We start from the raw sequence: 144,179 nt of genomic DNA, 5'->3' as shown, positions 1-144,179 counted from the left end.
CTAGCTCGTCTTTCACAGAGGGCTGACTGTGCAACCAAACCATCCCTCCTCCACCGAGGAGTAACTCCTTCGTTAGTATCTGTCAGAGAAGATAGTGCTGCCACCATGTAGAAGAATGAACGTAATGGGGAAGAAACTTCAATCATTTATCACCTTTTGCTGCAACAGTATCAGAGGGGAGGAGATTCTGGATTCAAAGGTTTGGTGGTGTTAAGACTGTACAGAGACTGGGATGTTTTCGGTGATTCGTCATTCTTTTTGCGTGGTAGACTGAACTCTACAGTTCTGGCAAAGACATCAGAATCTACTCTCCACTTTTGTGTTAACTGGGTTTTTTTTTTTTTTTGGGTTTTTGTTGAACGTACAGCTTCTGTTGTTTTTATGTAATAACAACAATGGAGGCAATAAAAAAAGCTAAGACATCAAAGACAAATCAAAAAAGAGGAAAAAAAGAATAAAAGTCATCCAAAACATATCACAACAATTAGATCACAAAAAACATAAATAATCATAATAACGATAAAATGTTGCACTTAATCATTTATTTAGAAAAACAGCAACAATAATTAAGGCTATTAAACAGGGAAATGTCATTCCGCATATTATAAAGTTTTGTTTGAACTAAACTGAAATACTTTTAAAAACAATAAACCTCACAACTCCCAACACTGTTACCATGACTGCAGACTATAATATAAATCAACCCTGAGCAAAACTTGATCAAAAACTCACTGTCATGAAAGCATCTTTGTTTCTGCGTGTCAGTCTATTTCAGCCTCCAAACATTTGCTGCTTGTTCGCTGATCTAGGACACAGCTGCGATATGAATAAAAGATTCCACATAAAATAATGCTGTAGAGTATATTTCATTATTAATTGAAATAAATGCATACTTGATTGTTTTTCTTTAGCAATTAAAAACGTCCCCGTCGTGGGACAAATAAAGGATCTTACTTGTACTTCCACTGACAATCTCTGCAAGCAGGTTTTAAAATGAAGGGAGGATTAGCTTCTTATAGCTAATGAACCAAAATTTCATCAGGCCATAAAGAAATGAAGTTTACTCCTTCTCAACACAACATCCAGACCAAACTTGTGTGTACTAGACTTCTGTGTATAGAGAAGTATGAGAATCGTGTTATACAGTAAGTATAGCCAAAAAATGTGGGTTTTGAATAATTTATTTATTATTTGTCTATTTTGTGTTGTATAAGATGATGGCAGATGGGAGAAAATATTGATCCCATTGTACTTTTAACAGAGGCAATGTGCAAATGCCTCCATCCAGCTGTCAGGAAAAGAAAAATAGTTTTTGAAAGTTTTTGATTTGTTTATGTTTCTTTTTTCCTTATGGAGAGAGAGAGAGAGAGAGAGAGAGAGAGAGAGAGAGAGAGAGAGAGAGAGAGAGAGAGATTGGATTTGATTTTTAAAATCAAACACATTAAATTACAGAGGAGTAATAGCACCTTCACAAAACATTAATGGTCAATCTCTCTCTCTCTCTCTCTCTCTCTCTCTCTCTCTCTCTCTCTCTCTCTCTCTCTCTCTCTCTCTCTCTCTCTCTCTCTCTCTCTCTCTCTCTCTCTCTCTCTCTCTCCAACGTGATTATCTTGTAATTTGGCTTTTGTTCATAAACGTGATATAAAATTTAAAAAAATATTACAATCACAAGAGATTGACCATGAATGTTTTGTGAAGGTGCTACTTCTCCAAACATACTCCTCTGTAATTTGATGTGTCAGCAATGACATTCCCTTTAAAGGATATCAGAGGCAGAACATGTGGCTACATCTCTACACCACCTCCCCCAAAGGCATTCAGCCAGTTTGCCTTCATAAACACGGAGTAAACTAGGGGGCCTAATAGCCAGGTCATGTGTGATATAACCCATAATGCTCCCAACTTAGCCGAAGCCTACGGGGACATTCTTGCGGAAGGAGATACGAGAGCAGCGAGAGAGCATGGCACACTTTGGTGTGTGAAGGTTAACTTGAGGATATTTATCAAAGGATGGCTTTCGGGATTTGTGCTAAGTGGAATCGTCACGCATGCTCTGGAGGCTTTCAAATCAAGTTTGGGCTCCTGTAGCGGATAGCAGCAACTCTTATTAGAAAGTATAGTTTTTGTCCAGGATACACTTAAAATTCGAATGGAGTTTCTCTAAAACAACAGTTATTAAATAAAACATCAAAAAACAATGTTAAATAAAGCTTTAAACATAACGCTCCAATTTAGAAGGATCAAAGGTCACAGTGGGAGTCATTGTCATTCATCCTCATGTCTGAGTCCTACCTTCACCTTCGGAATGATTCAATCAGGAGTTTTAGACTCATCTGGACCTTTCTTACCCCCATCCAATTTTCTGAGTTTCTAACATAAAATTCACAATTGGCAAAAAAACAGAATTACAATGAGGTTAATGAGTTACAGCTTTAGATATAGTTTCTTTTAAATGTTTTGAACTGGAATGAATGTAAAGGATGGGGAGATTAATAGAACTGAATAGGATTCACATTACAGACAGTTTTAGAACAAAATGCATCCTTTCTGTCAGGTACATATGCAGTCTTTGCTCTTTGGGAGTCAAATGTGTACCTGTGTACCAAACTCAGCACATCCGTTTAGAAGATGATGACAGCTAAGACGACCGAGATGAGGATGCAGGCCGTTACGTAACTCGGTCCCCTCAGCAAGACCAAGTTCAGTTTTTGCAACTCGATCAGCGTAAAACTGTTTTGAAGTTGAAGTTGAAAGAACATGAATGTAATGACAGTTGAGCGTGTCTCAAACCTTGTAAGTATGCTGATTTCACCGGCACATCAAATTGCTTTAGACAAATCTTTTTTTTTAACAAATGCATTCAAAGATTATAATAGAAGAGTTGATCTAAACTAAAGTCTAAGTGATAGAAATGTATTTTCAGACAACACATGGGTTTCCTTTTTTAACAGCTTTGTACCTTCACATCGCTCTACCAAAAGTAATTATTCAGATATCTGAAAATCACATATTTCTAATAGTTTTCCCAATGCGTTTGATTCTTTTAGTCTTCACAGGGTGTTTCTACATTTATTTCTCATTTAAATTCATTCTTATACCCAACAGAAGGAGAATGAGACACTTTTTAAGCAGGTTTGACAAAGAGTGGGTGATCATTAGTGAAGGCTGCTCCTGCACAAAATGTTTGAGGATGTATAAATCTCTCAGACTTTAATCACATCTAGGACATCATAGGATCCATTTTTAGGAGAAAAAAATTAGTTTACGGGTAATCCTGTTGGTAATAACAGTTGTAATAGTTTTATTTCTACGTCATTATTCAAAACTTTCGTGTCACATGCTTTCTTCTTACCCTGATTTCTTTGATCCCACATCTGTGACCTTGCCATGACCTCTGTCTAAGTTCTTAATGATCACAAACATCATCCACACTGCCGTAGACAAATGCGTTTTATATTTAAACAGGTTGTCTTTAGTGTTGCAGGCATCACAGATCTGGAACAAATTGTGTAGTAATATAAATGATCTTTGCTGTAAATAGACGCTTTCCTTTTCCTCTGAACAGATTTATGGTACCAGGACCATGTTTTTCTGATTGTCAAATTGCAAACTACTCCTTGACTCCTCAGGTTCATGACAGTGCTCTAAAATTAAAGCTGTCGGTCTCCTTCTTTCCATCCGATCATTTATTCCACTCCTAAAACCACGACTAGAGTGGTTGGTGTCTAAATATTTATAAGACTCAAGCCTCGTTGTACCTGGGTCTCAAATAACTAATTATCTCAAACCGCATTTCTCTCAGGTAAATGGCGTCCTGTTTTGTAGTGAGGTGAGAGGAGATGGAGGGCAAAGGAGCTCAGGAGGAGTGTGAGAGGCAGGGTGTAGGAGCAGGACCATAGACAGTTGAGAGTCAGTGGTGCTAATGTGGGGTCTGAGTGTGTAACCTCGCTCTCGGAGTGCCCTGATTAAAGAATGATTTATAGGCCTGCTGGAGAGCCGGCTCAGCAATCTGTCTCCTCAATGAGGTTTTTTTTCCTTTTGGGGGGTTTGGTAAATCAAGCTATCTTGGCGGGGATCTCTGTAGGACAATGTCAATGTGTTACTGAGAGGAGCCATTAAATGCTATAATCATGAAATCAAGAGGGGGTTCAAAGGGGCATGGAGGCACTTATTTATCCCAGACAGTGGTGGTCCCGAATAAATGGGCGAAAGTTGTTTGATCATGTGATCAGACTCATGTGATCACAGCTTTATTTGCATGTGGAAATTTGAGGTGAGTTTGATGATTGTGTTGAAGTATAATTTATTTCTTTATTCTCTATACTAACAATCAGTAGGAGTTTAATTTATCAGTGGATCTATATAATCAGGCCTGCATCATTGGAATGTGATAAAGACACTATACTTCCTCTTCCATCTGTCTCATCATATTTTCATATGTGTCAATGAGGGAAGTAAAACAGCATGAGTCAATAAATACATGCAAATGTCTGCAGTCTCTGCTAAATTAATCTTGCAAGATACAAAAAAAAGAGTTGAAAGAAAAAGATGAGATTTTTCCGTATCACCTCTGGATTCAGCTGTCTGAATTCACTCCATCTAGTGATGAGTGTGTGATATTCGTCATACGAAATCTTTGCAGTTCCAAGCCCGAGTTATTTTCGAGCATTATTTTCATGACTTTATGCACCTTGGAAAAAAAAAATCCCTGATGTGCTGACTTCAGTGACCTTGATGGTGTGAGGACGGTCATTATTATGCAATTTAAAATTAGTCGCCTGGCCGACTTGATGCTATTAATTAACTCAACACAGGGTCCCCTCCAACTCATCTATCGTTTCTCATTTGATTGTGCCAATACATGCTGAGTGGATCCTTTTATAAGAAGTTCTTTATATAGGTAACACTATAAAAACACATGCATTTGACCACGGAGAGCATCAGTTACAAGTTGCTGTTGTACTGAAAATAAGTTGTATCCCATTCATAGAAATTCCACTTCTGGTTTGAAGACTGCAGCACATCGGCAGAACAATGGCAGCACTTATGATGGGATGTCGCCGCAGAGTCACAGACACACCCATCAATCATTGACGAATCCTCTGCAGCCGTAATCCCATCCATCAAGTAGCGTCATGATGCCATTTGTCACAGGAGTGCTGCCACGTCATCTGAATCCCATCTGTAACAGTTATTGCAGGAATAAATAGCTTCTCATTTCTGTATCATCTCCAAAGTGTAGTTTATGTTTGAATTTTTACAACATTGTTAGAAATTAGTTAACTTATTATTATGCTCCATATCCATTTATATTGCGTGGCTACAAACATTTTATTAACCAAAGCACAAAGTGACTGTCTGTGATGTTTCCTAATTATCTCTTCCTGTTCACTCAATTATATTAATTAGAATAAACTGTATTTACATAACTTAAAACAAACAAGCCGTTAGGCTAAACCTATTATTAAGCTTCAGGAAAAATAATTACTCCACCCTCTGTTGCCATTGTTATGATGTAGTTACATCCAGGAGCAAGATCCCTGCACTGCCGGGAATTTTTTTTTTTTCTTAGCAGAATAGCTGAAGCTCATTAAGACAAAACCAGTAGTTAAATGAAAAGTTTTATCAGTAGCAGAAGACCTTTTTTTCCCACATATTTTACCAAAAGCAAAAATCCAAAAAGGTAAAAATGTATTACAGAAACGAGAATCCGATAGAATATGTTCTGTCTAGCGGTTCTTATCCTAGGGTTCAGGATCCATTCATCCATCTTCTTATAGATGAAATAGTAGCCCTTATCCATCTTGCGGGTCATAGGTCTGCTGGAGCCAGCTACAGGCAAGAGGTGGGGTACACCCTGGATAAGATGCCAGGTCATCCAGGGCTACATGACAGATAAACAACCACTCAATTAGGTGAAGAATTCACCTAAGCTGCATGTTTCCGGAGGGGGGAGGAAGCCTTAGAACCAGGAGAGAAGCCACACAGTCACAGGGAGTACATACAAACTCCATGGAAAGGAATCAAAACATGAATGCTGTCAGACTTACATTCTGTAATAATTAAAATTCATTTATTTTTGCATTGCAGTTGACCAGTAAATATTCTCCTAATTACATGATATATTCTGCTCGTTCTCTACATGTCCTTCATCTTCCGTTTGAAGCGTCATCAAAACTATTTTGCAGCATTGACCACGCCACACTACCTATCCTTCAGGAAAAGACATGCATCGATAGGATAAAGTGTTTCATTCAGTCAATAACAATATAAACTACATCTTCACAAGATGCACAAAGACGTCTTTGTTGTATGCTTGGAGACTTGCCTTTCACAGTCCATCAGAGTGCCTGAATGACTATGATTAAACTGGGTCGACAAGGAGAGGGCAGTCAGAGACAACTTCATGGTGTTTAAGAACCACACAACACAACATTTTCCTCTCCTGATTGGCTTTCATGGTGTGCGGCTGATGGTTATTCCTAAAGATAAACTTGTTTGAGCTCCATGTAAATACTGGACTAAGGATAGCAATTTGATGTTTTCAGCACCTTTTCTCCAGATGCATGTAGTCTAATGGAAGCAAGTTTATGTTCCAGAGACAAAAAGCTGTCTTCCATTGTTATACAGACGTGTAGCCACAAAGACACAGAGTCAAACTACTCTACATCTACATTTGCAGAACTATTCATCTGAGTCGTGTCACAGCATTGGGTATCTGTGATTAACCATGTAGAGTGTCACATATGGACATAACAGGCCCGCGAGCATCACTTTCTGAATACACAACACGTTTTTCTGAAGTCAGTGTTTGTGAAAATCTTCGCAACAGAGCCGTCTCCCTGGAAAAAGTGTCAATTACAATATTAAAGCTGTCTCAACCAGTGACCTTTTTGCATTCGGTCTGTATGCTATTACACTCAATCAAGAAAGGTCAGCAGTGGACGTGGGTCCCATGTAAAAAACAAAAAAAAGATGTATTTTTCCCCACCTCCTGTTGTATTTTTGTTGAATTGGATTTCATCACCGCGGTACACTGGCGTCGTGCCCGGAGTGTCCCCCGCCTCACGCCCTGAGACTGCCAGGATAGGCACTGGCTACCCCGCGACCTGCGTTAGCGGATTAAGCGGGTTGGAAAATGATGATGAATGATGGATTTCATCAGACCGGCGCACAAGAACTTGGCGTTTCATCCAGATGACTCTGTGTTCACAAACATCTTTCTAATGCCTCATGATTTTCTTTTCCTTTTTTGACAATTTTTCCCCACACACTCATTTCCATGTGTGGTATGTATTAATTATTTAGCAAATGCCTGATTGTCTGACAGACAGAAGCAGTTAAACAGAAACTTTCTGAGACATGAATGACTTAAATGCTCTGGAATTTTTCAGTTCTAAAACAATCCACACACTCACACTCTTTATGAATGTTTTATTTTTAATTGATTTGAGCCTGATCGATCAGTAAAGGTATATACCATATACCTTTATAAAGGTGTATACCCATGAATGTAAAGCTCCACCTGCTCTGCATAGTCGTTTCTTTGCTTGAGAAGGGAGCCACTTGGTGGGCAAACTCTGAATTTCTCCATGAATCCTCCTGTCAAGCAAAATTAACACCTTAAATCTTCTCATTTTCTATCCGAGCAACTATCAGATAAGACAAACCTAAATTTACCTAATCTGTCCCAAAAGCAGCAATAATGATCCCCATCAAATATCCTCATGCTGCTGCAGGAAATAGCTCCAGTAAGGACAAATCGTCTTGTCAAGTAGCGGATAGATGATGGAAAATATAATTTTCTTCTTGGCATGACTTCAAAATAGCTCAAATTATAAATTTGGCAAGCTTAATAAAAGAAGTCATCAAAGGTGTTTTCAAACAAGTCTTCAGTTCTGGACCTCTACTTCACCCTGTGAGCATCATCTTTGGGCTTCTGTTTATCTGTGACATTTATATTTACATTTATTTGTGAACATAAAACAATAAACTTAATGTTGTGGTTGAAATTGTGCGTCATTCGAAACCGAGAAGCAACATGTGCAACGAGAGCCAAACAAAAGTCCTTTTTTATTTTAGATTTTTTTATGTTCACAAATTTCACATCAGCTTATTTTAGGCCCAAATAATGGTCGGAAAATAAGTTCAGACATCGGCATAAAACTGTGTACCGCTGATTTATCCTGCTGTGAGAATCTGAATGTGATCCCAGGTTCAGGCTGAGCAATTTTCATTCACTAAAATGTTATCACAGAGTTGGCAGCCTGCCTTTTGCTGTAAAAGCCAACAAATTAATATTAATCTGTGAACATGTAGGTTCAACAACTCCATTCGTCACTTAAAGCTATTTCAGATTTCTCTTTTTTTGAATGAGTATTGTGTAGGTGAGTGCAGCCCTGTTAGCGGGACGCTCACTTACAAGGGCAGCTGTTTAGCTTTTTTCATCATTTCTTTTTCGGAGAACTGTGGTTCCTGGTAGAATCTGTTGGATGAAAAGGAGACTTTCTCATTCACCAGTCTGTCCCACTGGTGGATGATAGCTGGGAAGCCACACTAATTATGGAGTCTTTTGAGTCATTGGCAGTCGATGTGAACTTCAATGTAACTCTGCCTGACAACAAGAGGAAAGGGAAAATAAATTGATTTAATAAATAACAATAAATCATATCATGCAGTAGATGTTATTGTAATAGTAATTGTAATAATAATGCTACATCAGGTATCTACAGCAGTGTATTAGGGAGACAGGATCCTTCTCCTCCATGATAGAGCAGATGGGACAATCATGAATGATCCCCGTCAGGTGATGCACATACACAATAGACCAACCTTCAACTGGCCCCCACTCAGCCACATCATCTAGCTGTGGAACTAGCAAGAATAGGAAAGAAGCCAATGGAAATGTTACAAGGGAACAAAGTTCTGCTGTTAAGACAAAGGTGAGAAGTAGCTTAGTGGTAGAAAAAAAGAATCGACAGGAATAACTATCCGGCCTCAGCTGGAGACAGATGCCACTGATGTCGGGACATGGAAACTCCTCATGAAGCAGAAGAAGAAGTATACTTTATTAATCCCGCAGGGAAATTACATTGTCACTCAGGTGTTTTTTGTGTTAGTTAACAGTCAGTGTATGCACAGGCCCCCTGAAACACAGCACACAAGGGGCCTGTAAGCATGCAGTTAGTACACACATCAAACTACACACATCGGGAGGCAAAGTGTGTATGCGACAAGGTTCCCTCCAAAGTCCAAAAAGGGAGGGTGAGGATTAGTGAGATCCTGGATGAAACGAGGAGCATCCCCGGGTACATCAGGACGACGGTCTCTGGGGACGAACTAATGAAGAGAGCGCCTCAGGCAGCAGGCGACAACAAGAGGCTGATGAGGAGGAAGATCTTTGAAATGAAGTGGCATATGTTCACAATTTCCTTTGTGACTTGTACACTCACACACTCACAGCATGGCCATGCAGACAACCATCATTAAATGAACCCAACCCTGATTAGAAGAATCCCAGGTTTGAAATCACCATTTAAAATTACGCTGAACCATCACCAATGTTTTTACAATCTATAATCCTCTCATCAAATTATTCATGTTAATGGCATTACTTTAAGGTTTCTTTTGTTCATTAGATAACGTTTAATGTGCAAATTCATCACACATGTTTAAATTCTGGATGGAATAAGAATCTTTCATTTTCATTTCAGCCAAACACCATTTTTTGATATTATTGGAAGGAAGCACACAGATAGTGAAGTTTTTTTTTTGTTAGAAATGAGAAAAGAAAGAGGAGACGTCTGCTTGAAACTCATTTTTCCTTCTGTTGTTTTTAGTGACCTCTGTGTGTGTGTGTGTGGGGGGGGGTACATGGCTAATCAATTCCCCCTTAAACCAAGCTGAGTTCATCCCATGAACTCAGGCGGCTTCACACAGATGTCATGACACATACGTGTTCTGAGAGCTATTTAAATAGCAAGACTTTGAAATGTCGGGTTCGTGTCCCGCTCTACGCGGAGTTCGCATGCTCTCCCCGTGTCTGCGTGGGTTCTCTCCGGGTTCTCCGGCTTCCTCCCACCTCCAAAAGCATGCGCTTCAGGTTGACTGGCTGTTCCAAATTGCCCGTAGGAATGGGTGTGTGTGTGCATGGTTGCATGTCTTTGTGTGTGGCTCCGCGGTTCACTGGCGTCGTGCCCAGAGTGTCCCCTGCCTCACGCCCTACGCTGCCGAGATAGGCTCCCCGTGACCCGCTGCGGCGAATATAGCGGTGGTATTCTGAAGATGACTGACTGACTTTGAAATGTGGGAAGAAGCCAGATCACAGGGCAGGAACTCACACAGACGGGTACAGAGCATCCTTTTTTCAAAACAACTGTACATTTTTTTTTCTTTTCACACAGTCAAATTCAGAACAACTAGTAGCTTTATGACATGTTTACTCCTTGCAAACATATAAGGCATATTTCCCGCGTTGCTCATATAGTGTGTGGATGTGCAACATGTGATGAGGGATGTGAGCATTTATGTCACGTGTGTCTGCAGCCATGACCTTTCCTCTGCTGTTGATGTTGATGTAGTACCACCTATAGGCAGAAGATGGTAATCACAGCCTGAGAAACCAGCGCCACTGTGTTCAAAAGCTGATTGTGAGGTAAATACTTCATAACTGACTGTAAAACTTTCTCTGTGTGATGCAGTGGTGATCAAAAACAGTAGGTATTCATTGGGAATTATCTTTTTAAAAAACTAAATTTGATTTCTTTCTGTCATCAAACATAGCTGAAAAAAAAGGACACATAAAACACATGAGAATAAATGTTATGAATTTAAAAAAAGAATACTTGGAATATTATCCGCATTACAGACAAACTGTCACATTAATGGTAATTCCATTGAGAATGAAATGTGATTCCCATATCATGACTTCTGACACATGTTTATTCAGATTAAAAGTGTGTTTGTTTACAGTGCATGAGATTGGACATAATAAACAAATATCCACCTGTCGGCAAGGTTTCCTGAAAACATACATATTTTTCATCCATTTGCCAACATGGAATGATCCTTTTCTGCAGCAGCAGGAGAATTCACTGCGCTGTCAGCCTGCAGCCTCTCTTCTGGTTCCGCTACATTGGTTTTGCTTGATGGTATATGTCAGACCGTAGAACAAAATAGTTTTGAACAAATGCCGGCAAATTGAATTCCTTCCCCATTTGTTGGATGTCGCTGTAAAAGGATTATTGACAGCCGCGCCGTGGAGGCCAAGATGACCAACCCTCAACATCACAGATCAATACCATTAACTAAGACATCCCCGCAGCGCGCCTCTGTGAATAAACAATAGGAGACATTGCAAATATGAACAAAGACGGACATTTCATCATATCTTTATGGGCTCAATCCGTTCTGTGAAAGGATGATCCTCTATATGAACTCCATTGACCACTAGTGGTCATGTCACCTTGTTTAATAGGTGCTCTTATTTCTCCTATTTGTCTTTGTCATCTCCGCGACATTGCCCATTGATCAATAGCCATGGAGCAAAGTAGTCAACATGAATAATGTGCTAAATTAAGATCTTCAGCAGTTATTGATTATGAATTCGCCCCTGCCCTTGAACTCTTGCAGCACTGGCCTGGTTTATATGCACAATGGACTTTATGTCCTTTTATCACAACAAGAAGCATACGCAGTGTAGGTCAGGCTCAACAAAGCGCCATCTATTTTCGCTATTTGCAGATTTTGTGCATGCTCTTGCAGAGAGGCATTCTTAAGCACTGCCCTTTAAAAATGGGGAGGCGAGTAAAGCATACAAAGCCAAAGTGATTATCTCCATCCTTTACCCTGGTGGTGGATGCTATGCAGCGTGCCAAAGAGAAAGGGATGATCAGCCCACAACATTTACGCAGCAATCATGGCATGAGGCGCCGGCAAAAAATGCAGCCAGATACGTGCATTTGAAAATGACGCTTGTGTTTCCCGGGGTAAACAAGCCAGCACACATTCATTAAAGGGCTCTCGACTGGATCTCAGATGTGTATTGACCAGCTGGGGACAAATGAGAACAATTTCCACCTATGGATCACAGCCATTTGTTACAATTTAGGATTGATTCTTTGTCATGGCAACAAACGGTGTGCGGTCATGAAATAAGAAATCATATTAAATCAACGGAAATTGATTTACACAAATAAATAAATAGTGATAGTTATAGTTTCTAATAACTATTACATGAAAATGCATGAAATGATAATAATAAAAATGACAATAATAGTAAGAATAATACTGGAAAAAATAATAATGAGATTGTCAGTGGGCGTTGACCTTGATCCCAGCAGTTGATTGGTCCAGAAAGCAGAGAGAATTCAGGGAAAAATTCAAGGAGGTGAAAGGAATAAATGAGATATCAACATGTAAAGATGGCGCTGCTAATTTACTCTTCAGATGCAGCATTAATGAAAACAGGACTGTCTCCTGGAAAGAGTGCATTTTGAGGTGAGACCTTGATATCAGGTTAAAAACTTCTGTCATATCAGTATTCAAGAGTGAAGCACTGATTTGACATGCAAAAGTGTAAATACATTAATATGTATGTATGGTCTGATGTTTCCATGGAAGCTGTGACCAAGTAACAGATGCTCACAGCCCAATTTTATCATACTGAAACGGGCCAAACACAACGAGGCGCCTAAATCCACGGTGGATTCTGATAATAAGGGTGAGTGCTTTTTATAGAGGTGATGTGTGGGATGTAGCAAAGACCCCGTGTTTCTAAGCTTTAAATGACAAAACCTGTGAAACCTATCACGAGACGATGCTGGTGAGGAGGTTGCTGTTTGACAAGGTGTCACAAATACATTCAATTCAAATGTGAGATTAATGTGAATTGGACTGAGAAACCTGCATGGAGCAATTATTTTTTAACTGTTTTTTTTTAAGCTGCCTGATTAATTTAAAGATTTGAAATATGAATGTTTTATTCAGTGTTTATTACTATTCAATATAAGTAGTCTACTATAAATTAGATACTACATACAATTATATTTCTCACCACTTTACTATGGGGAAAACATGTAAAATTACTTTTTGCCTTGGACTAATACTATCCTAAAGCACATAAATGTTATTTAAATTTGCTTAGACCTACGACAGTTTCTCTAAGGGATTTGTGCATCTTAAGATCCTTTAACTGCTCGATGCTAGCATTAAATTTTACTTTTTACATTTAGCTTTTCTATGTCACCTTGTCTTTGGCTAGTTGAGCGTTTCTGGAGGAAATATCCTACTATCCTCATTATGACCCTTCACCTTCTTATTGATCATGTAAAAAACACAGCGAGGCAAAGCATAGAGCGGGATCAATCCACTTAGAAATTTATAGCGATAGGCGTGATAAAGCAAAAATACACAATATGCTACAATGTGACTTTGTGTTTGTGAGAAGACAAAATGTGTTTATCAAAAAATTCACAGGATGTTGAAAGATGAGAACTAGTCCATTTGATTATGTCGTGCTGAGTGTGGTGCTGAAGGAAAAGGGAACATTTTTTTGGCCCCTGTGGACTCCGAGCTAAGGCTATCTTGGCTGGAGGCGACATGTGCAATGATCTCCTGGTTTCAGCAGCCAGGACGGACTTATCCAACAAAACAACACTGACATGGAATCAGTATTACATTTAACTCTGGTTTGAGAAGCCATTACCTTGGCACTGACTAGACAGCTCCATTTAATCTACATGCTGCCAGCTCTGTCCGCTTCCCAGATTGGCACAGCAGGTGCTTGTTCATTGAATCTGTGGGAGCTACCGTAAATCTGAAAATTAGATTATATCTTGAGGCTTTAGAAATCTGACGAAAAGCAAAGTTCAAACCGATCTGCACAAATACTGTGTAGACTAATCAGTATTACAATTCCTCGATGAGCTGCGTTAATTATACTGCATGTTTAGATATTTTGAGTCATTTCGGTGATGTGGTTTCAGACAATATTGGACTTTAATGTCAGTGTCATTGAAAGACAGAAAAAGAGCCACACCAATTTATTTTCCTACTTTTTATTCCCAATACACTCTCGTCCCTATCAGCCTGTGCAGATGCCACAAATGTGTAGGTTATTTCAGCGCTGACAGGGCTCCGCAGCCAATGAATAACATAGATTGCATCTTCACAATCCACCAGTCACATTTGACCGCTCACCTCGGATACAAGTGGCATTTTTATTTTCAGATTTAAACAGGTGTAAAATGTGAAGATGTCAGAGGGCTTGTGTTCAGCACGAACAGCGGGTCAGAGGTCGGTAAGCTGTGTGTGCGGTCCTGGGATTCAGGGATAAGAGAGCAAATCCAAAGGCGAGGGGTTTAAAGAGGCGTCACAGTCGTAATGCTGGAGTGAGGCGGGAATCTGCACTCCAGATTAGATGGGATTGTGATCGCGTTGACCTGCTCTGTCAACACATACAGAGATTACATCCACACGGCTCTCACGCTGTACAGTAGGGAGGTTATTCAACCGGTCCTGTAAGCCATATAGCTATTAAACATTTAACGACGCATAATCCTCCAGAAAAACTATTCTGTTTGTTTGCTGAGTTTGTATTCTACATGCAACAAGGTTAAAGGTTTCACAATTGTATTATAAACAAGATGCAAGATCGAGGTCACAGAATACTTAGCAGTTTAAACGGCAGTTTTGGCGGCAAGAGGATAATTTGCTTATGGTATGTCCCATTCAGAAGGACACACACACACACAAACAAATGCAAGGATTACTTAGGTATCTTTTAGCTAGCTTTTATTTTAATAAATCTATTATCCTCTCCTGATTTTGATGTATGAAGATGGGTTTTTTTATTAGTGTTGAAACACTAGGATGTGCTGCTACCATTTCCAGGTTCTTGATCTGACCGAGGTTCTCATTGCTCAGCATTCAATGACGAATTTTAGACAGCTCAATGACTTGCTCTTCTTGCACCATTACAGGACATGTCTCTTCTCCTTCTGTTCACACAGAATACTGACCCACCACGGTAAATAGACATACTAAGGGCTGTTTGCTTTTTCGGCGTCCTCTTCCAGACAATGTCACGGCTGCTAAATGTTTGTTGTAGTTATAAGGTATTTCTCTGCAGACTCTGCCTGAGGTCTGCTTCATTTGGGCTGTAATTACTCTGTTCTATATTTCATGCCTGTTGGTTCTGCATACAATAGACACTAATCACTGAGCCACTGCACATTTCCTCTGGCTGTAATTGAATAGTGAAGGGAGAGGCAGCAAGACAGCCGCGGCTGTGATGTACTGCAGATGGCAGTAGTTGAACAGGCATACGCAGGTGAGCCGGGCTCGGCTTTTTGTCTCCAACGTTAACTCCTCCACAGGTGACAGATGAGAACATAGAGCTTCCTCAACAGTGTAGTGGTACTTTTAATCTAGTTCAGATTTATGATGTCAACAGAAGGAAAGTTCTCCCTCGCTGCTTGTCTGAGATGAAATGGGATGTGTGCACAGACTTTAAATACATCGGAGGGCGTTTTGGCGGGCGATGGAGGAAAAAAAAATGGGTTCGACACATGTTCGCCAGAGTGAGTGCCCCATGTGATTGATCCCACAACCTTTTAGAACTCTGACTAGGGGAAGGCATGAGGTGAACTGATAACCAAGTACTGCATCAAACAGGAAGGAGTTGAAAGACAAAGTGTAAATTGCGGTGTCTCTGGAAAAGATAAAAGGCAGAGCTGAAGAAAGTTCAAATTGGAACTTAAAACAGAGCAGGCAGAAAAAAAAAGAGATGATGAACAGCCAATATATATCGACTCTATCTAGTGCCTCATTCAACATGTACACCCTGTGGCTGGATTCCTCATTTCCATAAAAGTCTAGGCCTTCATCTGACATGAGGGGGAAAAAAAGAAACTTCGAGAGAACACAAAGCGTGAAGAAGATTGCATCATGCCCTCATCCTGCAGACACTCCTATGTGGTTACACATGACATATCCATTAATGCGCTGCACGAGGACAGATCCATAAAGCCTCTAACCACATGCAGTAAATCACGGCGTGGCTGCAGCACAAAGCTAATTGTGTATTTTTCAGAAGGAAACAAATCAGCTGAGCCACAAATGAAGGGTCAACCACAATAAAAAGACACGTTCTTACAGCATTTGGGAGACGGAGCATGAAAGATTTATAGAAGAAGGCTGATGTAAAAGATTTAGTGTGTTGTCTTGAATCAAAGTTTGTCCGTCCTGTCAAACGCCGTACGACTAAATCCGTCACAGCAAAACGTAGCTGTTCTGTTAAGACCGATTGTTTGTTACATCTTAGAGATCAGAGCATGACCTTAATGATCTGTTATAACGCAGTGTGTTGCACGAGTCAGCCACTGAGAGGCTTGCTGCATGTTATTATTTTGATTGTGTGGGCAACAGCTGATACCCCCATCTGCCCTCCCCTCATTGAACCTGATGCCAGCAGCAGAACACTCTGGTAAGGGTTCAGACATCCAGCTAAACAGCAGCGATACACAGGGCTACCATTTTTTTTCATCCTCCCCTGGACACACCTCATGAAAACAAATGAACTCTCACCTCTGTGGCTACACAGGATGGATGTAACACTGTTAGAGGCTGCATTTCATTCCAGGATGTCAGGTTGGTTACGGCTTCTCGAGCTGCCTCAGGATGTGGATCAGGACTTTTGCACGCTTTGGATTGGATTCCACTCAGAGGGGTTGAGGTGAAATAAAAAGAAAGGCCAATGACAAACATTGACCTCAGATGTTCTGTGATGTTAGGACTTCAGGGTTTGTTGTGTGCTCTAAAAGCGACAGTAACTAAAAGCAAGTGTTGGAATTTCACTTGAGGGTCAGAGGCCAGGTGCTGCATAAGCACTCCTGCTGCAGAAAGCTCATAAAGCACTCGGTGTCCTATTGATTTCACCGTCTTTATCAGTGTATCCATGTGGCCAATGGCCAAAACACAGAGGGACAGACACGCCTGTCATATCTATGTGAGTGTTTACAGTGCCCAAGAGAAACAATGATTGTTTTAGCTGTTGATGAGTAAAAATGTGTCACCGTTGTATTTGTGCTTTGTATCTTTTTTAACGATAATTTAGAGAGGTCTTCTCTCTGTTTTCACCAGCAGTACCACGCAACACAGTTGATATGGTTGAATTGGTTTAAATCAATTTCAAGTATACTGTACACAGAGCTGAAGAATTTTTATGTAATGGATAATCCCAGGGTATTACCACTGCTCTTACATCGTCAAAAAAATTGCCACAATCAGGGGTCGTCTCTGCCTAAGGATCTTACAAGTTATGAAAAACACAATTACAAAGGTTGTAAACAAAAGAACACAGGAGATGGGTGAGTAATATAAAGTTTTCAAAGTCGCGAAGGTCGTTGTTTCGCAACCCAGCTAGGAAACAATGGTTTTTTATGATCAGCTGGTCAGGAGAAAGTTGTGTTCAGAATTTCAGTTTAAATTTGGAAAGTCACTGCTGATTTTTAAAAAAACTTTTTTTCTTCTTTTGTTCAAGTAATTATTACAAACTTTCTGTAAATCCTATAAATTGTATTGCACTTCTCAAATAACACCATGTTCATCTACTGTATGACATATTTAACTGAAATATAATTGTAAAATATTCGGTATCACACCCCACAATGTGGTGGCGACATGTTTGGGGTCTACCTTGAATCTCAGCCCTAGCCACCTGAGATGGGCTCAGCAAAACCCATGACCCGCAAGATGGAAAAGCAGCTGCAGAAAAGATGCAGACAAGATAATCATTGTTGTCTCGTCCTCAAGAAAATGGATACATGGATGGATGAATATCGGAGCATGCTTAAAATTGACAATGCATAGTTGTCACATTGGAATTGAACAGAAAGAGCTGATATTGTGATTGGCTATACAATTAACTTGACATATTTCAGCCAGCTTTCCTTCCTTTCTTCCTTAAGTTGCAACAACAGTGTTGCTTTTTGCTCTAATAATTTTTTGTAATCTTTATTATTATAAACTGTTCCTCTTGTGTACAAAGCCTGAAGTTGATAACCACCATCGTGATTAACCAGTCATTGTCTTTTCTCATGTAAAGAAAGTCAGACAATGGAGCATGCTTGGCAGCATACCACTCAGATTATCTGGATCTCTAGCTGTTTGGGTGATTAAAGTCCAACAGAGTCTGTCAATATTCCAGCACATTGACAGGGTCATTAACCTAGTTTGTGACAAGAAATGTCATGGTAAAAATGAAATTCAGGCATAGATATTTAAAGTTTCCTTCAGAAATTAAATATATCTCAAAACTATGATGTAAATTTCTGTAACCAGCAGGAAACTGGTTCATGTTCACTGTTAAAGTACTTGCTTTATTAACATTAGCAGTGAGGTGCATCCATGATCATGCTTAGCTGAAAGGTAAGCACAAATCCTGCAAAATAATAGTAACTCAGCATAATAGACGAATGAGTCTGGAACAGAATTAGTATTTACCTTGCAGTAATTCCTATAAAAACTTGGCTAAATGTTAGCTCAATTTCTACATTCTAATGAGACTAAGAGAGTAAAACACAAACCAGCAACGGGTTCCTTTAATTCTTACTTTGCCAATCATTTGTATTTGTGCTATAGTCTCTCTCTTTGTTCTATTGAATGTCATGTTATAATGCAAAAGCTTACAATAACATGACATTAAATAAAGGTCATCAATTTTTAAATTGACTATAAAAACACGCGTCTGTTTAGCGTGTCAGTAATTACGTCCAGATTTTTGATTCATTCCTGAATGAAGAATTTCCATCAGTGAGTCATTTCACTGAGGACCCTCAGCTTATGTCTGCCTGAAACTGAATGAGTTCAACAACCCGAGTTCATATTCAGGTTAATTATGTCTGCGTCTCTAAATAAATGCAGGTAGTGGCCTCTGTAACCTGCTGCTGCTGCACCGACTCACCATGATTGACTTCCTCAGTAGGCTTGGGGGATTAGGTTGACCCAGTGGAGGAGCGGCTACTGTGTGCTTTAGTGTTGTAATTACGGGGTGAATATCACAGCTCAAGTTATCGAATATCCTCAATGTTGTCATAAGTCCTTGAATCAGTTAAATGGCCTAAGCCCCACCCCCCACCCCCCTTCAGCATCCTTACAATCAAATCCTTTTTTATCACAGCCTCCATAAGTCTTTTGTTATCAAATGTTGCATCAATAGGAAAATAGACACATGCAGTTAAAGTCGTTTTGATTTCTGAGTAAAACCAGTTAGAGCAGAATCTCTGTGCAAGCTTAGCTCTTTAACTCAGAAACTCATGGATCAGTTTTTCAAGAGATGAAACGCCACACAGATGCAGAGTAACCTAAAGGTGCCTCATAATGAATCCATTACAAGCAAGGAGAATTTCTCAAAAGGGCCACAGTAAAATTATTTTGTTGTTTCTGTGGATACATTACACAGATCCCTCTGATATGTGTCTGCTTGACCCTTTTGCAATTCTGTAAGAGTAATGAATATGTTCTCAATCCCATTAAGACAGTAGATAAGGTACTTATAGGCCACAGTGAGCCGACTGCTATCAGATTTTAATCATCTACTCATCTACACTTATTGTGATGTGGCGTACTAACAGGAAGAAGGAGATTAGAAGGGTCAAAAGAGAGGAAGTAATAATCTCAAATATATCTTATAGACTGGAGCTTTATAAACCAAATATGTAACAAATGTTTATCCTTCTACAATAATCATAGGCAATTAAATTAAAGGTCCCATATTATGAAAACACATTTTTCTGCTCTCTACATATACACAATATATAGTGGTCCTCCATGAGCCCACTAGCTCCTGGAATGAGAAAAACAAGCAGGTCCTGTATTGACTTTGCAGCCACACCCACTCGTGAAAAGGTGTTCAAGCACGCTGATCAGAAAAAGCTCCTGCCATGATGCAACAAAAGGAGTGATTCGCTCACAATAGCTGGCCCCATCTGCGCAAGAGCACACCTCTCTTTGTGAATAAGGAGATGTTCATCCCTGAGGTGAGGTTTGTGCATTGGTAAGGTAGCAGTGTGTTGCAATGTCGTCGTTCGGGGCTAGATACACAAATTGCTCAGTTGTAGGTTGTAAAAATCAATGCACGTGCTTATATTCTGATCCAGCTGAAGAACAGAAGGAACTGTGGTTGAGTTTCATTTTTAATGACAACAGGCAAGTCTATGTTGCCTGTAAACATTAACCCATGCTACTATTAGCCGCATCCTTTCTGTGAGAGGGGCGTGCAGCAGGCAAGCCAGGCGTAGACAGATGGAGCTCATGAGCATTTAATGGTGCAGGCACAGGAAAGCCTGTTGTCAGTAGAGCTCATTTGAGTGACTTTTTGAGAGCTGAAATTCAGCACCACAGATCATTTTAGGACGATGCATTAGTTTGACATCTGAAAACTGTGAAATTGATTAAAAGGAGTGAAATATGGGACCTGTAAAGAAAATATTGCTATTTATAAGTATTATACAGAAACACAATGTTTTATGTTGGTAAAAAAAAAGGGAAATTGGGAGCACTGATAGAGACTATTCTAATGAACCTAGTAAAGAGTTGGGATGTTCTTTTGATTAGAAATAAAAATTTGAAACCTTCTTTTTTTTAAAAGAAGTGAATCTATTGTTATTTCTGAGGTCATGGTATTGGGGTTATTCTTTGATTTTACTTCAGATCTTATTTGAAATGTCAAATTCTTTTTCCCTAATGAAAAATAAAAACAATAAAAAACAAGGCAAAAAAGAAGAAAAGAAAATATTGCTGGGCTTCCTTTAGTGTACATTATAGGCTTGATTGTAGAAATAGACACCTTGCAGGGTTGAAGTCTTTAATCCTGCGGTTTAATCAGCACATTGATGGAGGGAGAACGTTATTTAAGTTTCTGAGATTTACAGCTTGAGGCGTGTTTCAAAGAGCTTTGACAAAAACAAAGGAACTGGAGAAAGACCTGCGTCTCTACTCGATGGCATGAAAAGCGTTTTCCCGGAGAATGGCATTCATATATTTAACTTTTCTCCATTGCAGCCCCTTTGCCTCTCAGTCGAGAAGAATAGGACTGAATGCAAAACGAATGGAGGGGTCAGTGGGCGAGCGTGCAGGTGTGCATGCATCAGGAGTTAATAGAGGCGGCGGTGGCTCTGTAACAGATTACAACAGCTTTGCCAAAGGAGAATGGTAGGCACAGCGTGCAGCCCTTTCATCACCGGCCCTGTCTTCTTCTGAGCCCCAGTGTCTTTAAGTCAGGTGTATGCCAGCCCCTCACTGCTACTTAACTACATCCTGTCCCCACTAAATCCAAATACAAAGGATCAGATACCCTCACTGCTTGACGCTGTAGCCATAGCAATGGTAGGATTGCTGCCTGCCTGCATGTACGGAGCAGAGCTGCTTCATCACACGGGGTGTCGACTCTCCAAAGTGTTTTAGTTATTTGAATACCTTGATGCTGGTGCAAATCTGTAGACTTTTTATACAGCGCCTACTGTGTAAGTGAGCAATCTTTCTCTTACCAGGAGATTATACAGTATATGCCTGACTTTAAAGTAAAGAAAATCCCCAATCAGCTTGACTGCTCAGAGGACTCTGGTATTAATCTTACTTGAAATAGACAGACACTGTCTTACACTGTGCTGTTCTCATGGCATTAAAAGCAGAACGATAACTTCATTCAGCCAAACAACCACTCAAAAGTCATTTCTGTTTGACCTAGATTACAACATCAGGGCGTATTTTCCCCCATTAGGGACACAGGCTTATGTTTGCTCTGGATTTGATGTGTAGGTGGATGTTGGTTCAGTCATTTTATGGAGGCTAAGCCATTCAATCATACAATGTTTCCATATTAGACCTGTATGCTACACGTTCCAAGCAAAGCGAAAGAGCGAAAACATAACTGAGGTTAAATGAATTTATGTCACCCAAATTCTATGTTTTTGTAATAGTAAAATAATACAAAATCATGGAGTTACATTGTTGACTCACAGATCTAAGGTTCTGGGTTCAAATCTGGACATGTGGCCTTTTAGAGTGTGGTTTACACAGCTTTCTGTGTCTGTGGTTTCTCTGTGGGGGCCAAAGTTTCCACCCAGAGTCCAGAAGTTTGCCAACTGTAGTGAATGTCAGCATTAATTTCTATTAATAACATTATGTATTGGCCCTCTGATGACTATGGCATTTCACAGCATACATCTGACCCAAAATCAGCTGGAATAGGAGAGGATAGGATAGAAAAAAATGTTAACTTCTTTTTCCTTAACACATAAACTCAGAATTCGCATCTGGAGTAAATGTTATAACCTCCTCATTATCACTTGGAACTAAGTCAAGCACATCTGCTTGTTGCAATCCAGCTGTTTATCTTTTCAAAGAGTTTCAAATACTGTTTACAGGAGAAAAAGGCCCGAAACAAATACAATTAAGCATTTGATACAGGTTAAGAGTTTCACACGTTTAATTTAGACCATCAGGTGAGGTAAGTGCATGCAATTTAATCACTGCTCTACACGGATGAAGTATACTGTATATCGAAGCCCTGTATTGTAATCATTTAAAGGTGTTTTATTGTTCCAAACTTATCAGAAAGTTCAGGTAATGAAACTGAGAAAATGTTAAAATACAGTGTTTTTCCATCTGATTTTAAATTAGTTGAGGATGTCCTCAAATAGCATTGTACTTTTATGTGTTGACATTTTATTTGTTAAAGTTCACAAAAGTAGACACAATTTGATTGTAGATATAAAAAAAATACATTTAAAAAATTACATAATTTTCTGTGGCATTTCAGGCAATAATTTTATTGATTGGTCACTCTTTATATTATTTCTTTTTACACAAACATAAAATCAAACCCAACCATAACTTTATTAGTCTTATTTCTATCTCAATTAATTAACTGAATTAGAAATGTAAACTTTTACTGAAGTTAGCTTGGATCATCTCGATTGATGTAAGAAATATAAAATTGTCATAATCTATAAAATAACACAAAGATACAATGTGAATTAACAGATAGGCAGTTAAAATTTGGATATACCTTTCATATTTAAGAAAGAGGCAGAGGAATTCTGCTCTGTCAGCTCTTGCCTCTGGTGGGTTCTATTAGAGATTATTTTACTTCTTAAAAGTAATGCTATTGCGATGGCGCTCTTTTATGGGAGACATATAATAGACCTTTTGTTTTTTGGTCCTACAACAAATATACAGTATGAACAAAGAAACAGTTGCCGTAAGAAATGTCTTGATAAAGTTAGATTTGTTTTCTTGTTTGGTGTCTGTGTTTTTCCCTCGGTTTTTCTATCCAGACAGGTCAGTCGGTGTGGCAGTGGGTGTGGCCGGCTACTGGCAGCAGATGAGACACCCCAGGCTTCAATCATCTCATCAACCTCTCATTAAGAAGCCTTAAGGAGAGGTTTTTGAAGATACCGGAAAATGCTGTCCTGTTGAGTTGTTTGCGTACCTGTTCATCTCTCCGCTGCCTGTTCTTTTTCCTAGTTTGTGGATTATTTCATTTTGTTTTTGATTTTCATTTGCTCACTTGTATTTTCAGCCTGAGCAATAAAACTGTTGATTTTTCATCTTGTCTGAATCTGCTTTTTGGGCTCCAAGTGTTTACCTGTTGATAACTTAACAAGAAATATGTCACAATGAGAAACAAAACTGTCCTTGGACCTGGTTTAAATCCACATGCATAACAAGGTCAACATGTTCTGGAATACACAACACAAACAGCTTAATCATAGTCAGATATGAGAATATTAATGGCAGTTGATGAGCACATAGCTCCCTTCTTTTCAGACCTCCTAACAGATGCATGCGAGATGTACAGCTATTACACACGTTGCCTGACAGTTAAAACTCCCTTCTGCTTTGATTAAGTGCACGCAACACCAATCAATACAGCCACACTCTGCTGTTTAAAAAAATTAAGATCAACCAAACTGACACACAATTTCCTCTGTTGTTCATAAAACGTCCGCCTGAAATCACTGGCAGATGACCGATATGCTGCAGACCCTGTTTGGATTGCTTTATAAATGTGCCTATTTGTTTTAATCCTCTGTAGCCGCCTTTGGATAATGCCTTTCCATTAGGCTTGGGAAACATGTGCATTAAAAACAGTGCTTTTCAATAGCATGAACTAGCATGTGTCCTGCATTTAGTGCATTCTGCCATAACTGGTTGACAACCATGACTAAAGGAGCAATCATTTTGGGGGAGATAAACAGATTGATTCTCTCAAATGAACCCCATGGGCAGGAATGGGACCAGGATCTAGTGCATCCAAAGAACTGCGTTGTCCAATATAAAAGCAGGATGCAACAAGATGCTCACACCTCACAATGAAACTTCACTTTCCATTCTACAGTCCATTTAATCTTCACTCCTCTATGATGTCCTGGTTTCTTGAGGTGTGTGAGATCAAATGTTACTCCAGAGTGAATATACTGTAATGTTGATGCAGCATCTGGTTCGGCCTACAGCCATATTGCAGACACTTCCCTTTTGTGCCTCAGATGTAAAAAGGGTACCTCTGTTAACAACTGTGCCAGCTAAAATCAAATCCGGCTCCTTAAAGTCTGCTCCAAAAAGACACCTTTCAACACATGGTCCAAGAACCACAGCACATATCAACCTCGTGAGTCCTACAGAGACATTAGAGAAGAGTGAGGTGTGCTTATCCTCCAGACAGAGCTGTTATTTCACCTGTAAAATGATTTTATTTTGGACTGATGGGCATTAAAACCGCGGGGAAACAATTTCTATGATGATGGGGATCAAACAGATCACATGAATTATTAATGGAAAGAATTTTGTCCCTGATACCCCCAGGAAAAACAGCTCCTGCTAACACAACCCACATCTCATTTATTTTATGGAAACTTATTAAAGTGTACATTTGAAATCAAAGTGTTAGTACAAAGAGAGAAAAAAAAACATGAAAATAATGTCGTATGTAGCCAATAAAGAATAAGAGTTTCTATCAGGAGAAAGATTTACTTCCAACCTATTGACATAATAACAAAAATTCATTTGACCTCTTACACAATTCTTTACAGAAAACAATTTAATTTATAACCGGCTGCAGAGGAAAAGAGATTTCAGACCACAACACTAACAAAACTATAAGTCTGTGTGTTGCTGCTAATGCAAATTATCAGTTTAAATGAAATGCTATCCAATAGATACTTTACATTAGAGTGTATTGTGAAATAAAGAGGTCTCAGTCTCTGGGACCATAGATATCTCCGCCATATTCCATGAGAGTAAATGCACTATGTTTTAAGATAATTAACTGGACCATTTGCCAACTGTTAATTCATAGTAGTGTAGATAAACTGTAGGCAAAGGAACCCTAAGGATGCAAAATTACCCTACAAGAAGTTGAACCATAAAACCTCATATCCGTTCATCATTTACACGTAATGTGACGAAGCGTCACTGAAGCTTTTCTGTTGTCTTGTTGAATCATTATCAACCTACAAAGACTCAGGTAGACTGTATTTTTATTCAATACTCATTAATATAAGAGCCTTGAGAGAAATATTAATGCGAACCAAACATCCAATCATCACGGCCCAGCTTCCTTATGTTGATAAAAGTCTTTTTCACATTGTAAACTGATGTAAACTTGCTGCAATCATATCTTTTTCCACATAAACGCTGTGGGCATTCGGGCCTAAATTTTGGGAAAGGAAACATCAATACAATTGAAAGTGCATAGAGCTGTTTTCTGTCAGCCAGAGTGGCGCCTTCCTCCAGTGTGGACAAGGATGCTGCCCTCAGCAGTCCTTTGTGATGAGGAGAGCTGATGAAGAAGTCTAATGCTATGGCTTGCGGTCAGCAGTGTTATGAGGAATGTCATTGCGGATGACATCCTTTCCTCTTTATGATTTATATGTTTTCCGGCCGTGACAGGCGACTGCTGAGAGGTAACAACTCGCCCACAATAGAGGGTAGAACTGTTTCAAGCTAGGTATCCTTGATGCCAACAGACATAATGACACTGCATGACGTCTGAAATCCAACATCTGGAATTCTATGCAAACAATTCCAGGGGATGCCTTTAAGGTATCAATTGATAAAGAAGCTTTCCTATTATGAGCTGTTCAATCCTGGTCAAACAACTCAGGGAAATTACAACCCAAACACAAGAGAAAGGAACAGGTTTAGTACATGGATATCTCAAGGATTGTAGTCCAAAATGACAATAAATTTTTCCATGCATCCATCTAACTTCTGCTGCTTATCAGGGATCAGGTCTTTGAAGTAACAGTCTGAGCAGAAAGCACAGACTTCCCTCTCTCCAAACAACTCCTCTAGCTCTTCTGGATTCCCACAGGCTCCCAGGCCAGCCAAGAGACATGTCCTAGGTGTTTCTTGGGACCTCCTCTCAACAAAATCTTTTAAAAAGTTTTTTAACTTCGTAAACTACAGCAATCCCTCGTGCATTCGCACAACAACGCCCGCGACTTCACCTTGTCGCAGATTTTTGGTAGACAGTCACGTGATACCGTACGCGCATTCTATTTTTGGTTAACCCTAACCCCAGTAATGTTATGAGATGTGCCGAGGCTTTGAAGTGTATGTCGAGTAACGTAGGGAGCAAAGTGCGCATTGAGGCTTGCTTCATTCAGGGGAGGAGCCGAAAATGATGGCGTCCAAAGCCATACTTTACCACATGACTGCTTCAGGAACTGATTCAGATTTTGCCGTGAGACTTGACGGCAAAAAAAACAAACAAAAAAACCCTCAAGTTTTTGATGAAAAGTTGTAATCAGTTCAGCATTTGTATGGTTTATATAGTTTCCAGCTGGTTTGGAGAGTTTACAGAGCAAGATAGTTAGAAAATTTAGGAAAGTGTCGTCAGAAGGATAGGCAAGAGGAAGGGGACAGCTCGGAAGAGGAGGATTTCCCCCAAGTATCACCTAATTAGGCAATCTAACTAACATTGTTTCAGATGAATTGTTTCAGCTTCATTTCATTTCAGATGATGTTCGCTTATGACAAATTCTTTTGGTCACCGTTTGTGTTCCAAGGAGTTGGTAGTTGTATCCCAGTATGATCTCTCTACAAGTATATGTGGCTGTATGCGTGAAAGGAATGTTACTTCATTGTATGTTGAACAATCCAGCACTATATATCCTTCCCTTTCAGCTCTGAAGGCCATGGTGGAAGCCAAGTAAGAGTCAACTAAGAAGAAATGGAAAAAGTGGCTGCTGTAAGCCTTATCTTCTGATACGTGACATTGACCAACATGGATAGAGAGCCATGTTGGTAGATCCCACATATCAGAGGCTGCTTCTAATATGTCACATATTAGAAGCAACCAAGGTATGCTTTCTCCCTTTATTCCAAACTATAATAACAGTAGTAGTTTTTCTGTGTTCCTACTGCAGTGATTTAGACCTACTCATTTTTATCTTTAAGGAAGAAGTTCACACAAGTGCAGCCTCATCTGGGGATGGGAAAATTTAAACTAATGCAAAAACTGGAAACCAGATGGAACACCACATATTCTATGCTGCAACTTTTGGTTGAGCTAAAGGAGCCTGTAGGAGCAGCATTAGCTGGGCTACAACATGAGTTCTTCTTGACATCAGATGAGTCCAACATTGTTTGAGGATGATGTCTTTCTTTTCTGTCTCACTCTCTTGATGCTGCTGTAGAACAGAGGAAAATGTGTCTATCTCCAAAGTTCTCACTCTTGTGAAAATGCTGGAGCAAAACCGACTGAAGTAACAATGCCGGCACCCGCAGTGACATTGGAAATGAGAGACCAGCTCAGCAGGCAACTCCAGAAGCTATACACTTTGCAGTCAATGAGCATCATGTTCCTTGCTACACTCATGGACACCCCCCCCCCCCCAATTTAATGCCATAGAATTATTCGGTCAAACAAAAGCCACAGAAGCAATAAGTGACTGACCTCCGAGTGTGCCACTATAATAAGGTCAAAATAAAGTAGAGGAGAAGTCCCACATGCTTTCACCTCTCACAATGTCACTGGAGGTGATCTATTATTTTACATTTTGAGATCAATTATTCCAGTAAGGACACTTACTAACATGATCTGGGGTTTCTTGTTAGGTAGCAAACTGACACCGTCGAGACACCAGCATGAAGGCACAGAAAACTCAAAATGTAGCTTCAGACACACATTTACAAACACATTAAAATCAACAAATCACACTTTGTTATTAAAATAATGCTGCCTGTGATTATACATATGGATATGTGAACCAAATTGCTCAAATTGTTCAATGCGTCATGAGGCTTCATCTCAACACTACCCAATCCAGACTGAGCTACCGTATCCCCAAAGCAGAAACATGCCACAAGCCAAATGGCTGGCAGAAGGCAGAAAACTGAGAGCTGAAACAATGCAAGGGAAATGTTAAGAACATGCAAAACTAAAGGGCCGGAACAAAAAAAACCTGGCAGCCATCAACAGGAATCACACAGACTAAATACACTGGGTGATGAGACAATGGGAAACAGGTGGAACAGCGAGGAGGAGACAATCTGAAACAGGTGGAACAAATGAGGTAATCACACACTGGGGGGACAAATGGAGAGGGGAAAGTTAAAGGGGGGGGGGGCACAACAAATATACAATCAAACATTAGAAAGGGAATCCACAGATAAAGAGACAGGGAATGAACTAGAATTGAAAATATAAAAGACTGGGTGACAAAAGGTCTGAATGGATAACAGGAAAATAAACTGTCAAAATCAAAAAGAAAATGGTAACACAAGACCATAGCAATAACCCCTTAGATAGACCAATTTAAAAAAATAAAAATAAAAATCACAATTTAACTATCTGGTGCACAAATGAAGTGTTTTTTCAGTTGTCTGTGGATGCAATCAGGCAGCAGTTGTAGTTCCCTTTGCTTCTGCAACTTAGTTGTATACAGACATAATTTATAGGATACAGGGTTCCTTTAATGAAAATATTTACCTTTTAGATGACAGAAATCTGAACCCTTCATATAGCTATGATGGCATGAAAAATATAAATTTATATGCTTGTATTTTCATGCTTTGGTTAAAATAAATTAGTCAAGGTAAAGAAAAAGAAAAGCAGCTTGAATGCTCTAAATCAGGGATTCTCAAAGTGTGGTGCGCGCACCCCCTGTGGTGCAAGAGCTGCCGCTAGGGGGTGCGCGAGTGTAATGGCAGCTGAGCACCTTGAAATACATAATTAAATAAATAATTTAAACACTTTTTAATGGAGGATTAACAGTTTAAATATTTAAATTCATTCACGTAAATCATAGGTAATTTTCAATTAAAAAACGTTTTAGGAAAATTTTAAATAAAAAAAAAATACCCAAAATGCACTTGGCTTTCTCCTAGCTACGTGCTAGCTTGTGATAGCAACAACAATAATATGCCGAAATGCATAACTGGTTAAAAACGGGCCGTCTGTCCGATATTAAATCTGGGAGAAATGAAAGAGGACAGCATACTTTGGCCACAACTGAGAGCTGTGCAGTCTACCAGGCTGAAGAAATCCAGCAGGAAAAAGAGGGTGATGATGACGAGACAGGGGAAACTTAAAATGAAGAGCGCAGAACACAGAAAACTCACCCGGACACTTCATCGGCAGAAGGGGGTAAAGAACACAACGAGACTCGTACTCGAAAGAGAAAATATGATGTTGAACTTGGGCCTATGTTATTTTGATTCTTTGTGGCGGAGTAGCATATTTGTTACCATTTAATAACTTAATTTGTTAAATAGGCCTATTTGTTACATAGCAGGGCTCGAAATTGCGCCCGTTTTGGTCGCATATGCGCCCAAATTTTTATCATTGTGACTATTAATATATTTGGGAGCACCGGTGCGACTTGGGAAAAAATCTGGTGCATCTTTTGTTGTGAGTCCGCGCTCCTGCGGTCCTGCCAGGAACCAATGAGAGCGCAGCCTTGTCACTGCCTTGCTTTTGGGTCGGTGCTCGTGAAGTCTTTGCTGGTGCTACTAACTTCTACATTTGGGAGCACCAGTGCTACCAAGAAAAAAAAAGTTAATTTCGAGCCCTGCATAGTAATAACTGCTGCTCATCACTCATCTGTAGTCAGCTCGCTCGGCGACCATTTTGACTTAAAATATTATTATTGTCATTTTTATATTGTTACTATTATTCTCCCCACCGTTTCTAAAGTGAGAGATCATTAGGCCCATTATTGCACAATCTATTCTGTGTTAACAGGAGCCTATGTTATTAAACTTGATACCTACGTATATGGCTATAAAGACTACGCCTTTTCTTTCTTTCTTTTTTTCATGTTTTGGGCATTGGGGGTGCGTCAGCTAAGTCGGGAGGTAGAAGTGGGTGCGCGGACTGAAAAGTTTGGGAACCGCTGCTCTAAATAGTTCAGCTGTCCATTGGGAGGTTGAATCACTCAGTATTTCACTCAGAAACACTTACGGATCAAATAAAACACCTACTGGCTGTCTAACAGAGTCTATGAGACATACCAGTATAATATTCCTTCTTCTGATCCATTAATTGAAATCTTTGTTTATCATTGTGGGCACAATCACCCATAGCACCCATAAAACAGACAATGTTTCGAGCTGAGCTTTGAAATTCTTATATAATTACGTATTAAACTGGTTATATACTCCATTCTTAATACTTAGGATAGCTAAATTCAAACAATTCTATCACATTTTTCTTTTAGGTGACACAGTTTTGTTCTTGCAAAGCACAGATAAGAGGAATTGGACAGTTTGGAGTCTCATGAATTGATGGCGTAGCCTGTGTTGCTTTTCATTCAGAACATGGCGTGAATTTGTTAAGGTCCCTGTGCAGCTTGAGAGAGCTCCCTGTGACCTTCACTGAGCTTCAGATGAGTTTTAGTTTTAACTCTTTAAACTCCTTTAAAATGTTGGCCATTCAGAAAATGTCCCGTGGGTATGTGGGTTGTAGAATGCAGATGTTCTTCATTGTGTTGATTTATAAAAAAAAATGTAGGAGTTTGGAGGTTAGCGGTCAACAGTAGTTTATTCTGGTCATATTATAGTTGTCCAACCTGCCCTCTGTGTACCTCTGTACCTTGCCCTTCCTTACCTTACTTTAGCTTAGCTTGTCTTTGTTTGATTTATCTTTGCTGAGAGCTTTGATTATGTTACTTTAGTATATCTTAGCTTAATTTATCTTAGCCTACTTCAGTGTAGCTTAGTTTGGCTTTTTCTTACCTTAATTAACCCTGTCTTGATTAACCTTAGCTTGGCTTAGTTTAATTTATCTTATCTTAACTTAATTTATGTTACATTAGTTTGCCTTAGTTTAGTGAATTTTGCTCAGGTTTGCCAGGGTGCATCCTTTATCTGAACTGGTCGCAACAAAGGCTGCAGGTGGTTTTTGGTTGTGCGCTTGCATATGAAGCATTATTACACTGTATATGACAGTAAACCAAACAGTACACATTTTGCATGCTTATCAAATACTAGTCATGTATTTTGATTTTCCACTTTCCTTTGTGGAAACAAACACGGAAAAGTCTTTAGAGTTATAAATCAAGGAATACTGCATTTATGCCTATTTCCACTTCAGTATTTTGTTAATTTTAAAAAGAACTACCATGATAGTGTAATAAAAAGTATAATAAAATAAAATTAAACTGTTATCAGAATGACCATGAAAAACGTAAATCATAAATTCTTGACAACAACTGATAGTTAAAGTCATTCATGTTTTTTTCCCTTTGAAATACTGATTTCAAGTGACTACAACCAAACAGCAATGAATACAGTATGTAATCACAACTGCTCCACCATCTGACTACAAAAACTGCCGACTTCAGAGTTTCTGTTTTTCCAGCATGTCACACTTTAGAGATAAGAACTCAGTATATCCTGGAAAGAAATGGAAAAACCGAACCAGAATCTTTATCTCTCGACATAGTGGATAAACTTAACCTCTGCCTGGGTGTTATCAAACTCCAGTGAGCAGGATCATAATTCTTGTCTGTGTGAACATTTACCCTCTGGTCTTCTCTGAATGAAGAGGTACTGTATCCTGAATCTCACATCTGGACAAATGTTCACTTTCCACCCGGCATGTCTTGTCTATAATAAATCCTTTAAATTACTCCAAGTTAGTTCACGGCCAGAAACATTACATTCTTTCTCACAGTTCTCCTGAAACACAGTGGAGAAAAATAACTTGGAAGGAGCCAAGGTGTCTCAAAAATTAACAATGTGCATCCAAATATTCAGATTTTGAAAAACATTTGTGAAAGAGTTAGTCTGCAATCTGACAAATTATGTTAACATAGCGTAAAAATCATGAAATGTACACTTTGGAGCGAAACTGAATAAAAAAAGAGCATTTGATTTCAAATCAGCATAACTAAGACATAAGAGATAAAACTTTTGGCTTAAAAATGTCATTCAGGGAAAAAGAACATAGGGCAAGGCTAATGAATTAGAATGGGATCTAGCAACAGTTTAAACATTGGCTGATCTGATACTATTGGGAAGGCTTTTCTATTACGCTGTCTCAAGGCTGCCACAATTAAAGCTTCATCTCTCACCAGTCTTAAGCAGTATGTTTAAAGAAAAGGGTGCAGAGGTTTGCGCTTTAAACCCCAATTATCATATACTGAGGTCATGCAGATGGCAATATAGGGTGTTAGTATGTCTGAACTGTCTGCACATCATTCCAGCACAGTATCATATAGAGAAACGGCTGTTGGAAGGAGGAGGAGGATGAAGATGAGACAAAGGTACCCATGTGGAGACTTGAATCAGATTATTTTCTGATGCCTGCAATAAACACTGACCCTCTTGTTTTTCTGACATCTGATGCAATGTGTGAAACCATCCCGGCCCAGCAGAGCAGAACAATTGTGAAAACCTGCTCTGCATGTCAGTTATTGGTAAATCAAGTGGAGAATCAGAGACAGCTGCCTTCACTGTTCTTTGTGTGCATGAAAATGTGCAGCGCTTCTCACAGATGATCTGGGCTCCCAGTCTTTCAGAAAATGCTTTCATCCTGCTGTTTATGTAGAAGGTTTTTTATTTATTTAGACAGATATAGTGAGGAAATATTTACATTCTGATGGGTGAACTCTGTTTATTTTCATAAATAAACCAGCAGACATCAAACTCATGATTATAATTGTTGTTGTTTACTAATACTTCATTTTAAAATGTAAGAAATATAATAATAATAATAATAATACAATCAGTACAGTTCTATGTATCAACTGCTTTAAATTGGGTCTCCTATTTTAATAGTCCAACTTGTCCAACTTGTATGATGTGGTTAATATACTAATATAAGCTTTTATTTCTTTTTATTTTGTATTTTGTGGGCAGCCTTAAGAGTGTATGTAAAAAATACATGGCAATTTCCAAGAAAAGTTTTTAAAAAGAATTACCAGTATCCACACATATAAAATGGGAAATACAAATGTTTGAACTAAATATATTTCAGTTCTTATCTAAAAGGTGCATCCAATAATTGGATCGACTGTCAAATGTCAAACTAATGCTCACAGAAAATAGCTCACCAAAGTCATGAGCATTTACTGTATAGCATGCAGCTCGGGAATGTCTGCATGTAAAGTGGTGCCAATCCATTTCACAGACGTTGAAATATTTTGTTGTTGGTGACACTGATGGAAAAAGTCCAGGGGCCACCGCAGTCATTATGATTAATCTTCAAGGCATTCTAAATATTTGTTGCAACTAAAACCTTTTCAAATAACAGTTGGGATATTTCATTTTAAATGTTAATGCTGGTGACAAATAGAAAATACCTAAAACAGTCTATATTTAATGCATTTCATCATGATAGCTATTAAACTTTGTGGCACAGAGAAAATGATTCTCAGATTAAGGATCTACATTTTAAGAAACGAGTGTTTATAAGGTTATAGACACTCAACAAAAATATAAACGCAACACTTTTGTTTTTGCTCCCATTCTTCATGAGATGGACTTAAAGATCTATAATTCATTCCAGATACACAATATTACCATTTCTCTCAAACGTTTTTTCACAAATCTGTCTAAATGTGTGATAGTGAGCACTTCTGCTTTGCTGAGATAATCCATCCCACCTCACAGGTGTACCACATCAAGATGCTGATCTGATATCATGATTAGTGCACAGGTGTACCTCATACTGCCCATGATAAAGGGCCACTCTGAAATGTGCAGTTTTGTCTCACAGCAAAATGCCACAGATGCCACAAGCATTGAGGGAGCGTGCAATTGGCATGCTGACAGCAGGAATGTCAACCAGATCTGTTGCTCGTGCATTGAATGTTCATTTCTTCACCGTAAGCCATCTCCAAAGGCGTTTCAGAGAATATGGCAGTATATCCAACCAGCCTCACAACCACAGACCACGTGTAACCACACCAGCCCAGGACCTCCACATCCAGCAGGTTCACCTCCAAGAACGTCTGAGACCAGCCACTCAGACAGCTGCTGAAACAATTGGTTTGCAATGCATAATGAAGGAAATTTTAATTTCATTGATCAGGTCTTTACATGGGAAAAGCATTTAAATCCTTTGGTCATCTTCTCACCCTTAGTTTTGTTCTCCAGGGTTGTTGTTCTGGTTTATTGCTCAGGGTTATTGCATATGAAATACTGATAACATTCCAATGTCTTCTAACCTTTAGGGCTACAAGAACATTGGGTGAAATCCTTCCATCGGATTTACTCCCCCACACACACACTTGGTTCTTTTGTTTAACTGTAAATGAGGTCTGCTCACAGGATACAATCAACACTTGCTAAACAACCTTAGTTTCCCAGCCTTTGAAGATGTAGTTTATGGACCCTGAGGCCCCATCCACACGATGACAGATTTTTTTAAAAACGCAACTTTTTAAAAACACATCGAAAACGATTCGCGTCCATACGACAGCATTTAAAAAAAAATCTCCGTCCACACGTAAACGCACCAGTGCGTTTTCTAAGACGCCTATAAGCATGCCAAACCATGTGGTGGCAGTACTGAGTCAAATTTTATCTAATAGGAATCCTCCGTGTTTTGTTGTCACAACACACGGGCCCATAAATATGACGTCACAGCGGTTTTCGTCGCAGGCAAGACGTCAGCGTTTTTAAAAAGTCCTGGGGATACGCCGTCCACACGACAACGCAGACCCAGCGTTTTTAAAAAAATCCACCTCGGCCAGCATTTTAGAAAAGTTGCGTTTTCGTTCCGGATATCTGCGTTGTCGTGTCGACGGAAGGCGTAAACGCAACAAAAAAGTTGTGTTTTTAAAAAATCCGTTATCGTGTGGACGGGGCCTGAGGTTATCAATCCTTCACCATTTGTCTGTTTCACTGTCCCTTCAACATATGTTTCTCAGACTGTCCCTTTGAATTTAATTGCATTCCTGTAAAAGAGTCATGTGACATCATGGCTGTCTTCAACAGTATAAATACCACTGTCTTGAGATAAGAATTTGTCCTTCTCGTACCGCATTCACCATTGTTCTGTAGTATTGGAGAACGACCCGGAGCTCTGCAAGTACCATGAACTTCCAACCATCATCTCAAGAGTCATCTGTATGCCCTGATCATCTTAACGAACGCGCTGCAGAGCTAGTAGGTCGGACTTCGCTTAAATAACCAAACAATTTCTGCACAAACTGTCAGAAACTGTCTCAGGGAAGCTCAGCTGCATGCTCGTCGTCCTCATCGGGGTCTTAACCTGACTCCAGATCGTCGCCGTAACAGACTTGAGTGGGCAAATTCTCACATTCGATGGTGTCTGGCACGTTGGAGAGGTGTTCTCTTCACGGATGAATCTCGGTTTACATTTTTCAGGGCAGGTGGCAGACAGCGTGTGTGGCATCGTGTTGGTTAGCGTTTTGCTGATGTCAGTGTTGTGGATCGAGTGGCCCATGGTGGTGGTGGGGTTATGGTATGGGCAGGCATGTGTTATGGACGAAGAACACAGGTGCATTTTATTGATGGCATTTTGAATGCACAGAGATACCGTGATGAGATCCTGAGGCCCATCATTGTGCCATACATCCATGAACATCACCTCATGTTTCAGCATGATGATGCAAGGCCCCATGTTGCAAGGATCTGTACACAATTCTTGGAAGCTGAAAATGTCCCAGTTCTTGCAGTTCCCACTAATATCCAGCAAATTCGCACAGCCATTGAAGAGGAGAGGACCAACATTCCACAGGCCACAATTGACAATCTGATAAAGATGTGTTGCACTGCATGAGGCAAATGATGGTTACACCAGATATTGACTGGTTGTGAGTCCCCATACCCCAATAAAGCAAAAACAACCTGCACATTTCAGGGTGGCCTTTTATTGTGGGCAGTATAAGGTACACCTGTGCACTAATCATGATGTCAGATCAGCATCTTGATGTGGTACACCTGTGAGGTGGGATGGATTATCTCAGCAAAGCAGAAGTGCTCACTATCACACATTTAGACAGATTTGTGAACAGTGTTTGAGAGAAATGGTAATATTGTGTATCTGGAATGAATTATAGATCTTTAAGTCCATCTCATGAAGAATGGGAGCAAAAACAAAAGTGTTACGTTTATATTTTTGTTGAGTATAGTATTTTATTTCAATTTGGTGATATGGACATTTATATTGTTCCCAAGAGAAGGCATATTAACCTTACACTTTAAAAACTGCTGGATACTTGGTTAAAAGCTAAATTACATTGAGTGAGCAGAATGCAAGAGATAATGGTCTGTCTGAATGAAACATCTACTGAATATTGATGTTTTACCTGTATTTTGGGTATTTTTTTTACTATGGTGGGCAGCCGAGAAGAACTTTTATTTTTTAAGGGTAAAGTACTCGTAATTTACTCTTGCTGCCTGTTCTGCCAATGAATCATGACATTGATAATAATCACAGCCACATTGATCTCAAGTTGTCAAAGATTAAATTTGCACGTTCATAATTGCAAGTGTTCTTTGCTAAGTTACCCAGCCCTACCTGCAAATAATCTCTACGCAGAGGGGAAAAAATACATTTCCATACGCATGACTGCCAGAATTCAGATGCATTTCTCTGCCGGTGATATTAAGTGTTGTTCTCCATTCACTCCACATGGTTTGTGAACAGTATGGCATTCTAATTTTGTCCCTCCAGCAGTATAGCGTTCACTCTGTGCAGCTCAAGCCCCAGGTCAGAGTCTACATGTCTCTTCTGCACAAGAGTGATTTGTTTGTGAAACCATAAAACCAAGTAGAAGTACTGGCGAGCCCAAAATATGTATCTCTCTGTGGATTGCTTTATCTTTCAACTCGAACACAGGATGGAAACATATGATTTCATTACCAGTTGCTGCCGTGTTGGTGAAACTAATTTACAAAATAATCACATGCCATCATCATGCAACCAAGACTACTATGTAGCCTCCTGCTGACAGACGGTGTACATTAATGCCTACATATGTAGTTGTAACGAGGAATCATTTTATTCAGCAGCTTCAGCTATTTGCCCATCTTTCTCTATCTTCTTTGTTAAAGTAAAAGTAGAAAATGTGGTTGGAGTTGATTGCTATGCAAATACACAGGGTTTTAGACATTTGCTGCTGATTTCATGGCATTGTCTATATACACATATATACATAAAACCGTGTTGCATTTTGTTTGAGTGTGCAGCCAAAACAGCCAAAATCTTTCAGCTCCCTGTCTACCTATACCTAACATGTGGATGAATTCCTTTCCTTATTGCACCCAACCGCCCATATGGGCAGAGATAAATAAGAAACAAACACAAAAACACACACACATGTGCCAATGCCTTTCTAAATATTGGTAACAAATCCAATCCAATGCATTGTAATTATACAAACTCAACACATATTCAAATTAAAACATATTGGAAGATTTCCTCTCATGCTGGTAGAAGACAATTTTGATGTAAAGCCAAAAAGAAACATCAACGGTGCTCCTGTGTTTCCTTTCATAAAGTCTCTTGTCATTTTCACGGATCATTCAGATATTTTAAAAGTACATGCTGGAAAACGTTATGTTTTATAAGTATTCATGCTGTGCCAAGTTTCTGATGTGCTCTGCTGCGTATTTGTTTATATCTTGGAGACAGAATATGTGATTTATAGTTAGACTGGTGGGGGTGGAAGCAAGGGAAGCTGTTATGTTCTTCCTTTGCTGCTTGTCGTGCGCCGCTGCTGTTCTCTCCAGCTTGCTGTATGTTCACCCTGATATGCACCCTCAGGCAGTATGCGTTTCATTATTTCTTTTGAAACTTTCATCTGAAGTCTCTGAGGGATTAGCCCTCTTGATTCCTGACACAGTCAATGAAAAACAAGCCTCATATACAGGGAGGCTTACAGCCAGAAAAGCCATGCTCACCCCTCCCTTCCCCACCCTACTCTTCTCTTCTCCTCTCAATATGAAACTGCACAATGGTTTAAACAACAAGTGGAGGTTCCTCTTGAGTTTTTTTCATTTTGACATATTTAAACTGTTGTTTTGGCATAAAGTTATAATCATATTATATTTCTAGTCTGAGTTCCTGTTGAGGTTTATCACACTCATTATCAGTCTCTTTGAATGAAAGCCTTGTTCTGTGTTTCATTTGCATGACTATTTTTTCTTGAGCAAAATCTACTACAAATACGAGGTTCATGTATTTTCCAAGTTATTTGAATAGTTATAATCAATACTAAATTGCAATCTATCAAATGGCAATGTGAAAACAGTGTACGGCTGTTGGGAATAATGAGATCCATGTTTGGTGTTTCTGTTCCACTTCGCAGAGTAAAGAGGGAACTACTTTAACTATGTTTTTGTCGAGCTGGCTGATTCCTTTCCACGCACATCTCATGAAATCAACCATGCCTACCTGCAATGCTAGTGATAATATAGCATTTAGGAGAGAGTCCAATGTATAACACAAATTACATTCCTCCATACTTCAGACACTGCCTCAATGCACTTTGATTTTGGGACCACAAATCACTTTCACACATTGCTACAGGCTTTTTTATATGATAAATTAAGGGTTCAATGTTGTTTATATTGCACTTTGTTGCTACTTATATTTATGTGCTGTTGTCATTCTTACCTTCCATGGGCTGTCATTTTTTATGAGCTTAAAAAGCCCCTCCCCTTTCCACCATTTTTCCTAGACAGCAACCAGTGATGATGAGATAAATCGAGTATTCATGGTACATAGCATTTTTGAGATTCCTTGTAGTGTCAAGGAGCCTATGCGATTACTTGTCAGGAGTTGACAAAAGAAGGTGATTAGCAGACTTATCTTTTGGACACAAATATGGTTCAAAACAAATGCTAATGTTTCTCTACGTATTGTTCATGCAAACATCATTAAAAAAATATCTTAACATTCCTGTGAGAAGGTGAGGCAGGGAATATTTGTACAGTCTAATAGCACCACCATGGCCTTGTTCCAGTGACGTGCGGTCAAGGGAGGCAGGTGAGGTACAGTCTCAATGGAAAATGGAAGGAATAAATGAAATGGTTATATTTATCCAGTGATGTGTATTATAAAGTTATTTTCCATTTAACGTCACCAATTTTTAGATCGTTTCTTCCCATAATTGCTGAGTTTTCGCATTTACCGCTGAAATACTGAAAAGAGACCTGCGGTGAGGGACTAGCCAGTATAGCCTCACCCATGGATATTGCAATGTGCTGGCATGCTATACAGTGAGACCATAATGCAATCTCTCTATGTTTTTCTCTGTTTTTCTGTTAACTGCTGCATGTGTGCGACGTCTTGAGTTGAGCTATCCTGAAACAGCTGGGAAAAGGCACAAAGTGAGGCACGCAGTTCTCCTGTCTCATGTTAGGGGGCGCTGGTGGGATTCGGCCGTAGAAGAAGTGACAGTAAACTACGATCTACAGTCAAGAGCAGCCATTCATTTGTTTTCTGCTCATCTTGCCTTACTATAAAAATGGAGGATTACATATCTCAACTCAAAATTTTTGCGCTGCTTTTGTTCAGAAGGAGTGGTGCGTGGACGTCATTTATAAGTAAACGTAACATATAAACAAACATGTACGTAACAACATAACAGCGTTTTTTTTTTTTAATCAGATGTGATTATGTGTGTGTTACAGTTTGTATGTGCAAATACAGTAATTCTGCTATGAGACTTTAAAAATAGCCCACTCATGAATAAGCTACACTGTAGTTTACTCACCATATTTGTAAATCCGATTATTATGAAGTGAGTGCCTCACCAGCCATGAACCTCACTGCACATCACTGCTTTGTTCAAATAACTGTATGTCTTTGAAATGTTTCAACAAATGATTATCTGCTGGATCAATGTTCAATTACATTTCTGTTGAATAAAGTCAACTGGACTTACATTCACGTGGATTACATTCAACACACGGATCAAACAAGACTTGTTTGAGTAGGTTTGAATGGCAAAATACTGTAATCTTATCTCCTTACGCTGTTAAAACTGAGTCATTAAACAACGTGAGTGACTCCTTGGGGGATTATATGCTGTGTAATGATGCAATACCTGCTCATCCTGCTTTCAGCTTACTTTTGTCAGCATTTCATTACTTGGCATTTTGCTAGTAAGCAGGTGGACCTAATCTATCTCGTTTGGACTTCAGTTATGGTTTACTGTCCGATGTACTGGACACGAGTGTTCCCAATAATCTGTTAATTAGGCAATGATGGACTAGTCATTTAGTATGCAAAGCTGCAAATATCTCCGTTCGCTGATCTGAGCCTTCTGCAGTCTTATGGAGGCCAGCGCTAATGATCTCAGCAAGTGGCAGCAATCCATTGGAGCGCTGCAGCAAACATGCATTAATCTTGTGGGTGATCCAGTTGATGAATGACCCTGGCCCAGAAGGCCTGGCAGATCCCACCTTAATTATGCAGAGGGAACCACACCTGGAGGCACCAGGGGACATCTTGCTAAGTCAGGAACAGGGACCCAGGAAGGGGCCTGCTGTCCATGGGCGCCTCGCTTCATACGCCGCGAGTTCAGGTCACAGTAGAGCCTTGGGAAAAGTGAGTTTTCTCAGGAACTCAATGGAGGACATTATAGGTAAGACTGACTTCCAAAGTACATTTTGTGGAAAGGGCAAATGGATGTCATCAATTCTAGGCATTTCCAGTTATAGGTCATTAGAGGAAAGTGAATTTTAGGCCAGCTCCAAAAGAAACACATTCAAGATGTTGCTTTTTTTCTGTAATGATGCTTCCAATAGAACATTTTCAGCGGTACTCTAATTTCACTCCATTATTTGGCTGCACGCCGACACATTTAAAAGAAAAAAAACGCAGCAAGCCAAATGTTGCATCAGTCAGACATCAAAACCCAGAAGAAGCACACTGACACAACGGATAGCAAAAAAAAATGTAAAAAAAGGAGTGGATATATTCCAAATACACATAAAAATATAAGAAAAAGGGAGAAAATGATGCATTTTCAGCAAACATTTCATCTAAATATTCCGAAGCAGTGACATCCATGTATGTCACATTTGGTATCATTGAATATAAGATACATACGTTTAGTCTTATTGCACTTTTTATGCATACAAAAACAAAAGAATGGTTCTTGGATTGTTTTTCTTGCCTTGTGTTTCACTCAGCAGCTGAGAAAGGAGTAGAAGATTTGGAGGAGTTGAGGATTAGTTTTTGCAGCAGGGCATTGGTCATTTTGTGCGTTGGGAATTTAAAAAAAGCTTCTAACATTGGCGTGAGATATACGATTCAGCTTTAATTTCTGTACATGAAATAAATATAATATTTTCTTAATTTGCAGCTATGGAATGTTAAAAAATGTGGCTCCTCTTTTTGTTAGTGATGCGCAAATTAAATGACTTCAGAGAAGTCTTGATTTACACTTTTTCCAGTAGTGGTCGACTGACTTTTGAACTTACAACCAATTCACAAGTGGGATTTAATACAAAGTATTGTCATTATTTGCATGTCTCTATTCTCCCATCGATCACTCTTTTATATATATTATACACACACACACATATATATATATATATATATATATATATATATACATATACATATATACATACATATACATACATTGTGTGTGCGTGTGCTACTGTGTGTCACCATTGTACTACCAGCAAATTGCTGCATCACAAATACCCAACAAATTGATGTAACCGCATCCACGTACAATAAAGTTAGGATTTGAAAGGTCAGCTGGAAATGGGACAAAGCCCAGAGGAGTTCTCTTAAGGGCCAGCAGAATTTAATACACATCCATCACTTTTTATCATCTAATTAGTCAGCAGTGTGGCAGCTTGGACAACATTGGAGTGAGGCAGAATTATTGATCAGGTAAAGGATAGTATCTATCATTTCAACGAAGCATTGACACTGCAGCCATTTGAAAACAGGGGAGTAAACATAGCCACAGCAAATCGCGATGAGAATCAGGAATGCTATTAAAAGCAGAGTCATTTGTTTGTTACGGGACTAATAGACTTTTTGTTCTGATGTTGCAGTACTAAAACTAATAATTTAAAATATAAATCCACATTCAGAGTCTCACTGCAAAAATTATTATATTACAGGATGTATCATGTTGTGTGGTACTGTACTGTTGAAATGGACACCAGCGCTTTTTTTTTTATTGTATTCATTGACCTTTGAATGAATTCCATAAGTACAGTAAGTGAAAAATAAAAATAAAGTTTTGGCAGTTATAATTTAACCAAAAGAGATGAAGGGAAATTGTGAAAAGAAAGAAAGAAAAGAATGCACAATGATTGTAAAGTGATCTTTGAAAAAAAGACAAGCTAGCAAACAAAACTTAATTTTCACATTGAAAAAAATAGAAAAAGTAGAAGGAATTAATTAAGAATTTGACACAAGGTTTCATTAATGTGGTGTCTTCAAAAACAAACTCAAATTAATAAAATATACTAACACTAACTCCCCGTGACCCACTTTGTGTATAAAGCGGTTCAGATGATGAATGAATGAATGAACACCAACGCTCTTCTAAAACACTAAACATGGTGATTAAACAATCCAGTTCTATTAAATCACGGAGGCCTCATTTATATGTATTATACAGTATGTTTTATGCAAAAAATAAATGCATATTTTATCAACCCAATAAATAAGAGACTTTTCACTACTACTTATTACAAAGTCTTGTAATATTTACAGAAGCAGTCCTGTCATAAAAAATAGATTAAAAAAATCTGTACTTCAATACAGAACTTTTCATAGTTCATCTGATAATAAAACACAGAATTCTAGCTGGAGATAAGTCAATCTGAGGCCGTTCAGCAGACATGATGAGGTAGATGGGCTGCGTTCCAGTTCCACATCAATAAAGATGTATCTTTCAGAAGACGACAGGTTTGACGCTGACTTTCCTCTCACAAATGAGCTGGTTCGCAGGCAAGTGAGACAACTTGATGGTTGTTGTCTGTTGACTTTAGATCACACAGATAATTGCCTGTGAGTTGGCCTTAAAACCACCACCTTGATGCGCTGTTACACAATAGACAGAAGTAAAATTGATTTTTTTGCATAATGTTTTGAATGAAACCTAATTCAGGCTAACAAGCTAGTCTCCTTGGCTGCGTTTGAATCAGCCTTCAAAACTAGACCTCCTTCATGGATTATGATGTATTTGGAATTTGGAATTTTGATCCAGGCAGCCCGTGTAATGGAACATGAGTCCCACTGAGATTTGTAATATTAGAATAAACAAATCAATACTGTCAATCCAAGAATGAATTAGTCATTCTGACAGTTGACCCTGCTGAGTTGTTGTAGCAAGTTCAGCAATTCAGAAGCAGCATTCTAGCAACAATAATAGGCTAAAGTGATAAATTGTCTAGTTTCAAACAGCCCACTCAGGAATTTAGAGTCTCTTTGCAACTATGCAAGAATCCCAACATGAGAAGAGCAGACAGTGTGACTGTGCAGTGAAAGTGCTGAATATGTGCATATTCTACGAAACCGTTTTTATTTAAAGCAGCATCAGATGATTGGATGACCAAGTGCGTAAACCAGGGTGAACATTCCCATGAACTGTTCCCTCAAAATCATCTCATTTCATTGAAAATATTGCTTTTTTAAGTCTGATTCTGAAATTGTACATTAAACATGAAAAAAATTAAAAGCCAAAAAAATGCCCCGAGTCATAATGTGTTTTTAGTTTAAATGCCACATTTCTGCTCAGGTTGGTGTCTGTTTTATCTCTCAGCTCGTGCCTATGTGTAAAAAATGTGCATGGCTTTTGACGTTTATGATCAATCTTCTTAAAAATAAAAGATAAATAATACTTGCTGAGGGAGCATTCTCGTGGGATGAAAGGATGTCCAATTTAATGCGGGTCAAGATCGAGGATATATTTTCTCTGAGCATGATCTATCATGGAGTATTATTTGATATGTTCCGCATTCACAAAAAAATATCTAAATCTATTTCTGAAGCAAACTTTATGAAGGGGTGGGTTGGACGAGTCCTCACAGAGTACCAGTGCGAACTGGATGCAACGACTCATGGGATGTTAAATCAGCATCTTCTGTCATTAAGTATATTTAAAAACTCTGGATACTTTGGTAGAGAATGCACCCTACCAAGTGACATTCTAGTTCCATAATGAAACCTTCAAAAATCATATAGTATCATTTAACAGTTTGCTCACTAATGGCCTGGTGTTACATAAGGAATCCTTGCTTTCATTTTTCCTGTAGAGAAATGCTTTATAGATATAAATGAAGAAAAGGCCTACTGAAAGACTTGCAGGCATTTTCTTCATGACTATTTTATCTTCATTAAACGGAGACAACAACTCTGAACCTGAGCCTGCTCTGCGGCGTTGAGCATTCCCTGGGTTCAGCTATCCCGATTTTATATATTTTTGATGACAATGGAACTTGTCCAGGCCACTTTATTGTGTCGTCCACCTCTCATTCAGACGTGCAGAAAATCAGTGAATCATTCTCGGTGTGTGATTTCTCAGTGAGCAGTTTTTACTGCATTTGGTTCTTATAAGTTCTTCAGTTCCATCTAAACTTATGGAGGTTTATTCATTTGTAATTGTGTCTTATATTCTGTCAGACTATAGCATAATAAACTGGATCTCTGATGTCAATCGCTGCAGAGCAAGAGGGTGTGGTGCTGGTCACAATACCCCAGGTTAAATTACCCTGACTACTATAACAGTCCAGTCCTGCCAGAAACCTTCCCTCGATAGCCATTCGTCTCAGCGCCAGTAGACAGTCTCGGACTGAGGCAGAGGTCAGAATCAGGTCATTTCATATTAAAAGTCTCAAATCTCAAAGTGGAACCACAGTGACCGAGCTATATGGAGAAAAACGCCTGGGCGGGGCTGGGTGGTTATTGCATTTATGGTCAAGAATTTGATGCATAGCACATCTTTAATATTAGGGTGCATTATTTTAGAATTTGTGTTGTACTTGAATGCAACACAAATTCTGAAAGATACTTCACATTGATATGAAAGTTGTCATGTTTTCTATTCAACACCATCTCATTCAATAATGTGATTCAGTTGATCTTTTAAGAAACACGTATAAAAACATATCTGATCATGTGTATAAAAGGAATACATGTGTGTTTCACTATTTTTAAACATGCTGGGCTTTGCATCTTCTTCAGAAACCTGTGAAATGATGTTTATAACGAATACCAAGAATAATTTTGCATTAACTGCATGAATATTGTGAGGGTTGAAAACACTAATTGCAATGGACCTGTAGAGGCACTGGATGGCTGAGACACACTTTCAATTCCAGGTATGGATGTAATATGGATAATTCATATCTGACTACAATCTAGACATGAAATGAATTTTAATGCAAGCTGCAATCACCAGGGCTCACACTCTTGTAATGAACACCGAGTGTGTGCTGCTGGATTGACATGAGAGTGGCTCCTCTGTAGTCGTATTTATGAAACAAACAGATGGAAGAGGAACTCTTAACCCGGAGCGAGTAAATTCTGTTGATTTACTTGGAGAGGCAAAACGTGATGCGTTCAAACCTTTAGTTTAGCTTGCATCTCATTAAGTCCTGCTCACTGAGGGTAAGACAGGACGTGACAATTTGATGTCAGATATGAGATACTAACAGCAAATTGTCATTTTGATGAAGCGTCTGCCAAACCTTATGCTGCATTTCCAAAAAAAAACCTCCTTCTTCCGGAGTGACTGCTTGTTTGTCAATGCAAATAGAGACAATGTGAGCACTCAGCTTCCAAAGGGACTGACACTGTCTGAGCGATTTATGAATGGCTCAGATAGCAGACACAACAAATGGAACGTAAAAACAGGTCAATGCATCTTCTCTTGTGCTCTGATGATAATTTATCAATAGCACTGAGTAGTGGAGCTATTGTTCCACAACTTCCCTTGCTTTGTTAACACTGCTGCAACATAAAGAGGGTCTGAGCATGCTCAGAAACCTCTGACATTTCACTCTGACAGGTAGGAAGACCAACGGTGGCAAGAATGTAGAATCTGTGGAGTTTGTGTGAGAGAGAGCTCTCTGCTTTTCTGAGTGGCAATTTACAAATATAATAATTTCAAACAAACCCACTGCACTCTCCAACGCTCTCTTGACTGCCAAACACCCAGTAGCCACCATGCTCCAAACACTTGTTCACAATTTCCTCCCCCTCACCAATCATCTGTATTGCGTATTGACAGGACTGGTTTGTAAATAGCTTAATATTTCATATTGGCCGAGACTAAAACCAGAAGAAGAATTATACGACAAGACTTATGACAGGAAGATGTATTTAACGACGATGAAAGAGCCCCTCTCCATCAACGTTAACAGCCAACAGGCCATAAATGTAACGCGCATGGTTGTTAGAGAAAATCAAATGCAACCACTGATTATTGTGGCCACTTTATGGAAGCAAAACAGGCTGTTAATGGAGCACTGACAAGTCATCCCATTTTACATGTCATCTTACATCCAGCAAATACTGAGCAATGATTTGATTAATTTCTAATTGTGAATGAATTTATCTGATGAACGTACATTCAGCTCTGAATTTGGTCTCGACCTGCTCCAGAGGGGAATATCAGGCTCTCCAGCAGCTAAATGCTCCACTGTGTTCAGCAGTTAGTCTCTAACTGAGTCTTTTTGCCATTTGGTTCCGAGCTGCGCGGGCTACAGTGACATTTTAGCGATTTTCTCTGAAAGCCGCTGCCTGCCGAAGCAGAAAACAATGCTGTGAGAACAGCGAGAGGAAAGTGAAGGATGAAGTTGTGGGCCGGCTAAACAAAATGAGCTGAGGCTCACTTTGAAACTTGTAAATCTTTAAGGGAATGGCAGATTGGGGGAAAACCCTGCACAGGTTCATCAATACAAAAGAACTCTTTTCACATTGTTGTCACATTTTAAATTGTATATTGTAAAAAGAGCAATTGTCACTTTAAATGTGTACCTGCTTGTATTTCTGCTGGGGTCAAAATTCTAAAAGGAGACTTTATGATTCATAATACAACTGTTGTGCTTTAGTTCCGTCTACAGACAAGCAGAGGAGATAAATTTGAATATATATATATATATATATATATATATATATATATATATATATATATATATATAAACACATCAATATTTTCTTAATTTCAAACTCAGTTTAAAAAGAGAAGACAGTGGCTTCCTGTTATGCGAACCAAGCATTGCAAATCATTGGTGACCCGCTACTCGGTATGGTGCTGGCTCTCTCCATGCGTTGGAGGTGCGTGATGAATGAGCTTCTTTGATACAGGGAGACATTTCCATAGCATGCAATTTTAGATCTCCATATTGAGGCAACAAAGTGTAGAAGTTAAGGTCTAGTGAATATTCTCATCAGTAATTATGGTCTGCACTATCTTTAATCAATTTACTGCATAACAATCCAAAGCATCTCCTCCATCATCAGCAATGGAGAACAGTGGATTGTTGTTCTCTTTCATAGATGAGAACTACACCTGTAGTCATTCTTAAATTTAGAACACAACTGTGTAATTGTCCAATTTAATTCATGTGATCCCCTTTTATGTGATGTGCTTGTTCTTTTTAACATTATCGAATAAAAAATGGATCCGTGCAGTGCTCCACAGAAAACCAGTAGAGTGCAGACATGAGCTTCCTGTAAATAATCTCTATAAAAACGAATCTCGAGATGAACTTTTATGATATGAACTAATTCACAATGCAATAAAAAAATCTCCGTCCTGGCGCTCTAAATCTCCACTCCGGTCACGTGATTCGGCTTTCCACACGACTGCAGGAGCCGAGGGTGGATCTGACGTGTGGAGCCCTACTTGTGCACGGGTAGAGGCGTGGGGGGGTGGGTGGGTGTACACAGTAGTTGTGCTGTGTGGCTCCACGGTGTTTCTCCTCAGATGAGCTCACAGAGCTGACGCGCACGTCGTAGGAGCCTACCGTTCTGGGAAGGCGCAAAGACGGCGAGCAGCAGTCAGCGGGGAGAGAGTGAATGCTTTTGCGCAAAGGCTGCCGACTTTCTTCCAGAAAAGTAAATAAGGAGAGAGGAGCGCAGGATTGTGCGCCTGTTGGTTTCTTGTTGGGAAGACTGAATGGATTTATTTGTGGGGTGCCTAGGTGGATGAGATTCCACTCTTGTGTTGCAGACTGGACCGGACTTCGGGCTGAGTGGCTGTTGAGAGAAAGCCTAGTTTAAACATCGTGCTGTTCGTTTTACTTTTCCTCTCCCACCTCTTCTTCATAAAATGCCAGGCTTTCATTCATCATACTCAGTCCAGTTCAAGCCAAGCTGCTCATTTGGAAGGACGCCAGACCTCCAGCGTCTCAAATCTGCAAGTTCAGTCCAATAAATTGTGACATTGTCTGTCAGCCTTGGAATAAGAAATCGATACTCAAGAAAAGAGAGCTGGTATTCTTCCGGAATCTAAACGATCTATTTTCCGCCTTATAAATATGCGATCGGATTGGATTGGGTTGGTTTGGTCCAGCTTCACGCTTTTTTTAGCTGGAGCGGCACTGATAGTGACTGATTATTGCTGTTGATTTTGTCCATGCAAGACTCGGGGTGGAAACATGTCTGGCCACTTCTTTGAGAGGATCACTGCTATCAGAGATGGCATTTTGGTCCAGCACTTCGGTTTTCACCTCTAAAGTGCCCCGGAAAATCTTATTCATGTTCACCCTCTCCCTCTCTGTCACCTACTTGTTCTATAGCTTGATGAGCTGCTACAATTCGCTGCAGTTCCCCCTGCAAGAGACCTACGTGTACCAAGGGAGGCTGGTGACGGAGGAGGCAACTTTTGTGACATTGAGGGAGAAACTTTATTCCGCTTCCCAGGGCTTTACCGAATTCTCCGAGGCTGAGAGAACCACCGTGCACTCCACGGTAAAGGATCATGCCGAGGCTGAACAAAGGACGGTGGAGTGGATTAGAACCCAGGCGTCTCCGACTCGATCGGCGGCGGCGCGCCGCACCACCGCGCAGGAGAGGGAGCACCAGGAATTCAGCACCACGGACAGCGAACTCAGCGTGAACTGCACCATGGATTACGGAGAGAAGAAACTTCCCCAAGCCATCATCATCGGGGTGAAGAAAGGGGGGACCCGAGCCCTGCTGGAGGCTCTCAGGGTGCACCCGGACGTCAGAGCCGTAGGGAATGAGCCACATTTCTTTGACAGGAACTACGAGAAGGGGTTGGACTGGTACCGGTGAGTTTTGTTTTCTGTAATTACGCGCCACAACAACAACAACAACGACAACAACAACAACACAAATCGTATCTAGTAAATGTTTTTCACATTAACTTTTTTATCTAGTTTGATTAAGCAAGTTTTAAGTCCCTGCACGTTTGATTTTATAGCACCGGCTCTCTGAAATGATGAGAAATAAACCATTAAAACTGGTAGAACATTTATGAAGCTGGGAGACAGGTAATTTAACGGACTATAACAGGAGATACTCTTGTATTTCTTTATAGTCTATGGTTTAAATTCGGTTTGGACCCAAGGGTAGGATAAATCTTCACTTTATTTCTCATATTTTCTCCCATCTCAAGCAGCAGTTCTTTTGAGGGAGACAAATCACACTGCACCGCAGGTCTGTGTGTCATAAACCAAAGGATGACGTCACAAAGTTAGCTGAAGTTTGGATGAACTTTTAACAGAGAGAGAGAGAGAAAGAGAAGAGAGAGAGAGAGAGAGAGAGAGATAGAGAGAGAGAGAGAGAGAGAGATTTGACTTTTAAAAGCACATATATTCACAAAAAACAAATCACATTGACACAAACTCCAAAAGAGATTCATGCAAGAAAGGAATTCACATTTCAAAAACAAATAATAGCAGGATTTTCAACAGTACTGTGTGCTTTCTGGACAAATAAAACATCCATCTATTTAATATTTATTAAAATAAAACAGAATCTGTTGTCTCCATGTCCCCTTCTCCATTCACATTTGATGAGCCCAATTTTAAAATTGAGCACATTGAAGAGAGAGTGAGAGAGGGGGTGGGGGAGAGACAGAGAGAGAGAGAGAGAGAGAGAGACAGAGAGAGAGACAGAGAGAGAGAGAGAGAGAGAGAGAGAGAGAGAGACAGAGAGAGAGAGAGAGAGAGACAGAGTGAGAGACAGAGAGAGAGAGAGAGAGACAGAGAGAGAGAGAGAGACAGAGAGAGAGACAGAGAGAGAGACAGAGAGAGAGAGAGAGAGACAGAGAGAGAGAGAGAGAGAGAGAGACAGACAGAGAGAGAGAGAGAGAGACAGAGAGAGAGAGAGAGAGACAGAGAGACAGACAGAGAGAGAGAGAGAGACAGACAGAGAGAGAGAGAGAGAGACAGAGAGAGAGAGAGAGAGAGAGACAGAGAGAGAGAGAGAGAGAGAGAGAGAGAGAGAGAGAGAGACAGAGAGAGAGAGAGAGAGAGTATCAGGATTATTTTCAGCATTTATGTCTGAACCATGTTTTATTTTTCATGTCTCATTTGTGAGCTTTCTGTTAAAATCTGAAACACTTCCTGTTTTAGGCTGTTTCAGGCTGTTTCAGGCTGCTTCCTGCATTCACTGGTTAAAAATGACAAACACACAGCCGGAGAAGAATTATCTGATAAATATATTGAATAATTAATGTACGTTGGTTATTTCCCCGTGTCTTTTATGGCATTTGCTGACATGAACTGGCTTCTTTGCTCATTAATTTTAATCCCTGTGGTATACATACAGACATGCTCACATAGTTAAAGATTAAATATTCCTTCACATGAGTATATTTAATCTGACATGGATTAGGTTTCATATCTTCTTCAATTATGTTTTCTAAACATCTTTCCTATAAACGTGCTTGTAGAGACTCATTCACAGGTTTATGATGACTGTCCCTGTGGATGCAGACACCACCAAATCATCCTGGTTGGTTTTACATGAAGATTTAAAATGATTATTTCTTTATGATTCTAGAGTTTCTTTAGTAAAATACTTCCTGGCACACTGAAGAACCAGTAGCATATTTTCTCCCAACACTTATCGCACTTTTATCCTAAGGTCAGTCATTTTTCTCCCATCAATCTCAACAAAAAACATACAACCCATCAGCTGCCGCCATTGCCCTTTCCTTCAATTGCATATAATCTAATAGCTCTTTTGTGTGGTTTGCTGCCGCTTTGGTGATATGTGTGATGGTTGACATTCACACTGGGTCTCGGTTTATTAGCCAGAGAATCGTCTGTTAATCTTCACTATATTTATGAGAGAAAAAAAAAATCAATTTGAGGGATGCGTTCATGGTCAGTTGGTCGTGGCATGGTTGGATGTTGTTCTTGGATAATGACATTTGACCAGGGGAATTCAAGATTATCTAATGGAGTCAATGAGCTGATGAAAACGATGCTGACTCAAACTCCCTTCTGTTTCTGTGCGGAAACACGGGTCTCTTCCACCAGTGTTTGGGTTGCGGAGCATCTGTTTTCATCTTGCTGCATAGACTTGGGAGCTCTTGGCTGTTCATTTAGTCTGTGTTAATGCAAGCTGTTTCGTCACGCTTCCGGTGTAAGCCTCATTAGACAGGAGGATGACACCCTTATAAAAATAATAATAAGGTGCTGGTGTGTTTTACAGTCCATCAGCCTAAAAAATAAATAAATAAATAAATAAACATTCCATAAAGGAGCTTTAATTCTATATCTAGTCCTGTGCCAAAGGAGGAATTTTGCGCCAGTGGTTACAAAGTGAAGAGAAAAAAAATCACCAGAGGAGAAACTATTTCAGACATTGACGACACGTTTGTTTGTTCGCTTCTAAATGATGCATTATACTGCATCTCTCTTCCCTGTACCCAATATTCTGGCTAATGTGCACTTAATGGAAGGGAAATTATGATCAATTACAGATATTTTGCAACCGTGGTGTAATTAAACAAGACCAAAATGCCTTTCATAAATTCGGGCCTGTCTCAGGAACACCTGCTCTACATAATGATGGACACGGTAGACTAAGTGAAGGCGCCTTACGAGCACTTACATGTGATCAAATGCTTGTTCGGTCTATTTTTCAGCCCATGGACTCAATTGTAGCAAGCTTGCCTTATATGTGCATTAAGTCAAATTATTTTCATCTTCTTTATACTTTATTTGGTAATGCTCCGGAAGAAGGAAAGCAGGAGGAATGACAGACCACTTGTGTTTGCTTTGAATTAAAGAAACTGAGAGAATACAAGGTGTGTTTGTTAAGACTTGCCTGGAGCAATTGCCCGGGTCAGCTGGGTTACCAAGGGCAATGGTAGCGTTAGTCCGCTTGAATAAGACTGTGGAAGAATAAACAGAGTTAGATGGTAAAAAAAAAAAAAAAATTGCACTATAAGAAATATTTGTTAGTCCTGCTTATTATCTGCTTTAAACAAATCATTAAGAAATACAGTCTGTACAGTGAACGCTCTTTATTACCACTCTCCTGTGACTTTGGAAAATAGTCATAACAATAAAGTTCTGCCAGTGAAATCATCATGGTCCTAGCAAATGTGTGATGTGGTCAGATATGAGGAACCCAGTGGAAAAAGGGAAATGTAAGCTCTTTAAATATGGCAGCAGTAAACGCTCCCTCCTATTCTACAGCCACCATGTTCCCTCGCTGTAGCAGACAGTGGGAATTTGTTCATTTATAATACACAACAAACTGGGGGTACATTTACTGGAAAAGCCAGTCATCACTGATTCACTTCATCAGGATTCAAGTTATTCCGAAACAAACAAATAAAATCTTTTTCTTGGAAGTTTGACTCTTCACAAATATGTTATCTTAATTGTAATTGTTTCAATCTGCAATCAATAAATGAGAGAATAAACACAAATAATAAGGTAAAGCAGAAGAACCAAAACCATGTCATAAAATATTCAATTACTTCTTCTCACGTTATGTAACATGCATGTTTGTTTGTTTTCTAAATAGTACAAAGTTGTTCCTACAGATTCAGATCCTTTCCTGATAAGTTAGCAGCTACAGCTTTTATGCGCTGTATGAGTAACTAAAGGTGTTAAAGTTAACATATATCAAACAGCTTTCTTATTCCTGAAGAGAACAGGACAGGACTATTTCCTGGATGATAGCATCATTTCTAGGCTATTTCTCACAAGGATCACTTCTGGATGTGGAGATGTTGACTGTGTAAGCAGAGTTTGAGACCTACAAACAAATTTGCACAAATTCAACACAAACCTAATATTCACATCAGGATCCGACTTTCGATGTGGGTCTTTGGTGAACCTCTATAAACGGGCCCAGATTGGTGATTGGTGGAGCTTTCCTATTTTGAGCACTCTTGGACAGTTTCTCCTCTGTCTTTTGGGTTTACTTGAACAAGCAATTAGCAATGTAGTGCCATCATTACCGTACACAGAGGACTTTCAACAGCCAACTGGCGCATCTAATGTTGCCTCTATTTCTGAGTAAAGAGGCTGAGCCACCAATGTGAGGATTTAACTCATGTGTTCTCTTGAGTATGCCTCAACCTGGAATAGGAAACGTTTGATGCCTGATGACCATTGCACAAAATGTTACTCTAGCTCTGTGCCAGTGTTTGCATACTTTGGTGGAATGTGGATAATGGGCCTCATAAATTTGCGCTGAAGAATGCGACTGATTATCGATCATACGTCAGAATTTATGTCTGAGGTAGGCTTGCATTCTCGGGAGGAATCCACATTACTTAAGGACTGGCCTAATGAGGTCTTATCAGTGAGGTTGAGCGCTTGGCATTTTTGCAAAAACTACACATGTCATTTACATCAGATTGAACAAATAGCTAGAGTTTGAAAGGAACACCAAAAAAGGAAAAACCCTATAAAAAACAACTACAATTTAAAAATACTGAAATTCTGCCCGAGATAGAAAAAACAGGAAGGGATCATTTAAAGTTGATTTGTGTTAACATTTTTATTTTTCTAAATGGTTAATCTTTCAGCTGACTAAAGGGGGAAAAAATAGAGCTCTTGACATTTGAGTGAGATTCCAGATTAACCGTGAGAGTATCATTCAATCACATTGTAAAAGACAATCCCATATTGAAAAGTCTGATTGTCCCTTTTACAATTCCTATTGAAAAGCTCTTGTGACTACTTCAAACATTAGAGCAGAAGGCAGGAGGTTTCTCATCAGCTGTGGCTCAATGGGATTCGGATTTTGCATTGATGTGTGAACTGGATGGTCAGACAAGTGGGAGTGGGAGTTATGTCGGCCTTTTCACAAAGAGTTGCAATGACTTTCTTGCTGAAAGATTCTGGTATGAAGCACTTGTGCTGAGAGACATGCCTTGTGATAGAGGAATTACGTAATTACTGTGTATTTAAGTCTTTCTAATTCTTAAGCACCTTTCTAGTGAGTGAAGGCTGTCATTCAAAGAAATGAAAAATATATTTATTTTCATGTGTTACTAACATCTAGCTCTGAAAAACCTGGAATCAGAATCTGTCAGAGCTGGGAAGTTGAACTGCTCGTCATTGGATGACTTATGGCTTGAATTGATGCAGAAACACAGATGTGATCTGAATGTATGTGTGGAATTCATCAACAATCAATGTGGCTGTGATGCATAAAGATGTATATAGCTGTGTTTGTAGCCTCCTGTGCCTGTGTGTGAGTGCTTCGATGATTTGCCACATAATGTTCCTACATACAAATACCCACATCTTTCAAATAATCCTACATGTAAGAAAGTCAAACTGAACTCTTGAGTTACAGTAAATCAGCCAACAATATCACATCTTCTGGTGGCATCGTTGACTTAAACGCTCATTTATGTCGATGGCAAGTCGCCTGATTGAAAACTACGGAATCAGCTTTTAATCTCGATTACACTTAGCAGCTTTTTATTAGATCGTGTCCCTTTTAAATCATCTGAAGAGGGCTCGACATGCACTCCATACCACATTAAAGCCTGTGCCTTAACCAAACCTTAGTGCTTTATAAATGCTGTAAAATGACCTGAAATATAATCCACTAGAATGATTTATCCACCCATTTAACCTGTGTGCATGAACAAGCCTGTTTATAGTTTTATACTCACATCCAGTCCCACAATAATTGGCTAAAGTCCATAAATTATCCTTATCCCATAAAGTCTCTCAATATAAGACTTACCATGACATAAAATAGATTTACACGCTGTACTTCATCAAATAACTGCCAATAAGAGTATATACCCCAAGATGCGAGAAGAGGCAGTATAGCCATGTATGAAGAGCTACTCTTCTCATAGCTAACAGGAAGTGAAATCCAGAGCATATATTCTGTAACACCATAGTTTCAAGTCATTTTCTATGAAAGTGTTTGAGTAGCAAATTTATGGTTAGACTCACCTGTTTATGAGGGAAGCGCTTCAACAATTAAAATCGAAGCCCCACCCTCGGCACTAAATGAAAAGCATATTTTAAAAAGTAAAGGACAAAGTAACAGCAGGTCGTTATCTAAACAACTTTAGTTTGAAGAAGTTTTATGGCTTTCATTGCACTGCACAGAAGACTGAAGCAAATTTTGCAATGGTAATGCATAAAGCTTTAAAGCTGCAGTAAAAGCTAATAGAAGCGGTCGTGTTGGTTGCATGAAATTTAGCTCTCTCTCTCTGGTCACATGAGCAAAATCATCAATGCAGTAAAGCTTTGCATGCACATATTCTTTATCTACTCTAGAACGCATTTACACAGAAGATAAATCTGGTAACTGAGCACCAGAGCAGTTTTACTCAGGTTAGCAAGCTTTAATATCTTTGTGTTATTAAAATGACACTTTAACCCCTGTATAATAAAAGTTGAGAGCAAGTGTATATAAATCTTTGGAGTAGTGTTCTTATTCCTTCACGGCTGTGTCCTTGCACAGAGAAACAAGTCAGGGATAGTTTCCAGCTCCATGGTGATTAGTTTCTGCAGATTTTTTCCTCAGCATACTCTGAGACTATTAAACTTTCACTGCTGACTTTTTTCAATCATCTTTTCTTTATGCTTCATTAGATGTAGGCCTTTAAAGGATTGAACAAAATGAGTCTCTTCATTTCTAAGATCGCCCCTCTTTGTCATCGATAGATTCTACACATTTACAAAACCTTTAGCCAAACCAAGGTTGTACAATAGTGTGTGCTCACTCCTTACGCTGGCAAAGAAACACTTTCTTTCTTTTCTCTGAATTGTGAAGAATTCATTTCATTTAAATTTTAAAGTCTATTCATGGAGGCAGTGTCAGTATATTGTGTCTGATTCAGCCTCTGTAGAACTTTGAAAGAACGGTGTGTACTGGAATACAGGCTTTAGTGTACTTGGAACTCTTTTCGTAAGACAGGGACCGATGACAAGAGGTGTGTAATGGAGACATGGATCCTCTGCCGAGCCCAGCAGTGGAAAGTCTAAATCCAATGTTTATCCCTTGTTTAGCCCTGCTTTCCTCCTCTCAGCTGCTTCATGGACAGCTTAGCCCCTGACTCCTGCCACCTGAATGGGAGCCCACGACTCTGCACAGTTGGGAGATGGGAAAAGACCAAGGTGGGCCAGAACCAAGAGTAGGCAGGATGCCATCCCTTCCAGCTGGGCCTTTGTGATGCTGCGATGCCTCCCTGTCCTGAGCCTTCCCCAGCATGGAATCTGCTTAAGCCTGATAAGAAGACGCCAAGACTCACAAGGACACACCTCTGAGTGCTGTGATGCCAGCACCACAGTTGGGGAATTAAACTTTTTAATTAGCAGCATACCGCCACACTGTCAAGAGAGTGAACCGCTTCAGTACAGGCTTTCTCAATGCCCGGCCCCTTTCCACTTGATTAAACCCCCAAGCATAGGGAGAGCATCGAGGTTCCAGTTATTACACGAGCAGTTTTTTTAATTCTTCTTGTTTGAACATCCTTATAGATGCAGCACAGCAGAACAGGACACATATTATAACCTTCAGCATCTGCTTCATGCCGCACCTAATCAATGAATTGAAGAGTAGGCCCACTGTAGAATCAATATTATGATAAAGTCACCTTCTCTATCATTAAAGTTCAGAAAGAGCCCTCCTCAATGATGACAGACTGTGCAGCTGATTGTCAAGTGTAATGGTGAAGTAGCAGTGAGTGCCTGTGCAATCTCAGAACTAAAACCTCTATGACTGTATTTTGTACTTCTACTCACTCTGAGAATTATCTTGAATGAGACCATCTGATGATTGTATCAGGTTACGTTAGGCATTTAAGATATGTACCAGTATTTATCCAGTAGAGGTTCAGGGTTTGGGATTTCTACTCAGGTCTACATTGATTCCCAAGGCTTTCTTTCATTGTGAAGATTTATGACATTTACCTTTACAATAACTGTAAAGTATTCAACCTCGCTTAAATTTTGGTCATTGTCATACATTCAACATGTTACCTGCAAATTCCGATCATAACAAGCACACTGGTCCCTATTATCTCTTAGGTTCATAAATTCCACTGTAACTCCTGTACGTGCCCAATTTAATGGATGCCAAACTCATTTGCCTATAGCAAAATGGCATTTTGGGGAATATGCTAATTTGCTTTCCTGTTGAGTTAGATACCACCGTTATGTCAGCTATTCCATCTACTGTATGTCATAGGTTAATAAAATCATTTTACTAACACATATTGCAAGTTTATAAATGCCACACTTCTGTGTGCATTAAACAAGTCAAATGCACTGGGTTAAATACCGAGCAGCCAATGTGTGGTTTTTCTTCCATTGGCTTTTTGCAGAACAAGGCAGAAAGCTTTATCATGTTTGTAGCCGTTTTTAGGTAAGAAAGCAAGCATGTGGCTCCAGCAACAATATGAAGCTTACAGACATAGTATTTGTCAGTTAATCTAAATCACTGTATCCAAAAAAAACATCAAAAAATACAGTGTTTACAAAAATTCCAAGGACACGACTTTGGCAAGGCTAGCTAAATGGATAAAGATGCCATTGGCTTACTGTTACATAAGTAAACATGCTTTCACTTGTGATTTTATGTCACTCCTGTCTTTAATATGTAGTATAAATGTAAATTGTGGTAATAATTAGTAGGTAATTTTTTAAATGTACTATATGAATTTAACAAGAGCATCCAAGCCAGGATACAGTCATTACAGTGTTGTGATTTAGGTTTTACATTGTCTGCAGCAGATCAACAGATACCGTACAGACCACAGTCCAGGAAGGCTTTCCTTTCACCAGTGTTTTTTTCTTTAAAATAGATAGAGGTTTCTTTTTCATTCCATTCCAGGATTCCAGACTGGTTTGATCTTATTTGTGCAATTTCTATAGTAAAATGGTAATTATGAAAGAAGCAATACCATTTCATCCTTTTTACATTTATATAAAAAATGTCTTGAATAGGTAATGGATAAGGCCAATTTCATCCTGCGTTGTCCTATTGAGAATTCCTGTGCATGCCTCCTCTCAATTCCTCATCCATAGTAACCCATTTCTCTTGCTCTTCCCCTGCTTTTGGTTGGACTATAATTGTCATTTTTGCCATTCTGTTCCTATGATGTTACGAAGCGGTCATAGGTTATAGTTCACCATCAGTGTTCATACTTTATTTATTTTGTGTCCATCAAAATAGACAAATGGAATTCAAGCTTTCTCTTGCATTGTTGCTTGTGATTTTTTACAAATTAAGACATGGGCACAAAATAGATGTTCATGCTTGTTTTTTAATATATATTTTGCTTCCCAAATAACATAAAAGCTGAAGTAATTCCATGTTCATAGCAACTTTGTATCTCCGAAATGCTCATTTAGATGCAACAGAATGGCATGATATGATTCTACTTGAAAGGAAATCATTCTGTTGTGGAAAAACTGAGTTTAGCTTCGTTCTTAAACCCCTGCAAAAATGACTTCCTTAGCACGAGTATGTGTGCCAATCATACATGTCAAAATTCCAATTTTCCTTCCACATCTCCTGCAGCATTTGCACCATACATGCTCTTGATTGGCTGGGAGGAATGAAGTCTCATGACACAAGCTGATGCATTTGTTCAGTCAAAGTGAAAACCCTGACAGGAATGGTCATGATGCCAAGATTCAGCGAAGATATGGGGACTGCTGGGAGTATGTTTTAAATGTCTGTCCATGGGCTGATAGCCTCTGTAGTGCTTTGTGCTGACAGATGTGTTGGAATGAAAAAAGCGGCCTCTCCCAGGCTGCATCTTCATGCAACCATTGAGCAGTATACATAGACAGCAGTTTACAGCATATGGCTTATTTTTCAATCAAGACACCCATCTAATACTGTCTGATAAAAATGGATAAATTTTAGCCATTGCGAGTAATCTTGCTTCCATTTTCTATAGACAGAAATTGAAATTTTGGGCACATTTTTGATGAAAGTCACTTAGAAACAAAACTCACCTCATGCGCTGCCCACCATCTCCAATTCACGCAACAACCTGACAGACTCGATTCAATTGTGTGTGTTTGTCTGTGTGTGTCTGTGTGTGCGTGCGTGCGTGTGTGTGTTTGTATGTAGATTCCAGAGGTGTGAGCTAATTCTTCTGTTTGCACCCCTGAGTCACTGTCAAAAACAAAGACAGACGCATTCATTGGCTTCCAGGATCTTGTTTGCTGTGATTGTCCCATTGCCTTTGAAGTTTCTCATCACTTTATGCTGTTTACTTCTTCATGCTCTTTCTTTCCTTCAAATCACCATGGGGTATTCCATTCCCGCTCCAAATAATTTCAGCACAGTATGAGCTGAGTATTAGAGGTGCAAACTGCGCTCAACATGTTTCTTGGGTACGGCACCGGTCTGGATTGAAGGGGCACTCTATGAATAATGAAACCTCAGATCAGCAAAATCCTGATGTAATAACTCTGCGATGAGCCACCGGCAACTATGCGCACGCACGCACGCACGCACACACAGTGCAATTTGGCTTGTTGGAAATCATCAAGATGTGGCATATGCCAAATTCCACCGAGACTCAAATTAAATGAAAGTCAAAAAGATGCTTTTAGGGACTATGCTCATTGCTAATGGCTGTATCAGGAGATGTTTGCTTTCCTCGGATAATTTAGATTATTGGCATTGGAGATCTAGAGGAAAGTTAATGTCTTCTGCCTTTCTAATGAAGTTGTTACAGTGAACCCAACTCTTGTCTTGCAGAGCCTCTGATATGGGAGATGTACTGCCTTACAGACTTCATGCACTGATGAACCACACACAATAAAATCAGTGATGAATTATGCGTTAGACCAGAAGGACAATGGCTTACAAGTGGAAGATGTGCTTGTGATAGAGCGCCATTGTGTTGAGTGCAGGATTTAAAAATTAGCTAGCAGCAGTTGGCTGCTAACTCAAAGAAGAAGAAAGTAAAACAAATTTCATATACAATATCATAATTATTGTTTTAGGCATGTTATTTAGCTGTTTTAAAAAAATTCTGCTCATCATCGTCACATGAAAAATGTGTTACATTAGACAGCGACACTATCATGTGCCATGCCTTATTTGCCCGCAGAATGCTTGCATGCTATTTAAAGTCTCACTATGTTGTTTTTGCTTTGCTCAAATAGCACGTCAAATTTTTTTTTTAATAAGTGCAGAAAAGAGTGTTCATTGCCATGCTGATGCACAATCTCTACTTTAAAAAGGCCTTTAGAGACTGGCTGTATGCTTTGTAAATCATCTCATGTGATATTGCTCAGCCAATGAAATCTATGCATTTGGATGAGAATTGTGACTCGAGTGTGCCCGAGTAAGATAGGTACACACCCAGGGGAGAGAGGAGATGAAAGAAGAGTCAAAGAAATAAAGGAGTCTGAGAAAATTTATTTCACCTGCCATGCACCATCAAAGAGAAAAGCAGACAGAAAAATCAGCTTTTCTAAGAACCCCCCTCCCCTCCCCCGTCTCCATACACACATATACACACACACATATGTCCAGACAGCTTAAAATCAGTACAACTCACAGCCGATACTATGGTGATTATTAAAAGCAGCAAGAGAAAATGCTAAAAGGCGACGAGACAGACATCTGTTGTATGAACTGAAATGTTAGCTGACATTAGCTAGCCACCAGCGTGACAGCGAGCGAGCTAACTTCAACCGTGTTCACATCTGTGAGAAGAGAAATGTGAGATCAGGGAGTCTCCCGTGAACTTTTGAAAGATGTCACCTTATGCAAGGGGCGTTCTTCAAGGGTTGCGACAAGAGCAGTGACATTTTCTCATCAGCATGCACAAATGTGATCACATCGTCCTTATCCCTCCCCCGAAGGGACGAAAAGTTGGTGACAGGAAGTGAAAATGAAAATCGGTGTCCCTAAATGAATACTAACTTGGAAAGAGACATACTTGTTTCAGTATTCAGTGTTTCCTTGTTCGGTTCAAGCTTTATTAAAAACAAATCTTTATGTTTCCCTAAAAATTTGTAGCTTTTATTTTAGGAGTTTATCAATGGAGAAAATCTGATAGAACATTACAGTACATTTGACCTGAAAATGGTAAGTCATTGCATGCATTTTAAGTATTTCCCTGTCTCTCGTCGACCTCTAATTTGTTCCATGTCCACAAGACAGGGGGAGGCAGAATCCTAAGTATGAATTGATTTTTTGATAAGCATACATTTAAACACCTGAAGAACATACTGGAGCTGCACCGTGTAGCAAACAGAGCATCTTGATTGATCTGACTAACAAATACGAATGTGCATTCCACGGTTTGAGTCAAGATCGGGTCCTCTGTTCTTCATGAAGGACCATGAAAGTGAATCTGGGTTGAGGTGAGAAGGTAGCTGCTGTGACTAATGGGTTTATTTAATTCAATTTATTGCTTCGACTGCTGCGCCATACGAGACATGCTGGTCACTGTGAGGCTGAGGTTTCTTTATGAAAGAAAGTGAGATTAACCCCTTTTTCGAAAAAGGCCAGAATACCCTCTCATGTCATGCTGGATTTTCCTGTGTTGATAGCTGAATGTATAAATCTGCAGAACTGAATGAATGTGAGTGAGATAGGGCTTCCGAGTTTATTTCGTAAAAGTCTCCTAATCAGCGTCATGCTGCCGCTTCATTTGCCCGGCTGGGAATCTGTAATAAGTCAGAGCTTTGTCAACATGTCCACTGTCAGAAGCAGAGAGGCGGCGTCTTTTGATTTTACTGTGTCAGCCAAAAAGTACTCTGACTTGAATGTCTAAGCAGACATTTAGCATTGTTGCTATCTTTATCATCTATAATCTATTGAGGGTGGCATTCTGTTTTCACCCTCAGCATATTGCAGTAATTAATTCACCCATAATACTATTATGTCAGCTACATGTCAAACCATATCTGCCTCTTAACACATTGTCTCCCATTAACATTTTCCAAATTTCTGATATGATCTGTGGAATACAAATGAAGCCCTCCGGCAGCTGTGGGCTCTGTGTTGTCTCTGCTCGGAGCAAATTGCATTCTCGTTGTTTTTGCAACACACCTCCATTCTGAGGGAACGAACACGTGGGTTCTACATGTTGGGTAAACTCCACAAAGGCTTTGGGGGTTCAAAATTAATGTGCCATGATAATTAGTTAAGCAAAGCCAGAGGAAGGAATTTCACACCTTGGGTTCAATTATAAATGGTGTAATATGCCTGGGTTCTTATGTGCGTATGTTTCTTCATGTTATTTCATGGTCCTGGTAGTATATTGCCAAATCTGAGCAAATGAATCATTGCATACTGCAACAGTGGCAGCTAATACCTTTGTAACAATGTTATTTATTACAATAATTTAGTTTGCTTCTAATAGTATTTCTCCAGTATACTGTATATTTTATATGAAGTTTGCACTTGGGACTGCAAGATTTTATACTTTTGTGTATGGACTATGTTAATGCCTTCTAAGAATATCTCTAAAGCAACTCAAAATATAATCAATTGGGTGTTTTAAACCAGCGTCAAATATCCATCCATCTGTGGAGGTAGGCCCCACCAGATCCAACTGGTAACGCTCCACCTCCAACACAATCTCCAGTTTCTTCCCCGCCAGTGAGGTGACATTCCACATCCCCAAAGCCAGCTTCTACCACCTGGGTCTGGTCCACCTTGGTCCCCTGTGTTCACCCATATGGTAGTACACCCGACCCCATCAGGGTGGGAAAAAATGCGTGGCCCCGTGGCAGACCCGGCCACCAGGCGCTCCAGAGGTGGGCCCCTGGCTTCCTCTGGGCAGGGTCACTCGTTTCCCTCCTCTATTTATCATTGGGTCTTCTAAATCCAAGGCAAACAGGTCATAGATGATGCCTGGCCCATCATCTAAGACCTGTTTGCCTTGGGTGATCCTACCAGGAGTACAAGACTCCCGACAACATAGCTCTCAGGACACTTAGGGCACACAATCCTCTCCAGCACGAAAAGGTGATAGTTGCTCGGAGACAAGCTTCAAATTTTTTCATACCATTGTTTAAATTTTTGTTACTTTAAGCCAAGCTCACATGCAGGAGAATCATCCTGACTTCTTCATGAATCAGAGGAGAAATGTACTGGCTCTTTTGTCGGTCCCAGTTTTCACCTAGATTGTCTGGTCATGAGACATGTTTAATGATTGCGTGTTATGCTTCTCAATCTTGTTTTGACATTTAGGAGTTACATGAGTTCATCAGTACTTTTGAGCATCCAGAGCTCTTCACACCATCCTGCCAGATATCTGATTTGCCTTCACCTGGTTTCCTAGGTATAAACTGCTTATTAATGACATGTTCAGAGACACAACTAGCAGTGCAGAGACTTTATTTACAATTTAGGAATACTTTAGTTCTAGTTTCTCTAGCAATTCACCAATGTGCTTCTTGTGAAACAGGGTTCCATATTCGGATCCTTTAAAAATGCAGCCAGAACAATAGCATAAAGAAATCAAGATTTTCTGTGACTGCTCCATTTTAGGTTTGCAGATGAATGTCAGATGTATGGCAGAAAAATTATTCAGATTTATAATGAGGCAGCGGGTAGCACAGACACTTTGACATCAGAGAGGCGATACCCCCTGCCATGGAAATGTGTAAGACCACAGAGTCAGACATGGCCATTTTTATCCATTACTGTACTTTTTCTTTTGTGAGTCACATTTTTTAGACACCTGAAATCTGAAAAGCACAATAATGTCCATGTGTTCTGTCAATTTTTGAAAGTTGCCACAGAAGTCATGCGGTGAAAATCAATGCAATCATCAAGCCTCCTATTGTTTCGACTCAATTGCAAAAAGGAATGTCAGGTCTTGCAGCTGTGAGCATGTAAAACAGGGGGAGTGAACTCGTGCACAGATTGTGTGTATAGAATGCCGGTGCATTCATGGACTGGGAAGCCTCAGAAATGAAAGATTTGCTATGGACTTTATGAACTACAGTGTGTTTGATTGTGTGCAATCACTTCAAACAATGTTTACCCTTTTACCTCGGCAGCTAGGGGGAGCATCATTTCTAAACTGATGATTGATAAAATAAGTTTTCAGTGCATATTTAGTAAAGATGGTGGCAACTCTTTCTGTTAAACTAATGGTGCATCCTTTGTATACGGTTACTGAGTGAACACATTCATTGACTATAGGCTTTATGAAATGTTGAGTGTGTAAAGGCATGTACAAATATTCCACGTTGACAGATCAAGTAGATGTGAGTAGGAGTCAAGAGCCCGCTTGGCAACGTGTGGGCTGCATCTTAGGACCGTTGTTTAGCTACGGCTCCAGGGAAGCACAGGAAGCCACTCGAAGCAAAGAGAGGAAACGTTGTGTAGCAGATGGTTTCTGTATGTCTATGTGTCTGTGCTGCTGTTGGCGTGAGACCAAATGATGACAATATCACCATATACTGTAATCTTAACAATTGAAAAGGTAATCCATAGGAATGTTTGTGCAATACTGTAGATGTAGTGAGATGAGTAGGCCGGTGATCAAGTTTAGTGAATTTACACAAGTGGTTTTTTGAATAATTTGATTGGTCAATTTGTTGTAAACAATTGAAGCAGCATTTTAAAGAAAAAATCTTTGCAATGCAGAAAGAAAGTTCATTTCGTGTAAACTGTTTTTTGTTGAGCTTTGTAATGTTTCTGAGTAAATGCAGCACACACAAAAAAGAAATCATCAGAAGAGCAAATGATGAGTGTGTGTTTTCTACCTTTTATTTTAATTAACTTCAGCTATACACACAGAGGTAATATTATTTAATTCACTGAGCTGTTTAAAGGCCACCAGCAGCTAACAGCAATGAGGAAAGTGGAACATTTTCTTGCATGATATTACCTTGGGACAATTTCCATGACAACATTCTTACACAAAAATGGAAAACTGTTGCATTTTGGATATTCTCTTACGCAGCAACTGTATTTCAGGAACCTAGAAAAGTAAATGTTTGAAAACAGGCTCCTCTACTTTATTGTGTAAGTGAGCAAAATGTGACATCTCTGAAAATGGAAAATCATTAGCCAACTTCAAGCATGCTTTTTACGCTTCCTGAAAGTCTTTTTCATGGATGCATACAGCAGACAGAACAAAAGGAATTCATTGGACTGCTACGCTTTTGTTTGCGCTGCAGCAGGTGTTCTGAAACATGACCATGATCTTATTCTGTGGCGTTTCTGTATATCCGCAAAGAAAAGTCGTGTGAATGCGGAAGGTTTTGAAACTTCCACTCAAAAATCCTGAGCCTCAGAGTTGATATCATGAATCAATCAATACATCCAAAATGTTCAAAATGGCAGCTCCAGCAGGTTATTTATATTGACTCACTTCCTTGACTCATGTTTTAGTAATGATTGAATTTTAAGTCCTTGAAAAAATGAATACAGTATATGCAAGGCAATTCTTACACATACGTAGGCATTTCAGACTTTGCTTTTTGCAGACTTATGGTTTTTAAATGTCTATGAAATTTCAAGGAGTTGTAATGGGAAAATACAGGGTCTTCTTGCTTTGAAAAAAGAATGAAAAGATTTATTTTAGTCCAGTAATCATGACATGACTCCCACACAGCTGACAAATGTCATGGTGGTGGTGTTCTATGTAGTAACTTAATGGATTTCTGGTGCTTTTAGGTCTACTTCAGACTCATTTGAATCTAAGTCATTCATATTGTGCGCAAGGGTTGAATTGTGACAACTGCAATTATCTTTTCATATTTATTCTTGTACCATCATCAGTTCAAGAGTAAAGATTATACCTGGAAAGCACTGGCAGTGCTCTTGACGATGTTTTGCTCAAAGCACCAATTTGCCTAAGAACACATGGAGCTCTTAGCATGAATGTAGGCACTTTATTTAGCTGAAATAAACACAACTAATATAGAGAATGTTAATGTGGTTTTGTACCTGCACACAGTTCAATGAAAGGGTGCTTACTTGAAAACAAACTCCCAATAAAGAAACCTCTCTTCCTTTTAAAATGCTCTAAAGGGGTCTTATTGGCACATTTTTTAATGTTAATGAACAGAATAAAGGAAATTGATTTTGTTTTGCATGATGCTACTAACAATATTTGAGAATTGGCAGTTAATGCCGCTGCTCTGAGATGTGATGGCGCTGTGGTTTGTTTTGGAGCAGGCTCAGCGAGCTGGTGAGCCTCTTTATTACTGCATTCCCAAATGCCTTGATTTAATGCACTCGTAGAGGTCAGACATTGCGCTGGCAGCCACAGACCACTTCCTTCCATGCCACCCTATTAATAACAGGGAATAAATCACGGCATGTTGAATTTCCTCACCTGCATATTGGAGCTATTTGGGTGTGCTTTGGGGACACCTTTATTGCATCTAGGAGGTATATCGCTAAACATCTGTTTGCGTCTCAATCCAAAGCGAAAAATGCTTGCTCAATGTCAAGATTAATTAACGATACTATTCCCTATGGGCTACTTAGGTTAGCAATGCAGCGGAAATCCCCAGAGGGCTTCAGATTGATTTGTGGGAGTTTTATAAGAACATGTAATGCTTACTCATTTTGCAAACTAAAAAAAAGAAAAAAAGTTCTATTAATTTTAGATGACTTCATGAAACAAAGGAGAAAAATGAGCGACACATATCAATGCTTTGATACTGTATAGCACTGTTAATGTAGCCCAGTCCACGCTATTGAGGTTCATCATGAACTTGTTTGAAACAAGACAAAGGATAAAATGAGTCTTTCTCGGCGAGGAGAGTGGAGCCAGAGATTTAAGTTTGCCGCATTCTGGTTTCCGCACAAGGTATCAAATTTCTTTTCATCATCTGATGATATACAGTAGATGCGATTATACAGAAGACATATTGTTGTCAGTATGTGTTTATCTGGATTTGGCCATGTACGTTGAGCTCCATTCCCACAAGTACTATTTAGTTTTATTAAACAGCGAATGTGTCGACAAATCCATGTGTGTAGCTTTTGAGATTAAAACTTTATATTATATGAATTTCGACTCTACTAAATAAGTAAACACACAGAGGTAAAAAAGCAACATACACGGGACAATGATTCTGTAGTCACGCAAGTCATTTATATTGTTTATGTACCATTAATCTCTCACAGCCTTCTCCCCTTCACTTTTCACATGAGAGCGTAGATTGCTTCGGGCTACTCTCATGCAACAACAGCTCTCACACTGTCCATGAAAAGCAGGGTTCATATTCACATATCTGCTCCCCGAGGGGAAAAGAATAACTGGAGAGAGTGAGAAAAAAAAATACAGGACACCATTCTTTATGGTTGGAGGAGTTTGATTATACACTATAACGATTTTCAGGATATTTTGCTTAGAATATTAATTAAATTATCTTCAATTCTGAAGTAATCAAAGACTCATTATGTATACAAATACTAGAAGTTTGTTTTCATGGTAATACACACCATCAAAGTTACAGAAGAGACTTAATGCCAAAGATGATTGTTGGACAGTAGTTATATTGTGTGTGTGTGTGTGTGTGTGTGTGTGTGTGTGTGTGTGTGTGTGTGTGTGTGTGTGTGTGTGTGTGTGTGTGTGTGTGTGTGTGTGTGTGTGTGTGTGTGTGTGTGTGTGTGTGTGTGTGTGTGTGTGTGTGTGTGTGTGTACCGATTTGAGGACAGTGAGAATGCCCATGATCCTGTGATGATTAATTTCTCATAGAAAACCAAACATGTCAGTGTGCCCAGCTGAATAATCAACATCATTAGTCATTCTATTTTTTTCTCCTTCTACTATTGAGAATGAACAAACCCACCATAGCTGACAATCTTGGCTGCAGGGACCTCGATTTGCGAGGCAACCAATGAAATGCTTCAGTAGAAGCATGCATTCTCTCAGATGTTAAGCAGTATAAATTATGCAGAACACACCTAATCCAATATTTATGTCGATGTGATAATCTTTATTGCATGGGGGGGGGGTGTGATTATATGTCATATATTTGGGTTTCACAATTAGCCATAGATATTGTTGCACTGAGTTGCGTAAAGAGTCTGGTTGTAGGTCTTATTCATTTCCAGCTATCTCATTATGACCCCAGCAGTCATCTCAAGTGGATGCTGAAAATACAAGTGAGCAACAGTGAATGGATCTTAAGTTTTTACTTTCATTACTCAACTAAATTATGCACTGGAGCATTGTTTATCCAACAAAGCAGGCCGTGTTCCAGTAGTCCACCCCCAAAGACAGCAGAATTAATCGCTGATGCCAAAGTGGAAGCAGAGCAAACAGACAACTTTCTTTCTCTGTCCACGATGCAAATAACATGCAGCGCAAGAGAAAGTGGAGTTAGCGCTCTTTTATGTGTCGTCCCCTTTGGTTCTCCTGCCAAAACTCTGCTGCTCTGTGGAGTCTTTAACCTCTCCACCCCCTCAGTTCCCCAAGGCTCTGAAAGAAATATCCTGAATGAAATGAATGCAATAGAGGGCGGCAATTGAGGAGGTAAATGAAGGATGGTGAATGACGGTCTGAAAATTGTGGTCTGAGGCAGCATCTGTGAAGAGAGACAGGACGAGAGCATGAGTTGGGCTAACTCAGCAGAAAAAACCTAATTGAAATAAGCGCGCACATAACCCTTCTACCTTTTGCTCTTATTATAGACTTTTAGTAAGGCTCTAAAATGACTTGCATAGATATATTGCATGAAACTTACCTGTTTTGGAACTTACTCTTCTGCCAGGCTATCAGCAGGCCCTCAGCGGAGAGTGCTGCTCGCGCTCGATGGGGAGGCAAAAAAGGAGGGAGCCGCTAAGTGCTACCTACACCTTGGCGTAAGCCGTGTTTACCCATGAGCACTCAGCACAGTGACACATGCTTTCACTTCGACTAATAAATCATTGAAGGTCTGATGTGCATGAATGGGAAGGCAGTGTCAGTTTTGATACTTGATTAGCATTTCTGTCACTTTGCCTTACGTTTAACATAACTCCAGCTGTGCAGCTTAATTCACACTGCCCATGGGCATGACTATGACGAACCATTCCTCAAACTGACAGCTCGCTGTGGCACATCCGCAAATGTGCTTTTCAGTGAGTTTCAGTGAATGTTCGAAACAAATAAGATGCATTGTGATGGGGATGTGTATACGACAATTAGGAATCTACTGTTCCTCATTCTAATATATGTGGCACTGCAGTTAACTTTTCTGACACCGTCTGTCGTAAGGATTTCGGTATTACGCATAAGCATCCTGATGGTTTCTGATGTAACGTAAGAGGGTTTTCATGTGGCACACATGAACCTGTTGCATTTTTTAAATTGGATTTAAGAGTTTTATTGCAAGATAAATGTAGTCAATCACCAAATAGATCACCTTTAAATAGACCATGCAATGACAAAATAAACAAATCCTTCAGACTATCTCCATTAATGTGAAAATTTTAGGAATTATTTCCTTAAGTATCAAGCTAATAATGAAACCAACATAATTCAAAATTGTAACAAATATGATTTAATGGTCAAGGAGTCATACTGTGAGGGTTCACCTGTTATGGGATTGTTGCTTTTAATGTCGGTGCAGTGACATACAGTAATGGCGAAACTGAGCTGCCTCTGCTGTTTAGATATCTTATGTCACGGTGACGAGAAAATGACCTATTTTTCACCTTTTCCTCGCCTGTGGTAAGCCGTAGGGTGTAAACGGTGAAATTGAGCAGCCAAAACCGCACTAAGAAAGCACTCCATGGATCTATTTAATTCATTTTGCTGTACTGGTTACATGTTTGTTTGAGTTTATCATGCCATTCACAGTTATACGCAAAAACTGCAGTGTGCCAAAATCCCTGAAGATCAGCTGCTCCCAAGAGTCCAGTACAAACAGTTTTGACACGTTACAAATTTCAATCACATTTCCTGTTTGTTGTCGCGTTTCGATGAACAGTAGCTGAACCTTTCAACCCAGCCTACATGATTCGCATTCATGCTTTATGTACACACTGAGTGAATCACCGTTTAAGGCAAATTGTTTTGCATGCTCAGTAATGTGGAAAGTGTGGTGTGTATGATAATAAATAGCATGCACAACTCCCCTTATAATATTATGCAAACAGTATACATCTGTACAGATATGGGAATTAGCATCCTGCCTTAGCATATGTTAATCCACGCACTGCACAGTCCTCCCATCTGTCAAACTCCACTGTTTAGAACAGTGAGGGGGACAAATCTGTCTGACTGAAGCCTCCACTCTCTTCCTGCTACTTTACGACTGCCGATCTGTCTGTGACATGCAGCGTTTAGACACACCTTTATCATTATTCTCTAATTTCTAATTGTAGACTTGCCGTCTACAGCCTGTGCCACGAGAGCACCGTGATCTCTACTCTCTGATGCACTGAGCATCGTGAAAGGATGAATGATGAAAAAACAAAATACGATGAATGCCCTCAGTCACATGCAACAACACTCAATTACTTAGCTGATAAAATATCCCCCTCACATTTTTGACCCTTGTTTTTCACAGTGACATATTGTGCTTTGAAAAGCTGATTTATTTAGACTTTCTGAAGGATCAGTGTTAATGGAGTAGTGACCTTCATATTCAACTGCAGTTTAATTGAGGCAGGTACTCGCGCCGCATTTCTATGCAAACTGTTTATATGGTAATGTGGAATATGTTAATATCCACCTTCATTCTTGTCCTCATGTATCCTGGATGTAGTGATACCTGTCTGTGGTAATGGCTTGCTGCATCCCTCCTGATAGAGGCCTGTCAGCCTCACTGTTAACAGTATCACTGTCAGGACAGGGCCAGAGGTGGGATGCTGTTTCCTCTCTTCTAAATCATTGCGGTTGTAATAGAAGAAGCACAGATGAACAAATCTATTTGTTTAGGGAATAGCAAACATCCGATCAGTGACTTGGTTACTGTAGATCGAGTACAAACAAAAAAAGGTATAAGAATGTTTAAAGTAGAGTTAACTTGTAAATAAACATGAATTATGTTAATGGTCCCTATCCGTGCGACACATGAAATGCAAACGTACTGTATGCTGGAAAAGTAAAAATAATATTTGAAAACATATACTGGACTGTTGAAGTAAAAAGAGCACATAAAATGTACTGGTTTCCATCCATTCCATGGGTATACTGGCTTCTAGAAGAGGGAATTGTTGTCTTGATTTGCGTAGTGTTGTGTAAGTGTCTTACTGCTATGAAAGGTCACATTTTTAAAATAGATAAATGTGCTCATCCAAGCGGGTCTTGAACTTGCATGTTACAGAAGCGTAAGCATCAACTCTGACATCATGCAAATCAGCAGGTGCAAATTTCATCCACCTGTAAGCCACCCAAACAAATGATTTCCTCTGACATAGATGCCACACCACACCTCCAGGCATCCTGTCTATTTATAAGAAGCCTAGGTTTGCAGGTGAGATCTGTTTTAATGTGTTGTAATTATGTTTGAACTCTCTTTTAATGGTTTCCTTTATAGCAAATATTCCGAAATGTGTAAGAACCGAAACTGCAGTAAATATGTAAAATTGACATGTGTGGGAACTATTCTAATGAACTTCACACAAGCGAAGGCAAGACTTTTTTCCACTTTGCAATCCGGCTAATCAAAACCTGCTCTCGACACTGCACAACAGATTAACAAAGAAATAAAAAATAAATCCACCCTTGAATCAAGAGAAGTAATGAGTCTCAACATTCGTGACATTATTCAGATGAAGGATGTAACACTCTGTGATAGAGGGTAAATAGGGCTGCATATAAATGCCGAGCACCCCAAAAGACTTGAGAATCTCTTCCATTCTACTCAAATGAGCAGATACTGAAAAATTTAAATTACTATGAAGTTGAATAAATTTCTCATACAATAGTGTGAAAGATGTGACATTAACATTTAGGGATCAAACTCAGTAACTGATTGAAGTACGCCTTTCTCATTTAGTCTTTCCTACGGTGGTTTTTGAAAGGACTTCTGTATTTAAACTCATTTTTGTTTAAAACTCTTCGAGTCCTACAAAACATTTCTTCCTAGGTATGTCCAAATAATAATCTAATTGTGATTAATTAAAGTTAACTGTGGTTTGACCGGTCCAGCTATGTTCTGTACAGTTTTGCTTTCATTGCAGAACTGATTTGCACTTAGGTGACTTAAAAAACAAAAAAAAACAGCTAACAATGCAGCCAGAGACTGCAACATCCTGTGACACCCATGAATTCAAAATTTTACCCTGACCTACTTTCACAGATCGAAGCACCAGCTTTAATCTATAGTCTTACTCACACTGGCCTTAAACCTCGTCTTTCTATCTTAACTGGTTCCTGAGTGTAAAAATGTTGAAATTTGACCTTGACCTGGCAATGTGCTTTTTCTTTCATCTTTCTATCTACAACGGTTGTGAAGATATTTGGTGGACGAATGGAAGGACGAACACACAAACACTGACAATTGCAATACATCCGCTTCACGGGATGTAACAGCTAAAGAGAAATACGAAAAGCATAGGTTGTCTTAGACAACGGAATCATAGCTTTGGAGTGTTTCTCAGGGAGCCTGACCCGTGCTTTAAGGCTCATGCCCTACATTGTATCGGACAAAGTAAATCTTCTTACTCTTCCCCTCTGCGGTCTGAATCAGAAACATAATAGATACAAAAGAAAAATGTTTTCAGGGATAGAAATGCTCTTGGGTATGATGTTGTCCGTTTACAGTAGCCTCTGTGTGTATTATAATGTCATCCCTGTGTGTCCTTGCTTTGGACGTTGGGATGAATTTATGTGCTAAAACACATCATTTAACTGTAGCTTTACCTGTGAAAAGAAACCTGTGAGGTCAGTCAGCGTGAGATGAATGTGTGATAGCTGATTGCTTTCAAATCTTGTCATCTTTAGAACAAAGTCGTGCCGCAACATGGGAGTCTGCAATCGTAGTAAATATGAAGCTTTATATTTAACAGCAGCTCAAGCTGTCCAGCTTTTACACACATGATTATCACATCATTAATCTGAAACCCTAAAAGGTTCAAAATCACTGGAACAAAGCACATCATTTATTCAAAGTATTTCCAACACGACCACAAAATGAAAGACTTCTGTCGACTGGTGAAATCATCCAGGGTTCAATTTAATTGGTTTCTTTTAACACATGAGGTTTATGACGTTTCTGGCTGTACTGCTGTTGACTATAGCAGCAATAATGCATTTTAGAGCTCGGAGCTGTTCATTTGCTCTGCTGCGACGGGCTCAGACAATGTTTTTTGGCACAACTGCATTAAACCAACAGTAAGGGCAAAGAGCTGGGGGGTGTCAATCCACCGGTTCTCCTGTGAGAACCGAATCTTCACTGCAGACAAAAGCCTCGCAGTGAAGATCCGGTGAAGACACGTTCCACCGCTGCTGCATGTAAGTAACAGTTGATGTTTACTGCCATTATAATTAATGTGAATCCTTTCATTCTCAGAGTAGCATCTGCTATCAAATCCATTAGAGGAGGCAATAAAAAAATAAAATTAACTCAGACCAGGATTTATGACTCTGGAGTGGAGCGCACTTCATCCTTCTCCATGCTGTCATTTTTATATAAAATTAAAATATCAACACAAGGCATACATACGCATACATACAACTCTTTGCCGCTATTTATTTCTATTTCACATTCATAGGGCTTTATTTTCAAGAGGAAACTATACTATTTTCATCATTTTTTTAAACTTTAATAGTAAATATCTATATCAAAATGTGATAGAATGAAGAAAACTCCATACCTGGCCCACCAAGGTCGGGTTGTTGTGCTGAATGAGAACAAAGTCAAAGAAAAAAATTGTTCTTCTTCATCTCCACAACCATCCTTTATCAATTTAAAACTGGGGAATTATTTCATTAATGAACAATTTATTTCTAAGGTCACCTCAGTCATACAGCTGCGATGCCAAACTGTTCATGGCAGTGACGGTCATATATTTGGTGTAATTGTTACTCAAAGGCTGTTTAATTATATTGTTGAATATCCAATTAAAATCCTTATTAGACGGTGAGATATTCCTTTATTTACCTTCTTTATGTGGACTTTCATGATGTAAAGGTCTGCAGGAGTACACCTCCCTGCATGCACAAACGCCTGCGCACATGCACACACACGCACACACACACACACACACGCGCGCACACACAAACACACACACACACACACACACACCATCACCACCGCTGCAGCCACGTCTACTCTTGTCATGCTGGTTTAATAAGAGATAGCATAGAATTGGAGAAAAGACAATACAGGGTGTTTGCACTCCCCCGTACGGGGGTAATGGCCTGGGAAGCTGATTAAATACCATGGGATCTTCTGTCCAACCAGCTTAATCTGGACAATACAGAATGTGGGTGAACACTATTCCATATAGTGTTCACACCCGCCCATACTGAAAAAATAAAATTAGCCACGCATCCCACAGACTCAAGCCATTTCTTTTTTCTGACATTTCTGTATTTTAGGTATTATCTGTCACACGGCAATTAAATCAATCGTGCAAAGCTTTGTGTTCACACTTTGTGTTATTTAGAGTGGCGCGACCAGACAGAAAGAGTCTTACAAATGCGTCTCCGACAATAGTATCAGCACTAAAAACCCAGTGCCCAGGTGGAACAGTGTGAAAGTGGGAGGAGGGATGTGTGGATCTGAAAATACATAAATCCCCTGGTGAGTTAAAAAAAAGAAAAAAGAAGAAGAATAAAAAAAACTGAGCAAATATGAAGGTTCTTGCTGAACATGAGACTTTTAATGGTTGTTTTTGTCTCTGCTGAATCCAGTGACGATTTAAATTTTTCTAAAGCACATAATATTAAGAAGAAGAATTACAACGGTTAAAATTCAGGAAAGATAGACAGATGTAGAAGTAAAATTCAGCGAATGATCCCAAAAATGAGGTTAAATATGTTTCAGAAAATGCATTTTATTATGCATTTTCAACCTTTTGGAAGAAGTGCAGCAGTAGATAAGGGTGAAGGAAGATGATAATGAGTTTCAGGCTTCCATCTTGAACCAAAAATAAATTGAGAAGATTTTAGTTTTCTGCTTCCTTACAAACACATTTAAAGATCTATCCTCCCTGAAATCTGGAGGTAGGGCGTTAGATGTGGATACGATCACAGCACTCACCAAGCCAAATAGTGAATAAGTGAGTAAGCAATGAAGCTTAGCCCCTGCCTATTAAGGGCTTTGTATATAAGGAGCAGTACCTACAAATCAATGCTTAATGTTACAGAAAGCCTTTGCAGGGCATCTAAAACTGGATTAATGCGCTCCCTCCTCCTGGTGCTGGTTAATCACCGAACTGCAGAGTTTTGAATAAGCTGAAGTGCCTCAGCGTTTTTTATGGAGACCAGTAAAAAAAGTGTGTGATAGTAATGGAGTCGTCTGGAAATAATGGTATGATTCTGCTTTTGGGCATTTTAAAAAAATATATTACAGGACATATTTTAGCTGCGTCAGTGCTCAGCAAAGACTTAAAGATGTGAGTCATTTAGAGAGCACATAGCACAGTAGTTAATAATATAATGCAGCTCCACAACCTGTATTCAAACAAAAGCAATCAGATACTGAACATTTTTTATTTTACAGAGATGTGTGACTTCATAAATGAGCTGTGATATTGAGTTCCTTGGTATTTAAAGCCCAGCCCTGTCCGCTCCGTTTACTTTTAAAGGTACGCTATATGCCTGCCTTCCGTCACCCACACCCTGTGGGGGGGGGGGGGGGGGATTCTCCAAAGATGTCATACTGTGCATGGTTGGTGATTCTATTGGAAAATCTAGAAAGCTGTTGCTGATCCACTCGCGTTTTGGTGCACTCAGTCCCATAATGCCTTGAGTGCTTGCCTGGGCTACACGGCATCACTCAGCTGAGCCACTCTCCGATTGTGCTTTCTTCTCCGATATCCAGGGTAACAAGAAGAGAATGACTAGAAGGAAAGATAGGTGGAATAGGGGTTTTGGCAGAGGGGGAGGAAGCAGGCAAAAGTTTGCCTGCGGGAAAACACACTAGAGAGCTCTCTGTGGCACACACTAATCTGGCCTCCCACTAGCTGTGACCTATGTATTCTATGTGTGAGCGGCATACTCTAGGACAAGCCCACCCTTCCATCACTGTCACAGGCTGCACTAATGAGTGTTAGAGGCCACCGGGTCAATGACTAAGCTGATTTGCCTGCTGATAAGTGATTGCCAGGAGGTTCTGCGTCGAATAAACTAAAAAGAAGCCTTTCCTCAATTTTCTGAGCCATTGTTCTGTGTCCCTTTCCTTGAATAAATAAAAAAAGTAAATGGTGGAAATTATTACCCACCTTCATTTTGAGATGTCCAGGGAAATAAACGAAGCAAGTTACCAAATCTCCGCCACTATTACATTTTCATTATTTAGAGAACATGATGTCAGCATTGGCGTAATCGCACCCCAGATGTTATTTCATCCTTAAGAGGTGTTTAGTACATTAAAAACCCAACTCTTTATCATTTTCAGTACATGTCTTTGTTATTCCTAATGGCAAAATAAGTGATTTGAGGGTAAAATTGTCCCTTGGTGACTTGAATATGCCAGTCATAGGTGATAACAGCCCACCCCCAAAACTAATTTACATGTGATTATGCAGCTGTTACTGTCGAAAAGAGAGCATAGCTGTGATTGTGTAAAACTTTTAGGACGTAATTACATGGCAATTTGCTTTCTGTCATCTGAGATGATACAGCAAGAGTTTGTGCGGCAGAATTAATTAAAGAGGTGTGTTTTGTCGATACACAACAATGTTCTTTGTTCCCCTGATTATTAGGTATGTTTTTTTTTAATGATATCCGATTTTTACCTTTTTTATATATAGCCATGGGAGTTATGTTTGAGGTATATACTCTAGCTTTTCTCTTCTAATGCACTGGACAGTGTATCCTGTCAGCGTCTGATGCCTCAGCAGATGAAAAGATGGTGAAAAAAAACTGTAGAGTAATTATCCTATACCTTTTTTCTGCATTCTATGTATAGCGCCTGGTTCTAGTTTTTCATCTCTCTTTTAATGTCACCAAAAGCAGCGTCAGGCTGTCGATGACTCCTCGAAACGAGGCACAAATTCAAGAGGAGGACCGGTATTGGGATGGGCAGAATTTCAGGACGATTCTGCTGATCATTCTGTGATTGTAGATACGTGTTTGATGCCTTAATGTTTTAGCGAGGCACTGGATATCGGCAGGTCTCGGGAAAAATGGCAGTAGAGGTAATTGATCAGGTCATCTGGTGTCAGAGAGAGACGGCCGGGCCTGGAGGCCAACTGTCCATCACCAGGCAGAAGAACGCCATAGCTACTGTACATTATACAGCTCCATGCATGCATGATGGTAGGGTTGTTTTAATTAATTGGCACCTCCTTGACAGAGCATTTATGTCATTAGAACATGGTTCGATAATGCAGCAGGTGTGCAGAGGGGAGTCAGATGTGTGCTCCCACACACAGGAGTCTCAAGTAAAGATGAACAGTTCTACTCCAAAGCGATTACCTCAGACTGATTCCAGCCTTCAACCTTCACAAACATCAGTTTTAGTAGTTAACTGTTAATGAAGTTGAGGGGGGGTGGGGTTGTTCTGGTCAGATGGGTGCTACTTAAGAGAAGTAATCGAGTGAGGTCTGGTTTAAAATTGTAAATGGCACACAAAGAGAAAGTATCCAGTGGTTAGTCCCACAACATCCTAATTATCCTGCGGTTGTTGGTTGACCCGACTGCACAGCGTAGCTCAATGTATGTATTCATTTTACGTTTACATCATTGCACTTGCTATTTTTGACCAAAAGAGCCAGGGATAGCATAGTTTTGCATAATTTGCAGGTGGTTTGTTGTGAATCTACCCAATAGCAATTAAACTAAATTGTTGGCACCGTCACACAAACATCTCACTATTAGAAAACAAATGTTTTTTTTCTTGTTGCTGCTTTGTTCTGTTATGTGTTTTGTTTTTTTTGTTTTTTGTCTTTTTCGCTTGCAGGTTTTATCTCTGTTGTGTTGGAATAGTTTTCAAGGTGTTTTATTTCCAAATCCAAAAAGACAAATTAGACAATGGATATATTATTATATAGATATATATATTATTATTATATAGGGGCGGCAGTGGCTCAGTGGTAAAGCGGGCGGTAGAGCGGGTCGTCCTATGATTTAAGATCGGCGGTTCGATTCCCGCTCCCGCCCCCCCAAAAATACCCGGAGGTGAGCTAACAGTGGGAGGCGTCAGCTCATCTCCGGAGCACTGCCGAGGCACCCTTGAGCAAGGTGCCGTCCCCTTTAAAAATTGCTCATTTGAGGCGCACCAAGAAGGAGCTGCCTGCCACTCTACCTCCCCTGCATGCCTACAGGCCCCTTTGTGTGTGTGTGTGATACAGGGGCCTGTACTCACAAATATGTATGCATGCGTTTGTAATCAGTAGCTAGAGTGTGCTTTCTTAATTTCCCTTCGGGGATCAAACCAGTATATAAAATTTAAAAAAAAAAAAATTAGAATTGTTATTATTTTTAAAGCACCGTATTTTATCCCAAACTCACGTAAATTTCATGAGTATCAAATAACTAATATAGAAACTACTCTCTAATACATTCACCACAGCTTCACCTGGGTTGTTAGGAAAATATTTTTTAAATTAATCATGAAAATTTTTATTTGACTTAAAGACGTTTTCAACAAATTTCTTCTCCACTTGGTTCCTGAAATTTCTTTGGTTTAGGAATTGCACCCATACTGGGGTCCAGGACAGACTGAAATAACAAGGCTTCAAGTCAAAAATAACACTTTATCCTTTAAAAAAAACAAAAAACTCTCATGTTGGTAAATAATATTAACGTTTAGTGAACACATATTTGTCCTTTCAGAGCTTGCATGAATGTTGCTGTTTTCCCTGGAATTATTTTCAGACAGGGTTTGTTGTTGCCAGCCGTTGAACGATGCATGTGGAGCTGTGGGGGCTTTTAAATAGCAACCCTTCCTTGCCTAGGTGGGAAAAAGTGGCAGCCTGTAACCGTGTTGACATTTTGGAGCGGATGATCCACAACCAATGTCCATAAATGGTGCGCTGTGCTTCATGTATTCTGATGTGTTCTTCCAGCCTGGCGCAGGTCATCGTATCCACGCTAGCAGAGGTGCTGCTTCATCAAGCCGAACAAATCTCCTTTCACTCTAAATGAAAGACATTATTCTAAAAATTGTTTCCAGTTGATAAGTGACTTCTTCCCATGATGGGAAAACAATTACTTCCACCTCTATGAGCAACAACCATATGGTCACAGTCTCATACTGTCATGATGCTGAATTAATGCTCTGGTTACGTAAAGTCTACACTGCGCATCCCACCTGCAGAGTTTGGCAATCGGTGCTCAGGACGAGAGGAATGGGAGCCATTAAACAGAGTTTATTAGTTATGAAATGGTTTTGGTCGCCCTCTCCTTCCAGAAAAAGACAGTTACTGTGGATTAAACCTTAAGAATTAGTGTTGTAGTGTTGCCTCTTGAGTCACACTGCTTACAGGAAGTTGTTCCTCAGGAGCATCCTCACTCCTGAAGTCAAAAAGCTCCACAGTGATTGATAAATTGAGAGAACTGAGGTGAAAATTTGGATTGTCAGTCAAAAATACTGTACTTCCATCCTGGCCCGTGCTCACATGATAGGATAAAGCGGATAGATCAGAATTTGCAATTCCCAAATCGAACGATTCACGATGTTGCCATGGTATTTTCCCACGTCTGTATTTGATAGGATTTTGGACTGTTGGCAAGATGAAAATGACACTTCTGCTCGGGGAAAGCATCACAGGGAGTTTCAATACTGAGTGTTACCTTAAAAACAAAAGGATTGATGATAATAATAAAAATTACAATCAGTTCCACCATCACGATTGTGAGGCAACATCTGAATCTCTGTACCCCCCTTTTTTCTCCATCTTTTAAGCGGATGAATGGATTTTCGCACTCGGTGAACACTCGAGATACCGCTGCGCCTATAAGGTGTAAGCCGATCCCATGATTATGCGTATCATGTCTGTGTATTCATATTTGACTGAGTTATGATTCTGACAAAAAGTATTACCTATTTCATGTGCCCCCCATATGCACTGAAGCATGAGGCAAATTGCCTGCATTGCTTATACCATGAACGACTACTGGGTCCCCGAGACGAGACACCCCATGAATATAAAAATCCTACCTTCTCGATTATACATAATTCGTGTCATTTATTCTGGTGGAGGAGGGATTGTATTTTCTTGAAGAGCTTCAGATAAATGATAAGAAGAATAATACCAGCATACTGGAACAACATACAATAGTATTCCTTTTCAGGGATTCAGGTACAAAGAGCCTCACAGAAGACTGCTTCCCTGCACTACGGCCATTATCACGCACAACTGTTGACAGATTATTAACTTTAATGGCATGAAATGATGAGCATTTTTCCAACTGTAATTTCTGCTTGTTAATTTGTTAACATGTTTAGGAAGCAGGATAAAGTAAAGCTCCAGGTACCAGCTTGCCGTGTCTGGCCTGTGTTATCTCGCCGTGTGAATAGAATTTTTATATTATCTGCTTTCATGCATACAAATAAAAGCAGTATGGAACATTATCCTGCCAAAGGTCCAAAATACTAATTACCTGCTGTTTACTGGGCTTTGTGCACCCCACCTTTCTCGGGACAATCAATAATTACACACAAAAGCCAGGGGAATGAAATCACCCTGATAACCATTAGCATGAAACTGGAGGAAGTTCATTAGCGATTCTGCGGGCATAGTGTGTAATATCCAATATCGGAGACAACTAGCTCTGTTATCCCTTTGTCTTTTGTTCTCATCCTGTGTGGAAAGCATGCACGTTGGTATTCTGTGACAATTCATTACAGCTTCACACAGCATGCAGTCTAATATATTGTCTCATAAGATCAGCACAAGCTGCTTCAGGTACATTTTTATGCTGTTTGCATGTGCTCTCTGTCACGCGTGCATCTTATTTTCAGCTGCCATTGTGATGCTGCAGTGTCTGCAGCCTCGTAGCACATGAAATCTTAAGAATTGGAGTAAAATGCCAAATGAAGAAGTGATTAATGTGAGAAAACACAATAACGATGCTGTGATTGCACTAACACGAGGCTGCTTGTTATTGTTTACAAAAAAGCGCCTTGTGTTTATTAGTTCTCTCTTGTCATTATGATGAGACATATTCCAAGAATTACCAACAATTAAAAGCCTTTTCTATCAGTCAGACCACCTTCACAAACATTTGGAGTCATTCCTGATTTACTAAGCAGGTACATTTCACATAAGTACAAATTATGGAAGGAATAGAGCTGAAAATGGGCTTTTAGCCTGATTTAACTAATAGTTTAATAGTTCTGGGCATCTGTTGTGTGGTTAGAAAAATGAAAGTGCCTATTTAAATGTGTTAAACCAGAACTTCTTTGTGTCAGCATGGATGCATCGTCCTTTCTTTCACGTATGGATGCACTTGCTGCATTTTACTAACATTACGCTGCATAAGTGATTCCCTGTGGAAGAGCATAAAGAAGCCCCTTTCATGCATAGATGGATGACACAAAGGAAGCATGCATGCACAGAATCAAAATATAAAGAGTTGTGTTAAAAATTTACCGTTGCCTTCTTTCCCCACTTCAAATGACCAAGCTACAGCTAACTTAAAGGAAGTAGGCCGGCGCTCCGGGCTGTTGTTTAGTTGATGAAGGTGAACAATATGATTCAGCCGAGACACATTCAAAAATTAACTTCATGAGAATGAAGCTTCTGCATTAAATGTCATTTAACCGGCTCGTAAAGGTACAGTTATATTTCCTGAACATTTGTATTATTGAAGTTTATTGTTGTTTTATCCACATATTGCTCATAAATTCAAGTAAACTTAGATATGAAAGTGATTTAAGAGAGCAATCAAAGCAAAACAGAATCTATGAGTCTTCATAATGACTAACATAGTAACGTAAAAATTACAAGTAAAATTAGTCAGCGAACTCTACTGACGGTAGTGAGTACTTGTGCAGGTAAATGTTCCCTGTGATTGATATTTAATCATATTTGACAGGCTTTGTTAATCTTAATACATCAATGGGAAGGCAGCGTTTTATAGCTGTATCTAATGAAGCCTTTTTTTAAACTACTTTCATACAGAATTCAGTACAGTGATTTATGGTGGCAGCCCAAACTTGAGGGGTCGTGAGACAATTGACTGAAAAGAAAAGACTTGATGTGTTTTCTGTAAAGGATTTTAAATCATCATTTCAATTAAGTGAAATCTGTGGTGTCATTGAAGAGGGTGAGGAAAAGAAATGTGAAGGTCAAGGATTTGGCTTCCTTGGCATATTTACCCTGCTTAATGTGACACTATGACGTTTGTCTAGTTTTCTTTTCTTCGACTGTCTTTGTAAATGTGTCAACACCTGCTGAACCTGTTCTCTCCCTTGGAAATAAAGCTAAAAGTGAAGTGAAAAATGTACAAAAGCTTTATCACACAATCATGTGTCAGTAGCAGAGAGAGGAGTGTTAATTTATTACTGGAAATGCCTTTTTCACCTCTTTGTGCTATTTCCTCCGGGATTCATAAGGTATCTATCCGTTTATTTATCTATCTATCTATCTATCTATCTATCTATCTATCTATCTATCTATCTATCTATCTATCTATCTATCTATCTATCTATCTATCTATCTATCTATCTATCTATCTATCTATCTATCTATCTATCTATCTATCTATCTATCTATCTATCTATCTATCTATCTATCAGCTGCTGAGAAGATATTTAAAAACTGGTACTTTATAACAAGAAATATCAGGAGCACATAAATCTTTCTCATTGGTAATAAATGCTGCCTTTATGCCCAGCATTTCTTGGACAAGATAAAGTCTCTAACGTTGCTCAATTTATCCTATTAAGGCCGTTCAGACCTAATTACTAACCAGGCACTTTAAATGCTCTGCATGGAAATTATAAGTAACAGCATTTGCACACAAACCGCTCAGTGCACCATTAAGTCACAGACCCTTTACGAAAGGGCTTCTTTCCGCATCTAATGACAGACCTGTGGAAAATAGTAAAAAACTTCTCAACTCGCTAAATTTCACAACAAAGTACGGAAAAGGAGCAGGCCTTGAAAAGTACAGTTGGAAATACTGAGAATATATTTGAGTCACAGCAGAAGGTAACATCTTGTGATAAACATTACTGGAGTTGAATGCGAGCTAAATAGCAAGACCTACGAGATAATCGATAATCGTAGTGTTTTACTTAAGATATTTTCTCTTGAAAATAAAAACCTTTCCCCTATAAAACCATATGTGATGAGTTTCTGCAAGAATTTGAGAGACAGGCAGTATGTAGAAAAACAGTGACAATCATCCCACATGTAAACGTATACGATCATTTTCTCCTGAAATAATATCACTCTTAACAGATGTCCATCTTTCCCCCCAAAGGACGTTTTCCTACTTCTAGCCTTGCTTCTAACTTTCAAAGTGAAAAACATAATTTAGAGTGTGCCGGGGGAAGCCTAGCTTCACTCTAGCAAACCTGTGTCTTTCAAGTTTTCATCTCCGCAGTCTCTGCAGTAAATCAAATAAGCATACTTTTCTTTTTCTCCTCTCCTGAGAGGTGTTTTGTTTCAGTTTTTTTCCAAAAATCACACAGTTTAGTCAGGGTTTGTGGGTGCTGTTTACTGCTATACCGAATGTGACTCCGGAGGAAATCTTTTAGGAGACAAATATACACTTTAAACCAAGTTTCAAAACTAAATGGGTTCACATTTTTGCTTTTGTGTTTTTTAAGAACGCAGCTGTCGCACCTGGGCTGTGGGTGTAGAATTATAGTGCTGGGTCTTATCATTAATGGTAGATTGTGATGACCATAGATAACCTTTGGGCGTGCTTCTCCGTGTCTGGTTTGGTACTTGACCAGAAACAATGAGTGTCTCAAGAACAGAAGGGATGTTAAAGTGTTTGGTGTACAATTCTACTGACACTATCTCAAGTGAGACTTACTACAAGTGGACAAGAACACAGAGTAGAAAACATTGAAGAAAAGGGGGAGATAACGTTGATCAAAGAGAACAATAGGACACTTCCTTGGAGTAACGCATCATCTTGCTGTGCTTCTTAAAATCCAGATGGCTCCAAATGAAATAACACTGACTATTGTTTGGAATACCAGAGTTTGAAACCATCTTTTTCCCATGAAACTAGAATAATTAAATTATTTTATCTTCTTTTTTCTTTTTTTTTTACTTTCTCCAGCACAACAGTAATCAGAATAAATGAGACACACTCGGGGTACTTTGTGCAGGAATTCGGCGCCTCCTTTAGAAACACGGAATTGCGAGGCAACCTTGAACCTTTGTTACCTGCCTTACACCCACTTCCCATGATTCCCACCAGTATCTGCGATGTGTCATCAAATAAAGGGCGAAAGAAAATCCCAGATGTAACCCATTGTGTTGCTGAGATGAAATCTCAGACAACTCCAAAACACTGTTATGCTAGATAGTTTCTCTCAATACTCAGAGTGACAAGTTATGACTTTTAAAAGGAGTCCTTAAAATCTTGCCCATCTTTAAAGGAAAAGACGTCGCCAGTTGTTGTCAACCCCCATGTCGTCACTTCTTCACAGAAAAGCAAACCTTCAAGCTCACATTTACACCTGCAGGCAATTTACCGTCACCTAAAGAAGCTGGAGGGACCCCACACCTACACCCATGCTGTGAGGGGACAACGCGAACCTTCACCTGCCAATACATAAATAAATCTGGGAGATTTTTTTTTTTTGGAAACCTTTTGTGCTTTGTTTTATCTGATTTTATCCGTATCTAAAGATTAATGCTGACATCAATTTGTAAGTCAGAACAAGTCAGTCGTCAGACTTTTAATGCAAATATCCACACTCATGTTTTCACATTTAAAAAACATAATGTGGTCAGAAGAATTTAGCAGTTTTAGACAATATTTATATCTTTTAACCTACAATTGACATCATATGACTTAAAAAGTCACCTCTTTATTTGCTATCTCAAAAACTAACACTTCAAATAGTAAATAAATAAAAAAAACTCATCTCATTCCTCTGACCTCATTAATTACTGGACATCATAACAGTAGAGATACTCTAGCATTACCAACACAAGCATAAAGAAAACACCCGTCCCAACCTTAAGTGTTTCCATTCCATTAAGCAAACTGTGGACCAGAGAGAGGAGCTTTTAGTGGCTTTTTGCCCCGGGCATTACTTACCATGACATAACCCACTATTTCTGTTTTAGTCCCAGTCTTATTCAGGTGATATTTTCAAGCAGTCTGAGAGGAAGTCCTGCTCCCTGATCTAAAGTTCTACAATAAATAACATCACATGGTTTTGCAGTTTAACCCACAATCTGAAATAAAGGAGCTGTGGCACCTCCTTCCTTTGGATGTGTGACAGTGAAGTAGCAATTCCTTTACGGGGGATGTTTGCTTTAAGACGTGCTTTTGATTAGCAGCTCAAATTGTTTGCTTGCTCAGTTCCATTCAGTGTTTATTCATTCAGTCTCCTTCTCCCATCCGGATTAGCTGGAAATCTATGTGCCAGTTTAGAAAGGGGTTAGCCCTACTTGACAGTCTTTCCTATCTCTCTAAAATGACAAATTCCATCAAAGAATCTGGAGGCTACAGTAATACTGTTTGGCTTGCAGTTTCCAAGGTAATTAAAAAGGGAGGGCAGTTACCTCCCTAATGTCAGTGGGATTTCGTTATCGCCTTTGCAAGGTGCTATGAAATGAGTCTGCATGCCACAGTCTTTACCGTTCATATCTCCCTACTCAGACTCTGCCTTGAGTAGCAGTTTTAGACAAGGTTGCCATCCCGTGCCCAGGACTCGATCATTAGAAGGTCAGAGGCACACAAAAAAGAGGCCGATTGTGCAGCCACCTCTCAACAGGACTCGTCTCATCTCATTTACAGCACAGCGGGTTACTTTCACAGTGCTATGCCCAGAAATGTGACATGGCTAACACTGACAACTTGAAATGCACATAAAACGCAGTGAGAGCCCGTGTTCTGTCCTGCCCGGCAGAAGGAAATGTTTTGAGATGCAAATTGTTTTGCTAATCACAGTCATGCCTCACATTTTTGACAGCATTGTCACATGGCTGAGCACTACTCCCTAAGCTTTCAGCCTAATGATTTCATCGTTGATGAAGCAGTGTGATGACACACTATTTAAAGTCCACCGAATGCAAGCAGTCCCAAGAAATTCATGCAATATGTAGAGAAATGGTACAAACACTGTGAAACGCTTCTCAACATGCATTTCCTCGAAACCTACCACATTCAACTACAGTCAGAATTGCTCAGGAAGAACAAATTTATTGTTAAATAATTCTGCATATAATAGCAGATTACTAAAAATATGTTTTCTAATGTGTTCTACTGTAATCATGCACTTAGTTTCAGTTTGTCAGCACGGTCCAATAGAATTTTACCGATGGTTATTGAGGCATTAAAATATTCCAACTATAGACTGGTATTAAAACTGAAATGGAAATGCTGGGTTGAGTCTTCAAATCCAATGGAGGTTTAAGGAGGGCATGACATCCCTGAAGAACTTCAAATGCGCACTTGACACGGTAGTCGGTGATGCTGGACGCCATGTCGAGTGCACTGGAGGAACGAACTGTAATGTCACACAACGGGACAATAGTTGTGGTGCAGCAAATTTCCACGGCTGTCTGACATCCTGGTTTGATTCTTCATCAAAATACAGTTAGGAATTGATCTTGACGAGGTAATGCTCTTTTATGAGAGTCAATGTAGAACTCATTCAGACTCTTCTTCAAACTCATCTTTTGATTCTTACTTAGTCTCTGTAGACTAAGTAAGATCAGGGTTGTTAAACTCATTTTCACCGAGGGGCCATATCATCATCATGGCTGTCCTCAACTGTCCAGATGTAACTAATAAATGTAACTAAATAATGTAAAATAAATTTAACCACTCCTTAATGTTAAAACTCTGAATTTACCTATTCAAGTTACAAACATTACAGTTGCACACGAAACATTTGGTTGGTTGTTGCTCTGTTATAATTTGAATCCATTTAATTTGTGTGGTTATGAAACCCACAAAACTCCATCAATGAACTGTCAAAATGAATAAAGACAAACTAGAACCAAGGCAGTCAGAGACTGCAACAACCCGCGATATCCCTGAATTCAAAATTTTACCCTGTCCTACTTTCAGGGTAGGTCAGGCGAAGAATTGCGGGATGTCGTAGTCTCTGAATTCAAAATTTTACCCTGACCTTCTTTCATAGGTCAGGCTAAATCAAAGCATAGGTAGGTCAAGCACTAGCTTTGATCTATAGTCTTACTCACACTGGCCTTCTCCCTCATCTTTCTATCATATCCGGTTCCTGAGTGTACAAAAGTTGAAATTTGACCTTGACCTTTCTCAAGATCAAGGTTATCATCTCATTTTCATCCCCTTTGCTGCTGGAGTAATGTGCTTTCTGTTTCACCGTCCTATCTGCAACATTTGTGAATATATTTGGTGGACAAACAAAAGGATGAACGAACGAACAAAAGGACGAACAGACAAACACATGAACACTGACAATTACAATACATCACCGCTTTGAAGTGGGGTGTAATTAGACTACAACCCCTTCGCGGGATGTAATACCATCAAACACAAAGATATTAACTCTTTTTCAATGCGTTTTTGTCCAAGTTAAAATGGGCTCGATTACTGCAATGTGGGAAATGTAGTTTTTGTTCAAAGCAAACTTTTGACCTATTTGAAATGATGCGGCGGGCCACATTTGGCCCCCGGGCCTTGAGTTTGACACATGTGCTTTAGATTCTTATTCAGACTCTTATTTTTTATCTCTGACTAAGACTTAGTAAGACAAATCCCCCCTCTTGTTCAGACTCTAATTCAGACTCCTATTTAATTTAGACTAATAATGTAGACTTTGATTTAGACTATTTAAAAATCCAATGTATCCTCTAATTTATACTCTTATTGAGACTCTTGTTTGGATTGTAATTATACCTGTTTTTCAGTCTCTAATTGAGGTTCTAGTTTAGACTCTTAAGGCCAACTCTTATTCAGTCTCATTCTATGTATTGCCTTCCCAAATCAGAGGCACTTCATTGCACACATGCTGCTCACTACTAAGAATATCCCAGCACTTAGTGGTAACTTTTAATATCTCTAGTAATGAGTTCATCACCTGACAAACTTTACACTGCAAGATTTAGGATTTTTCAGCAGTGACTCTCTGTATGAAACACACAACACTACTATTTCATGTGTATTATGGGAACAATTAAATCTGTCACGTATAAATATAAGTAATTATATTAGTATAATAGGTCACTGCTCCTTCTCATTGAGTCTTTACTTGAAATTAAGTTAATGTTCGGATGTTTTTATTATTGTTCCATTATTTGTTCTCCATCACTTTTCATCCTTTTGTCCTGCAGTTGGCTTTTAACTGTGGTTGGGAATTAGGAACCTTTTTTACATCAGAGCACGCAAACTGACTGAAAAATGGGCGAAAATTTTTAAAGGCCCACTTGACATTTTAAGAATAAGCTGTTTTAGAGGTATGGTTGAGGAAGTGTATAAAAAGGACCACTTCTTCTCTATCCAGTTTTTATTCCCCAAACTCTGCTTTTTCTTCCCTTGATCTTCTCTCCCTCTCTCTAATAGTTTTTTTTCCCTTGCTTTTAGTTTCATATGACAAGCCCGTCTCCTGCCTCTCAGTCTCTCCTCCATTTATAAAGCTTTTAAACATTGATAGCGCCTGGTGAGGGCAACAGGGCCCACGTGGGAGGAGAGTTGGCGATCTCAGGTGATTTTGAGCACCTGGCTCTCAGCGGAGACACTCTATGATACAGACCCACTTTATCCGACTGTTGATGAATTCTTTTTCTTCTCCCCTGCCCGGTGTGTGCCTTTGATCACTGTGACTATTTTTACTTTCATTGTCACCAGGAGGTAAAAATAATGAAACATAAAGAGATCCTTATTTTACCGTATGGAAATCTGTGGAAGTGTATGACATGCTTATCTCAAGTGTTTGAAATCAGCCTGTAAATTAGTGACAATGTTGTCAACCATGTCTTTCAGCACTTATTGGAATCTCAACAGATGACATGTTAGCGAAGTGAAAGAGACAGCACATTTTGAAAATCACAGGCTCATTTTTTTGGCGCACACTTCTTGAAATCAAAAAACACCCGCTGCAGTTTCTCGCAAGAGTGCAACGGGTTTTTGTTTTCCAAAAACCATAAAGCAGCTTTTTGTTTCCAAGGAATAATTTTGTTATATCTTCCTTGATTCAAGGATATTTAACACCCTCAATTAGTGGATCTGCTTTCGCTGTCATTCATGTCAGTAATGATCACTGTTGACTTCATTCTCAGACAAAATAATTATAGCTTTCACGATACAATCATCCCGCAATCCCAAGCTTGTGTTTGATCCCTCCACCCAGACTGTTTTCTGAAAAGGCTGGTAGCCGCACATTACGACTGACTGTTTCCCCACTTACAGCCTGACAAACAGTGATTTAGATGTCAAAAGTGGCTCCTTTTGCTACACTCTGAGCAAAAGCAGTATAGGCATATCAGATTGGTCAAGCGTGGCATTAGTTTCTCAAATTCCCTGAATTTGTTGGGTTTTAAAGGATTACTAGGGAGTACACAGCTCAGCACTGCTCTAAAATTTACAGATTTGTAACGATTGATATTTACAACCTCTTCCAAAACGGTGGCTGTTTCACAAAAAAAAAAAAAAAAGAGAGAAAAAGAAGACGGAAATCTCCAAAGCTGTCAGCAGGGCCCTGAAAATAAAACCTGTGCTCATCATAGACACCTTGCTGAAAGTGAGAGAAGGAAAGTCAGTGCCAGCAATGCTATCTGTCTTGGCAAAAATAACATTTATATAAATAATAAAAGACTCCTAGTTAGCAGTGGTTTCGGCAGAAAAGGATAAGCCATCATTTCATGACTCAGCTGCACGACACATCCTCATTAAGAATGTTAATTATAAACCCAAGAAGGTTTATAATTAAGCAACAATCCACTGAATGTGTTCTCTAAGCAATTCCTTATTTATAGTTGCTGAAAAATTCATGGTGTTGGCGTTTAAGCAGCAGTTAGCAATTAAAGGTAATGTAGGGACAAATTAGCCAGAGACATAAATGCTATGATGTGTGGCTAGGGTCTAATCAATTAATATTATATGTTTACATGTGGTAACAAATGTAAAGAAGTCATTTAGTAAGGTATCATGTCAACAGAAATAACTGGGGAGGTTATTTTGCTAAATTTAAATGTTATCTACACAAAGGAGTTTTATTAGACTTTAAACTTGCCAAAAGAGGTAATTTTTATTTGTGTGGGGGTTTTGGTTTTTTTTTTTGTTCCTCTAATGAATCTCATTGTTTGAAAATTGTTCCGATTTGATTGTGTCTCATCTTTCTTAGATACAGTGGGTTGTTACTGGCAACTTTATTACAGAGTATGAAACCGTAGTTCTTTTCCCCCAACAGCTGTTAATAAGATGATCACTTGTGTATTTGCATCAGTTATTAAATCACTGTTTCCTTTTGATTAGTTATTTGCAAGTGAGATGGTAATGATTGCACAGTGATGCATGCTGCAGTAAAACCTACACTTCCTGCAGCTTTCCTCTCTTCATGCGGCCATCATTTGCTATCCCAATGGAGTTCATGCTTTTCAGATTAACCTTCATGCGATGGTCGACCTCACACTTTTTATATTGTGAGGTATCGCTCAACCCTTGAGTGGATAGTAAATGCTCCAGTATTGATAAATATTTATTATAAGATACATTCATAAGAAAGTCCAAAGCTTAAAATATTCCTGATTATTATTATTTTTAGATAATGACAACTTTTTATCCCTACATCTGAAATTTTCATAGGAATAAAAGCACATTCATGTGTATTTTTCATTCTTTCTCTTCCTGCTCTTTCTTTTTTCTCCAATAAACAGATGGCCCTGGTATGAGCTTTTCTTATTGTTACCATGGTGACAACACGGTGCATTTGCAAACTTATCCCTCAACCTGCTCTTGGTGGATACGAGGCTTGAACGGATTTATATAGGTCTACGGGATGTACAAAATATACATTGCTCCTTTTATTTTAGCGGGCCAGCCTCTCTTGTCAGCAGAGGTGTCATTGTGGTGATTTCACATGCCTTTTATCGGGGCTTCCTGTCATTATCCTGTACGTTTTTCATCCATACCATGCCATTACATTTGTCTTTCCCCGGATGAAGTGGTAGGAGTTGAAAAAGTGCTTTTGCTCACAGACGATGGACGAGAGGACTATGTCAACGCTGCTGCTTTACACACATGGATCTCAAAGTTAATTCGAACCAAGGTTGAATCTTTTTTGAGGATAAAAGAAGATGTGCTACTACTGTCATGGTCCCAATTCCAGTTTTCCCTCCTGTCCTCTGTATTCTGAATTCATCCAGTCTTTCCTGTCACCTGTGTTGCCACCTGCTTCCCTTCTCCAATCAGGCTCCAACCTACTTACACTCCACTTGGACCTCAGTTTGTGGCCTGATTGTCACTGACTCATCCTACTCTTCAGGCTTTTAGACTTCCTTGTGATTTTGCTTGTTTGCATTTGAGTTCGAACTATGTGACAGCTACACAGGAGTTGTTCATGAGACCATTATGTTGAGACAGGAGAAAAAAAGTTCTATTAAGAGACTAAGTGAGAGGAAGAATAGATCATCTGAGTTTCATATTAAACTGCAACAAGAAAGACAAATATCATACATCATTAGCAAGAAAGATGATTGCAGATAAATCCATATTGATTTCACAGACTTGCCATCCCAGTGGTCTCACACTTTACTAAAATCACCCTAAGTGAACTGTGGGAAGTTCTGACACTAATGCAGGGGGTTATAAATTAGCAGCCCATTTTCAAAATATATTTTACGTCCTCATGAATGCTCCGTCATTTGTATTTTTCAATCAATGGAGCAGGTCTGGCAGAGATATTACATGTTTAGTGTCGTCGCTCTAACTGAAAAATCAATAGGTTCACATTTATTAGCAACAGTCGTGCCATGGATTATTCACTTATACCAATTAGAGTACCGAGAGGAAAATGGAAGAGCCCCTTCAGACACTCACAAAACAACATCACATCAGTCAATCACAATAAAAATGTTACGACATAAGCGTGTCGGAGCGAGTGGGTGCGTGTGCAGTTTTCCTAAATACTCCCGCTAAAGCATCATCCCACGGCTGAGCACTAACCGCAACGTTAAAGATATTTTTCATTGCGATCATATCCTCTCAAAGGGCATATCATTTTGCTTGAATAGCAAAGCCTATTTGTCTCAATCGCAATGTTAACAATCCATTACTTGGTCAAATGCATTGTTTTGGAAGAGAATAGAAGTATTCATATTTAATGATATTGTTTGTTCCTCTTTGTCTCCAGAGTGCCCGCTCGTTGGTGTGCCATATAGCAGAGCAGCTCATCCAAATTTTAAGTGTTTCATTTTTTTGTTACTTGTTTTTTTTCTCTTTTACACAACTACCTGTAGAAATACGGCCTAGGATTGGAGTGACAGCCCTCTAACAAAAAGAATCAATAATTCAACACATGGTGTTGTGAGCGCTACAGCCTGCAGATTAATGTTGTGCTCTTTGTTTCGTTGTAGCTACTACAGTACACAAACTCCGATGATGTGCAGCAAGTATCGGGTTTCATAACAAAGTAACCTCTGGAGCATCCGCGCCTATATTGTATGGATTATGCAGGAGCTGATGAAAGTGCAATCAAGCACAAAGCATTTAAAACCTACACAACAGGAGATGGGGGCAGAGGGTAAGACAATGAAGCCATCAGGGACAGGAACTATAGTAGAATCCTAACACCTATTCAATCAATAAGAGCACTTCATTTAGATATCCATCCCTTCCTATGAGATCAATCAAGGGTTACTTCTTTTATTCCCTTTTATTCCTCCACCCATGCATGTGGTACTTACTGACTATCTGATCAGTTTCAATCTCGACAAGGAAGTATCGTCTGAGTTTAAATCATTCAATCAGCTTAGCTTCGGCGGTGACAATAATAGTTATTTCCGTCAGCTGTTTGTTGTCATTATTCCAGTTGGTGTTTTCATAAGCCTCCCCAGAATTACTGTCTTCAAGTCCAGTTTAAACTGATTCTGCTCAATTTTTTTTTAAATTTAAACTTGTTTTAAGACTCTTCTGACAAATTAAGACTGCTTTTCACTGATGTGCACACGCGTACACAAACACACACACTCTCTCACGCACAAAGCGTCTATAGATTTGCAAATAATGGAGCCATGGTGGAGTGTTGGGCAGCACCCTAAGAGCAGTGCTTAGGATGTGAATTAACACCTCTCCAGCTTCCGGTTCACACTCCATACTTTGGTCCACACTGGCCTTGAAACGGCCACCCCCCAGTCCCTTGGCCAGGTCTTTGTAGAAGTCCTGAGCTACTGATGCCCCTTTTAAACATGAAGTCCCTTTACAACAACCTCAGCAAGAGGTTTTTTCATCGTAAATAATTGCCCTCCTCCCCTGCAGACATTCCTTTTCAGACACTTATAACTGGCTGCTAATAATAACAAAAAATGTTTAATATAACAATACTTTCTCCCATGTGTGAACCTGGTAAAGTGAAATCTTGCCAAAGCCTGTAATGAAAAAAGTTAATAATAAGCCTAATAATACATCCATGCTGTTTTTCCCACTTTGCCACCTGGATGGAAGTCTCTCGGGGTCACACAAACCGCAAATTGGTGACCCATGATCAAGGGCATCAACGAACAAGGAGTAAAAAGTGGCCCAGAGGTCGCAGGAGCTGCCCTCACAGTGATGGGTACATGCGACAGTTATAGGAAGCACTTTACAAAAAACTGAGCAATCTATGAGGAGGCAAAGGTCAGAGACTTTGATTGGAGCTAAGTGATGTCACAGGTCAGGTGTACAGAGCTGCTCACACTGTGCTGACAAGCCGGACCTTCAGAACAACTGTGACTATACAGCAGGCTAATTGCCATGAAATTGAAGTGGTCTGGTAACCTAACATCTCTTGCATTGGTTCATGACATTTATCTTTAATTGGTTACAATGAAGTTTTGGATGACATTTACCTGCTTTGACAGACATATTGGGATTTTATCCATGCTGTGCTGTCCGAGCAGGTACTGAAACACTTCTGCCTCTGTGGGCAACATCTTCACCGTCTCCATTTCTACAGCCTTTGAAATCACTCCAGTGGAGGATTGTCAACGGTTTATTCTAATGTTAGCAGCACAAGCATTTCGCGCAAGAGAATAATCTTTAAAACAAAGACAGAAAAGTCAGACTATATTATAATAATGTGATTATCCTGGGACATACTAGAGAGGCAGAATAGTAAATGCTTAAACATCTTTTCAAGGAAAAATCATTAACATGGTTTTTTTTTTTCTATCTCGCAATGTCTTGACAGATTTAAAAATACTTGGTATTTATCTGTTTATGTAAAGGACTGTTATTCCCCACAGACATCTTGAGTTTGTTGATCTATTTCTGCTGACTAAAGATGAAAACATGTGGAGTAAACTGACATTGAAAACTAGATGTAGGCAGAAAAGTAATTTGCAGTATGCCGAACTATGGCGCAGCAAGCATCGCTTACTCATAATGACAGTGACAGCTGATAAAACAACCTGATGGTGGTGAAATGGGCAAAAAGGATGAAGTCCAAAACCAGATACTCTATCTGTCATCACAGGAGTGACTGCAAATACTAGAAGTTAACTTGTCTGCTTCAGGCTAGATAACAATATTCATGTCTTCACAATATCAATCTGAATTTGTTAGCTTAGAATAAAGACTGGAAATAGAGCAAAAGCTCACACCTCTGCCAGGACCGTTGTCTCTAAAACCTTCACTTCTGTCTGTGTGTGCGTGCGCGTGCGTGTGTTTGCTTCCCAAACCCAAAACAGAATATAATCAATCAATATATATATATTTTCTTTAGTTTATGCTTGTTTTTGAGCACACATCTCAGAAACCATGATATGATGTTTTTTAATCAATCTCATGTACTGTACCTTTAAAAGAGAAAAACTATTCACTTCCTAAAATTTGGAGCAGATTTTAAGGTTCTAAGTTTAGATGTTTGCGAGAAACTGCTTCATCACGTCCCGCTGGTGCTCGTCTCATTAATAACAGGCACAAACTCCACGAAGTCAAGTTACTTATCTACAAATGGTGTACACCACTTCCAAATGTTTTCAATATCCTGTTTGTTGTCGGAGGCAATGACACAGCTAAATGATTTTGACACAGATAATGAAACCCATGAAACACGGCAGATTTCGGCGGCGGCGGGGCCGTTAATTATTTTGTTCTCTAAGGCATTGCCCCAGGGAAGGGATTGAGGAAGATTAGTGCTCAGCATATTTAGGACAGTTTATGTCATTTCAAACAAGAAAAGTGACAACTAGCTTAAGGCTTCTTTAATGCCAATGCTGGTTTCGTTGGGTGTCTGGGCAAACAAAGTATTCTTCCACTCAATTTGTGGTTTGTGGTCAGCAGAACAGCTTTAATGGTTTTAAAGTTAACTTTACATGGAGTGAATTCCAATCAGAGATAGTTTGTTAAATCATTAGATAACAGGAATGTTAGAGAGAACATTACTCTATTGAATTTGGTGATATGGATCTGTTTACATGAGGATGATTGATGTTCCTATATGGAAAAAAAATATTCTATCAGCTGATGAATATGCTAACTGCGGGGCAGGAGGCTCCTTCTTGGCTTTTTTAGTTTACACTGTGTTTTCTGTGTTGCTATTTCACTTAAAATTGCCAAAAGGAACACAGTGATATGTCTTGACAACTATTCAGAGCATCCTCAAACTTGCCTCTATTACAGATCGTAACTTTAGCTTTCAAGGTCTGAGCAGAGCTCATTCCAGCTGAGATGGAGTGTCAATGTTATAGGCAGATTTGGCGTAGAGGAATACATATGCAGCCTGTAGTCATGTACTTCTCTGTCACGGTCAAGACAGATGACAGCCAGACGGGAGGCTCTGTCAGTCAGCTTGCTGCAGAGGTGGAAATTGTCTGGGCCCAATAAATACACACTTGAAAATGCAGAAAGAGACAATGTCACATCAACAAAATGTCAAAAGACATTTCTACTTCAAGTAAAAGTGGCATTTTTAAAGCACAAGAAGCCCCTGTGGAAACATCTAAATATGAGCAGGGAAACTTTATTCTTTATAACTTCCAACAAATACAAGATGATACTGATTTAAGTGTTAGTATGTCATGAAAACTTTCTAACTAAGAAATACCGATCTGCTTTTGTTTAGCTAATTTTTCTATAGACTTACGGAGGCCCTGGCTTCAATATGATTTTAAATTTTCTTGGTCAAGGTACTGGTTGGCATTAAAACAATGGAATACTTACTAAAAGTAGTAATAGTAAAGAAAAAGGAGTGGAAGAAGAGAAAATCAAGCCAGCCTAAATATTTTTTTGAGTGGTGCTGTAGTTTAACACACCTCATTCAATTAGCCTACTTTTTTTATTTGCATTTTTTTGAACAACTTAAATTTAATTATACCCAGTGTATCTGAATATTTAATCTGTAAATATGTGGCGCATATATAATGGCTCCTTAATGTTTGTTTGAACCGCCTGTGGTGCTCCATCAGATTGCTCTGAACATCTGTTCTCAGGATAACAGGGAAATACCGTGGGTACACTATTGCTGCTAAAGACTAATCAAATCAACATAATAAGTGACTGATTTGATTACTAGTATCTCAAGGACATCACAAAGCACAGCCCGGATAAAATTACCTTCAAGGTATGCGAATACTGTTGACGTTCAAATCATCCGGGAGCAATAAGAGACTGTCATATATTGGGACGTTGACCCATATTCTCTCTCCATCCCTTTTAAAGACCTTGTAGCAGTATAATAGCGATCTGGTGAGAGACAGATTTGAAATGAACGTGGCTGCCGAATGAACAAAAACAAATGAACAAGGTAACATTTCTGTTCATAATGCAGACTTGAATAGAAAGGTATAAAAATTTCTGCTGAGGTTGAATGCATCTATAGCAAGCCATACGTGAAGTCCCCATGAATGCAGCCGATGTCTCAATGAGATATATCTGAATGGATACCTTTCTTTTTTTTGCTTTGACTACAGGAAAGGCAATAATTAAACTAAGAAATGCAATGTGTCAAAGATGTCAAAATGACCGTATCGTAGCTGTCCCTCATTTTCAGTCAAGTAAATAAAATATTAACAGTGGAGTAAATAAAATGCATGCATGAGGCTTATCTGGACTCCCTCTGACAGACCTGAGGATGGTCACTTCGGGGCTTTTGTTTTCGATGTCACTATCCTTAGCTGTGAGAAATAATGAATCCAGAAGGAGAATAAAGCATCGTTTAATAGCCGTCAGCCTCGCTAAGGTCAATGTGGAGCACATTTATAATGAGGCAATCATCAGGTGTACCTCGTGATAATATTGTTTCTCATAATTTGCCCTGAAATTCTCACAGCTCGCCAACCCCACCCCCAGACAACCAGTAGAAGCTTCCCTAAGCTGGATGCCACTAGAAAAACCCACCAACATATGACATGTTTCCACAGCGCCTGGAATATTAAAATGCCACGCATATCACTGATGGTCTAGCTTACCGTTGGACTTGCAAAGATTAGTGACGCCTGTTGACTTGATAAAGTACGTTTGAAACATGATCATGAAAAAAATTAAGTACAGGATTAATTGAGGAGGAAATTCTTTCTGACAGGCTTTTAACTGCTACACTCAGATATAAAAACTACCCATTAAAAGCATTAAGAACCCATCTGACATTATACCAGTTGAAACCACTCATAGTTCCATAACTTCTTGAAGAAGTGGTAGGAGAGGCTGACAGTTTGAAATCTTCAGCTTAAACCATGAAGCACAGTAAAAATGTGGGAATGATTATGGTAACGTCTGACATTAATTCCAGTAACATCTGCTCAGGATGCAGGAAGTGGGGGAAAAAAGAAATGCACTGTTAACAATCTATGGCCATCATAAAATATATCTGAAATATTGATGTCTTTAAAGATACATGGGCAAAATTATAAGGACATATGCCCAAACAACATGCAATCATCTTACCATGGTCTACCATGATAAAAATTTAAATATTAATATCTTAAAGTAATACCAAAAATAATTATTATTGTAAGATAGGATTTTGTTTATTTCCACTTCTCTGACAGCCTAGCCTCATGAATTCTTACATACGATTCCTGACGCTCACTCCACCTTCCACCCCACTTTTTTTTTGAGTGGATAAAAGATGTCAAAAAGATATTGTGAGAAAATCACTACTGTGAATTCTTTGATAATGAAAATCGTGCAGTTAAAATATATTATGACCAGATCTTCAAAAGGTTAACCGCAGACAGTGTAACGAGAACTGACTCACATTGTCTAAAAAACTGTAATTATAATGGTTTTAAAAGCCCTGCCTAAGATATATGGCCACCTTACTATTATTAGTGACTGCCTTTCATTAAAGGTTGGAACTAAATCTCTCAATTCTACTACTGCATATCTCATATTGTGATTATTTCTGACAAAAAATCTGCTGGGCCTCTTTTCTGTCTTTATTGCCTTAAACTGTGAAATTTATCCACTCTGATCATAGAATTTAAAAAAAAATTTACACCACGCAGTGAACAGATATTTGATTTTTAAAAAGCTTTTGTGGATGGAGGGTAAAATACGAAATAAATACATGTACAATTGCAGCAATTCTTTTTTTCCAGACAACAGTTCCGGAAAAGAAATGCTGAAACAACATTTTAACATTATGTGAAATATTTCACTCCAGTGTGTCACTTACCAAAAGTTTTCCTGAAGACAATCATACATGCGTAACTGGAGAAGACTCTGTTTTCCTTCAATACTCCTCCAGTGTTTAAAAGATTTTTTTGGAATAGCATACCGTCTGCATTTATCACCCAAACAGATCCTTACAGAAGAAACAAAGTTACATTGTGTTGAGAATAACATGTGAGAGCTCTTACAACACTCCGTGTCTGCTAACAGCGAGCTACAACTCGCCTTTGTTCAATGCGTTTGTGAACTCTCCAGTTGAACTTACGCTTTGTCTTCAATCAGTGTTATCATGAACATATTGCTTGTATGTTCTAGAGTCATTAGACAATTATGTTTTGGTATAACTCTCCACACCCTGGTGTCGATTCCATTTAAGAGAGTGGATTGATATTACAATTTTAGTCTTCAAATGGTCAGTGTTTCAAACAAATAGGAAGAGATTCCAGATCCACTGTAGCGTAATATGGAGAGTTTAAAAATTAATCAGCTTGGTTGCTTTATTCTTGGATGATGAATCAGTAAAGAGTTCACAGTGGTTAATGACGTAGAGTAAGACCAGAACACAGCTTCACGAGAGGAAACAAGAGCACTACAAATAAGAATACATAGAGTTTGAGGTTTTCTTCTGTTTGCGTATTTGTTTGCATCAGTGGCTGAATTTATTATGTAGTAACTTAAATTGTAAAGTATCTGCATAATGGCCACATTCACAAGAAAAGATGGAATCAAAAATTCTCTCCTAGGATGGGAACAACACCAAAAAACCACAATGCAGGAAGTTCTGCCAAATCATCTGATCACGAAGCTTCATTGAACGCTGATGTGAGATCCTGAAAGCGAAGCTGCTTCCACAAGTAATTAAATCGTGCTACTCCATATGGATAACTTGCTTGAACTTATTTATCAGCACTGGCTGAGAGCATCATTTAGGTGTCGCTTGTTGATAAAGGATTTTTGAGGTCAGCAATAATTTGGGATCTTGAGATGTAATGCATACCAGTCAACATATAGGATTATAAAGTTATTATTCAACTTTAACATTAATCAGGTTTTAATGAGGAAATTTCTTTGAATTGCCTTTTTCATTAGAAATGAAAATAACTTACATTCATCCTTAGTGCTTTGTCTATATTTTTTCACAGCAGTGATGCTGTTGCAGCGACGTCCATGAGGATGACAGTACGAGTAAAGTTAGTTTCAATTTAAATGTGTTTAGAAGCACACAGACATTATGTTGTACATCTAAGGCTTAAATATGATCAATGTCAACTCAGTTAGGGTCCCATCCAGACGGCCAGCGTTCCCTTCCAGATCCTTCTGTTGCTCCTCTCATCCCTTCCGTCTCTCGGTACCACTGCGCCCTCTCCGTCCTGTCCACTCTCCTTTTTTCCTCTCCTGCTGGAACACTCTCTTCTCTGTACCACACATTACCACGTCTTTAGCATATTTATTTTCTCCACTCTGCATCATTAGCACATTGAAATCCAAAAGAAACATCTCATTAGTGATTAGCCTGCCCCCCTAATTAGCATTACTGACCTCATCTCTTCCATGGTAGCCATTCTCCTCTTTTCTTCTTAACCTCTTAAACAGAATTATAAATTAACTCTGTCGTTGTGTGTGTACTGGACAAATTTACGTTTAGTTTTAGCTTGTACCTGACCTTCACTACCAAGTAAGATACAGAGTAAAATCCTTGCGTCGAGGTCAAGTAGCTCATGTAACTCTTTGAAGCGTACTAGTTAAGTGGATCTTAACTGGGCATGTGGGTAGTAATAACAAGCAGCTAATTAACCTGACTTCCTGTGAAAGTGACTAATACTACATAGCAACCATACTGTTAGGAGATGTGTGCCAGGACTAGCACCCTTGGGGAAATAACAATTTTTTTTTTGTTGTCATGAGAATCTTTGGCACTTGAACTTTTTGTCCGTGTACTCTGCTCACATTCTCCACTTCACCCTCACTTTTCTTGCCGTTCGCTTGTTACTCACTGCACTATTCCTCCAGGGAGCCATGCAGCTCTCACTTTACCTTTTACATAGACATCCTTTGAAAGAGGGGGAGAGGTTTCAGAGGATTTGATGTACAAGTCTTTGACTCAAAACATATCTATAACAGTGGGTGTTAGTAGAGGTGCTAATAATCTTGCTATTTATCCGTGGATATAAGTGAAACACTGAATCTACCGCCATGTGTTTGGTGTAGCAGCTGAAAAAAATCCAATATGAATGTTAACACAGTGAAAAACTAACAAACATGGACGACAAGAGTTTGGGTTTAATGCGCCATAAAGTCTACAGACAGCTTTACTCGTGTGCATTAACTAGTTATTGTGTACATACATTGGGGTTGGATCAGGACACAGTATGTCTGTCAGCTTGTTATCCAGTCAGCAAGTTTTCTTTGGCAAACAGGGTGAATAAACAGCCAAACTCTGGTAATGATATTGAGGGGAGGCATGTTTTGAAAAAGGCTAGTAGCTTACTCTTGCCTTTATTCAGCCAGGGAAAGTGATCAGAATTGTTTAGAAGCAGGTACAGCAGGTATTGGACCGGTACTACCTCCCATATATTGCGCATCCCATTTGGTCCAGTTCTGCTTTACTTGATGGTGTCCAATGCCCCTGACTCAAAGTATGGCGAAGCATGCATGCTGTTGACAAAAATGCATTTGACAGTTTGTGATCTTTGTCATTTTTCTGACAAAACATTGCTTTAGCTTTATTCGTCTAACGTACTGTCACAGAAAATCAAACCTCTTGATAGCTCAGAGTAGTTTGTGAAGCCGATGGAGTGTGACTGCTCTGGCTGATGAGTTAATCATTGGTATTATTTTGAAATCCCTGCTCCTCCAACACTGTCTGCAAAGATGTCCATGCAGAATGCCAATGGGATGGGAGGGGATGGATGGATAAGGAATCCTATTCAGACATGGTCAGCATTTTGAAATGGTAAGAAAATTACCAAAAGAACATATTTTAGTGTTCTTTGTTTAATGTATATCACTTCACTCATGTCTCATTGACACAGCGGTGACATGGCTGCTGTCTGGCACCTGCAGGTCAAACACAAGTCTGTGTTTGACTTGCAGGTGTTGTTCCATCCATAACACCCTTGTTTTCTTAGTTTATTGACATTTTGTGTCATTTTGTCTAACTGCAGTTATATAACTGTTGGCATTTATTCAAAGAAAAATGATCTGTTGTTTTGATCAGAATTTTATTATTTAATTTACTTGGTAAATATAATCGAATTGTAAGTGATATTTGTTCACATTCTCCCAAGAATAGAGGCAATGATGTCAGGACTTTGGTAGAGACAGAAAAAAAAAATCTTTGGAGATTAAAGTTTTATATTTGGTTATATTCTATCTTTAAACATTTGACATATTTCTCTTTAATCTCTCCCTTTGGCAGCCTGGATTACACGAGTTATCTCTAAAACATTATCTTGCATTTGCGATGTGTTTTTATGACAGATTCACATTCTGTGTCAAACTACCTCTGCTGGGGAGATTAAGGGTGTGTGCTTGGGTTTACTGGAAGTCCTGGAGCAAGCTGCTCAATGGGCTGAGAGGCTGAGATCCATTCAAGGATTACATCTTTATATCTGCCATCTTCAGTATTAAAAACAAGCAAGATGTTCAATGATTTGTAACAGCAGAGGAGTTTGTCTCTCCAATTGTTCAATGATAAAGAATATCTCTGTTGGTTTGGGGCTGTAACTAACAGAGAAAGTGTGTAGCAACCTTAATAAATATGTTTGAGATAATGCAACGGTTTCCAGCACCATGAACACGGGCATCCTGCAGATAGGAAGACATTTTCATTGTGGGATCTAATCCCTCCAGTTTTACACAGGTATGAAACTCCAGGAGGAGAAATGGCTATTGAGAATGGGGTGTGGGATTAAATTTAACGCTAATTAAATATCCAACCAATTTATGACTGTATCTGCAGAGCCAATTTTGAGCTGCTGATATTACCTCCAGGCATACCAGGAATAAAACTGCTATGCAGTTTTTGTTTGTTCTTCTAAGTAAACATAGCAAATCCTTCATAAATAACTTTTCTCCTGTCTGCAGCTATAAATACAGCCGTCACTCAGCACATTTGAGTATGACTGAGGCTGTTAAGCTTGTGTCGAATGAAAGCAAGCTTAAGGCACTCTCAACTGGTCATAGATGGCATTTATACACTAATTAAATACGGGTAAAATTCCCATCATGAAAACGAGCTCTTGTAAATGCAGAGAAAACATAGATGTCTTATTTTCTGCGTGTACGATACCGATAGATAAACACCCTATAAAGGACGGTGGTATTTAACCACAGGTAAACCATGTCTTTTTTTCTGTCCCAGCAGACTGTCTGAATTGAGCAATCACTACCAGTTGAAGCATAATTTGGATTAGGACAAACCCACATGATAGGTCAGCTTAGTCCATAATAGAGCAGCTTAGACCTTGTCTGCATGATTCCTAAATTCCTAGCAACCAATTTTGTTGCCTCCAGATCTTAGCGCATAAACATACTCGCCTTAAAGCTCAGGGCATATTTCAATCACTGTAACACAAAGTGACGTACTAAAATAACTCACCACAGAACATGTGCATTGACAAGAAGCCTAATTATAGCAGTGCTGCTCTTTCTAAAGCTAAAATATATTTTTGTAGGTTTGAAAGAATTTTAAAACAACAGTTAGTTCTCACTTCTTCTTTTTTGACGCATATGATTTATTATAAAATTTATCTGCCATATATAAGCATAGATAAATGCACATATCAGCAGCACCAGCTGGGACACACTGAAAAAAGCTCACAATCATTTTGCTCAGCAATTGAGTTGCTATATTTGCTTTAAATTACCCTGAACACTTTTGCTTGAAGTCTATTTTGCTCTAATAATTCTCTCTTAAGTGTTTTGTTCCGTGCTAGATCGTCTCACCAATTTTAATGGGACACATATTCTAGGTGGTAAATGAACTCGTCCCTTATGTCACAGGGAGAGGAACATATGAATGTATTTATAACTGGGTTCACTTACCTACACCAAGGATTCAAGGCTGCTGTTTATAATAATCAGCCTGATCAATAAACAGATACAACAGGCCAAGACAAGGTTAAAAGGTTTACCGGTTAATAAGTGGTATTGTCAATGATGGAAATTAATTGAGGAGGAGATTAGCAGAGAAATCTATAGTTTTTTTCTAATGACAATCCAAACGTTAGTATGCTGCAGTGTAGAGTGGTCTTTTTCAATGTGTAGTCTGGCTTGAAAAGTCTCAGAAACCAAACATAGCACTCTGAGGACCTTTCCCTTATCAGCGAAGACACTATTATTGTTTATCCATCGAGATTATTTTAGTGCAGGCCGCCGAGTTTTGGAGCTAAGCCACGGAGATTTCTACTTTCTCTCGAATATAATGGAACCAGAAGTCACTTCAGTCGCACTTCTCAAAGAACCAATAAAATGTTTTTCGAAAAACTCAGCAGCAATCTCTTTTTCCACCAATCATGCTGCGGGTACTCGTGACCTCGTTGTGAGCCATCTGACATAGGAACTATTTTCTTTCTGTATCGCTGTGCAAGGGTTGGATTGGGAAGCATGCCTCTTCTCACAGATCAGACGGATGAGAACCCCAAGTTTCATTACTGTATATTTAAAAGATGGCCGACATCTCTGAATCAGATATCTTCCAGGTGGTTTAGATGGATGAGTTGCATCCACAAGTCGGAGGAAACGATCAGATTTTGATCTGGATATAAACAGTCAAAAAAAAACCAACAACACATGTTGTATTGCTTTTCTTCACCAACTTGTGTTTGCATTAGTGAACAAATTAACACTTTTCAATTGTGAGTTAATTTATGACTAAAAACCTACTGTTGCGGTGTTTAGAGGCAACTGAAACACAAAAGAGGCTACAACACATTTCTAGCAGATTTCTGTTTGGCAGCTTGCAACTTCATAACAACAGGATAAATGACATTATGATTATTGCCATGCAATTCCTTTTTTCCTAGAATGTTGTAAATAGTCTTGTGATTTTGCAGTTACTCCTACGGTTAATAACTGATCATGATTTCAGCTGTTTTACCAGTTTAAGTAAAACCTTATTACGGTTTGATCTCATCAGAAATACATTTTAACAAAGCATTTTTCTAAAAGGTTAGGCCCTTAAATTTGTTCTCAAACTGAGAAGTGGCGCAAAGAAGAATGAGACTAATCTAGATTGGGCTAGGCATGTTATATTCTTAGTGGGAAAATAATTGAGAAGGAGTTCATGATCTCATTCTCACAGCTAAGGCGCATCGCTGTCTGCAGCTTAAACGCTTGAATGCTTAATGTTGTCTCGGATGAGTTTCGTGTCGAGCTAATTTAACAAAATAAGAAACAATGAGGGATCCTGTTTTCAACAAGCTCCTGGGGATTTTAGAATTGGCACCCATATCCAGTCTCGGCACATTTTAGCTTTTCTTCGTATCCACTGAGGGCCCATTTCCATCCTTTGCTCTGCTCCATGCAGCCTGCATCAATATTTTACAGTACGCCGACCTGCTCAGATGACCTGACACAGCTGATGAAAAGAATTTTACTTGTTCTGCGGTGTTTGATTGGTATTTAAGGTGCCTTTGAAGCACGCTACACGCCATCGCATGCGTATTAAGCATATGTGAAAAATCCATTGGTGAAGAAATAGGCGTTTGATTTATTTCTCCTTGTTTTTCTTAATGTTTTCTTCTCAATGCAGATTCTTCAGTGCGACACATTTTTCTCAAGCACATTTATCAGCATAGAGCTACATATAAAGTACTTGGAGCTTATATATTATCTAAAAAAGCTTTTAACAAATACTTGCTGTGCTCAGCGAGAATAACAGGCTGATATTTTTCTGACGGCGTCAACATCCTGTGCTGCTACTAATCACACATGATTCACGTGTTTAAAATTAGATGCACACTTTACAGTGGGCTATTGACACAGGATCATAAATATGACTGTGGATCCATATTAACCCCCCATAATGGATTCACTCACATGGCGAAACAGACAACCGTTGTGGCCGGACAAGCTACTTGCTGAATGGCTTCGGGTTCATTTATTATAATAGCTTAGTTAAAATTCATTTTAAAACCCTTTCTGGTTGTGCTGCCTTTTGAATAACAGGATCAATACACACTCCAAAGATATTCAATATTGGTTAGCTGCCGCAGGTGTGACGGTTATGACTAGGGGTCAAACAGGAGTCAAGGTCTGTTCGTAGAACCTACGGCGATGAAGGGGGTGGGGGTGGGGGGCAAGTTAGAATCTAATTCAATCACAGTCAATTATTATTTTTAATTAAATCTCCTCAATGGCTGAGGACACGAATGCATACTGTAGATATGGGTCTGCAGAGATGATGAGCTTAAGGGATGCACAGCGAAGGACTTAACAAACATGACGTTACAGGGCTGCAGAGACTTTTGCCTTTCATTGCCATGGCCACGCTAGCATTTCACACATCTGGCGCATCCAATCCACATCCGACTTCATAACTCCACTGGGCCAGGAAGAAGGAGAGTTTCATGCTGCTCACACCAGAGGCAGTTCCTTTCTCTGTTTAGGCTGGACATTTAACAGCAGCACCACCAGCCCTCTGTGGAATCCACACAGAAAACTCAAGGTTGGAGCATGTTGCTGCTGATCATTACATGAATATTTAAGAGGTGTGGATGGAATTTATCTTTGTGTTTGTTTGCTTATTCATTTTAATTCATGGCATAACACAAAACCCAAGCACCAATTATCCCAAGCAAATTCCTGCTGAGTTTATAAATTGTATGCAGTGAGAAGATAAAGGCAGCAAAACTAATATTTTTTTTTATGTTAAAAGTATAACTTCATGAGATTCTTCATTTGAACTTTGGTTAAAATTGTGTCATTTTAATTAAATTTTTAAATTAAGTTTTTTATTTTTAAATTTAAAAAAAATAAAGTAAACAAAATATGCATCAAATTTAATTTTCAAATTACAGAGAATGATTAGTCACACAAATTTGCACTGAACAGCACTACTTAGTGTTTAAATTCATGTTCCTCTAACTGTTAACTGTGTTAAATGAGAGGCTAACTAGCACAAAAAATGACCAGAACTATTGCGTCAATGTTGAACACCTAAAGACAAACATTCTTGAATTGCAGGTTCTGAGACCAAGAAATTGACCTTTGTCCCAGCCGCTTGATGAAACACATTATCAATCTTTTTGAAGAGAATTATGAAAGAAGTGACACATTTGCCTGTCATCTTTTCACCCTCACACTTCATGATTTTACTTATTTTCTACTAAAGGAGAAAAATTCTGTCAAGTTGTCTTTATTGCTGGATCCAAGCCTCTAATATCTCCGGAGATAGTTTGTGCTGCTCCTCCTTTGTGGTGTCGCACTGACCTACAGCTCTAATTTAAAAAGAGAGGAAAAACTGCGATAGGTAATTTCCTGAAAAGGTTCATGTTCGGGTGTTTCACTGATGCACTGCCAAAAAAAAATATCCTCTTGCTCTCTTTATAACAAACCCAGCATCCCTCAAGACAGTATAGATGAAGAAGTTTGCATGGTATCGGCAGATCTTTTTTCAAATTAAACCTTTCTTTTTTTTTCTCTCGCCCTGTTGCAGAAAATGAAATCAGACAAAGATGCTGTTTAATTTGTCATTGATGCTGTTGCTGATGACCTGAATTTAATTTCCCTCTATCTTCAGCCATATGGATTTGCTCTGTAGAACAGTTTATATCTTCTGTACCCACTTGTTTATCTGCACAGCAATTCATGCCCTTCAATCTTGTCAGATGCTGTTACTTTCGGCACAGTGCGCAGGGCGTAATTGGAAATGAAAAATGCCAAATGCCAGGAATGTTCTCATTTTCAAAATTACATCCAATAATTTTACAAGTACTTCAATTACCCCATATCAACCCAAGCTTTCTAATTTCTCATGAATATGTCATGTAAAGAACGAGCATGAATGAGCAATAAGTTCACGTTAAATGTTGCTTTGCATGTCGAAGCCAGACATTGCAGTTTGATAGTGCGCAGTCAATTTCGGCGATATGATGGAAGCTTTAAGAGCCGACCAAGAAAATCCATCGTGTTCAACTGTCATGTTAATTGGCTCTGCTTCACTGAGCAGGATCAGCTACATGTATAGCATGAACATTTTAGCACTTGACATTGATGTATTCAGGTGTGACTTCCAATTACAGTTGATGATTTTGTGCTTCTTTGGGCTGATGTGCATTTTATGAGTGTTTTTCATACTCGGCGAAAAAATAGTTGGAAAATGAAAAGATGATAAATGATTTGTTGTTGTGCATAAAACTTAAAACTATAATTTGAACTGAAACAGAACGACAGGATATTTGGATTAGGTGTAATTTGCCTATTAACTGGCCTGTTACAGCCCGAAATAGTTCATTGGCACTAGAAATCCAATGCAAATTGTTTTTGAAGGACTTTAGTTTAGCCTTTCCAACATATTTTTGATGATACTTTTGATGCACCTCCAAGCTCAGGAAATCTGGGAGCTGGTATGCTGATGCAGGGCCAAAAAGACAAGATGTGACCTAAATTTTGAATAATATTCACGATTAATATAAATCAGCAGTGACAATATATTTAAGCTTTCTAGAAATATTGTGGCACCACAAAACAGAATGTTGCTCTAAATCCTGTGTCCATTATCGAATTATCTAGCGTCCTGTTAGATAGCAGTCCTAAACCGAACACAACATTTTTTGTTTGATTATTTGTGAAAATTTCATGCTGTTGTCTAAACATTCACTGAATCAGAGTGTACATTTAATGGGTAATCCTTTACATAGTCTGCATAATGCATCAAAATCCAGAGCTGTATCAAACTGCAGGTATTTAATGGTGGCTGATATGCTGTATGCAGCTTTAAATCTGCCTGTTCCTCCAGATTTATCAGTAAATGACACTGACAGGGGTGAGCACTCCTTTTTTTTTTCTATTATGTGCTGCCGCTACAGAGCTTGAACCAGCATGTCGTGTTTTTGCATTGGCAACATTAATAATAGAATATTGAGGGCAATTGTGATCAATTGAATGAGAGCGGTCTGAAGTGCTCTCATCGGCTCATTCAAAGGCAAATAAACAAAGAAGCGACGTAAAAATAAAAGAAGCAAACCATCTCCCACCGAAGTGGCTGACTTGTTGTTTTACTAGAAAATGTGGGGATTTATATAACAATTTTATTTTTTTGGTTTGCATTTGGATATTTATTTTCAGGTTTGTGAGGGGATATCATTCCTTTTTATGATCAATTATGTTCAACTAGACCGTGAAGATGAAAAAAAAAAACTCTTTTGAAGCTGATTTGTGATAAGATTGCTTCCATTTTCTCCCTTGGTGTTAATACATTTAAAATAGTCTTTTTCCATTTATTTTTTGCTGTTACGGATGAGTAGTTCCAGACAAGCTCAATCTGTAGTTTCACTTGCTACCACACGGTATTCCACGATGTTTTATATCCAAAGGGCATCTAGACACAGCTTCAGATCTGAGTGCTGCACACTGGTCTTGTGGGGAGTGAAGATCCTGGCTTGCCCACTATTGGAAGAAGAATGGTCTTCAGGGGATCTCCGGAAAAGAGTGAGGAATAAGGTTTTGATCAGTACCAGCTGTCACTTCTGTCCAAAACTATGCTGCTGAAGCTTACAGTACCGCAGAATTACAAGTAAAGGCTTTTTTTTGGACCGGGGAGGCTGTGTTGTGTTTTAATTATCGCCACTGTTTTTGTTCTTCTCGCCATTCGACGGACATTATTCGAGAATTTGCCACAATAACGTACTCAGGAGACAGCACCAAAACCTAGGAAGACACAAGAGAGCTCAAACCTCCTCAAAGGCGTGTGTACCATCAAAGACACTTCTAATGACGTTAAGAGAGAGTGGAAAAAAATTCAGTGTCTCCTTCATCATGGTAACTCCCACTCTTCCACCCAGTCCAACTTTGCTCAGTCAAGCTGTTTAAACCTAATTAGCAAAAACAGGCAAAAAATGTTGCAATGCTGTTTTAGACTCCACCCCTTATGTCCAATCCACAAAGTTTGATAAAAACCTGTCCAGTATTACATGTGTATACCCGTTAAAAGACAAATGTTTGACATAATGATGGAAATGATTATCACTTTTTAATTATCGCCCATTACCTGGCTCATAAATGTCACATTCATTACTGACGCATCTGTAGGTGAGGCTGGGTGGGTGAGTTCATGAACCCAAAGACACGGTATGTATTCTGTGATCATCCATCATTGCTGTCAATTGACAGCAGAGGCAAAACATAGATGCTCCAATTGAGTTTATTCAATACACATTTAAAATGACTGAATAATCAGAGGACAAAACAAAAACAAAAAAACATCCAGAATTAGTTTTATACATCAGTGTCATAGCAGTTTGAGGTCTGTGTGTCAATATAAAGATGGGTAGCAGAGGGTTAGTTTGGAAAATGGTTCAGTATAACCCAAAAATTGAATTGGTTTGCTGGGGAATAGTTAAATGGAGAATATGTAGCATCAGAGTCAGAAAAAGAACACTTATTATCAAGGAAATGTCTTTATTCTTCTGTTTTCACCAGGGGTTTCATCACAGGTGCAGAGCTTGAATGGAACATAACCCGAATGCAAACTGAAGAAATTAAAAGGGGGTTTTACATGAAGTTGAAATGACAAACGGTACTTTAGAAAAACAGAACGAGCAGGGCAAGCTGAAATTTAAAAAAAAAATAGAAACACTGAAAAGTAAATTAGTTGAAACCAGTGAACCTCGGGACAGTCCGGGGACAAACTCAAGTCCCAACACAGGAGGCACAAATGAACTGAACACACAGGTGGCTCATTATTGCCAGGTGAAACTAATTGGGGTGAAAATGGTTTGGAAAATTAACTAAGACAGGAAGTAACAACAAGAAACATGAGAGCTGACTGGAGGAATTTCAAAATAAAACAGGACATGACCCAATCAAACAAATAGAAGGAGATTTGATGATAAACTATTATTATTATTATTATTATTATTATTATTATTACTACTACTATAATAATAATTCTTATTATTGTCATCATTTGGTATTTGTATGTAGCAGGAGGCCGGGCCAAACTGGTGGGCGGAGCCTCATCTCCACACCTGTTCTAAATCTCCACACCTGTACCGGATCAGGCTGCTTAGCCTGAGGCTTCTTAAGGTGGTTTGTCCTTTGGTTTGGTGTCAGATTGTTTGGTACTCTTGCCTATATCTATAGTTTGTTGGGTGTCCTGTGTTTCCTTGATTTTTGCCTTTTTCTGATTAAACTATGACCGAAAGCCACGTGTGCATTTGGGTCCTAACCCTGCAATTCATGACGATTATCAACTTGCAGAATCAAAACTAAAGCACAATATTAAAGTAAAAAAAGCAAGCGTTAACCCACAATGGGTTTATGTATCACCTCTGGCTCACAAGAGCCCTGTTCTTCTCTCAGGTGTGAGGTGGGATTCAGAAAAACAACAAACAAACCAAACTCCCCATCATTACTTGAGCCTGATCTGATGACTGGGAATGGCAGCGCACACTCTGTTTGTTTTCCTCTTGAAAGTTGCACCTTAACCGTGACAAAACAATACCTCCCACTCCATAACAAACCCACTAAGACCCTTCGCTGTGGCCTGTGGGCTTGTCTTTTGTGTGCCAAACATGTACGCATCCATCGTTTGAGAGCCAAGTGAAGAATGGCTCATTTGACCGATCGTTTGTTGTTTTTTTTCCTCCACTTCACAGTAAACCGATGTATTTCTCTTTCTGCTGCTGTAATCACAAAAATGTCACTCAGGGTGCAATAATGGGATTATTCATCGAAATCTCTCACTTCAAATGTCCTGACTGACTGTTGTTGATGAATAGCCGCTTACACCCTGATATTTGCAATCAACGACAGAGCAGCACCTCGGCACAATTAGTTTTTTTTTAATACTTTCTATTGTCTGCCCGCACTGACAATTGACGTTGATTCAGACAGAACAGACCCAAATGCTTCAAATAAATTATGAATTTCGTCCCACAATTCATGGATGAGTTCTGTCACTGGATCAAAAATGACAGAAAAAAAGTAGCTGTATTCAAATTGCTACCTCTAAACCAAATTTCTTTTTCTTTTTTCTTTTTTAGGAATTATCTTGAGGATTAAAGGAGTCTGCCCACATCACCGCTACCGTCTTAAAAATGTGCTCTCCACGGAATCAGGAGCTTATTATGAGCTGACTCCTTTAGAATAATTGATTGCATTTGACATGACATGGAAGAAGCTCTTCGAATTGATACTCTGCAGGCAGAGCCATGATCAATACAAATGAGAGACTGGCTGAGCTCTTATTTCTCTGCCAGAGTTTATTAGAAAGAGCTTTCAAGAGGAACACCACTCCAGATTCTGCTCGGATCTATCACACTCTTGAAATGAACCCTTAACGTTATCCTCCATCTCATTGAGCCTCAAAATAATCCCCTGCAGACAAATTTGACGGAATGTAATGAAACATTGAGTTGAACGCTGATACGTGTTCCAAAACACCTTCGAGGTGTCCATTTAGGCAAGCAGAGTTGTGATTATCTGTCGAGCTTAGTTTGGGTCTTTGTAAAGATTTGCTGTGATCTGGTATTCTGCACAGTGTAAGTGATGAATCAACATTTGGAGACATCCGGCCACGCTCTGGCTCTAAATTTCACATGAAGTGGGTGTGAAATGGACTTCCTTCCAAATTTACAGCACACAGCCTCAATACCAGACAGTCTCTCTTTAATTATTATTTATTCATCTAACTGAGAATTTTTTTAGGTATATCTGAAAGATCCTGTCTCACATGATATTTATTTATTTTTATTTGATTATTCTATTCAAATGCTTTCCTGGAAAACTTATTAAAAGGTGGTATTTTCATTGTCATGTTGGCTTGCCCCAGAGGTCACTAAAAGCAAGTCCTTTTCTTCAAGAGCAAGGGAAACTTCTGTTTCATATGTAAATAAAGATCTGGACATGTGTTGTAATGAGAAAAAATAAATGTTATGTGCTATGTCCTCAGCCTGTGGAAGTAAACAGCAGATGGTTCGCACGGCCTCTTTAGCACTATGGATTTCAATTGCCTACCCACCTGAATGACCTGCACTGAGCTGTGCAGCTGATGCGGAGAGAAAAAGAGAAACCAGAATTAAGAGTTTGCTCTTGTTTACTTCAGTTCCACTAGATTGCAAGGCCAGAGGAGTCATTTTCCATGCACAGAAGAACTGGCTTGCTTATCAGCGTTTTGAATTCCGTCCCACCTCACTCACCCATTGACATTTTAGGTGTACATGATCCATGACTGATTCCCAATCAGAATGGAGCCTCTGCAAAGCAATAATTTATTTGGGTTTTTGAGGTTTTGATTGTTCTATAATTAAATGTGTGATGATTAGCGTTGAGCCCAGTGAGGACAATAACTTGTTATGTGTACACCTTCATTAAAGTAACCTTGAACATTGTACATCTGTCCTGCCGATTGGATATGCTCCAAAGATGCATGACACATTACCACGAGAGAGATACTGCAGCTTATGCCCATACAGTAGGAGACTGGTTGTTTCAAGGTGATTTCCTGTGGCATATTAGGATTTTTTTTTACTACCATAAATAGTGACGCCGCACCCTCGGACCACCTTCTGCACTTAGGAGTGGAGTTAAGTGGCAGACAGAGCCAAAGTCCTTGAAAGGTTACAAAAATCTTTACTGTGTGAAAAATAATGAAAACTAATACTCTTTCTAGTCACTATGCTATCTGTAGATGTGGCTAATATCACATCACAGCACAAGAAGTATCCATAGTTTCGTTCTGTCGAGAGACAAACATAATCCAGAGGGAAATTACCCATCAGGAAGGCAATACTGTTACTGAGATGCAATTACCAGGCCACTTGTGAGACTTTCAGCCGATGTATCCATTGGTTGCATGTGTGTGTGTGAGGATGGTCGATATGTGTAGAACAGCTCTTATGTTTTGCAGAGTAAATTGGATTCTTTGCCGGAGAACAGTTAATTTAGAATATGTCCAAGATGCAAATGATTGATGTGACTATATCGTAACAACTGTAGGTTTGAGGAGCAGGGCAGCCTAATGGAAAAAATATTGCAGGGGAAAGGAAATAGCTTTTATCCCACAATTTATGGGGGGATTTTCTGCTCTAACTCTGTGACTTTTCAATATGGATGATTTGTATTTCCAGTTTCTTTCATGTGAATTAATTTCCAAGTGAATATTAGCTAATTCAAGAATGCAGAGAAACGTTAAAAAAATAATAATAATTTTGAAAAAAAACGGTGTGCATGCATGGATTCTGTTTCACTCTGAGAATATTTTGTGGAGCTCCTGAACTCGTATTTGTTAGCAGTTAAATAAACAGTGTGTCTCACAGAGGATTTAATGTACCAATTTAGCACTGAATCACATAGCCTACAAACAAAGAAAACAGCATGGATTGAAATGAACATCAGTGTAAACATTTGATAAGGATTTGCTTGAGGCAAGTGCTATGCTTTATTATTGATACAAAAATAGAAACTCCTCCCGTGTGAGTATGATATTCTTCCCCTCTGCACAGTTGTGTTCCACAACTCGTTCCCACAGATCAGTCAGTTCCACGTAATATTTGTGGGTAAGGCAAATATCTTCCTCTTTTATTTGGGGGTTCGTTTCCCCCAGAATGATTTTTCAAGCTGGAGACGTTTCTATCATACAACAAATTATCACCTTGAATCTTATGATTAATTACCATTGCCGTCAATGAATGCCCCGCAACCTTAAACATACGGAAAGGAGGAGAAAAGCGTCGCCTGATTCTACTGCATTGGAGGTGCACGTGCATTCGAAATAGACGCCTGCACAGAGTGCGAGTCGTGCATGCATAATAAATATGACAAAACAATACCCAAGGCACCCCGGTATTAATGATATGCAGCAAACTCATTATTAAAGTTCCAAAACAGCTCCTGGAGTAACACAGATGGAGTCAATTAAGCAATGAGCATACTTGCTTGCCTGCCGTTTCATCTTCCTTCTCTTATCTCGTGTGTATTACTGCACAGCTGTAATTAGATATATGTTTCTCTTCACAACATAACGTCCAGTGATATTAAAAGCTATTTTTTGCATGTAATTTAAAATAATGCACAGTTTAATAAAAGTGTCACATTCACTTGTCCGTTGTTCTCGGGTGTTTCATTTGCACTGCAAGAGGCACTGAGGATAATACTGCGCTAAGCCGCTTTTTCCCTTTGTCCTGTTTGTGTTCCCAGAGACCTGATGCCTTCGACGCTAGAGGGGCAGATCACCATGGAGAAGACGCCCAGCTACTTTGTGACTAACCATGCCCCAAAGCGTATCCACTCCATGGCCAGGGATATTAAGCTTATTATTGTGGTGCGTAATCCTGTCACCAGAGCCATTTCAGACTACACACAGACTTTGTCCAAGAAACCTGAGATCCCTACCTTTGAGGTTCTGGCTTTTAAGAACAGGACATTGGGTCTCATTGATGCCTCATGGAGTGCATTGCGTATAGGGATATATGCGCTTCACTTGGAGAGCTGGATGCAGTATTTCCCTCTTTCTCAAATGCACTTTGTCAGCGGGGAGAGGCTCATCGTGGATCCTGCCGGAGAGATGGCCAAAGTGCAGGATTTCTTGGGACTCAAACGCATCGTGACTGACAAACACTTTTACTTCAATAAAACAAAAGGGTTTCCATGTCTGAAGAAGCCGGAAGACAGCAGCACCCCCAGATGCCTCGGCAAATCTAAAGGGAGAACTCATCCTAAAATTGACCCGGATGTGATTCGGCGGCTGCACAAGTTCTACAAACCCTTTAACATGATGTTTTACCAAATGACTGGTCAGAACTTTGAATGGGAGCTTGAGGAGGACAGCGAATCTCGTAGCTCTCAGGACTAGCGGACTGCGGCATCTGGGCGCGACGCAGCCACACCACCAGCCTTTATCAATAAAACTATTATTGTCTCGCTTCATCTTCGGAGAAGATGTAAGAGCACGCCAATCAATCACGGCTTTTGCGGTGTCTGTATCCATTAACAAGATTTGACTGACATGCTTTCTCTCTCTCTGTCCCTCAAATACTAATGTTGTTGATGATAGCAAATCATTATTGTACATACTAAACATAAAATATATTTATATTTGTGAAAGGAGACGATTTATTCATTTTGTTTTTAAAACATGGAGGAGTTATAAAAAGAAAAAAAAATCATGTTGACTATGGCAATGCATGCGATAAGTTAAGTGTCCTTACCTCATGAGCCTGAAGGGTGAGCTTTGCCCGGTATTTCTCCCTTTCCTTCAGTTTGTTGCCCTCACACCCCCTCACCAGCACCACGTACAAAAGATTTTCTCTTTCAGTGTCTGAGGCCATGAAGTGCTTTGTATTTTGTCTTTTCATGCCGTCCTGCTGCTTTAGACGAAACAGAAAAATAGTAGACACTTGGCACAATAATCGTTTGACAGGTTCTCAGCCGTTTCTTTGTTCATGTTACCTGGAGACAATCCTCACTCTTTTACTCAGTGTTTGTGTTACGCTTGCCCTGTACTTATTAATTGCACTCATATACAACAAGAAAAACTGATGCACATTTGCCATCATTCATTTACTGAATTCTTAAACCGCAAACCTGGACATTAGCATATTGATAAGCAGAGTCTTTGTCGTAATTTGACAAATAGATCCATGTCCTATTAATATAAAGGGTTAGCCGTGGCTCAAACGATTCAGCATCTTGACAAAAACAATTTCCTGTCGGCAAAGTGTACCCGAAATCCCAGCTAACTGTTGTAATCCTCGACGGTCTGCCTCGTGACCCTCCTCTTGTCAAAGTAATACATGTCAATGAGGGTGAAGAACAACAGCGGAAGGACCGAGCAGAAGTTTAACAAACATCTGCTGCGGCGTGGTCTTCTGTCGTTAGAGATTAATGACGTGTTAAATAAACTGCTGCTGCTGGAACAATGTCAATGTCAGAGAATTTGCTGTCAAGGAAAAGCAACACACATGCCCAGGTAAATTACCAAGCCATTGCTGTGTGTACTTAACGTGAATGAGATGATGCCTGCCTGGGAAATGTGCTGTAACTTGAGGTTTACTACTGGGACTGACTGGGCAGACGCTTGTGTTGAACAAAGCAAGGATATTGCTGTGAAATGCTCCAAACGTGACCTATCACCTTTCTTTGTTTTTCCATTTTGCCAAACTCGTGTGTCTGTGTTGTCTCTGGACTTTTTCATAAATTGAGACAATCAATACAGTCAATGAGTCAATAAATACAGTCTGCTACACTTCACTGGTTGCTGCAGCTATGATGCATTGCTCTGTTAACCCTCCCTGCTCTCCAGCTGTGGATGGCTGGATTGGCTCACTCTCTGCTCTGTATAAGTCACTGCTGGTGTCCCACCCCCCACCCCCGGGGTGACGGAGAGGGGACACCAGCAGTGACTTATACAGAGCAATTGATTCCATCAAAGTGAGAGCCATACTGCCCTTGTGTAGTGATAATTCTTAATACTTACCTCTGATTTTCCCTGTCCCAGTCGCAGGTTCCACGGGTGTTTCCCCTGCATTTTCACTCCCCAGCATCCTCCATTTCCTCACCTGGCATCCTTCACTTTACGAACCGATGTGTTGCAAAGTGTTTTTGCGAAGGTGCAGCACTCTGAATAAAGATAAGTGCAAGCAAGATACGATAATCACAGATGTAACAGAAGCCTTTATCATGATTTATTTATTTGCATATTTTCCTCCTCAGCTTTAGAGCTTGTATAATCCACCTCTTAACCTAGACAGCCCCTCCTACTCAGTGTAGAGAGATTCAAAGAAATTCACAGAAGGCACCCCACAGTGTTATTAGGACAGCTGAGGACTCTATTTTCCATCTATGAATATGCACTCACTGTCATTTGCATTTCCAGGATCACACGCATGAGGGAATTCCTCCTCTGCAGAGTGGAAACTTGGATCCAGCCGATTATTAAATGAAACGCACACACTGCATGTTGTACCTCTTGCTTGTTTTAGGTACAGAAAGAGAACTGTGACACATCCTGTGAGAGCTACGGTACATTGAAGACATGCTAAGCTACCCTTTATGTTCCTCCTGGTGGGGGTCGCGCCGTGTTCATCTTCATCTCTAGCATCGCTTTAAGGAGACTGCGGTGATGAACAAGCATCACCTGCTCATCAAACCTTTCACTGCTTTAGTCACTTCAAAATAAAATTTCATTTGGCACTCATTACTGACAATTTGGCAAAGAGATGAAACAGGAATTCACAGGATGAAAAAGCAACCTTGAAAATGATTTGCAGCGTTCTGCTCGTGTTTATTTTTGGTTCAAAGGGTATAATCTGTATGAGTGGCGCTTTAAAACATTGCATTCATTTTTCTTTATGTGATCTATAATTACACACAGCTGAGGGGTGTAATGAAAAGGTGCAGCAAGCTCATGCTGAACTGGACCCATGTGAATACTTTGAGCTGCAGAGAAACACATCTTTGCAAAACCTTCGGTGAAGTCTTCGCTCCACTGTTTAGTTTTTCATATCAGTTTAATAATGGTTACTAGCTGCATAAATAGACCCAGTGAAGTGAATGTTTACAACTGTTCCACTGTTAATTAGTCTAAGTGTGAGTGTCTGCTAGCGTTGAAATTCTTCAACAGATGCATGTTGTGCCGTTTTGATAGAGGTTTTAACATGCATTAAGGAAAGTAATACAGTATTGGTCCATTAACACACAGTAAAGGTTTTTAAACCACTTTAAATAATAACAAAAAAATCTACAAAATATTGATTTAGAACGAGGTGCACTTCTGCACTCCACCAAAGCGCTTTGCATCAATAACAGAACATTTATTTGTCTATACTACAATCGCATTATTCTTATGGAACATGGAAATGTTCTCCTAGCTTTTTTAGGTCTGGTTTCGATGGTCTTCATTGCATTTCCAATTTTTGACGTGATCACCTCATACAAGGATCCAAAAAAACCCCATCAGAAAATGTTGTAGTATGCATGCCTGGCCACTACTTAGCAGTGTACCATTTCATAGTTAATATACAATAAGAGCAAAGCAATTATACAGGTAATCTACATTAATAATCTTAGCAGTGTTGTTGTCATTATTATAATAATAATTGTTATTATTGTTATTATTATTATCCTTAATAATTATTATTACTATTAGTGTTCAGGACAAACAAAGTCAGAAAGTTATGTCGGTTTTTTTTTTTTCAGTTTTCCACATTACAAAATAAAACTGGACCTGTAATAGGGCAAAGCTAGGTTTTGACGTCATCGTTTTGCCCACTTACTCTATGTGATGAGTGTACAGTGGTGTTTGGAGAAGATTACACTCTGGGAGTTGTTTTTTGACAGTTTTTATTTTCAAACCCAGGAACTGTAGTCAGGTAGACAGACAGTGAAAAAGCAACAACAACAACAACAACAACAAAAAAGATCCTTTTAGGGTGAAACAAGTGTCACCAAATTCAGAAACGGCAAATGCCACAATTTGCACATACAGGAAATGTCTTGCACTTCATTCTCACAGCACTTCTTGACTTCAGGTGTGTGGAGGGCTGATGGGGTGTCAGAGAATTGAGCAACTACATGGGTTTGTTGCCAGCAACAGCTTTTAAATTAAGGAATAATCATACTGACATTCACCACCCAAACATAAAATGATCCTCCTGTTTCTTCTCTTTATCTTCAATACTTGCTGCTAACAACAACAACAATAATAATAACAATAAGCATCATCATATTCATCCAAGATAGAAGACTCATTTCACTTGGTGAAGTCTAAATAATGACCTGCCCCATTTCAGAGCTGAAACTAAAAATAATGCTCTGTAAATGCCGCACTAATTACCCTTAACAACAGGACTGCAATTATTAAAAGGTCTCCAATCACAGATTACAACACCCTCAGATCAACAATTCCAAGCCACACATGGTGTCAGGAGTAATCATTTCATCTACAGCTGCTTCCTGAATCAGGAACTTCCTCTTTAACCACCTCAGGAGAGGGAAAGTACCGTCTTATGAATATTGACTCAAAATCTTGTGTCTCTTCTGTGTGGGGAAGATGGTTTCTTGCTGTACCAAATATTGTCCTGCTTCTTTTCAGGTAAGGAGGTTTCGTTCAATTATAATCTGAAATTGGTCTGAGAATTATTATTAATTTTCAGCAAAAAAAAAAATGATGAAAATGCCAATGCGAGGATTTGAATTATAAATCATTGCCCGGTGTGCTCTTTTTACCCTCCTGGTTATTTACTATTGATTCACTTTTCTGTGCTGTCTTCAATGATTTTATCAAATGTTTTTCTGAGCAAAGATCATTCCCAAAAAAAAAAAGAGCATCAGCACTCACAGTTATGTTCTTATCAGCAGTTAAAGAGTGATCAGTGAAAGATAAACCTGTTGATAATGTAGTCCAATAAATTGTGCATGCATAATTAATGTACATTTAATGAAATGAGCACAAAATTGCATTGTCCACAGAAAATGCAGTGTGATAATGTGTCGTAATCCAGTCGCAAATACATAATGTCAACTGCCAATGTTCCCCCATCCCCACCCCACCCCCCCACTGTCCACTCTTAATACTCCAGCAACAACAACTGTAACAAACAGATGAACCAGTTTATTTGCTTTGGATTCCACGGTCTTTAAGATAATTCTCATGCATGACTAGTTAAAGGTGACACGTTCACTTGCAGTGCCGGGGATCCAACTGGTTTCTGCTGTAATCAGGGAGAACCAGGCGACTGCAATTAACCGGCCAGTTGGGTGGAAAACTTTTGTGATCTTCAAAACACTACTCAATTATCTCTTTTCACTTATGCATAGTTTTCTTTGCTGAATGTAAAAATAGGGAGAAATATTCTGATGTTTCGGGGGGGGGGGGGGGTTTCTGGGGCGTCTCTTGCCCCAGAATCTTAAATGTGGTCTTCCAGAACCAGTGTCAAATAGATGTTTGATCCTGCCCACATGGACCCTGGTGGCCTTGCTTGGCGCAGCATATTAAATCTTGGAGGATCAGAGGGAAGACCAAAAAACTCAAGGACACAAAGTCTTAAGAAGCAGAATTAAGGCTCGAGGTCAAAAAAGGGCTTTTCCTCTCGGTTTCTGAAAAGCTCCTCTCAGGTTGCTCCCTTTCACCTTGGATATATGGTTTTTATACAGTAGAATAAAAACATAATAGCAACAGTTAAAAGTGACACCAGTGGAGAATTATACATATGCTTTGTTATTTATACTCAGCGTTGTTATTTTGTACTTTACACAACTTATCCATTAAATGCTTCAATAATAATAGTAATAATAATTCATGAGGGTTAGTTGTTGTACAAAGTCCAGAATGACAGCATACAACTTCAGAGTATCAAGAGGAAATCCTTGAGGCTGGTGAGTGTAAGTATATTTTGATGACTCTTAAAAATCTCAATTGCGTGGTAAAGATGGACGGTGGGAGGAATGGAATACCAATGTACCCATGGCCAAAAGATGGCTCGTATCTTCCTCTTAAGTCTTGTTGAACGAGACCTTTAAGTCTGTTTTGGACAGGGATGCCAAAATTCCACCATTTGAATTAGTATGGGAAAAATTTCCATCATTTGAATTAGTATGGGAAAAATTTGAATTAGTACGGGAAAAAAATATATCTGGTAGTGGTCGGACACAGCTAGGTCGACAACAGAGGACACACCGATGGACAGGCCATAGTTATGACCAGGTTCAGAATGTGTCCTGGGGAACTTAAGTCTGTATTGGATGTCATAATTTTTAAAAAATCATTTACATACAAATTGGGAAAAAATGATAACTTTTAATATTTTTCCTCATTTAGTTTCATTTTGGTAATGGTGATTTCTCTTCAAGAAGCAGGATTAAATCCATAAGGAGATGGTCAAGAAAATGTGTGATGTTGCTCACAAATATAATCAGACATATCAGACATGTTATAATTATATTACAAAAACAATCAGCTCATACTTTGAACCTGCACGTGTTAAACAGAGCCTAGATTCTGCTTCAGCAGCAAGGAACTTTGTAGATGTTCACGTAGAATCTATGCAAATTAAAACACATTTGCTAACCATCCATAGCCATTTTTATTATAATTTCATCAGGTTCCAGACGCACGTAATAATGCAGAAGTCTATAATCAAACTATTTACGGTACAATTCAGCTAATGTTTTTTGACCAATATGAAATTTCACTTTTGTTGCTGATTCAGTTTGACTAGTTAACTTTGAAATGCTGTTCAAATGAAGAATTGATATACAAATCAACCCATCTCTAGAGCCTTCCTTAAATGCTGTCAGACTCCTTGCCAATTAATAACTGAGTGCAGTTTTCTGAAGAGGAATATTTCATGTGTGTGAATTCTCAGCAAGGACCTGCTGATAGTTTCCGCTATTGAAATCACGGAAACAGGCCAGCTCCAGGAAAAACACCATGTCTTTTCAGTGAGTCAGAAACTTCCATCAGGTGTAAGCAGTGAAACAATGGAAAATAACAGCATCCTTTTAAATGACCCCCCACCCCCACCCCACCCAACTTCTTTTTAAAAGTGGATTTGTGTTCAGTTGTTCAAGACTTCTAAGAAAAAATGTTGCATCTATACAAGAACCAACACAGACAAGGTGGAGGTGGAGGATGTGTTTCAGGAATTTCATGGCCAATTAAATGAACAAACTAAAATAACTGGAAAATAAAAAACATTCATCTTCAACTGGGGTTATCGTGATTAATGACATTTCCTGATTCTTGCCACTCTCCTTAGTCAAGCCACCATCATCTCTGGTAAAACTAACTTAGTTAATCCACTCCACCACCGTTTGAAGTGGAGAAGACACCCATCTGGAGAGACCAATTGTTTAATATTTAAAAAACACTCCTCAAAGAAACCAGAAAACGTTTTTAACAGTGATGATGGAATTGGATCTAGAAGGCAGGTTGTTGGGTTTACTTGGGAGAAAACTCCACCAAGCATCCTTGCATCAACCAGGGCAAAACTCTCAAGTTGTTCCTCAAGCAAGGGCAACTGTTCAAGTATGTCACAGGTAATACTTTCTTGGATAACAAGCCAGATCTGATGTCCTTGATTTTAGTTCTGAGGTTTCACAAAGATCGCCCGTTGGTGTCGTAAGAACTTAAACTTCAGGGACTGTTAAAACTTAAAGAACTTAAAATCAGTGCCTGTTAAAATATTACATGTTGGAGAGCAGTTTTGGGGGGGAAAGGAGTCCAGCCGTAAGCACCCTTCCACCCGCGGACAACCACTTCAGTCCAGGGGGAGTGGAGTGGAGCAGGTGGACCACTGATAAGAAGACGGGTCCCACAGGACTCCTTACCCGAGCGCGGGGTTGGTGTTCTGCCGAGCTGACTCACCAGTACGAGAGGTCTCTGGCCAGTTGGGCTGCGATGGTAGGTGGGACCTGAGGGTGATCAGCAGTGACTCCTTTCTCTGGGGCCTGCTCAACATCCACTCAACATCATTGAGAAGGTTACCAATCTTCTCGCACACTTAGTCCAGCATACGTGTCAATTTTCAAGGTGAATCCGCAAATCGAATGCAAGTGGTTGCATCCGCGTACCCAAGTGCCATGGCTGTCATTTTGCCACTCTTCAGAGACATTTCAGTCCGTCTCTACGGATGAAATGTTTGGTGATTCAGGACCCACATCCATCATAATCTCCTACCCACCCCCCACCCTCCCACACCAGCCTGGGATGCACCAACAGATGCATTATTTTTCAAATCGATACCTCTTCATCCCAGAAACTCTTTCAACGAGGACTAATTTCATTATCAATCCATGCAGGTAATGATCTCATTAATTCACTGTTGATTCATTTTCAGCTGAGTGGATATTAACCTTTTGCCAGTAATCATTAATTTTCTGTGGGAGAGGTGTGATATGTTGTGATTGGAAACAAAACAATTAATAGGCTCCCAACATTACAGACCAGCTGACGTCTCTCACTCAAAAGATCAATTTATTGACACTCCGGTGCACACAGTTGTAACCAGCAGCAATCCCTCACTTCACGCAGCATATTTTGCCCTCAAACTGACATGATGGATTATTTGTGTAGTTTTGTGTAGTCATGCATGTATTCAGAGGACAATTATCATTCTCTGAATGCTCACCACTTTCAAGCATTACTGTCCAACACTCAACCATTTGCTTCCCAGGTTGCCTCAGGCTAAATCTACAGATATCGAGCGCACCATTATCGATCAATTAAAAGTTGTGTTTTGATTGATTATCGCATTGTTTCAGGAATACAAACTCAGTTCTATATGCATGGGGAAATCTCTTGCCTCAAGGCCAGAAAGTTTAATATTGGTTGTAGGTTGTTTTATTTCATGTTTTTTTTTATCAGAAGTATTAATTGGAGCAATCTTTCAGTCATGTCTTCCAGTGAAACATCCATATCAACGCCTGTATGCTGAAACGTGACAAGTTTTAACAGAATCGCAGATTCCTTAGGAGAATTTATGGTTGATCAATAACATATAGCTCTTAACACAACAATATTTGTGTTTATCTGAATGTTTCCACAAGCAGTCATCCAATAAATTCTCTTTAACTCTTGAATTTAAAATGTACAGTTTTTTTAAGGGATGGAAATTACAGCCCGAGTCACGATGAAGTGTCTCTACTGTCTCGCATCAGCTCCTCAAGCCTCTGCCTGACAACCCAGTTCACTCTATAATGTTGAAATATTCATGCCAACAAGCTTGTCCTGTGCATCTTCCCTCATAAACCAATCTGCATGTGAATATTGGGTAATAGACAACGTAATTCTGTGATTTACTTTCACTTCTGTGCTTTCGGTCTCCTCACAGGAACCTCTCTTCAGTTTATGGTCCTCCACACCAGACCATCACTCTCATTCATTTTTAATGACTGCTCTGGAAGACACAAAACAAGAGTCCAGTAAATCCTCTACCAAACTGAGAATTTTATAGAAACAAGACAACTGGACAAAAAAAAAAAAAGGTGTGCAAAGTGCTGGAGAATGCCACGTGTAAATGAAACAAAAAATAAGATGTTCATTGTTAGAATAAATGACTTAAAAACAGCTCAGAGGAAAAAAAAAATACAATAAGTCTCACTTTGAATGAGAATAAGGAGCAGATGACAGCACTCTGGTGTAGGAGGCGTCCACTGCGTAGGTAGAGGAAAGAACTGAAGGGGTTTTTTTTACAGCAAGACAAAAGAGAGGCAGAAAACTTTTACACTTCAGGAAATCAATGCTCAGTGGCCCATTGTCTAGCGTTAATGAGGGCATTTTGTGTGGGAATAGGATGTCAAAAGGGAATGAATTTTTGACACTTATTATTTTATAATGAACGAATACAACTTTTTGAATATGTCCACATTCAATGGTAATATTAAAAAAGCAAATAGTTATATTTTGAAGCTGGAATTGCAAACATTCATACACATCTGCATCAAGGCTTTGAAAAAATTATATTTATTGAGCTTGAAACAGCACTCCACTTAGCTTTGTAGAAAATGGTGGTTTATGTTTAATCAATGTTCAACACACGCACACACAAAATTATTCCTACATCCTAACCAAAATCTAGCAGGTTCTGTGGCTCACGTTCAAGATTTCCTCCAATTTTGTTGAATTTCTTTCAAGCCATTTTTAAATCCTGATGACAAAAATTGAGAACTAACAAATAAGACACAGGTGAAAATTTAAAATCCTGGCCCGAGGTGGTTTTCGTCTGGACTCAAGAAAATGTTACCGACCTATCTCAACACTTCAGTAGTGTAAAATTAAATACTGAAATAATCTTTGAGTGTATAACATAGTCTGACATTATTCATAAAATGATATTGTTATTTTCCTCATGCTTTAGTCTGAGCTGGCGAGGAACACTGACAGCTGCATCTTTCCTCCATGTTTGATTGCTCACTTTTCCAGCTGGTCATGACAACAGTTTACATTTCCTATCAAAATAAATGTACCTTAAAATGTTACCAAATGATGTACTATCCTCTTCTGCACCAGCACTGCCTCTGTCAGCCCACAGATAAAGTTTGACGGAGTGCTCTTGACCCTACATGTGGCAGGCATAAATCTCTGGAAGATGAAAAGCGTCTCGTTCCTGAATGTAAATAAGACCAGAATCATGATTTTGGGCCACGAGAGACACAGAAACTCCACATCTGACATGTAGTATTTTTCACACCAGATGGCTGCAGTGATGTCTGAAGATTGGATTTATTCATCTGCCTGAAACTAGGGCGTATTACATTTTCTGTCATTTATACTGTTATTGCTTTTGTTAAATCAAGACTTAATATTCTGGTCTCAACTAGTTGGTGGTCAGCCATGTGATGTATTGAACTTGACAGTAATTTATGCCACATTTTGTAATCCTGATCATCTCCACACTTGTTTCATCAAAAGAATAGGGGATATATTTCCTAACTTATGTGTTGTATATGATTTTACATAAATAGCATATTTAAAAACCTTTCATGCTGCTTGAATTTACAGTAACTTCCAACCATGATGCTTTTCCCTCTGATGATTGTACAATATCTATTTAGACTTTAAAAATGAATGACAAACATGACACATATGACCAATAGGTTTCGGACTGTTGCTAAAATTGACAACTTGAAGTAATTGCACATGAAAAACCCTCCTTGGTTAGATTAAGAAAAGATAAAATGCTATTAAAGATCATTGGATCTATTACTTAAAAACAGGACGACATTTAATTATATGAACGCTTCTCTTTAAAGAAAGAGAAAAGCCCTGCGTTTGACCGATCCTACCAACCCAGTGATTGGTTCTGAAGCATCTCTACAAGTGTGATCACCACCAGGTGGTTCTGTCAAATGGCCTAAGTTGCTAATAGTGAATATGATGCTAAATTACAAGTAAATATTTTTAAAATCATGTGTTACAGCCACTAAAATGCAAATATTGAAGTGTCACACTCAGTTTGAGTTCTTAGCCATTTTTTCTTTTGTATGTCACTTCAGGCAACATTGGAGAGGGGATTACGGTTCAAGTAGCTATTATCAGTACATGCCATACCATAACCTTTAATTTAATCCTTTTCTTAACTCCAGTTGTAGGTTCAACCCTTCAGCAATGCCCTAGCTGCAGAAAGGCTTAATAAAGAACCGCTTGCCTAAACTTGCAGCCCAAATGTCAGCCGCAAACACAAGATGCAAGGACACAAATTGAAAATCTCCAATTGCTGTAACATGCACAGATGTATTTACGTGTATGTTTACATAATGTCCCAGAAATGTATGTTTTTGTGTGAGGATGTTTTTGCTGTATGCGTTTTTTTGTTTGTTTGTTTGTTTGTTTGTTTGTTTGTTTTTATTCTTCCTCCATGCTTTTAAAATTTCTACTTCAAATATAAATGTGATTATTCTAATCCTTCGATGGACTTTCGCATGAAATTCACTTTAAATACCATTTGGATTAATTTCCATTGCAATGACAAGGTGTAAACAATTGCTCTGATTTAATCTTTTATTGGAGGCAACATGTCAATATGTTTGTTCACTGGACTGAGTGTGTTGCAAGCGTTGCATCCTAATGCTGACGATGCATAAATGATGCAAGACGTTGTTGTTTTTCCGCCTCAAGCAATCCAACTCCTAAGCAAAACAATCCAGACCAATGCTGAGGTGAAATATATGGTTAGTGCACTAAAACATCATCTCATACAGACAGCCAGGCCTCCATCTGGAATGAATGTTGGGGTATACTCTCAAGGTATTGTTTTCAGTCTATAGCGTTATATGTTTCGGTGCAGATGCGAAGTGAATTACAATGTGAGAAAGCCGGCATAATATGCGGTCAGAAAAACAGGAAAAACTCCATAAAAATAAAGACAACACAACTCCAAATGCCGAGCAGTTGTGGGCTCGTGCGTCTACCTGCCTTCTTTGACATTCCCACTTGGGAATTCAGTTTGAGCTGGGTTTAGTGTAATGAACCTTTCTGGGATTACGCTGCCCGTATGCAGGTATTCCCAGCCTGCCATCCATGCTGTCAAACAACCAGCAATATGTTAATGTTTTCAACACATAAGACAATCTCCCTTCTGCTGGAAATGCCAATTTGTCTAGCAGAAAGAGGAATGCGAAGACCCGGTTTCTAATCAAGAAAAGAAGAAGCGGAATCACTTCACCAAAGGTGCACTCGGATTCTGCAAACATATTGATCTTTTACTTGAAAGGACATAAATGGCATAAAGCTTTTTAGAGGTAGGAGCAACAAAGAAATCTTTCGGGGTTTAAAGGTAAATCTTTTTTTTTTCCTATTATTATTATTGTTGTAGTAGAAGAACCTCATGTTCTGGAAATTGTTTGGACACTCTACCTGCATTTGAATAAGGGGGGGGAGGGGAGGCTTATCATTTAATTGAATTGGAAATTGTCAGCATATGAAATAACAGCAGATAGTAAGATGAGGAAGGATGTGTGAAAACACAAAACTGCCACATCCCGAAGAGATATAATGGGAAAAGACCATGTGGGGACTCTTTGTGGAAAAGTTGTTTTATCCACTACAAAAGGCAATCCTGGTTGAAAAGATGATTTTATTTGTGACAGAAAAATGTGGAAAACTGGACAAGGATTTCACAAAATCACTGCAGTTTGATTACCCCCCCCCCCCCATTAAAGTTTAGATGTATAGCTTTTAGTGTGAGTCATTGATCTGTTTCAGGAAGAGATGCACAGACTGCCAGAGCATAAGCATCCCTTTGTTGCAGTGATATGGAAACCACATATGCGGCAATCCCTTAAATTGAGACAGAATTTGTTTGGGGAGAATAAATCTTTGTAAACTGAATATAGCTCGCCGCTATGACCAAACGTCCAAAGGCATTCACAGTGTTTTGTCTAGAATCAAATGAAAGCCTGAAGCCATTCACGGACAAACCAAAACATTTTGAAAATCCTTTCAGCTTCTCTAAAACGCACAGCTCTTCAAAATCAGACACCTCTGTCTGAACTATTTTTGGAAATAACAAACAATCCAATGACCGTGGCTACCTGGATACAAGGACGGCAGAACTCCATACACATACACAATGTACATATCAAGCAAAATAACCCCCTTTACGTATTTGTTCACCCTGCTGGGCACGGTAATTATAATTACAGCTCTTTGTGGTTTGATGTAAAACAGTGACTAGTTATGTGTTTTGCAAATGTTCACAAACTCCCTTCCCCAAACGCAGCATCAGACCAACATTTCACCTTTCTGTTTTAACGCTGACTCACAGGCTGCGACTTCTAATTTTAAGCGTTTGATTTGGCTGAGAATCAAATCCGCATGAATCCTCCTCCAGACGTCAACATCCCGTTGTTTCGCCCTACATATTTTTACCGGAGTCATCTTCTTTAATAATTACACTCCTAAACAACTACTCATGCAAAAATGATTTCTCGTTAACCCCTATCTCGCCTGATACTCAATGACGCTGTGGCTTAAAATAAGAAAGGTAGACAAAATGTTTACTCTTGGGCTGTGCTTTCTTTCTTGTGTCTATTCTTTTATAAAATAAAATAAAATAAAATAAATAAAATAAATAAATTCTGCTATTTACACCTCTTATGCATGCTAAGTCTTATTTTCCAGCATCATATCAACGTTTGTTATTAACCAGTCATATCCATCCCATTGCACAGCAACATGCCTTTAGTGTTGGCCTATCACCTGGCTGCTGTCTGGTCTTCACAGGTTCACCAACTTGCATTCAATTTGTACGAGTAACACTCAACATCTGAATTTAGGACTTCCTCAATGGACCCCAGACAGTTCAGTCACGCATCTTTCACTCTGCTGTGAAGTTTGTGGATGACGAACACCACATTTCAAACATAAACGAGAATTCAAATCAGGAGGAAATCAAGTGAACAGAGAACAAGCTGCTCAAGAAGAGCAAAGCCAAAGACCTGATAGTTGAAAAGATAGATGAAGTCACACATCTCTGTATCAGTGGAGCTGATCGGTGCGTGACAATAAAACCTGAGACAATCAGAAATCACAACGCATCCATCCACCGAGGCGCACCATTCCAGACATATGCTCCATCACAAAGTAAATGCAAAGAAGAGACAGAATAATATTCAAAAAAATGGTGGAAGAAACCATTACTGAAGGCGGCAATTGAAGAAGAAATTGTTGTTTACTTGGTGTTTCACTTGATAAATGCAGTTATACACCGCTTGACACGACATGACATTGTTGTTTAAGAGTTGTCTCATGTCCATCTTCAGACGTTGACTCAGCAACAACTTCTGAGCTGATTTCTTTTTTTAGGTTTGTAGACATTTCCAATTCTCATCCAAAATGCTTCCTCAGCTCTACATGACAGATGGTGAGTCTGAGGTATTTGAGATCCTGTGAGGTTGTTAACACATTGAGATTTGAAACCCAAAATTATGGTAATGAGTCACATGATGCTCTAGCAGGCTAACAAACCACTTGTGTCCTCAATGACCTTAACAACCCATAATGCTATTTTAATGGTGTGACCTGACAGGATTTTTGCTACCTTGACATTGACTTACTTACCATGACCTGATGACAGAGAATCTGTTCCAACATTGGCTTTAATCCTGTATACAAAATGCTATATTATGTTAAATTGTGGTGATATATTGTATTTCATTTTGAATTAAACATTATGTTAATAATGCAGAAGGTGTTTTATTATGGACTATAGAAGATATTGAACATATTATATACAGTACATTGAGATATGTTCAGGAATTCTATTAATAATATATTTCTTGTTGATGGGTCTGTATTGTTGCAGAGTATTCTCTTCTATAAAGCCCCCACCCTTGGAAGTGTCTATCAGTCTCCAGGAATGTTAAATCAAATGCTTGTGCTTGAAGCCCAAACAGTCTGTGTGTTGTTTAAGAAGCTTAGAGATGTAAGTGTTGAGCCTTTCAAGGCTCTGCACATACTGGAATATATTTATTCTGTTACTAAGTAATATTTGTTGTCAAGGCAGAGGATTTATCTGCCTTACAAATCAAGGTTATTTTGAGGGACGGATGATAACCCATTCAATTTCTGAGAAAGAAGTGCTCATACTTTGGATGACCAAAAAAAAAAGAAAAAAAGGAACCCCCAAAAATTAACTCTGCAGGCTGCATCATGATCCGGATGGCGAGGTCTGAAGGAGATGGCAGGGGAGTCTTAATTTAAAGTCGCTGGTGACACGACCCAAATTCAGGCTGTCCTCTCATTTCTTTACTGACAAAGAATCATTACATTAGATGTCAGAGTGGATCAATATTCTGACGGGGTGATGCTCCCTCATTCCCATCTCCCTCTCTAAACCTGTGCGTTGACTGCAAACCTTAAGCAACAAGAAGGATGAGGTCAAAGATTTGTTCAAATCAGCACCTCCATCCCCGCAGCTAAGACAGGGGGAATCACTCTTCGTTTGTTGAGGCAGACTGTACCAGCGAGGCATCATTAAATTCCTTCTCACTGCTTATTGTGCATAATTCATATTCAGCCGTTGAAATATGAATGTTGCTGTGTTGCAGAAAACTAAACTAGACCAAGACTAGGGCCAGAGTCAAATCTCGCGTGGGACTAAAGGCTGAAGGATGGATTTGTGTGAGGATACTTCTGGATCACCTGCAGAAAAATTAATTTTAAACGCTCTCCTGAGACACGTAGGAAACAGCAAAACATCGTTGCCCATTTAATTGGTCATTATTTGAAACTTTTTTTTAAAATCAGGTTATGCTGTACAGAAGATTCAAGGTGATGACACCAAGCACTATTGAGATTTTAAAGTCACAGCAGTGCTTCATTAAAATGCATTGAAAGGTGAAAGGATAATCTTCTTTTTGCCGAGGCTTACTGATGAGTATCCTGCTGTTATCTGGACCGACAGACTCTGTGTCTATACTTTCTACAGTCTCTCATACAAAAAACTTTAGTATTATCTCTAAAATTAATAAAAATGTTCAAATTAAGTTTCAAAAAATGCAAAAAGGAAACGCAGAATGCATGGCCTGGAAAATATTGCACCAAATATGGTTGCATGTGTAATTACAAAATTGAACGAGGACACAATTGGGTGTGGATGTTCTTGTGTCTCCTAGATGTTTAAATAAGCAACCATTTGCTAACACTGCTAATGTGTTAGCATGGAGTTTGACGGGAGAATTTAGTTACAGATAAAGTAAATATATCACATGCATTCTCAGTGGTTCTTCACTTTGTCTAATTGGACCCTCAATACATTGTTGTGTTGCATCACTGTCAGGTCATTCCTGATGCTTGGTTCACTGCAGGGATCACATGAGGATCAATACAACGTGGATGTGTTCTTGCTTTTTGCACAGGGATCTAGTTCTCCCAGCTTTGCTTGCATTAAAGTGAGTTGCTTCTATTGTGCAGTGATCCCTGCAGAGTAATTCACTGTCCCATCTCTGCGCTACATCCTTCCAAATCCTTCTAAGTTGGCCTGCTTTCAACCCGCTGAAACATTATCAGTCAGCAAGCGCCGCGTTCTCCATCAGGCGTGAAGCATCATTTACGGAAACATTACATTTTCCAGCTGTTGGTGCTTTCTTGCACGAAAAATGAAAAACTTCCAGAAATGAAAAGCCACTTGCAACGACAATAATGGTCTGAAATGTTATCTGCACAGCGCTGTGAAAACGTATCAGAGATCTGTTTTAATCACACTATTGGGCAAAAAAATATGCGATTCCAGACTGTCAAGGCTTGCAGTGTGCATGTGTGTGTGTGTGTGTGTGTGTACGTGCGTGCATGTGTGTGTGAGCGGTCACTTAGCAGTGGCCTTGAGAACAGGTTACTACCCAGCTGCAGCGCAGTATTAATGATGTGAGAGCAGGTTCGAGCAGTTGATCCCGTCCATGATGCTCATTCATGTTACCTTTCCTGTCACAGCGCTGCGTGGAAAATTCATATAATGAATAATATAGCAGAAGAGAAGCAGCAGTGTAATTACAGGATAATGAATGCACCTGTATTTTGCCCTCAATGTCAGGAAAAAACTAATCCAGCAACATGTTGCAGAGTTGTGGCTCATATAGGGCCGACCTGGTCGTATTTTCATACAATCAAATTGAGCCACTGCACCGTTATTCAGTTTGCTGTTATACCACTGTTATTTGCAATGATATATTGGTTTTGTAAACATTTTGCAGCTTTATGAAAAATCAATTTGTGTTGCTGCATTTATGTATCGATGAATGGTTTGCAAAAGGGTGACCAGGACTTACACCACAGACCCAGAGCAATATAAGGAGGAACAATACAGTAAAAGTGTATCGACAAAGATGTTTAGTTTTATTTAAGTGCCGTGTCCTCTGGGTGTTCAGGTCACCGGACTTAATAGTTGTCGAAAATCCATACATCACTGCTCCCATGCCCGACATAAACATGCACCCAACATTAATCCAAGTCTTGAACACTCTCCGGTCTTAAATTATTACCTGACACACGTTAGTAAAAGCTGGAAAGCAAACCCCCAATGAATAGGTAATATAGACTTTATTATCATTTGTCTTGGTCATATTTATAGTATCCGGCGGTCATTTTTCTCACCTTGGAATCGCACAATGAATACAGAATTGCTTAATCACGTTTCTTCTGCTGTGAAAGGAAGTTAAAGGAGGTTGACAGACAGGCTGCTTGTTTTAGTGCTCAAGTGCAAATCTTTCACAAGAATGCATCGGACAAACGCTTCAACTGTCAAAAAACCTTCAAGTTCATATTAGTTATTAGTGGATAGGAATGTGTGTGTATATGACTGTGTGTGCACACGCAAGTATCTGAAAATGTCAATTTTCCAAATCCACTTTCTGCCATCTGTACTTTGTGGAACAATAAAATACAACAACAGGGTTGCGGCATGAAAACCGATAATCCAACAGTTTGACAGAGATAGTCTCATCGCTGTGGGTTTTCAAATCCATACAGTGACATCATTATGGGATGTTGACAAGTGGCCATCTGTAAACATTTTCTGTCAATTTTGCAGGAATAGATCTGCATATAGATCATGCAGGGGGAAAAAAAAAAAGTAACCTTTGTTCTGTTTATTAGACTGAAAGGCAGTATCATTACCCCTGAGTACAGTCGCTGCTCCATACAGGCCATGTCAATCCACTAATGACAAATTGAGTGTTTTGCTTTGTGCTGGAGGCATACCGTGCTATTCATGTCTAAAGTGCCAACGATTTCAACCGAGTCAATGAAAAGCAGTTTGTTTTTTTCAGTCCCTGCTTTCTTATTCCCTAATATACCACCACAGTTAATGCATATTCAAAAATCCAAGAAGAATGACAGGCCTGTTTTGGGTTCACTGTAGGAATAAAATTAATTCCCTCAATAAGAAAAGCTCGTATGCTTTTATTCTCTTTTATGCCCTTATGTCATACTGTTCCTTGAACCATTTCATAATAATCTTTTGGAAAATGTAGATATTCTTTTTTTCTTTTTTTTTTAAATAATTGTTGCTCTTTCAAATCTTTGTTGCCAAGGATTATTGTGGATATGTGGTGGAAATACTTTCTCAGTACTTTCTGCCTCATCTTCCCTTCTTTACTTTCAGTCGACACATTTATTCACTAATTCACCAAACAGTAGCATCACATCAAAAACTTTAGTGGTCCATACTTTGCTTTGGAAGCTTTCTGTGACTTTCCCATCAGCCAACAGCTGTGGAGACTTTGTATTTAGCTACGTGCTAGTTGGCTACATGCTTCTGTTAGCATGCAGCTCAATGGACTAATGATTTACATTACCTAAAAATGTATTTAAACAGCATGAAACAAATGGTGTCATTGTATATTTGTTTACACACAGACACCTGAGCTTGCATGAAAGCATGACTCTCAGCTGGGGTACACGTCTGACTTTGACTCGCCTGTATTGTCGTACCTCCACCTACTATGGCTGTAGGCACTTAGTCCTGTTTACGTGTGAACACCGCAAAACACTTCAGACACAATCTCATAGCGTGTGTGTGTGTGTGTGTGTGTGTGTGTGTGTGTGTGTGTGTGTCTGTGTGTAACACATAGTGAGACCTTTTGTAGCACTGTTGAGTTTTGCAAGGTTTCCATTAAATAGTCATGAGTTTTGTTGCACTCGACTGTATGCTGAAATAGTACACTTCTTTTCTTTTGAGAAATCTGATGGTTAAAAAAATGTCTGAGCGGGAACACAGTGGGGTTTCCTGCCTGTGAGCAGAGAGAGTCAGCAAAATAATAGGAGAGAAGGGTAATGAAATAAGGCATTTTCTCATCCGCAGTGCAGTTTCATATTTTTCTCAAGAGATCTTTTGTCAAATATAATCCAGTGTAGGAGCATGTTGATGTTGGTGTAATTCTAATGTAGGTGTTTAAAATGAAGACATACCCATAAGTCACATCGTATAGTATTATCATCCTTGTGCCCTTCACAATGCTGGAAAATGTGTTGTTTATTCAGATCATTTTTCTTAAAATGAGTTAAGAGTCAGAAAAGTGGTTTGAAAACAGAATATTTTAAAACAAATTATTCAAGTTTCTTAGAGCTAAAAAATCTCATCTGTGTGCACTATTTCAGATGAATGATCTAGTTCACTAAAAACTTTAGTGGCAATCCTAAATGAACGCATCAGATGGTTTGAGCCTCCTTAGCTCTTTCCGGCCCCCTCTGATCACCTGGAAGTTGCTGGGCCGCGGTGAACGTGGACTGACCTTGTCCGGGACAATCTTTCAAAGTTATTGAGCCAGGGTGGCGATGACAGTTGAGAAATGCTGCGCTATACCGCTGAGGATATATCATTGGCTAAAATTGTCTTCATATTGACCTCCTTGAAAAGAATGAACTCATTCTCACAGTGGCCAGGGTCGAGATCCTGAGAGCTGAAATTGTGTGTGTGTGTGTGTGTGTGTGTGTGTGTGTGCGTGCGTGCGTGCGTGCGTGCGTGCGTGCGTGCGTGCGTGCGTGCTTGTGTGTGTGTGGGGGGGGTATGTAATGGTGAAATAAATATCTTGGCTCCTGAAATCTAGAATACATGAAGAACTGAATACCTGAGACCAGTTCTGTTGATCAATTAAAAAATCTAACTGAATGAATTACCATACGTACCTGCATGTGTGCTCTGTGTTCAATGTTATTTACCTCAATGTAGAAGCTTTAACACACTCCCCTACCTCCGGTCGGCTAGTAATTTTTGCCATTCTGGGTTTGAGTTGCTGGGATGAGACTAAGCCAATCAGAAGGAGAGTATGGCAGGTCATGCATTAGCATAGTAACGGTCTGCACGGTCACCCCACTCTGAAGTTATAAGCAGAAATTAGGGTCAAACATGTCAAAGATATTCATTTGTCTTCAAAATAATCATAAAGATACAATGTTTCCAATACATTGAGGTAATAATATTGACATCCCATACATTAAGTCATTAGAACATTTATTCAAACTGTAGAAAGTGGCAGAAATGGTGTATTTAAGCAACAGCAGCCAGTAGGCCCAAGTACTGAACTGTGGTATTGGGTGTTATCATTTAATGTGGTTTGTTAAGAGTCTCTCAGGTCACACAGATTTTCTTGTTGACTGTTGGCATTTGAAAGTGTTTTTAGCGCTCTGATGATTTACGGAATGTGTAGTGAACGGCATGACATTTATTTGACCTCTCCTCACACCCAGGAGAGGATCCATACAACCAAACCGTAAAGAAATCCAGCTGAGGTTTCATCATGTAATATGCTTGTTTGTTTCCGAACATCTATCTGAATAATTTAATTATTGCAAGAACAGCCGCTTATATACAACAAGAAGTCAGAATCCTTAAGAAGAAGAAGAAGCCCCAGCAAAAGTTGTTTGGTCACATGTTTTGCCTTACAGTTTGTTTGTCATTAGAAGTTGTTAGATGTGGATCTTGGGCTGAGGAAGACTCAGTGATCTGTGTATGGATGCTGATTCTGAATCATATTTTCATTTTATTCATCACTACAGGATTAGGCCTTTATTAAACTTCTGCCGTCACATGCAAAGTAATGCAATCTCATTTTCAAATGAAGTTGCAACACTCGTTAAAACTGTAAAATGTGAAGAGAACAGGATGATTTGTGAAAATGCCATATTTAATTGAAAGTAGCACCATTTTTCCTTGTTAGAATTAATTTTCAAACACATGGAATGAGGAGTGACACCATCGTGATGACATCATTGCAGCGTGTTGCAATGATACAACAATCGATTTCTTCTTTGAGGTGTCTGCAGATAGACATTTATGAAAGGATTTTGTTTTTGGAAACAATTATCCAATAGTTCCAGTTGTAATGACAATGTCATTGAGGTGTGAGCTCGTTGAGTGCTTCCAAACTTTTTAAAGCAATGAAAAGTAATCAAGAGTAGAATGGAGAAAGGAGACTGTATTGTTTCTTCCCTTTTATCACTTCAGAAGCAGTGAAATCATCAGCTGAGTAAAATCCTATATGGTGTTGTGCCAAGCAGTCACACTGAGGAGGAGACAGGCTTTGATGCTATATAGGGAGCTACATGAGAAATTAATAAGCTCTCCCTCTGCTGCAAAGGCAAACAAACAGGAATCCTCGCCTAGCGACACACGTGTACGAACAGGAAGGAAAGAATTGTTTTGATTATGGTTAAAGTGTTTTGTGTGTGTTAGTGTGTACACACATAATAGATCTGAAATAGCGCAATGACTATTTGAAAACGGAGAGTAGAAGAAACGTAGTATTTTCATGTGAAAGTCTGGGTGAGACAAAGTTGATGGAAAATATGTGAAGCTTCAGGTTGAAATTTTACTCTTATTTTCTGCTCCTGTTATTTCTCACTCTGTTTGTATCTCTGTTAAATAAAATGTCCTGATTCTCTGATGGAATCCTTCCTTTTTCTGTACTTTGTTACAAATCTCACATCCATGTTGAACTGAGAGACAGCAGAACACAAAGTATGAATAGTTGTATGAATCCGGACCAAAGCAGATGTTGCTATGCATCATAAATAAATGGTTACGTCACCTTGACAATTTAAAGATGGGCTTATCGTTTCGGCTTCTTTGTGACGCCTGCAGGCGTCACACACACATAAGAACTGGTTTGTGATGTTTGAAGCTGCTGACTAAAACCATGCAAGATGAGATTTTTGTTCTTTGTCATTTTCATTGTGGACTGATATTTGTCCAGGAGACAACTCCCTGTAAAAGTAACTCCACTGATCTTATAAAAACTACAGTATACTGCACGTATATTGATCTTGTGACAGCTATTTCAGCAGCATCTGTCGCCTCTACTGTGTGTCATATTCTCACCCTTCCTCTTGCACTCTATGACCACATCTTGGCGAGTCATCGGCCAAAAATGTCCCCTTGAATCAGAGCCACTCAACTATCTATTAGATGTTCTGAAAGTGATTTATGACATGAACAGGAGCAAACGAAACCTTTTCAGCCTTTTATGTTTGATGCATTTCAATTTATCAGGATCAAAATCAACACGATTTGCATTAACTCATTTCTCAGTATTTTATCAAAGAAAAATAAATCAAACTAAATAAGTAATGCAGTAATGTTCCTTTGTGTTTGATTACAATGATTAAACTATAGAATGGGACTGAGCAGTTTGAACAAATACATGATTTGCCAGTGTGTTTTCTTGTTCAATGAGTGCATGATTTTGGAAGTGTTTAAAATGTGTTCAAAACACACGCACACAAACACACACAAACTCTGCCTGCACAGACTGTCCTGCAAAAGAAAGTTTCTTGCGTTTTATGCTAATACTTTTCTATTTTGATCACTATTTTAGTATCACTGAGGCCAGTACTTCCTTTTTCTCCTGCCCTGTGGATCTGCCTCACTGCTCTGCTGATGGCAGGGCAATGGGTGAAGACTTTCAGTCCTGATTCCCTGAAGTACAGCAGGGATGTTGTTTCTCCACATCGCTCCGCACTGCTGATCTTCATTTAATAAAAGTTGAGGATACTTGACGGAAGGGCACAATAGCAAGAGATAAAAAGCCATTCCTTGCAGAATGAATGAGTAACTGTTTGATGTTAAACTGGAATGTGCACACAGAAAGAAATTAGAGGTTAAGTAAAATAGGATTTGCCAAAGTGGTTTGTACAAGAGTACCAAAGAAGAAAGGTAAATTAAATATTTGAGGTTTGCTTTTTATCTCTGGGATTATTGTTTCACGACAGACGGTAGGTAATAGTGAAGATAAGTGGTTTTACTGGAGAATGTGTGTAAATGAACAGAGGAATATGGGGTTTGACACTGAGATTTCTCCTCTCTAATTAAGAGTAACTGTGCACAAAGATTCTCAGTCTAAAAACCCCCACTGTCTGAAGGCAGATGATTTTTACAAATGATTGAATGGATCCATCCAAGAATAATGAGCACGTGACCCCTCATGCATTAGAGAGTCTTCCATTTTTTTTAGGTTTTTCTTTTAGGAAACAGATTCGTTTTGACAATCAGTACAGATTTCTGTGGACGATCTAGCAAAGTGACCTGCAAAAATTGCGTTAGTGTGCGACAATTTTGGAATCGAGAAAATAAACTACCACAGGAAAGTCAAGTTGTATATTTTTTACTGACATATGATGACTAAGATAGCACAAATAAAGTGATCTGTGCAAACAAATGCTGAAAGCACAGTTCATAGCAGCATTCACAAGAGAGGGAAAGGAAGAAACACATAAAAGATGCCTGAGGTGAAAAACAAAAATGAAAGAAGATAGTGAGGGGGATGGAGATGTTGAAAAATCTTTTCCTCAGTTCCTATTTCTCTAAAATAATGGAAAGCTAAAAGATCCATTTTTAACTCGACCTATTGAAAGGGATTTATCTGCCATCTACTAACATTTAGGTCAATGAAGTTATTTTCAAGGCGGATTTCAAGCAATTTCACAGCATTTATCCAATTAGAAATCAGATTTGCTGCGCAGGACATGCCAATACTAGATGCTGACCTCATCTCTTCCTGTATGCACTGCTTTAAAAAGCATGTTCAGCTGCTCGAGTCAATACAGGCTGCCGTATAAAATCCACTGTAAATCCAGAAACAATGCACCAAAGGAACTCACTTCCAGGGTTTGCTCGTGATAAAAGCCAATTTCTGATCATGAACTTAAAGTTAAAGTTCAGTTTCTGTAGTTCCACACATTTTTGACATTTCTGTCCAAAATGTACTTTTCAGGGATTTCACTGAATTAGTTGAAATGTATAAAAATGTAGATTACCAAATCCAAATTACAACAAAAAATGACATGAACCTAACAAAGGAAAGAAAACAAGGCCATGTCGCTTACGTCATGTCAGCATCGCTTCACAGACGATGAATGAAGGTAATTTCCTGATCACTGTCAGAAGGTGTCACGCTGCTGCTCACTGATAGCTGTGTTAGGTTACAATGGCCATAACCATAAAAAGCTTGTCTTGATTGGCCAATAACAGTATTACACTAGGTGTGAAGCGCAATAAATCTCATGAAAGGCATTCAACTCTTCTCACTGTAATTGTGCTGCGATGAATAACCTTCTTGACTTTTCTGTTGAATTAGTAACGGGGTAGGTTTGTAGAGGAAGAAACATCACGTTTTTTTACACTTACATTGGGTTGAAAGACACACCTTTGAAGAATAAGTAAATCTAATTGGCTATTTAACTTTGATAACGTTGAGCCAGTTCATTTTTTTGACGAAGTTGAAATTAAAGAGTTTACCAAATTGTTAGCATATTGCAAAAAGTTACAATATTGAGAAATGGTGTCAGAAAATCAGAAAAATTGTAAGATGAAATGGGTTTCAACTACTTTTTTTTTTTTTTTAACTTTTTTTTTCTTTTTTTAACAAATTTGAAACAAATATTTTCTCTACCTTGAAAAGTTGTGAATCCATATGGAAAGCAGGTCTGTGATTATTCTCAACATACAAGATTCACTCACTCATTGTAGTTTTAATTCTAAAATTTCCTTTTAGAAGCAGTTAGGGTTCAAATCAAAATCTGTAAAGATCTCACATCTCAGGTTAGTATCTGGTTAGAATTTTAACATCTTAATCCCTTGAGTCTACATTGTTATAAAGCTATAATTCTTTAAATATGCTCTCCTGGTTTCTGCTTATTATGACGCCCTTCATGAATGCAATATTCTATCATTGAAAACAAATGAGGCTAGCTCCGGTTAATTCTTCGCAATTAGTGTCTCTGCTTGACTTGAAGAGCAGTGCTCCATGTTAGCTTATGTGGTGGCAAATTAACAGCGGCCAACAGGCAAATCAAACGCTGTTAGAATAGATCTTTGGCAGTGAAAAGAAAATCCGTCAACTCCGTGAGACACGCTGGAAGGAAGCCAGCCATCATTTCCATGTTACTTTCACCTTTTGAAAGAAATTGTGAAGGAGGAGTGTGTGTTGCTTTTTTCTCATGCCAGTGAGAATTAAATTACAGTGTATTTAGAAGAAAATCTTGGAGCCAATCTGACTCAAGGCATATTAGTTTACAAGTAGAGGGCTTGCGGTCGGGACCCTGAACGTACAGCCAGATGAAGGCATTTGATCTTTGGCTTGCACTTTAAGAGGACATTCAGTCTTATTGCTATGATTTTAATGACATGATTAAACATCTCATTATTAACTCAAAACGTCATGGCCATGGTAACTCCATCAACAAATAAGACTCTGTACAACCATTAAGAGAACTATAATGATTTTTTCTTCAACTGAATAAGCAATAAACTAAACTGATGATAATCATGTTGTGTGTCCTTGGACTTTATGCTCCTCCATCATGTGCAACTCCATCACTATGAGAGTGTATTTGCCACTTTCAACGAATAATAATCTTTCTGGAGCCTCCTGTTCACACCAATAAGTGGTAACACTTCTTGTAGTCTAAGATGTTTCATTAAAGCAGTAAACATGTACAAAGCTTCTTTAAACTTTTTTCACAGTCAAGGGAGACACTGTTCCAAAGGTTTGGAGCACAGATGGCAAATGCACAACCTTGTTTCTGAGACAACCAGACCCTGTGAGAGAATCGTTGAGAAATTAAATGCTCGCAGGTGCTTGGATTTTTCATCCCTGGAGTTAATTCCAATCACTAATCTTCAACTTTAGATCTGCCACATTTGGTTTGTGTAATAAAAACCTTCTTATGGTAAAATTTTGAGATGAAAATTGTCAAGTAAATATTTTTGGGGTGTTTTTAATTAGGATTTTGTGAATATAAAATGTTTGCTGGAAACAATGTGGACAAAACAACTACAAATACTTTCTTACGCTTCTGAAGGCTTTAAAAGCTTCTTTGATGTGATACGAGAAGTGAAGGGAGTAGTCAAAGGATAAGTTTGTTTATTTGTATGTTTGTTTGCTTGTTTGATTTTATTTGGGAAAGAATTAAAGTAGATGGGAATTTAGAGCAGAGCTTTGTCGGTAGCGTCATACAATACTTCCTAGTTAGACTTTCTCCTTATCGATCACTTGGGTCTCAGTTAACAAATTACAAGCTACAAGGTATTAGACAAAGATAAATGTGATCAAGAAACGTTGTGATAATGCCGTAAATATTTTAAATAAAGACATGTAAATAATTATTCAGAATGCAAACACTGTATAAATAATTGAATGTACTTTCATTAGATTGACTTAACCATTTAAATTAATTTCACTGGTAAACTTCACATCTGTCAGCTCTGTTTCAGCGTGGCTCCCAGAGAGGACGAGGAGCTGAAACGTCCACGGAGAGCTCCTTTCACTGTAAAGGGAGTCAGTTAAGGTGGATTCGGCATCTGATCAGGAGGCCTCCTGGGTGACTTCCTATGGAAGCGCATCGGACTGGTGGGAGACTCTGGGGTAAAACAGAACACACTGGAGTGATTATGCATTTGCCCCAGGAGAAGCTGTAGGATGTTGCAGTTGAGACGGATGTCTAGACCACCTTATTCAGCCTGCTGCCAGCAAAACCTGGTCTACGTTCACAGTATGGTTGGATGGATGGAAGGACAGACGGACCGATGGATGGAATCATACCAACCCATCCAACTTTTTCATAAATGTATTTGTAATCGACTTTTCTGGATTAAATACAATGACAATAAGTAATGTCATCTGTTTGTTGATTGGCAACTTTAAAATAAACAAAGTATAATCCACATGGCTATGGATAAACTCTAA

General features: G+C 39.1%; 1 protein-coding gene across 1 annotated transcript; it reads left to right on the top strand.

The window, feature by feature from the left end:
* Nucleotides 1-49,114: 49,114 nt before the first annotated feature.
* Nucleotides 49,115-116,856, top strand: hs3st4 (heparan sulfate (glucosamine) 3-O-sulfotransferase 4). The gene is made up of 2 exons (XM_068337269.1): nucleotides 49,115-49,710; nucleotides 116,202-116,856. Exons 1-2 carry the CDS (start codon nucleotides 49,115-49,117, stop codon nucleotides 116,854-116,856), a joined length of 1,251 nt encoding a protein of 416 aa, XP_068193370.1.
* Nucleotides 116,857-144,179: the final 27,323 nt, after the last annotated feature.

Source organism: Antennarius striatus, chromosome 16 (assembly GCF_040054535.1).
Source record: "Antennarius striatus isolate MH-2024 chromosome 16, ASM4005453v1, whole genome shotgun sequence".
In the NCBI taxonomy this organism is placed as follows: domain Eukaryota; kingdom Metazoa; phylum Chordata; class Actinopteri; order Lophiiformes; family Antennariidae; genus Antennarius; species Antennarius striatus.
This window is presented reverse-complemented; position numbering and strand designations above follow the sequence as displayed.

What these genes read in the sequence shown, in the direction of transcription:
- hs3st4 (XM_068337269.1), top strand. Translation starts at nt 49,115, where the DNA reads ATGGCATTTTGGTCCAGCACTTCGGTTTTCACCTCTAAAGTGCCCCGG. An exon ending in AAGGGGTTGGACTGGTACCG is followed by an intron (nt 49,711 to 116,201) that starts GTGAGTTTTGTT and finishes TTGTGTTCCCAG; the next exon opens with AGACCTGATGCCTTCGACGC.